Below are 125,120 nucleotides of genomic sequence, written 5' to 3'. Positions count from 1 at the left end.
CAGACTCCGTCTATCATTTTATGATCCTCCATCCGAAGATCCTCCGCAGCTGCTCTTTTAACTGGTCCCAAGGTCACCACAGAAACCTTTGGCGATGCTACTTTTAGCCACTACGCCCCAAAAAATATGGAACAGTCTGCCTTTAAATATTAGACTTGCTGACTCAGTGGACAGTTTTAAATGACAACTCCAAAAGCATCTCGTTTTAATACAGCCTATAACTAGCAGCTGTCTGGCTTTAATCTTTGATGATTTTCTATCATTTTCAGATAATAGAAACACAAATCTTCTCTCTTCATCCTTGTGTATGGTTTATGAACTTGTGTTTTCATTTTTGCTGCTGAACTGTAAAGCACTTTATGCTCTATAAATAAATCATTTATCCATTCTTGAAAATTCATACAGACATTCATGATCCTCAGAGGATGAATCCTACTGACTTTGATAATCCTCTGATTTTACATCCAGCTCCATCATCACGTCAGCATTTTTATTTGTTCAGTACTTTGGTTTATGACTTAATACCTGCAAAACTAATGACGTTCTCATCAGCGTGTGGCTTCTTTAATGGATACTTCCGTTACACTGCACAAGTACACTTCCATGTAGTATACTGTGCACACTACATACTTGTGAAGTGCATACATTTCAACAGGGTAGTGTTGTCTCAAATCGCACATGGCTGCTACGCACTTACCAGAAGCTCGGTAGATCAGCTGGTGATAGTCAGCCACGGACATCACGCCGCATCGGCAGTAATGCAATTCAGACGGATAAATTAACTCACTAATGGCTTCTATCGGACTACAGTATAGTGGTACTTAGTGAAAAAAAACGTGTATAACTTAAATTTGGTGTTCACCGTTTCAATCGCAGCTGCTGCAGCTTCCTCGACCGGCATTTTCACAAGTTTGAAATAGGTTGCTTGCCCCTCCGCTTCCGCGAAGCAAAGATGGCGACCGTTGAGTGTCCAGAGTTCTACACACAACGTTTTGACTGTTTTCATTACAACATCCGGGTACTTATTGTGCACTGTATTTTGCCATACTACTCAGTATGAACACATTTATACACTCAAAATAGCAAAGATAAGTACTGAAGTAAGCAAATTGAGACACAGTTTTAGTCTTGTTTCATATACTATGTAGTTAAGTTTAAATATACTTTATGTTCTCAGGATTACCTTGAGATCTTCAGTGGGATTTACCTGATAAATAAAAGGTTGTCATTACTATTTATTAGAATATTTAAATAATTGTTGTACTGTTTTGTCTCTGGATAAAGAACTTGTTTCATGCCTTTGACACTTTTTTTTACATTACAGCTTCTTCTCCTCTAACCCTATAAAAGCCCTACAGCTATACAACAGGATATTCAGATTTAATGCAATCCTTTAGGTTTGAGTTGGAGAGCACACAATGATCCTATAAGACATCGCTTCCAAAAATATAATAGATCACAATTAAATTTCTCTATATGAATCCTGAAAGTCTTTTTGGCTATAGTTGTCACTCTCATATTCCTCAGTTTGAAATAACATGCATGAGGAAGAGGAAGAGGAAGAGGAGTGCTGAACAGCCATTTTGCTGTTTGATGTGTATCTCGTGCTTTTTTTTTTTTCAGGAACGGAGTTGACGTGGAACCAGGAGACTTGATGAGTCTGTGGACTTGTTCCTGCTGAGAGTGAAAGCTTTTTTTTTCTGCGTGGGAGAGTTGGTCTCTTGTCTCTCAGAGCGCCCCTTCCTTCCTCACCCCACGTCCCTCCTCTCCTTCACTCTCCCTTTTTCTCTCCCGACGCACTGGCTTAGAAATGAGGAGTAAGTCCCTCTGTTTCAAGAGGTTTGGAATTAGTTTGTCTCCTAGCAACAACCCGTACAATACAACATGGTTTTGTGTGAGACAGAGACACAGTGTGAGAGTGATGTGTGTGTAAGGAGTGTGAGAGACTTTGGGAACGGGTTGATCTGCGAGTGTGTGTGTGCGTGTGTGTGTGTTTGTGTGTGTGTGCGTGTGTGCGTGTGTGTGTGTGTGTGTGTGTGTGTGTGTGTGCCCATGCATTAATCAGCTGAGCACACTTTTTCCACTGTCGTACATGTTTGGTGGGTTTACTCTCATGTGGAAACCTGTTCCACTCCACGCGTTGTCTCACTCCTCTCTCTCGTCTTCCTCCGTCCTCCAACACACACTCACACACACCGACACACACATTCTTCATTCACAGCGGACAGCACTTCCTCCCCGGGTTGACGTTACATAAGCGCAAAGAAGCTGAATGGAAACTGGTGATAAGCTGGTGTTTTATCACGAGGACAGAGGCAGTGACCATGAGAGAGTCTGGGTGGGACACACTGTCCGTGGGTGTAGAAATGGGGAGGGAGAACATCCTCTAAACACCCACCACCACCACCCACATGGGCCACCATGATGTCACCAAACCGAGCTAAAATGTAGGTCACAACCTGGAAAACCTCCCCCAATGGAACCAAAATTAAAACTTGATTGGGACAAACGTAGACAGATGTAACAATACAGGCTGGTCTCGTACACCCTTCGTAGCTATATCTACGAAAAGTAATGCATTGTAATCTGTGTATGTCCCACAAATCAATTAGTGTGTAATTCACGTAATCGTGAACCAGGAAGTATAAAGAGCAGCAAACGCCGCATAGGGAGGAGGTCGGGGTGGAGTGGACTTTCGCCCAGCAGACCGGCGTTAGTGTCCCATGTGAAAGCAGAAGTCAACGTTGTCTTATTTGACACGTAAGTTACATTCTTAAGTAACGCCACTTCCTGAGTTATTTTAAGCCAACCCATGATCTTTTCCTAAACCTAACTAAGTAGTTTTGTTGTCTAAACCTAAGTAGTTTTGTTGCCTAATCCCAACCAAGTAAATCTTTTCCTAAACCTAACTAAGTATTTTTTGTTGTCTAAACCTAAGTAGTTTTGTTGCCTAATCCTAATTAAGTAAATCTTTTCCTAAACCTAACTAAGTAGTTTTGTTGTCTAAACCTAAGTAGTTTTGTTGCCTAATCCCAACCAAGTAAATCTTTTCCTAAACCTAACTAAGTATTTTTTGTTGTCTAAACCTAAGTAGTTTTGTTGCGTAATCCTAACCAAGTCGATCTTTTCCTAAACCTAAGTGGTTTTGTTGCCTAAACCTAAGGACGTTGTTTCCTGTGAAGACGGAAGTTTATTTTGAAAAGACAGTATGCACGTAGCGAGCGGAAATTGACACGTGTTGCTGGACATTCGTAGGAAAACGAACAAAAAAGGAGGAATGACTTTTTCGTAAGATATACGAACCGTTGCATGAGAACACGTTGAATAATGACAATATACCGTATAAGCAACTTATTTTCGGTTCAGACCTCTCTGTAATCACTTCCTCCTTCCTTACTGCTCCCAGATGTAGCTGAAGGCTTTTTTTGTACTGGAAAGGAATGGGTTAAGTTGCCATAGCTGGAACTGTGAAATCTGAGAAGTGACGGGAGAGGGAGAAGGAAGGGGAAATTTCTGGGGACCAAAGAAATAGAGGAAGAGCGCTACCAGAGCGCTACCCTTTGCCCTCCTCCTCTCTGACAGCTCTTTGCCTCTCTGCCGGTAGCTTTCTTCTCCTTTCTGTTTTCTCCGTTTTTGAGTGGCAGCCACCTCTTTCTGGGGTCAGCACAGCTCCTCCAAGCTCGTAAGTACCTCTAAGAGTCGACATCGTGCACGAGATTACACCTGTGACAGCGCGTGTTTGCTGTCTCTGCCGGGGGGACTCTTTTCACGGTTACACCGCTCCAGACTAGGTTCTTTCCCTCTCGGTGTTAAAGCTCAGCAGTAAGCGTTTCCCACTTCCTGTGCAGCGCTGAATCAGCCTCCAAGAATGTACGAGCACTGACTCACACTTCCTCCTGGATATGACAGAGCTTCCTCTCCACCGCCAACTGATTTAGCCTCCCTCCCTCCACCCATCTTCCTTTTACTCCCACCTCCACCCCCAACCACCCAACCTCCTTCCTCTGACAGTTTAAGGTTCGAGTGGAATAAGTGACTCCCGGTTCGGCGTGCATGTATGTTTGCTGAAAGGCAGAACATTGACCGACTGCAGCAGGGCACCGAGGAGGGATAAGTCACTCGTCTCAGTCATCAAGCATCTGAGTCATTTGAATTTAATTTGTCCCGTCTATATTTAGATGCTTCAGTCTGGCCTTATGATCATTCATTGGAGCAGAACAGATGGGTCTCTGTTGCACGGCTCGAGCTAACAACAGGTCCACCATTAGCGTCTCCTGGGCAGGTGAACTGCAGTTCAAGTCTTAATAAAACAATTAACTGAAAGCACGGTAAAGTATGGAGGATTATCAGCAACAGATTGATCAAATTATAAAACAATTCAATAATTTATTACATTATATTGCAAATTTAACTTAACCTGTGGTGATGTCAAACCATGCAGATTGGATTATTTGTCCAGGTTTGGAGACATCTGCATGTGAGCTTTCAAGCACTGCAGTGAAGGTGAAAAGAATTATATTTGTGGTCCTCATAGCACTGAAAAAAATAAATGTTTTAGAGAATTCAACAGCTCCTTTACAGAAACCGTGTCCACTTTACTCTGTCATCTATGACCGCGTATTAGGGCCATTGTATGTTAATGAAAATACTCATTACGGAGCTGGAGGAGGGGAGTAATATTGTGAGAAAAACTTGGATATTCTCTGAGATTAAAGTGGCAAATTTACGGGAAAAAACTCACAAATTTGCAGGATTATAAAGTATTAAATTTACGAAAAAAAACATTATTTTCTCTGAGATTTAAGTGGCAAATTTATAAGAAGAAACTCTGATATTCTCTGACATTAAAGTGGCAAATTTATGAGAAAAATGTGGGATTATAAAATCGTAAATTAACGAGAAAAAAAATGATATTCTCTGAGATTAAAGAGGCTGTCTTTTAGCACTATTGGCAAAATTGCATTCACCTCCATTGTGGTGTGGCATCAGCAAAAGTCTCAGAGAGGAATTTCTCAAAACTTACTTGAATAAAACCAAAACTATCTGCAGACTACAGAAATGCGTCATGCCATGGGGTGCAACAGGAGCTCTCATGTGTGGGCCCTTGAAACAGAATTGGTAGATGAAAAAGAAAATTGGCAACCAAAAGATTTGAGAATCGCTACGCTTCCGCAACGATCAGCTGTAACCACTGTAGCGCAGTGCCGAGCGGCGGCCGTGAGCTAGCCGGTGGGTCACGCTCACATGCACTAACATGCACTAAATGCATGCACAGCCGGCTCAGAAAAACTCTGATTACAACACACACAGAGGGAGAGAGACTTCATTCTCTATCTGAGGATAGCCTGTCAGTGTCACGTTTCGCCTCACTGAGGTGCGAATATTACAGACGTGTATGAAGGTGCAGTACCAGCAGGGGGCAACAAAAACACTCACTTAGGTTTAGGAAAAACTTAATTGTGCTTAAAGTATGCAAACCAAGTAAAATAATGTAACATAAGTATGGAAAACACGTCACAAACATGCACAAAACACTAGTCTCGATCACCGGTCTCTGGGTTGAAAGTCCTGTGTTTGTTGGACCCGTCAACTTCCCCACCCACCTGCCATAAGCGGTCTTTCTGAATTTTTATTCTACGTCACTAGCTCTTTTCATGCATCTGGGCTGATCTACCATAGAGACATGAGAGTGGTGTCATCATCTCATCTAACTCTCAACAAAAGAGCAAATTAAGCAAAGTGGCAAACTGTTCCTTTAAAGAAAAATCTATTGAAGTAAAAACAGAATTACAAAAAATAAAAATAAAAATACACGCAGAGGTTTGTCTGCCTTATAATACAAGCTGAAACCCAGCTATTATACTATAAACTACCTGTGAAGAGTCCCTTCAGTGTGTATGCAGACAGCAGATACAATAGGACCGTGACACCTCTCTCTGCTACCTTTTACCTCCCACCTGTAAAAGTAGGCCATTCTCTGACTACTCAAGTGTGAAGCGGAGGTCTTTTTCTCTGAGCACAGTGGAAAGTTTACCTTGTGACCAAGGTGTGCTGCTGTGCTGATTATGCAAACATCCCACAGCCAGCAGAAGCCTGTACACACACCCACACGCATGCATGCATGCATTCACCTGACTCATATATGACGTCACGTGTGACAGGTGCCTCCGTGGATACGGCAGGACCTGAGGCGGCGAAGGTGCGTCTGTGTGTGTGTGTGCATGTCGAGTTGTTTGCGGTGTTTACACATAACAGTGCGATCGTTGGCGTGTGCATCACGCGTCAGGGGAACTGGGAAACAGCGAGCACTAAGAGGAGCCGGTGATGTGACACCGTCATAACCAAGGAAAATGTTGTGCAATACCTGCGTCACTCTGCACCGGGACGACAGCAGGTCGAAGCTGGGAGCCGGCTGGTCAACCTCTAAACAACATCTGTCATATGGAGCCTGCGGTCAGCACAGAGGCAGCGGTGTAGTGTTGCTGGTTAGTCAAGGGCCAGTGACTTATACTGCATTAGTAGGTGGAAAGCACCGTACTGTCCGGCAAAGCCAGATAATCTGATGACTGTAGGAGGCACTTCAGATGACCAAATATTGTGGTATGTTTGTAAAAGGAAGCAACACAACCCCAAATTCAGCTGGCCTTCCTGTATCTGCTCGTTATGCACATGCACGCACATAGAAAGAGACAATGATCGATCCTGTCCAATCTTTGTGTTCATTTTTCCCCTCTTGGAGGATGAGGCCAGGTCAGCCGTGAGTCACCCTCAAACAATGCCCGACAGCATAAGTAGAAAATGGAAGCATGTGTCCCAACCACAGCTAAACTTCTGGACAGGTCTTGGACAGGTGAAATGATGTGATGAGATTATTTTTTATGTCTATAAAAAGAGCTCTTGCATTCACAACCGTTGGAGCAGTGGAGTTTCCCTCGCTGCCCAGGTAAGCAGAGCACCTGTCAGGAAGACGGTTGCTTTATGACTTAAACAAACATCAAATCCACCTGATTTTGCCTGCTGCCAGTAAAAATATATATATTTTGTTTTATTCATTTATTTATTTTTACCACAATTAGGGGTATTTTAACGGGCGGGTCGGAAAAAAATAATGTCTGAACAATGTCTGAAAAATGTCTGCAAAATGTCTGAAAAATGTCTGAAAAATGTCTGAATATTGTCCAAACAATGTCTGAAAAATGTCTGAAAAATGTCTGCAAAATGTCTGAAAAATGTCTGAATATTGTCCAAACAATGTCTGAAAAAATGTCAGAAAAACAAATCTGAAAAATTCCCCAAAAAACAAACAGAAAATGTCTGAAAAAAGTCTGAAAAATGTAAAAAGAATATCTGAACAATTTCCAAAAAAAAGAAAGAAAATGTCTGAAAAATGTCTTAAAAAATGTCGGAACAATGTCGGAAAAAATGTCAGAAAATTTTTCTGACCAACATCTGAAAAATGCCTGTAAAAAATGTCAGAAAAAATTCTGAAAAATGTCCCCCAAAAAGTCTGAAAAAAAAGTCCGGAGATAGTCTAAAAGAGTCTCAAAAATGTAAAAAAAAAATATATATATATATATATCCGAACAATTTCCCCCCAAAAATCTGAAAATATGTCTGAAAAATGGGGGAAAAAAATTCCACGTGACCTGACGTAGGTTTCTGCCTGATTACGCTCTATATACAGTATAAACATATATCCTTATCTGTCATCATTTGTATCATTCATATTCAGAGCGTTGACCTTTCCCCTAGTTTATTTATATGACATAGCATGTAGGCTATTCATGGCACCAAAATGTGACAGAAAATGACTAAACGGCGCCACTGTGGGTTCATTTAACCACTGTTTCAAATTAGCAACGTGAACCATCACACTGCTGTTGGATTGACTGATCTCTGCTGATGGATGATTGTCGTTAGAGTCACGGTGACTCAAACGCAGGAAAGAATTCAAAGACTTTTGGACACTTTCCCAGAGTGCAACTTGGGTTGCCGTTGGGTGCATTTTGCAGAAGCCTCCATTCAAACTCTGCCTATATGATACTAACTTCACAGCTCACAGAGACTTAATAGTTGGAGGACTGTTAGGGTTGTTTTCATGTGGACACCGAAGACGAGCTGACAGTATTTGTGGACACTGCCACCATGTGGCTCCCCTCCCCAACCTGAGAGCTTTATTACAACCTACAGATATTAGAGGAGGAGGAGGAGGTCCCTGCTTCAACATCCCACTATCAACAAAGATCAACAATCAAATATCAGCAGCTGCAGTTTCTATGTCGTTATTATTCATTATTCCATGTCTATAATGCATTATAAACATATTTATAATGCATTATAATCATCTTATAGCACTGTATAATTACAGTTATAAGCATTCATAAATATTTATAATGCTTCATAAAGCATTTTATAATGACTTATAAAGGTCAAGTATTATAATACTGCATAATTGCTGGTCGCTCACTGACTATTTTCTGCAAGGATCATAGTGTATTATAATTCCCATAGATGTAATACATTATGATATGCACTTTTACTACTTTATACTTATATACTTAAGTAACATTTTCAATGTAGTATTTTCACTTGACAGAGTATTTTCGCATTCGAAAACTTCCTCCACCACTGCCGATTAGTTGACTAATCTACTAAGAGGGGGCAGACCTATATGTTAATAATGCATTATAGACATGGGCGTCATAGAAAGTGCTACCGGAAATTCCCTCTGATGCGATACGTGTGATAATAAAACACAAAGACAGTGTTTAAAATAAAAAAAAGTTACAGCAAAGATGTTGTTGTGATCGTGCAAAGAACTCATGTAAAATACTGTCTTTGAGGACGGGCACTGCAGAGCTGCACATATCCTGCTAATCCCTTTTTTTACGTGGTCAGATTGGCTGAGAGACGAATTTATATATTCATAGAAACGAGTGTTCATTTATTTATGGAGAGTGTTTAGGGGGCAGCGAACGACGCCGAGTCAAATTGCTGTGAAAACTAATCAGCTTTTTCATGTCATGCATCAAAATAATCTTGTCAAACATTTAATTGCTAAATTATTATTCGATAGTTCCCGTTTCAATTCTGTGAGAGCGAAATCATCTCATGCTAATTATATTCATATAAAGATAGTATAATTAATATGTGGTGTTAACAGAAGCCGTCTGACTGAGAAAAACCACAAGCGACCACGACCGCAAACAGAATGAGCAGCTAAATAATTTCCCCCTGTATGTTTTTAAAGTATGATTCAGTGGCAACACCCACAACCTCATGTTGTAACATCTATAAACAGCAGCTTATAAAGGGACATAAGGGACATATAAGGGACAATGCTGATGTCATGTCTGACACATGCCAACAGTGACACGTCCTCTTCATTTCCTGTGAAATAAATGAACAGTTTCATGTGGGAGATATATCTTTGTGGTTATTGGTGATGAGCTTGTGGAAGTAAAGAGGACAGGATTGGGTTAAAAGCAAAGATGTCAAAGCCATCACACACTGTCTTTATGCCTGTGGGCTTCAGGCAGTCAGACAATGCTGAAAGTAGAGGAGACGGATTCATGTTTCTACTGGAATCCTTTCATTATCCTTTCAGCATTGCTCTCTCTCTCTCTCTCTCTAAAAGTGATTAGTAGAGCAGTCGTCTTTCACTGTTAATGAGCCGCAGTGTGCTTTCAACTTCTACATTTTTTCTCTCACCACTTTTTAAAGTGCTGTGCAGCTTTAGTTTTTTTTTCCAGGCAGATATTTGTTTCAATTAATCTCTTTACTGTATAAAAATCAATTAGCAGGCTCTTGAAACCTGCTTAAAGAGGCTACGATCAATAAGCTATCTTTATAATAATAACAATGTCAATGTGAAAAAAACATGAAAAGGATCACTCTTATGTGATGAACAAGAATTATCAGCTGAATCTGCAGCTCCGTTCGGCTTTACGGAGCTTTATAGTGAGTTTCAGATCATTGTTTATCTGTTCGGCTCACAGCTTTACTCTTTTGGTTCACTCTCGTCGCTCTCATAGCAACCAGATATCACGCCAAAGCGTGCAATAGACCTGCCTGTCCACCAGAGAATAGCGTGTCAGTGTCACGTTTTGCCTCGCCTAGGCATGAATATTATAACCGTGTATGAAGGTGCAGTACCAGAAGAAGGCAACAATATATATTAATATATATATACCTGTGGGAGAAACAGATAACCTTGCACGGCAGCTGGATTCTTGCGATGTCACAAGATCACGCGAGTAACCAGTAAGTCGGCATCAATGCAGGTTCGCTGTTGGAGGGTTATATAACCCACTTCCACTCCCCGCTAATTGGTTTTTGGATGGCACTTAATATGGCGTACCCAACACGCGAACGTGCAAACGGAGTACAAATATGTAGGGGGCGGTTTGAGAAAGGCCCCCACATGCACTAAAAGCACGCACACATGTAAAAAAAGCATGGAGAAGCTCTGATTACAACACACACACACACAGAGAGAGAGAGACTTCATTCTCTGCTCAGGTAGACATTACTCCTCTATATCTTTACATAGCAAATAGTTGTTTGATGCTATATTAATGCTCTGGATATCTAAAGAGAACATTTAAAACAAAAATCAGGTACCCAAATGAAATGTATTTTCTTGCTGTAATCATACCCCTTTATGATGCCCTTTAAATAGAAGAGACGGGGGACATAAAGTACAGTTCTTTCTGAGGAAAATGTCATATTTCTTCAATAACATTTTATTAATTTGACCTTTGTTCAACCAAAAAACTCTCCTGAGGTGCATCATCCCCTTTATGAGAAATACTGGCAACGTGGAGTAGTTAACACATGACTCATTTACAACATATAGCACAATAAGAACAGACCTTAGAGGCACAAAAGAGAGACGTCCGATAGTTATCTTCAGGGTGCATAAAAACAAACAACTCTGGACACTGGATGTAGATCTAGATTATCCATAGATGGTCCAGTATGATAGCTCTTAGAAACATTCATCTGATGGCTGCAATGACTGGATGAAAACATGCACAACACGGAGTATAAGCCAAAAGAACTGATGCACTGTTGTCAGCGACTACCTCTGTAGATTTCCACCACCTGGACCTACAACCCCGCTCTAAGAAGGAGGTGATTCTTCTTTATAATGAGTACTATAATTTCACACACACACCTCAGTGAGTGTGTGTGAGTGTGTGTGTGTGTGTGAGAAAAATCACAAGACGCTCATGAAGTTAACCCGATGCTTCCTGTGACTCACGGCTCCACAACCCTCGGACTCATCCGAGAGGAATCCAGGGGACTTCTTGCCACATGGAGACCTTGTTCCTGCCTTGGCACAGAGATGCTTTCTCTGAACACACATGATGGTTGATGGAGTTATAGCTGCACGCTGAACGCAGATGAGCTTCCTCCGTCACCTCCTGGGATACAGGTGGAGTTATAGGAGTGCATCCAGTCCACCTGTTTGTTAGGATGGAGGTCACAGAGCCTGCAGACCACATGTGCCTCTTACATCCATTATCTGCCTTTGAGCTGTGACATTGTTTTTAATCAGCAGCAGTGGTGGAAAGTACCCAAGTTAATTTTGAGGTACTTATAATTTGCTGGAGTATTTCCATTTTATACCACATCTCAGAGGGAAATAGTTTACTTTTTACTTACTATAGTTATTACAAATTTTCAAAATAAATGAGCCTATAAAATATGATGTGTTAGATTAAACTACATACTTAGCACCTCCTTAATTACCTACAGCATCAAAATACTGCTTACAGCTTCATGCACAAACCGCAAATAATATGATATACTGTATAATATATATCATTCAGAAGTACGTTTGATACTTCTTTAAGTACATTTTGATGATGTACATTTCTAAATGCAGGACTTTTACTGGCAGAAGAGTATTTGTATGTGTGTTGTGGTATTTGCTCAAGTAAAGAAGCTGAGAGAACAGATGACAAATTGCATCTGGAAATTGAAAGTTGCATTAAAAAACCTGCAAGGGAACATGCAGTGATGTACTGTGTTGAAGTACTAAGGCTATGATTCTTTACTTTAAGGTTTAGGAGGCTGGATTTGGGGAATGTTGTATTTTTTACTCCGTTGCTTGATGTGAAGGTTAAGATTTTGTTGGTTATTCAATATCTGGATAAATATCTCAGTTTTTTTTTTAGATCATAAAGAGTTGTAGAGATGTCTGAACCTGTCTGAACCTTTTCAGCTGATTTCAAAGATTTCCATTTCAGTCTTTGTGTCAGGCTGGAACATCATGTCTCCACCTTTGGGGGATTTTAAGCACTTAAACTGTCTGATGAGTAATTTAATCTTAAAGTACATTTACTGAAAACAATGAGGGTTTATTTGCTTTATGCAGTATTTTTCCATTGTTTCCTTTAATCTAAGGATTTAACTCTTACCACCACCACCACCACCGCTGCATATCACATAAATAACTCATAACTTCCACAGGAAATGAGTCGCTGTTTTTGGTTACTCATGTCGGGACTTTTTCACACTTAATAAATTCATGAATGGACGCCTTGAATGCAAATACCTTCATTCATCTGTTTGTTGGCATTTAACTGGCATTTAACTGTCAACAGTCTGTGTTTACATGAAGAGCACAGTTTCCGTTTCTCCAGAGAGCCTCGTGAGGTCGTCTGGAGTTGAAACGTTTGCGATAGATTATTCATCCCAACAATAAACTCCTGAGTCCTGGCTGAGTCACCGGACGGGAGCGGAGCGGGCCGGGCTGCTCTCCTATTCCTGGGCCGTTTATAAGCAGTTGAACGGGGCTGATGATGCAGCGCAGCGGGCTCATTCAACATCCACCCAGTTATTAATACCTGAACCATACAGGGACGCAGTATAATGTCTGAATCTCTGCATTTATTTAGGTGAAATAAACACCCGCTATTCAAACATAAATCCTGTATTCAAAAGTTTAAGTACATAAAGGAGCAAACTGAAGGTATCAGTACTGAACAAGCTCAATATGAAGATTAGAAAAAGTGAAAAAATGAAATGCAGCTGAGAAGAATTGTTCACAATAGGTTGCATGAGATTATATAATATCATAATTAAATAATAATAATTTCCATAATATTAATGTGAAGTGCAGCACTTAAAAATGTCCTTCACCTCTGCATTTAATAGAACATTTATAGGGATCATTTCCTACTTTATAGAATTAGTTCATATCTTATAAATGCTCCTTTGATATTTATAAGTGTGTTTTTATGATATTTATTTAAGAACTTTCTTTATTCTCACAATGAGTATTTCATTTGAATGGGCTACTTTCATTCTGTGTTTAATTGATGAAAGTTGGGGCATTACCTTGATTGACTTTACCCATAATTAGTAACAAAGCTCATGACAATTTAAATTTATAGGGGCCAATATTTCTGTATTTTTAACCCAAACCACCATCTTTTCCTAAACCTGACAAAAGCAACACTTTAAATCTGGTGTTTACCAGAGATGTGCTCATAAGTTTTGGGAAATAAGTCATTCAGCATGAAAAAAGCATTCAAAAAAACTAACCAACAAAAGAAATCTTAGACCAAAACAACTAAGAGGAGACATTCCTAATTATAAATTGAAGGAAACAGAATGCAATCTCCTCCCGGTTTATTTAAACAACAAATAAAACGATATAGTCTGAGAGTGTTGGTGGCGTTCGCTGTCAGAAACCATCTTAACCAGTCCGTCATTGCCTTGTCAGACTTCACATATTTGGCTTTCTGCATTAACGGCAGTCTGCGCTCCTCTCTCAGACACATTCCTCACAAACCCAGCACTTCCACAAATGACTATGATTTCCTCTTGGCCGCTGAAAGCACTTGATGCGCACAGTCCAAGAAATATAATGTTTGCCCTTCTGTACATCCATTTCCTGTCCTAAAATACTTGCATATGTTTTCTCTGTCAACTAAAGTGTGAGTCACTTGGTTTAAGAGTAAAAACAAATAGGAACGGAACAAATACAAGCTGACTCACATGAGTGACTAAGACATCTGGAATACACCTTCAGGATTTAGGAACAGCTTTGAACCTCTTTATTAGTGTGTGTGTGAGCGTGTGCATGTGTGTGTGTGTGTGTGTGTGTGTGTGTGTGTTACAGACATAAGTTAGCATCCATCTCTTTCATAACTACAGTGACATCTGCTGGCTCCAGATTACACTGGCTCTGTTTCTGTTTCTGTTGTCAGACTCTGTGTGAGGACCAGATGGAGGTCGTATACCTGACATGAAACTGTTGGCCCCAGTGTGAGCAGGTCAATGGGCCAATGGGTTAATTGTTATTTATTAGTAAAATAATAAATCGTACGCCAGCAACTTGGTAAAAAATCTTCAAAATTAACAGGAATTAAAGTTCAGATATAAACCTTTTTAATGCACCAACAAATTGGTCAAAACTTCAACAGGAATTCAAATTCTAGCATATAAAGTATAAAGTATATAAACATAGAATTGAATTTAATAGATCTGCCCCATTGTCACCAATACCCGATCCAGCTATTTGAGTCAGTATCGGCCCGATATCCGATATCAGTATCGGTGCATCCCTAGAAACAACATTGTTTTTCATGCACTGATCAATTTTGAGATTTTGCTTCCATAACATGTCTTCTTTCAGACTAGTGGAAAGAAAACATCCTAAATACACATTTAGGGGGTTTATTTTACTACTTTGTCTATTTGTGTTTGTAAATTTCTTCTAAATTCATCAAAATTTAGCATTAGATGATGCCTCATTTGCATATTTACTGTAAACGTAAAATATCAGAAAACTTGTAATACAGGAACTATGAATTTCAAAAGGCAGTATTTTCAAAATAAAAGCTCTTCAAACATTGTGAACCTGCAAATACGTTCTGATTCAAAAAGCGACGGGCTGCTAGTCACAGGACTACTCAGAGCCCTTTCCCAAATGTTTCCCACAGAAACTGATCACGTCTGTATCTCTCATAATACTTTAACCATTTAGTGCAATAATCACTCTTTTTTTTAGATCTGTTTTAGTCTCCACCAACTCTGAGAAAATAATCTTGTAGATCACCAGCTAGTCACAAACTTTGCCGTTTGGTGCTGTTCAGGTAGAGTTCAGTAGATTTTCCAACATTTTTCCAACAACAACAAAACGGGAACAAAAATGTGAATTCTGCAGATGCTAAGCTGAACCCACAGGACACATCCACACACATCCACAGGAACAGGATAAAAGCCGTCTAACTGCGTCCTTCTTTTAGGAAATGTGAACTGCGTCTCATATAAAACCCAGAAAGGCTTCCTGCTCTGATATTTTCTTAAATGTCAACCTCCTCCCTCTTCTCACTTTTGTAGGCAGGTGGGGGAAAAACACAGCCTGCCAATTTTAATTTTTTTTAAAACCTGAAAATTCAAAAGAAATCATGAATAAATTAAAGGTGTATTGGTTGAAGTGGCTGTCAATCCATCGGACCAACGCAGCCACCTGTGGTTGTGATAATGAAATAACTGTCAAGCACGATGCCGACAGGAACTTGTGAATGATCCCACACTAATTTAGCACAATGGATGTCAGCGAGAACAATGAAATCCTCCATCATATAGGCTATTTTCTAAAGTTCAGAGAAAAGGTTCAGGTGAGGGTTATTATTGTTAGATGACTCTGGCACCATAAGTGACCGAAAAGTCTAATTTTTTTTGTGTTATTATTATTCATGCGTTTCACACCCGGTGACCAAGTGCTCATGTAAAAGGTTTTTCACACCGACTCAATCCACACTTGCATTTGCCAGATTTCTTTGGTACTTCTGCATCTTTTTTCCACCACAAAGGCAGAACAAAATGATTGTTATCAGTGAAATGAAAATTGTCTGACTTAATGTTTTCCTCTGTGTTGGTTTGATTGGTGCATATCTCCAGGACGGGTTGTAATATTGGGTGAAATGTTTTGTGGGGAATCTGACATGTGATTTGTATTGTTCGTGTCCTTCCTCTCTTTGTCCACAGACAGGCGGGATGAAACAATACAGGATGCCAAAGCTTTGTCTCTCTTTTGCTTCCCATACAGGGGCTCTAATGGGCACGACAAAACATATACATACGAAAATGAGAAACACATACGTAAGGGATAATGTACAGGTTTATTTCAAACAGTACAAACATGTACTGTTTGAAATAAACCCCGACAGGGAAATGCGGCACCCTGACGCCCTGAAGGGGGTTATTTCACAACAATGACCCGCTAGCTGTACATTATTACACGGCTACTTAACTTAAGAAATCAATAATTTGACACAAAAATTATTATTATTATTATTATTATTATTATCCACCAGAGTCTGACATCAGAACTACGTCCATAGCAACAGTCTTTTATACGTAGCAACGGTCTGTTATAAAGGAATAACCGACCACAGAACATCGTGATTGACCAATCAGAATTGTGTATTCAACACAGCTGTGTAATAACTCTATAAAATGTATAGTCTCTCAGTGACTTGGCGGTCTTTGGACTTTGAGAGAAAAACCCTAACACATGAGAACTCAGACAGAACCGCGATCTGAAGGTTTAAGATCAACACAAAAGGATAAGACCGGCAATGTTCTATATTCTTATTATTGTCTTCCTTATACAGCGGTTCATGTGATATCTTAAGAAAAGTTATTCCTCATTTTTCGTGCGTTTTCCTACGGATTATCCAGCAATTTCCACTCGTAACATGCATACAGTCTTTTCAAAATAAACTTATGTCTTTACAGGAAACAACTTCGTTAGGTTTAGGCAAGAAAAATACTTAGTTAGGTTTAGGAAAAGATCCTGGTTTGGGTCAAAATAACTACGAAAGTGGCGTTACTTAAGTACGGAAGTTACATGACAAATAAATCAACGTTGACTTCTGTTTTCACACGGGAAACGAACACCGGTCTCCTGGGTGATAGTTCAGTGTTTTTTGACCCACCTATCCACCTCGATCTCCTCCCAACACAGTGTTAGTTTGTTGGTATATATATATGAATTACAGTGCATTACTTTTTGTAAGCATAGCTACGAACAGTGTATGAGAACAGCCTGATGAATATCATGAAGCATTATTCCATCTCTCAATACTTTACTTCCTGTCTGTGGCTCTCAGCCCGAAGCCCCTTCGTTTGTACTGAAGATGTTAATCTTTAAAGCATCATTAAAACAGGATACATAGTGTATGTGTTGGGGACTATTTTCATCAGCAAATTAATAAACATTTGGTGTTTTACTGAGTATTAATACTTCAAATTAACAAACAAGCCAAAATAAGTTTGTGGAGTTTTCTGCTTCATCTGAATACATAGAAACATTGACAGTGACAACCTGACTGAACTAAAAAAACTAAAATCTAAATCCTGCCATCAGGTGTTCTGATGTGAGCCAGCAATTTGGGACTGAACACTTTCCCCCTGCTGTGTTGAGTGATGGGCGAGATGCATTAATAGCTTTAATGGAAAGCACTCTTCACACATGTAGAGATAAATAATAATCATTTAAATACATTTCTCTGAGCAGCAGTTTTTTATAGCACTTTTTAAAACAAAGTCACAAAGAGTTTTACAAGTATCAAAGTAAAACGAAGTAGCAGAGGGCTAAAAGAAAATAAATGAAATAGTTAGTGATTAGGGTGAGGGCTTTAGATGTAACAGAGGAAATAGATATTCTGTGCCTGTTGTACAGTTGAAAAGCCTAGAGAGCGATGTACTGATCACCTTAGAGACAACGTGAGACTGAGAGCAGCCAGAGGGACCGTGTCTGAGGGTGTCATGCAGCGATCAGGCTTTTTTTCTCAACATTAGCTGGAGAGGATTGGGGTTCAATATCATTTTGTTTGTTTGCAATAAATCCTCTAATAACTAGAATGTCAATCGGAGCGTGCAAACCTTCGCCAAGGCCAATCCACTCCAAAATGTAATGGGTTCTACCTTGGCCCATACTTCACCCTTTCATGAAAATCGGGCCAGTAGTTTTTCCATAATCCTGCTAACAAACGGAACTGAAAACGTGAATCCTTTTAAATCACTTATTTAGCTTTGGCTTCCAACAATTTCAAGAAACTAAATGTTTCAAAAATGTTTGAATAGTTGGATAGTTTGACTTGTCATAGTAGTAAAAGCACGGGTGTTACTAATGACATTAACAATGGCTGAAACAGCTAAATGGAAATCAAAATCAACAAGATTCAAGACTTGAAACTCAACTCCTTTAAATCTCACTGGTCAGTCATTTCATAATCCAACCAGATATCATGTCAAAGCGTGCAATAGACCCGCCTGTCTACCAGAGGATAGCGTGTCAGTGTCACGTTTTGCCTCGCCGAGGTGTGAATATTACATGCGTGTATAAAAGTGCAGTACCAGCAGGAGACAACAAAACCACTCACTTAGGTTTAGGCACCAAAACCACTTAACATAAGTACACAAAACACATCACCAAAAAACAAGTTACAAATGTCACCATTTGTAACGAAAACAAAACAAAACACCGGTCTCCTGGTTGAAAGTCCTGTGTTTGTTGTTTTTGGACGTGAGGGATCGCCTCGCCCCTGATTTACATAAAGTAACCTAGACCTCAGCTTTATGCAAATGAGGAGCGGCCAACGTGACGGTCCGTCTCTCGAAACGCAACACTGCTCTACCAGAATGCATTGCACAGCTGCTTACATAGACACTGAATGGGAAGCGTGGAAAGGATGGATCCTGTGGACTCGTACCATAAGTGTACTACTGAATACTTATGTTACAGACACGGAGGAATTAAGAGGATTTTTCAAACTTTAAAGTTAAAAACGACAAAAGCGCAAGGTGTTAAATATATATTTTTCAAACAGCTAAATGACATCCACTCCCAAACTTCAACTTAACTAAGACAACATGGTTGCATCACCGTGGTACTCGATCATGCAGCAAAGTAAAGATTTGAATCAAGCATCACACCAAGATTACAAGCTTCTGAATCACAGGCAAGGATGCATTCATCATTGAATACTCTATCCTTCCATACAGTAACACCATGTAAGCATCATATACAACTGAGCTGGCTGAATGAGGGTTCAATACAGTATGTGTGCAGCTGATAGATCCAGCAGCGTGTTAAAGTCATCGTACTACAGCCTGCTGTGCAGCAGTGAAGAGAAAATACTGTGGAATCAATAAAATGAAAGTTGTGAAACGATTGGAGTGGTTGTTGTTAGAAGGTGAGAGAAACGTTCATGGCAAAGAGATAAAAAACATCAGCTTACTGAGTGGATACTTGTAGGCTCCGTTTAAAGGTTGAGCGCTCTCTAAAACATGCAGCATGTGACAGTTAGTTGGTCAAAACAAGACAAGCTGTTTTTCCACACATAATGTGTTGTTGTTCTTAGTTGTTTAAATGTCTTACTTTGACATGTTAAGAGAAGATAGACCTGTATTCATCCCAAAGGGAAACAGCAGTTGCTGTACAAAGTAGGAAGCTAAATAAAATTAATTATAAACAATAAAGATGGACCAGTAACTCCCGTGTTCTGAGAGGTCAAATTACATTTTTTTTTTCCCAATGGAATCTGGCAAAAATGTCATAAATATAAACATGTTAACGGTAAGCTGTGGATTCTTATCATTGACCATTTAAAACCTTATACGTTATTCTCTTTGATCTCTTTTTGCTTGGAAAACCACTGGTTTAAATGGTATCTTATTGTATTATTTGCAAAATAAAGTATAAAAAATACATTATACAGTATGCATTAACAAAATGAATGAGCTGTTTATCGATAACAGAAGATTAAGTGTGTCCATTTTTTTTTATAGAAGCAAGATGAGATCATCATTTTGTACCCATCATAATCAGCGTGTTATTGTTGCCTTTAACATGACTGAACTCTCTTTAAACTCTTAGTTTTTACAACATAATAACATTTAAAATAACAGTAAATTGTCTGCATTAGGTAAGAGAGGAAATTAAGAAATAAAAAAATCACACAGGTGCAATGCTTAGCAATACTTTAAGATATATGTATAAACAGTAGACCTAGATTTATTTGCAGATACTACTTACACACCTATTCTCAGGTAAACTCGTGAATGCAGGACAAAGGCTCTATATAAGTATAGAGAAATAATTATTCTTTAGCCTAAACATTTAAGAATAAAACCTTAATATTGGATTGTTTTTCCAAAGAGGGTTTTTTTCCTTTTTAGCTGCTTGATGCCGTCAGAGTTAAAGAGTACTAGAAAACTTTACAGTACAAGTAAATTACTTGTGTTAAAATGTACACAGATAAAAGCAAAAAGTAGGTCAGTAAAAATATGCTCTGAGTAAACAGCGTTACATTTTTAAAAGGGGAAGAATAAATGTAATAAATTATATAACTTATTAAATTATTGAAGACATTAAGCTACAAAACATACTGTATAAACATGTCAAGGTAGGATACACATCACACCTCAGAGCCCTGAGGGTCCAAACCAACAATAAATCCCATTTAAGCAGCATGTGCATACAGCTGATTATCAACAGCCTTCCTCAGTGCAGCCTCACAACAATCAACCAGAAAAGAGACACAAAAATGACAATAAATAAAATAAAAAGTAGGCTTCACCGCAGCGGGTGTAACAAACATTATAAAGCCACATAGCAATAAATCAAATGACCTGAAACTTCTTATAGAATAAAACAACAGAATAAAACATCACCATGGCAACAACACACAGCAGAAAGAGAGCTGTTCTATTAAGTTTCACTTCATCATCAATTAACCTTCTTAGCCATCACAGTGAGTGTGTTGTTGAACTCACCTGTCTGAACACCTGTCTGTGAGTCTCAGGTGAAGTCCTCCTCAGTCAGGAACAGCAGAGCATCCTCACAGAAGGTAAAAGATCCACCATGATGGGCATGTTAGCCACACCCAGCATGCACCTGTTCATAGGTGTGTTTCATTTGGGTCACTTAGCCCATGGCTAAACCAGAGGATGACCTGGACCGGACCGACTGCGACACTCATTTCCGGTGTGTCTAGGTGAGTGGGCGGGGCTAAGACGCGAGGAAAGGAGGCGAGGAAAGGAATCGAGGAGACATAAAGCAGCCAGTTGTCTCCTCTCTGATGCTCAGTCCTCCTGCAGCTTCAGCTGCAGACAGGTGTTTTTATTTTCATATGACTTTTGTTTTTATTCTAGCTATTCTGTAACAGATGTGACTTGAAATGTAGTGAATAGGCTACAATAGAAAATATGTGACTTAGGTGAAATTTAAAATACTAATATTTAAATACTCAAAACAATAGAAAATAGGCTACTTAGGTAAAAGTAAAATTACTAATATTTTAATACTCAATAAAGTAGGCTACTAGTAAACAAAAAACTAGTTTGTTACAGTACCAAGAGAAAATGTAATTAGTTACTAAGAACTGCATCAATTATGTGTTCCATACATTTTTTATGGGCTGATGATATATTAGTTTATATATATTTATATATATACTGTGAAGTGAATATCATGCCTCATTTCAGATATGTAACAATATAAGACAAACAATACCAGGAACTAAAGGCAAAACAAGGCAACAAAAGACACAAGCAAACACATGTAAGTATAAATAATAGAAATAAAAAATAAACCCACATACAACGCCCTAAGGCACACAAATCAGGAAAACATTATATATAGAAGAGATCCTCGGCCTCCAAATCCTTTCAAATAACTCCAGTCTGTCATTACGGATATGTCGAGTTCGTATATATGCTATTTTCATTATTATTATTAAAATTTGTATATGTATCCCTGGTATGAGCAGTTTTGTATGTAGGCTTCATACTATTATTGTACTTGTGTATTCTTAAATAAAAAATAAATAAATAGATTAATAAGAAACGAAAACAAACAACTGCATATTTTTCTAACCATGCATTGAGGTTTTTAGATATTCATGTGAGATTTCTGCCTTTCTATGGTATAATTTAGTTCAAAAAGATGTCTGTGGTTAAATCAGATTAAGGGGCACAGTTACAGGAATGTTGCTGAATTTCTTGAATCTCGAAGTACTTGCATAATTTGCTGTGTAACTTTTAGAGTAGCCTATGGCACGACTAGGTGTTTTAAAAACAAGAAGGCTTATCTTAACCATAATTAGTTAACTGTAATTTTATTTTATTCATTGTTTTTTTTCTGTCCATTTATTGTAATAATTCTTTCTGGTTATTATATCTCTGAATTGAGTTTTACTGTTCCATAGCGTGGGTTACATCAGGACAGCATCTAGCAGTATATTAGCAGTAATTAGAGACCAATCAGCCCAGTTAGTCATCATCATTACAGCGGTGCATTAGGAGCGTAAAGAGATGTGGAATGAAAGGAACTGCAGGGTAGAGATGGATCTGATTAAATAAACACTTTTCTCTGTGCAATAAAAGACATAAATAGCTGGTAATACTGAGCAAAGATGTGAAGATGTGATGACTAAACTCAAAGTACAGCCGAGGCTGATGGAGAAGTCATAAAAAAGGTCTAAATTCTCTGTTTCCAGCTTCTTAAATGTGAATATTTTCTGGTTTCTCTATGACAGTAAACTGAATATCCTTGAGTTGTGGACAAAACAAGACATTTGGGACGTCATCTTGGGCTTTAGGAAACACTGATCCATATTTTTCACTATTTTCTGACATTTTATAGACCAAACAACTGATCGATTAATTGAGAAAATATTCCATAGTCGCAGCCCTAATTAGCTTTACAAGCATTTTCATCAATCACATTATCAGACAAATTTTAGCCAAAGTTATTAAAATTCATCCCGAGGCAACATGAATGTCTGAACCACATTTTATAACAAATCTTCCAATTGTTGTTGAGACATTTCACATTTATCAACCTCTTGGTGGCGCTAGAGGAAAAGTCAGGGGGTCACCAAGGTCATTAGGATTCATGGTGACATGAGACTGTTATACAATGACCATGATGAAATCAGTAAAATCCCTTATGTTATTATTTATTCCTCTGGTTACCAACCTGGAGATCCCAACCCCCACTAGGGGTCGCCAAAGCTTCATGGGGGGGGTCACGATGCCTTCCTGATTCTTGATTTTCTTTGAATGAAACTGTTATTTTTTTTTAAAGTTTGGATTGTTTAAAGGTCCCATATTGTAAAAAGTGAGATTTTCATGTCTTTTATATTATAAAGCAGGTTTAAGTGATATATAAATACTGTGAAAGTATCAAAACACTCAATCTATGGAGAAATACACACAGCTCGTATTCAGAAACTGTGCGTTTGAAACAAGCCGTGCGTTTGTGATGTCACAAATCTACAATATTTAGACCATTTCACAGTTTTAAATGTAAAAATACCAAATGTGTCCCAGTCTATTTCCTGTTTTAGTGTATGTGAATGACATCAGCTGACAGGATGTAAACATGGACCCAAGCTGTTTCCTAGCAACGCAATTCCGCTAAAATGCTCTAAAACGGAGCGTTTCAGACAGAGCATGAATACAGGTATATTCAGACAGACAGTATGAGAAAAATAATGTGTTTTTTGAACATTAAAGCATGTAAACATGTTCTAGTAGAAACCCAAAATACAAGCATGAACCTGAAAATGAGCACGATATATCCCCTTATAAGGAAAAGGCGGGGAACCACTGCTTTATTCATCCGGTTTGTTGGATTATTTTTATCCACTCATCCTCGGAGGAAGAACACGCTTTCTGTTCCTCTTTTACAAACCGACGACTGTTAAAGTTCCTCTTTTCGTCTCCCGTAAATCATGGTGGCATCATCAGGTCTTTTTTTAGGAGGCTGTAAGTAAACCTAAAACTGAGCTGCACACTGTTAATAATAAAACCTACTGAGAGAGGGGAAAAAAGATTGTAGGCTACACAGATTACAGTCCGAAACATCAGAAAAAGCTTTTGATTTCTCACAGCGACTTTGTTCTGATTCATTATTTTCTCCCAGAGATTTGTTTTCCCTTCCATCGTCGCAGACTTCATTCAGATAAAAATAGTTCCCAGCCGGAGAGACGGTCAACTGGATGCACCATGTGGGCATTTAATGAGGCTTTATGTCTTTGTTACGGTGCAGGGATCTGATTGTGGCATGTTTGCATGGTGCAAATCCAGGGCACATTTTTGCAGGGATAACAGGCTCCCCAGAAGGCTCCGAGTGCACAAAACCAGCAAAAGACAAGAAATCAGATTGTTGCTCTTTGAATGTGTGAAACCATCTTCTTCATATTTCTGACATTCATGGACGTCCAATTCAACGCTGCATCACAGCTATTATTAACTCCTTAATACACTAACAGCGTGCACAATCTCTTTTTTAAATCTGAAGTGGCTTCAACATGTTAAAACTGCTTGGATAACGAATCTTTCATCTGCGATCTGCCATCTGTATTGTTCTCACTTGCTCAGCAGCTCAGAGCTGTTCTTCCATTTGCTTTTGGTTCACATCCAACTATCATTTTTTTGGGCCACATTCAATACAAACTTGTGTATAATTCATTGTGTTCCTGGTTACTAATTAGTACCTTTAAAGCTATACTCTAACCCATGCAGTGCCAAGATCTTTCCATAACCATGTGTACAATACTTTATTAAGAAAGACTGTAGTACTCTATGTGAGGAACCGTGTTAATGGTCCTCCTGGTGATCCATTTGGCAACATTTATCCTGGCAGCCTGCTGAGGACGAGAAGACCAACTGAGACGCACAAATGGCAGCCGTGAACATGCCAGCGCCTCTCGTGTTCTTCACACAAGACAGTTATACATGTAATAATGATACTCATTGTGAAAAGATCCCAATACTACTGTAAGATGGCTACACATTAAAGGTCCCACATCGTGCTCATTTTCAGGTTCATACTTGTATTTTGTGTTTCTACTAGAACATGTTTACATGCTGTAATGTTAAAAAAAAACTTTATTTTCCTCATACTGTCAGCCTGAATATACCTGTATTTATCCTCTGTCTGAAACACTCCGTTTTAGTGCATTTCAAAAGAATTGCGTTGCTAGGCAACAGCTTGGGTCCATGTTTACTTCCTGTCAGCTGATGTTATTTACATACACTGCAACGGGAACTAAACTGTGACACATTTAGAATGTTGAACTGTGAAATCGTCTAAATATTGTATATTTGTGACATCACAAATGGACAGAAATCATAACGGTTTGTTTCAAATGCACAATTTCTGAATACGGGCTGTGTATTTCTCCGTATATTGAGTATTTTGATAGTTTAACAGTATTTATATAGCACTTAAACCTGCTTTATAATATAACAGACATGACAATCTCACTTTTTACAATATGGGACCTTTAAAGTCAGAAGTTTGTTTTTGATCCAGTCGTGTGAAATTAATATCCAGTCCATCCTCTGAGAAACACGAATGTCTGTAGAAAGTGAGTACTTTCTTTTCATGGCACTTTCTACTTCTACTCCACTACATCTCAGAGGGAAATATTGTACTTTTTACTCCATTTCAATTATTTGACAGTTTTAGTTACTAGTTACTATCTATCTGGTTGGCGTGGAGAGGTGGTCGTGTCGCTCTGACTATCTGTTTGGTGATGCCGGGAAGCTGCTTGACATCCTCCTGGATCCACCTTCTCACATATGTTCACATTACATGTATTATTTTTTTGTCATATGCATTGTCTATGTTGTATTTTCATTATGTTGTTGCTCTGTACACACAACATCTATTGCACGTCTGTCCATCCTGGGAGGTGGATCCCTCCTCTGTTGCTCTTCCTGAGGTTTCTAACATTTTTTTCCATGTTTAAAGTTTTTTTGGTTAAGTTTTTCCTTATCCTATGAGAGGGTCGCACTGTAAAGGACAGAGGGTGTCGTATCCTTTACAGATTGTAAAGCACCCCTGAGGAAAACTTGTGATTTGGGGCTGTACAAATAAAATTGACTTGATGAGGAACTCCAGGTTTTAATTAGTAGTGATCCAGCTGGATCCAGCTGGGTAACTGCACCTATCAACAATGACCTCCTGACTTTAGTAATAAATAAGTGCAACAGAGCTTCAGATGTAAATAAAGACAGTTCTTGTTTATTGACTCATAAAACATCCTTCAAACAATAACCCCATTTCAAGGTAAGGTCTCTGTACAACGCTTACTAAGCAGTTTTATTTATATAGAAAACGTACGAGGGGCCGAGCTTAAAATCACACGGCTCCTTCAAATTTAATGGCAGGTACTCTGGAAAAAAATTACAGCATTCCATCAACAAATATTTTCAAGCAATAAATATGCATTTATAAATAGTGTAAATTTACATCAAAATAAAAAAGAAAACACAAATTAAAGTTCACTCTTTCTGTCTATGTGCAACCCTTTCTCTCTGTGACTTGGCTGTTTGTCTACACATGATTTCCTCTCCCCCGCCACCCCGACGTAATCGTAGCTCCAGCGAAATAAAATCAATTAACTGATTCAAGAAAAAAACGGGGGAAATGTTGCAAATAATGTGTCACTCAACTTTTCACATTACAAAAACAGTATTTTAATGTGGTTTTCCTGACCGAGGAGGTGTCTATCTAACATACAAAAAGACGGGCTAATGCTAATGACTCATCTCGTGGAGGGGGAGGGAACAAAGCTCTCCTGTCAAAAACTCACAAACAGAATACAAAAATGGAAAACTATCAAGTCAGTAGTCTTTGTGTGACGATGCCAGTTAAAACATATTATGTACAAAACTTAAATTCATCATTTTTATGTGGGATTTTTGTGTGTTTTTTCTGGTGGGAGTCCAGCTGGGCCAGCAGTAGAACAGTCTGGTCGTGACGACGGGAGGCGCTGCCGACCCCCCTCCAGTCCACCGGGGGGCAGGCACGCCACTCTGGGGCAGGTTGCATAGACACACAGCTTTCACGCAGCTGCCTTTATGGGAGAGCTACAGAGCGCCGTTTGAGGACTGCCGGCTTACTTCCTGAATATCAGAAAACAAAAAAAAGGTTTCCGGAGAGTTTTAAGTCCATTGTGGTTCTAACTGTCCTCAGAACAACAGTGTTACCATCAAGAGGGGGAAGGCAGGGGACTCGCCTGCAGACACATACAGGAAGAACACACTGAGCCCTGCAGACATTAAAGGTCCCCTTTGTGTTTAATCTGATCCGCTCTGGTCTGACTGAGACCCGAACTGATGGCGGATTTGTGCCCGATACTTACTAGGGTGAACTGGTCATAAACCTGCATGAGGTCCTCTATCTTGTACTGCTCTAGCACCACAAAGTTGTCCAGGTTAGCGCTCCCCCTACGGGCACAGTCCTGGCAGTGCACCACATACGTTTTCCTGCTGTTGCTCTCGGTGGTGACAAACAGCAGGTCGAACACCTCCACCTGGACGAGAGAGGGAGACAGAAAGGATCAATGACACGATGCAAATGCAGCAGAAAGGATGGAGGAGTGCAGGGTTTCCCTGCATTGAGACATTTGGGGGTTTGTCAGTACAGTCATGCAGACTGCACGCAGACAAGGGGAATAAACGCTCCGCTACACGTCATTCAAAAACTGCTACCTGAGTTTGGGACGAGTCTTGCTGAGGTCAAAGCACGTAAACAAACTATGATGCACGCTCTGACACGAGAAGTCAGGAAAAGGTCGCTCATTTTCTCTTTTTCGTTTCTCTTTCGTTTTTATTTATAGTTACAGTGGAAACCGCTTATAGTGATCACGTCTGTCCAGGTCAAATTGAACACTATAAGTGATTACCATTTTTCGCTCTGCAGCGCGAGCGTGCATGCATGCAGAACAGCGCCCCTTTGCCGGGGCTCCTCTTTCTCTTACTCTGTAGCGGCATATAGAGGGAGACGGGCGCCTGTCTGCATGTGTGACGTAGAGCCGGTTCAGGATTGGCAGAGTTTCACTTTGGGGGCATTATGTGACCAGGCAGTATCAATCCACTTGACGAGGGCGGCTTCAACCACAGGTGCGCATTTGTTTTTTATTCTAAGAAAATTACTCTTTTTTCCCGTCACGATATAAAATGTGCAAGCAGCACCAGCTTCAGGTCTCCAGCCGGAAAGTAGATAGTCTGTGAGGTAAAGTATCACGGGAGTAAAGTAAAAAAACAAAACTAAAATTCAACTAACGTTAGTCTAATGTAGTTTTAAAATGTGTTCCATATTATTTAAACAGTGTTTGTATAGGAATGATTCTGTCCCAAGCTTTTTCATCCATATAAGCGGTTGATCACTGTAACTGTGATCACTATAAGCAGTTTCCACTGTATTTATAATCATTTAATTCCTAGGGAAGTTTACTCTTTAAGTGCACTAGTGTTATTTTGGACAATAAGGTTTATTTTTTAAACTGTATTATATTTTAACTCCGTAATATTGGTATTGGTAGCCCCCAAAAAAATCCAGTATCATCCAGGCTCTATAACACAGTAGACGTCGGTTACAAAACCCCCGGAGTGGTTTAGTATACGCTTGCTCACCTCACAGATGCTGCAATAATGCGCCGGCTCACTCTGGGTCCTCCCGTGCCACACCAGCTCTTTCCCAGCAGCCAACAGCAGTTCCCGCTGCATCTGGCACTGCTTCAGAGTCCGTAACAAACAATACCTGACGTACGGAGACACAACATGGTGGGTGAGTTCAGGGGTAAACGGTCTTTATCAGTTATCAGGTTTTATGATTTAAGAGAGAAGAATCCTCACTTGATCATCTCAAAGAGCCGGTGGTCCGACACTTTGATGTTCCTGGCCATATTCCAGGAGAGGTGGATCATGGGAACGATGGATTTGACGCTCTGCAGTTTATTCCACTCGTAGCGCTCCACTGCCAGCTTGTACTGATGTGCTGAGGACAAAAAAAACGAGAGGTACTCTTCATTTATTCTGTAGGAACGTGTGTTTATCCAGCTGAGATTCACAAAGTCTACAGGCAGCAGCACCCGCCTGCACCTGGAGGCTGTACTGACCGTCTGGAGGGATTATATCTGTCTTTATGAGCATCACCATCCACGAACACATCTATAATTAATTTATTTTTCTCACCTGTGAGGGGTCCGACATTCCACGCAATATTGTTGCACCAGCCGATGGCCTGAACCCAGTGAATGGTGCCTGTGTTGAGCCACACCAGGTCTCCGGGACGCTGGATGAACCGGTAAACAGGCACGTTGGTCTCGTACAGGTCCTCCAGGTTGGGCCACCAGGACCCCATCAGGAAGTTGATGTTGTTCCTGTGACAGGAGGTCAATTTAAATAAAACATGCCATCAGTGTGAACTCTGGAGATCAGCTAAGAAAGTCAACATTGGTTGGTGACGTACTTTTCACAGAAGTCGTTGATGACACCCCAGTACGTTTCAGGCACGGCGAACCACTCACAGTCCCCAGGACCGATGTTGATGTTGACTGAACAGAAATTGTTGTTCTCTTGGTGTCCTATAAAAGAAAAACAAATATGTGATTACTAACAGAGTGAGAAAAATATAGACAACAGAAGTACAGTGTTCATTTCATTAACAAAAACTATGACGAAATATGGTGGTCAACTAGGGCTGCAACTAACGATTATTTTCATCGTTGATTATTTTCTCGATTAATCGACGAGTTATTTGGTCTATAACATGTCAGAAAATGGTGAAAAATGTCGATCAGTGTTTCCCAAAGTCCAAGATGAAGTCCTCAAATGTCTCGTTTTGTCCACAACGCAAAAATATTCAGTTTACTGTCATAGAGGAGTAAAGAAACCAGAAAATATTGAAATGACAGAAATGTTCAATATCATTTGACAACTAAAAAAAGGACAAAGACTAAATAAAAAGTAGCTGACAAAATTAAGAGAAAAGATTAGGACTACAATGTAATGACTTTTTGGCGACTAAAACGTCGAAGGATATAAATGACTAAAATGTGGCATTTGTTTTCCGTGCAATTAATTCACACGTTAATATATCTTTTTGAATTGTTGTTTTTGTCAAGAATACTTTCACACAAAACGTAAATATTACATGGCGAAAAAGTGTTTTCCGGAACAAGGTTGACTTTCTGAGCTTTCACAACGCGAATAGAGGCATCAACCAATCACGTTGTGCGGAACGGACATATTCAATACATACAAACAACACGGGGGCTCCGTAGTCTGAACCAGGACGACAAACTTTATTACTCCTTTCAACCTTGACAAAGGCAGCGCAGACCAGATCCAACCTTTCATAATAAAAGCCCTTGACACATAATATTTGCAGGCGAGTATTTTGCATTTTCGTGTTGTTTATTCGTCACACCCCCCGGTGTGAAATGGCATTAAGACTAAATCTAAAATAGCAAGGTGAACAGTGCAGTGGTATTTATCATCCTGTCCGTGTCTACCTGGCGTCCTGCTCCCTGGCACCTTCATGTAGAGCTGGACGGTGTTCATGCCCAGGATGGTGTGTCCTACGTGGCTCAGCAGGTTACCGGCTGACACCACCCGGGCAAAAGCTGGCAGTTTAGACAACTCCTGAAGCTGCTGCTTCCACCTGTGAGGGCAGAGGTTAGGTCAGCATGTGACAGATGTTCTAGCATAATATGAGGAGGAGACGTGTGGTAATTAATGAAACCAGATGTTGGTCTAATATATTCCACTGTTCACTCACTTCTTTTCATCAGAGAGGTCGATGTTGGTGCCAAACTTGATGTGTTTGAAAGACCCTTTCCTTCGCCGCATCGCACTAATAGAGCACAAGAGTTTAATACGGTTAGTAACAGAAAGCACTCACTCTGAAGATTTAAATCTGAGGAGACAGAAAGGAGAAGAAAACTCACCTGTCTGAGGAACCTGCTTCTGTGTCCATCTCCTTCTTCTTCTCATTCTCCTCCTGTCACAAAGAAAAAGCATTCAAAGTGTTGGAAACTTTTGAGAAAGTCCTCAGAAGCTTGCTAAACATCAATTGTTCATTGAATACAGTTTCATTTTGACTTTTGACAGGAACTTGCACCATATTTCAGACACTATTGTTATTACAACAACAGCGACGGCTGTAACATATTTATCTTCTCACTGAATCTCTGCGGTTTGAGGTTTAGTTTCTCTCCTGCGTCCCAGTTTGTACTTTCAGATACCTGCTTTATTTTACGGTTTCGCTTTCAGCTGTACAGGAGTCGTGTTAAGTTGCCACTGATGAAAACCCAACATTTCCTAATTTTGCTGCTTCATAATAAAAGCTTTTTAAAAAAACAAAATAACGGGACTTTTATTGTGAAGAATTTATAGGAAATTAAATATTAATCTCAGAATTTGCAAAGCTTTGTTATCAGCTATTCTTAATAAAAACACATCTACTTATACTGCAGAGAGGAAGAGTAAAGCTGCAAAAATAACGGGGACTTTTATTGTGAAGAATACAGGACATGAAATGTGTTTATCCACCGTTGTACAGTCGCAAATTTGACCACCACACACATCATCAAGCGGGTAGCCCTGCTGTAATGGAGATGCAAATCCCTGTCATGCTGGGCTGACGCGCCAAAACAAAACGGAGTCAAGCCAAGCCGGCACACGTGTATGAAAGCCCTATTAGTGTGTGTGTGTATGTGTGTGTGTGTGTGTTCCTCTCCCACTGACCCGCAGAGACTCCTGGAAGGAGGAGGCCTGGTACTGGGCGTATTTGATGACGGTGGTGTGGGAGCGGCTGCTCTCGCAGCGCCACATCTTCCTGCTGCCACTGGGGTCCCAGTTCTCGTCGGTGGGCTGAGCCAACTGGGTCCGCACCTCCACCAGATGGTCTGGGTTGGCCTCCACCAACGTCTTAGTGGAGAACAGGCCCAGATCTGAGCGTGGAGGATCGGAGGGAGAAAAGAGAGCAAACAGAGAAGAAGAAGAGGCAAATTAAGTATTATTTTCAGAAAATTATCTAAAAGAGTAAAAGAGATTTCTTCCAATTCAAGCTTTCATAGGATTTAATTTTGTATATCTTCCTTTCATAAATACATTTTTTTTAAACATTTTGTCATCTTCTGACTGAAGGTGAGACTCTAAGATCAGAGGCCAATCTCACAGCAGTGGTGTGGTAGTTTTCGAGGGTTCGTTGTAAGCTGTGTGGTTGTGTGTTTATTTTGTATTAGTGTAACTCTGGCTGCATAACTCCTTCATAAATAAGCAGGGATCAATCTGCCAGATTACAGTATTACATAATAGGGCAGCAAGGCATTGTAACAGAAGAGCAGATGTTTGTAAATTCTTGGCAAAGCCAGCTAGTGTTTTCATGTGCAGTAACATTTTCCACTTGCAGGTGGTGCTGTTGTCATACATGTCAAATTCATCCACACAAACACATACACACACACTCCCTGCAATGATTACAGAGACACACCCACAGAGCCACGTGAGACTGGAGGAGATAGAAACATCCAGTTGCTCACACCATCATTGATCGCCATCAAATAACAGCTAAATCAAACACATTTAGATGCTTAGAAAGACAAAAATATAGCAAAGTGGAGTTCATGTTTTTAGCCTCGTACCTAGTTTGAGAGCTCCAGCCAGTCCTCTGATGACGGTGACCGGGTTGGAAGGGTTGGTGCAGAACTGATGGAGAGGAGGGAAGAAGGCATCCCTCTTGTTTTCTAGCTGTATGTGAGAGAGGAGGAGACACAGCAGCGGTCAGGGAACGTGGACCGACTCCAGACTTATTGGGGGAATCAACACATTAAAGAGTGTTTGTATTTGGTGCTGTAGCCAAGATACTGTTGCTCTAAACGTTGCACACAACAACAGCATGAATACTTCTCCTTCTATGGCGCGGCTGCACTCACATAAATACTGGGTGTCGGCGGATTGAGTTTGTCCTTTGGCAGCGGTGGAGAGGGCGGGCGAGGGGGTCGCGGCGGAGGACACTTGTCCAGGAGGATGCTGCTCGTCGACAGGCCGTTCTTCCCAAGGTTCCTGCAGCCGGGGCGAAGGGGAGAGTCAGTTTATCAGCTCAGGTAAAAGCAAGCCGTCACTGACAAACAAATAGACACGTGCAACACTATGTGGTACACAGGGCAGGCCTCTAAACAAAACACATCATCTGCAAGAGAAAACTACAGTGCACAGTTCGCCCCAGTTAACCTCGCCCCTTCCACACAACACTGAACTCGTTACGTCATTTCACTGAGCTAAAAACACACCTAATAACAAAACACTTGCACAGCTACTTTTGTTGTAGTTCACATTAAAACAGTGTATAGTTCCTTTCAAAATTAGCCAAACTCATTGTATTGGTGTTAATATTGGATTTTATTTGGATGCAGTGACGGAGGCTCTGCAGCCATTTCTCCAGCAGTTTCTTGTAGTTACTTTTTGCCAAGTGGGAGATACTGTAGCCGTCAGAATCTCCTGATATGTTCGACTCTGAATTACAACAACGAGGCTAACGGGAACATTTTTTTCTGGCTTGGCTACTGCTCATAATGATGGTCTGAATATGATGTAAAAGTGGCAGATGCATGAGGACTGGACTACAACTACAGAGGAACAGAGGCTCAGTGACGAGAGCATCATGACAGCTCCCGACTGGACTCAAAATCCAAGCAGCCGCACCCAAAGATGGACTCCAGTCTGTGTGTGACATCAGCTCATGATGGTACATGATGCAATTTTGGCCTCAAAGACCCAAAGTGGCAGTTTTTAATCCAAACAAGATGATGGTGAATACAACCAGCACACAGTGTGGGGTCAAAATGTCGTGACATTTTCCAAAATGCAGCGAAGAATCAACACATTACTCACTTCTTCTACACGTGATTTCACGTGTGAATGCGTCTGCTGCTGCTTAACTGCCACAAACACTCAGTGTCACACGGTGTTGCTTCTTTTTCAATTAACAATGGCCCGGTGTGAGCAGCGTTAGTGCATAGTACACCTCATTCAATAACGCAGCTTCTGATTGGTTACCTAACTCAGTTAAATTATTAGCTGTGATCTCAACCACAGCAGCCAGAGGGTCCCAAACATTCAATGACCAATCATTTTGTTGGTTAACCCTCTGGGGTTTGAGCCATTATTTCCTATTACTGGGGCCTCGACTCTCTTAATATATAAACGTGTATAAATTCAGTACTGTAAGGCAAAGGCAAGTAATTGATAACACTTTTTTCAGCACAACATGGGCTATTTGAATATGTATTCTGCAGTGATATCACATGATATTATAAAAAGTTATGAGACCAAGAAGTCAAAAGAAAAAGTAAAACTGAATTTGAATGTTTCAACAATTCATTCATTTTCTACAACAAACAACTATGTGCAAAAGTTTACCATCTTCACATTTGTAGCCCAAGGCCTCAGGTGAGAAACAAAAAAAAAGACTCTATTAAACAGACAAACGGAACTATTTACATCTTTATCACAATAGAACCGGCATTATTTCACAGCTCTCTGCCCTTTTTGTCACTTCCGCTAACGTCTTTACGTAGCTCAATACACTTCAGATAACTATCGGGATATATCTATTCACTTTCTGAAGGACGCTTCTGTGTTGCAGTATATTTTCTAAATGCTCAGGACACAGCATAGATCCCTCCAAACACGTTTGTAAATCAGTGATGCGCCATTTTGCAACCATCATTGGCTTAGCGCATGCTTCACTAGCTAATAACACAGTTTGTGATTGGAGAGGAGAGAGTCAACATGTCTGCCAGAAATCTCATTCACCAAAACAGTAACGTCAAAGAGCTGTTTGTTTAGTTGGCATTAGATAAATAAGTAAATAAAACATTGAATTATCGCTTTTATTATTGTTCAAAAAGAGTCCAAAAATAACAGTGTCTCCTTGATGGATTACGAAGCCCCTGGATGGATTATAAGAACTAGTGATGGCTCGATGTAACGGCAGAGCAGTGTGCTGCAAGACAGTTTTTAAAGTAAGTCTCTACATATATCCGTTACAGAGATATTATTAAAAGTATGAAGCGAGTGCTTTTGCAATCACGGGCGACTGACGTGACCCCAGAGAGTCAAATAATTGACTTTAAAGAAGCCAAAAATAACCACAAAAGTATCAATGAAGGATTCAGCACATCACTGACTCCCAGTCTCTCAGACTCACACACAAGAGTTATTTAATGCATAGTTTAGACTGGTCTTACCTGCATGCTTTGAGCACCTCACTGGAGCTGGGGTAGATGGAGACCGAGGACCAGGGTGCCAGACCAGTAGGGACAGAGTGTCTCTGAGCTCCTCCTGAAGGCTCCACCTTCTGAGGGCTCTGGGAGTCCTCCGGCCCTTTCCCGTTGACCGTGGGCCCCTGGCTGTTGGTGTTGGACGGGCTGTTAAGGCAGGAGAGGCTGTTGGTGGTGTGAGGGTCTGCTGAGCGCGGAGAGGGCGTGGCGGCGGCGGTTAAAAGTGGCGAGGACGCCATCGACTGCTCCGACGTTGGCTTGGCGGCACCGTGGAGACCCGGATGGACGTTGTTGATTTTCTCTGAGGAAGGCCCTCCGTGGTTACTGTGGTTATTGTTATCGTCGTTACTGGTAGCATTGGCTTTTCCCTTTAGCAAGGCTGAGAGCTGAGGATTGTCTGAACTGAGCACGCTGGGGGCAGGAGAGCCGGGCCGAGACAGGCTAGCAGAGCTGTCCGTCACCCGCGGCTGGACGTGATTAGTCAATCCCTGCGCGGGGGCGGTGCTGGGACTTAGGGGTGTCCCTGCGGAATGCCTGACAGCGGCCTCCGGACCTGATGGCAAAGCGGCGGCGGCACCATTGCTGCCGTTTTTGCCCCCTGAAGGCGTGGTGTCTTTGGTGTGGACCCCTGAGGTAGTAGCGGCGTGGGGGGGCGAGGACAAGTGGTTGGGTGTGGTCTGGGGGGAGGTGGGGGACAGAGAGGAGGCTGAAGAGGAGGCAGTGCAGGGCCCAGAGGAATGTCCGACCTGATTCAGAATGCCAGAGGAAGAGAACGAGGTCTGAGGGGAGGAGGAGGAGGAAGAGAAAGGGGGTTCTCCATTGGGACCTGCCGAATGTGAACCTGGACCTTTTTGAAGCCCCTGGATGGAGAGGAAAAACACAATGAAAAATACTTTCAATAAGAAAAACAGAACTATATCACACTTCAACATTATTATACATACAACTCCACTTCTGAAAATCCGAAGCAACCCTTTCAGTTATTTCCAAGTTTAGCACAGCTAATGATGACTCAGCTATTCTCAGCTTTTTGCTAACAGCGAGTGGTTGTTTCCATTTGAAAATAAACGGAAAAGAACGCAGATGGACCTGCTCTTTAACAAAAAAAAAAAAGAGAATAAAAAGCACAGAGAGGCATATATGAGGCCATTTGAATGAGCCAGTGGGATACCTGAGTGGTAGTGTTGCGTTGTTGGCTCCTCCAAGTCTCGTCTGCGTGACTGGGACTACTGGTAGTGCTGCTGGTGCTGGGGTGACTGGCGGCTGTGCAGTTGTGAGGTAGAGAGTTCTGCTGCGGGTAAGGCACGTTTCCGTTGCTCGCGCCGCCACCTCCCAGTCCCAGGGTGTGATTTTTGTCCAGGTGTCCCAGCGGCCCCGCTGAAGGACTTGAAGAACAGGATCCGTTGGCTGTGGGCTGGGTGACACACGGGGGCCGGATGGCTGTGTGGTTGAGGGGGGAGGTGCGGGAGAGGCCGGTGTGGTGGTGGGAGGACTCAGCCAAAGGACCGTTGGGAAGGGCGGGCCGCGGCTGGCCGCTCGCTGCTGCCTGCTGCCTCATCTGACACAGAGGAGAGGAGATTCAAACAGTGATGGTGGCGCTGTGCAGCCACATTAGACTTAAAAAACATACATTTACATAGCAGATATATTATTGTCAGAAGTTGCAACCTAAACAACTGCAGTTCTGTATAATCAAAGTTGCATGTTTGTACCTGCTGCTGATGTTGCTGCATGAGGGAGAACTGGTTCTCCAGCTGCTCCAGCACCTGCACCTGGGGGGGCTTGAGGTTTGCTCGGTTGGTCCGCAAATGATCCAGGTGCTGCACATTTAACAACGGTGTTATATTGATTCAGCAGCTCACAATCCGTTTTAATTAGAAAAGTTAAATACATGATGCATTTTATTTAGCAAATAAAAAATATTGCTTTGGAAAAAGGTCTTTTCATCTAAAAATGTTGGACGTTAAAACATAAATTTTACCTCATGTGTGGTTTATAATGTATAATAGATAAATAATAGTATAATAAATACACTTCAGTTCAAACATAAATGGTGTCAGGACAATTTTGATTTGTGAAAAATGCTCAAAAAACTCTATTTATGAATGAACTTGGCAGGTAGGGGTTAAGACATCGACCAACGTCTCTGGTTGGAGTCCAGCTAGGGAGCTTTTGTTGCATTTCTCGCTGCCTCATTTCTTGCTTCATCTAATAAAAGCATAAAATGCCCAAAAAAAAGAATTTAAAAAAGATAACATGCCCCTTGACCACTGATTCACCAGGACGTCCTGCTCCAAGTATCTTTACTATCAAACTGGGCTCCTGACATTAGAGAGAGAAGACCTTGAAGTAATCCAACATCTCCAGTTATCAGCTCATGAAAAACTCTCTCTGTTTTCTTTGATCATCAAGGTGGTGGAAATATTAGTTAATATATCATTTTTAGATGCATTTTTTGAGGAGGTTCACATTACCTACAGTATAGCAACGGAGGTCACATGCTATTTTATATCTACACCATATATAGAGTAGAAATCCAGCTTCAGCTGTGACAGACTCAACTGCCTCAGGATTGCATTGAGCACATTTTCAATGAAGCATGAAAAAAAATAGTTTTTCCATATGTCATTTTCCTACCTGTAGCTTCTGTGGCGTTAGGTACCAGCTGGGGATCTGCTGTTGATTGGGGCTGTTTACCCACGAGTCTGCAACCCCCTGTAAAGTGAGACACAACAATGTGGACCACGGCTTCTCTAATTATCCCACAGAACAGTAACGTTAATGTCCGTAGCTGTACCTTAGCTGGGCTGGCAGTGCGTTTCTTCTTGGCAGGACTGGCCTGTGGGTCTGTGTGATTGCTGGACTGGGACTGGCCCCCCTCCCCCTTACAGGCCTGGAAAGCCAGCACAGAAACACAGCTTGTGAGCACACGCTGGACTAGAAATAATAGCAAAGCTTCTCTGTTCTTCTTCAAATATGAGCCCAAATGTCGTACAAACAGCCAGAAATCCAGACTTTTTCTGCACAAATGACACTGGAGGGTAAACTTGATACATGCACAACAGTTTGCGCGTTTAAATATCGCATGTATGACAATACTCCGATTGAAGTTTGTGTTATCACCTTAATCCGATTGGAAGCGGCTGATTAAGGTCATAATCGGAGTATTCATGCTGTGATTAAGATGTGGGATAATGCAACATTAGTTGCATTAGTGGAGGGTTGTTTGGACATGCAGACCACGTGGTGTTCTGCTCTCTCACTGGTTGTTTACACATTCTCAAAACTCTGCTACGGGTCGCAACATTAATTATGTTTACAGGTATCGTTTGGTAACTCAATCACACCTCAAACTTCAATACTGGAGCAATGAAATGAGGTAAAATGTCTTATTAAAAACTACATTTCTGTTACTCTTTGTTTCTCCGTGTTTGGTGATTAAGAAAGTAGTGCTAATGATGGAAATGATGTTATTCATAGCCAAAAGAGGATGATGTCGATGTTAAAGATTATAATACACAAAACTGCATGGAAACAGATTAGACGAGGAAAAGAAGAGGACTAAATAAAACTGATATGTTGATGGTGGGGGTCAGCCTTCACATCTAATGTGCACCACTAAGGCCCTGTCTACACGTATACAGATATTTTTATAAACGGATATTTTTTTCCTCAATGTTTTGGCCTCTCGTCCACACACAAACGGAGGTTTGAAATCCCAAAACGCCTTCTTAGGTGCAGATTTTTAAAAGCTCTGGTCACTTTTTATCTGTGTGGACGTGTAAAACGGATGCCCTCTTCATTTTGCACATGCCCATTGTCGCTTTGTGTAATGAGCATATGCCAGAAACAATGCACGCTGCACATATTGACCGTCATCTTTTCTTGTAAAATGTCCTGTGTAATCGGTAACACCGGTCACACGTTTACAAGTTTATTTACCGGTGGGAAAATTTCCTCACCGTCACATCCCTACTATGGACATAAAACTGAACGACCTCCCTTTTCGCCATTTACGCATGTAAAGAGACAGCTGATGACAGCAGAGTGATGACCAGGAATAACTGTTATCAAACTGACTGTAATGAGGCTGAAGGAAAGGGAGTAAGAAGGGAGGTAACAAAACTCCTTGACCCTTAACTTGTGATCTCACTAGTGGTGACAGCGAGCGTTTGGAATCTTTTTTGCGTTCCAGTGTGGGTGGAGATATTTTGTAAAACGAAGGTCGTGTGGACAGATTTTATTTTTTATAAACAGAGGGGAAAATATCCGTCTTTAAAAATATCTGCACACGTGTAGACAGAGCTTAAGATGTGCCTCAAAGAAGTAAAAACTATTTATGCCAGTTTCAACCATTTTTTTTAAAAGAAAGGAAAATTCATTATCCATTAAGCATGCATTTTTAGCCTTGCAGTTTGCCAAACATAATTTGATGCATCTTGGCATTAAGGATAAGAGCTGTGGGACATAACGAGCTCCTTGTAGCTTTGCTTAATAATTTCAACACTTTGTCATGTGACCCAGAGAGGCACTATGAAGGTCAACTACACTCTGGTAATTAGATTATTATAATACGGGCCTCGTTCCAATCCCTTCAGACTGCATCCCCTTTTATCTTTACATCCATATTGGCCGCGAATGCAAAGCTGCAAACCAGGATTTTAGAAACATCCGCATCGTCTGATGCGTATAAAACATCTGAAAGTATGAGAGCGAGGCCTCAGCTTTAATAGTCCTCATGAATGTGTTGTTAAAGTAAATTTGTAAAGAGGCTGTGGTCTCTTAGTATAAACTGGATCTCACCTGCTGTGCCTGTGCAGTGTTCAAGGCCCCCTGCCTGGACGTGAGCTCAGCAGGAATGGGTAGGCTCCACGCCTCCTCAATACTAGGAAGCATTTTACTCTTATTCTGCAGACTACCTGGCTGTAGGTTACACAACTGAGCCTAGGAGAAATTGTGTAAGACACAAACTTTAGTGCTGAGCTTGGGTTTGACAAGAAAAAGGCACTACAAAAGACTACTGCTGGTGGTGTTTTAGGTAACCGTATATACAGAATATAAACAGAAATGTTCAATGCCATGAAGGTATGCTTTACAATTACAAGTGAGAAAAATGTGTTTAAACACACCAATATGAATTATTATTCATATCTCAGTGGTCGGAAATCAAAATGGAAAAAAAGCACAATCTGCATTTTAAAAAGCCGATTGCTTTGGCAATAAACACAGCACTTCAATACACACACTCACACACACACGCACCAAAAATACTGCACAACATCTAACAAACAGGGTAGGCTGATGGGTGTTACCGCTCTAAATGCCGGGCCTACCTGCAGCAGTTTGATGCGTTGTGTGAGTGCAGCAGTGTTGAGGCAGGCCTTGCTGCGTGTAGCATTGATGTAGCACTTGATAGCGTCGTGTGGCTGGCCGCAGGACTCGTAGAGGGTGCCCAAGTCCATCCAGGCAGCCGCGTGGCTGTGGTCCAGTTGAACAGCACAGATGTAGGCCTGCAGTGCATCCATAGGCTGGTTCTGCTGCTGGTAGAGCACCCTGGAGGTGGAAGCAGAGGGAGGAGGGGGTTTTATTCCTGTGCCATCTTCCAGGATTTAGGTCTTTATCTTTCTGAGCATCCCAACTCTCAGAGGACGTACCCCACCCTCCATATATCTATCTATAGATCCTGTTATCCACCCTCTCCCTATGTCCTCTGTCGCACTGCAGCTGCTGAATCTTCATGAGGCGTTTTGACAGCTACTGACGCCCTGAGCACAAAGTATCCTTGAACTGTTATAAACCAGATATTTCTCTCTCTCTCTCTCTCTAAGAAACTTAAGATGATAAGAAAAGCGTTAGCACCACAATGCATCTCAGTATAATGATATGCTACACGTACCCTATGGAGCACCAGGTGTCAGCACTGGCTTCTGACTTATCAATGGACTGACGGTAAGAGATGAAGGCATCCTGCACCTTCCCAATACTGGAGTAGCACCTGGAGGAGAGAAGGTAAAGAAAGAGAAAAATGCATGAGATATGAGAGACAGAGGCAGAGGAAAACATCTGCTCACATGTATAAAAAAAGAAAGTAGAAAGTAGAGCAAATAAACTTGTTGCAATGAAATTAATTCCTACATTTGCTAACAATTCCAGTCATCTATCCGGCTAAAGTCCTAGCAACTGAGGGTCCGCAGCGTTGAAGGTATGAACTGGCTTTAAAGGCCCCGACACACCAGGCCGACGGTTGGCCGTATGCAAATGTCGCTGAGCGTCTTTTCAGTCTAGTTTTTTGCAGCGTGTCCCACACCTTCAGCTCTAGTCTAGATAAGGAAAGGTGGGGTGTCTATGCAGGTCAAAGGGTAATTCTTATACACCAACATGTTGAGGGTCTTGTGCAGACTGTTTAGTGTAAAAGAGGAATAACAGCTGACAATGCAGACAGCTTTTTTAATAGCTAGCCTTGGCTACATCCTGGCTAACACCTAAAGGGACAGCAGGGGGGGTTTGTACGCTTATCCATTCAAACACCTGTGTGCATTCAGCCTTCAGCTTATTTGCCCCCCAGGAGGAACCCAATTCAACGGCACAGGAACAAGAGAATTTGGAGAGAAGCCTGTGCCTCCATTGGGCCGACGGGGCATTAATTACTGCCGACGGTATCCAACCAACAAGAAAAAGCTCATGTGGCCGAGATGATTATCATAGCACGCTGGCAGATGGCTTCTAGGTAAAACAAACAGTCTAATCTGGACTCACAAAGCGTCCCGGGCTCCTGACAGGTTGGAGGCTAGCCCTGCAAAACACACACACACACACACACACACACACACACTCACACCCTTGTTTGCCTTACCTGCCGAGAAAGTACCAGGACTGGCCCGAGTTTGGGTCTGCTTCTAGAGACTTCTGCAGACACTGGATGGCATAGCTGTCCTTGGTGCCTTTATCCCCCAGCTGCTCCACCGTGTGATGCATCCAGCCTGGAAGAGCAGAGCAACAGATCAGGGGGGGGGAGACTAACACAACAGCTGGCTTTGCTCTTGCTCCTAATGTAACACCGGTATACAGAGAAGAAGCTATTACATGCAACAGCAGAATTAGAGCAGTGTGGAGTTGAATCATATGAAACAGGCCAAAGACACAATGTGTAATCAAAAAGGTAAGACCACCGTCTGATGTGCAAATGGGTTAGACTCCTAAACTAAACAAATGGCTCGTTCTTACACAGCTCGCTAAGCAAAGAGGAAGGAGGCAGACAAAGAGGGGGATGGGGTGCTCTTCACACACACACACTTCAAAAGCTCTCGTATGAACCAGCCTTCACAAACAACCCCTCCCTAAAACGTGCAGACACACACACACTGTGCACTGATGGGCAATTTACAGCAAATAAACAATCTCTCAGGAAGACCGACGCAAGCAATCACAGACCTCCCCGGCTCTTCTCCTAATACACCTGTGGCAAGCTCCACAGGTCACCATGACAACCCCAGCAGGCTAGACTGGGAATGGTTTTTACAACTGGGTGAGTGAGTGCGGGGAGGGGCCGTCTACACACAGCGGAGGGGAAGAAAATGGAAATCTCTCTGTGTTACTTTGCACAGAAAAATGTATCCAACATTCTGGCCACACTTTCACAGCTGTGACCTTGAAGGTGATCTAAGGGGGCCACGTTCACCAGAGCGTTTTTGCCTGAAGCCAGGATATTTCTTTTAATTATTTGCAATGGGAGCGCTGCGTATTTACGTTATGCTAAAAACGGCAGCAGCATGACGAGGCGTTGAGCATCCATTAGGGCTGCACAATTAATCTAAATATCACTGAAATTGCGATATGGCGAAATGTGTGTAAAAATACAGTTTTTAATAAAATATTGTCATGCAACAGAGATGTTCTCCTGTCCTACACGTCATATTCTACAGACTTAAGAAAACATCTTTGTTTGGTACAGATCCCTGCAAACATCACACCATAATCATTTTAATATGTTTTTCAATGAACATGAGAATAATGTAAAATGATCATTCCCTCTAATATCACAAATCATACCACAATTGCAATAACCGCAAGATATATTTTTTTTAATTGTTCAGCCCTAGCGTCTATTCTGCGATGAGTGCTGCACATTTTGTAGTGCACAGTCACTGTCACTTTTTACCCAGCCGTCCAATCACAGTGGAAGAGGGTGGGACATAGCCTACCAAATAGATCAAATGCGTTTTATTATGAGTATGCTGTGGTCTTATTGTGTCTGTTGTGCTTTTTTATTTTTATTTTATTGTTTTTATTGTGGACCAAACAAATTTCCCCGTGTGGGATAATAAATTTGACCTGAATCTGAACCAAACGATCGTACTCGCCGAGATGTTTCCTCGCCCATAAAAGCTCTTGACGCCCTCTCTCCCTCTACGTGTTTCAGTCCTCTCTTGATCCAGAGCACGTATTCTACCTTGTGCCGACATGTTTTCCGTATCATAGCAACCAAAGCATCTCAAGCTGAAAAAAACGCAGCGTCACCAAAGCGCTCTCGAGCGTTCCCAGCTGATCGTTTGCAGAAGAGCGCCTGGCGTTTTCAGCTGGACTACAACTTGGGAACAACCAGAGCAGGATATTACCATCTGATAAACAACTAAATGCAGGTTCATTTTAAACTTGGAGCTTCAAATTATCTGCTTCATTCACCATGTTTGAAAACAGGTATCATAAGGCAAATCACATTTTCCTGGCAATCAATCACCTCTCATGACGACAATAAACACAAAACTGTAGATCTACACCATTCCTTTGTATTTTATATGAATATGGTAAGCTAAACCTTTGTCCAAGCAAAAGCACTGGTCTGTTGGTTTAAATAACAGACTTGTCTGGCACTTCTTCTGCAATATGCATCATATAATCATACTTTCATGTAGGCTGTAGAGGAACATCAAGGCAGTATTTTGCATAGAGGCCGAAGGATACCACAAGAAATATCCCGTCTCTACCGAGACAACAAAGAGAGAGAAAATAAAAGAGCATAAAAACACCAGTTGCACGTCCTCAAACCCAAATTTATATATCCAACTCCACACTGGCAGCTCTAACGTTAGCTTTCAGTGTTAATGTCAGAAAAATCTGTGCCAGTAATATGAATCATGAATGTAACATTTCTACGAACAGAATTTAAAAGGTGCTAAATGCGAGATTGGGAGCATTTCTATTGCCTCCACAAAGCTCTCAACATGGCGACGATTGAGTTGGCGGTTCACAGTTAACGGTGCTAACAGCGAAAACAAAGGCAACAGTGCTGACAGAGCTAACAGTGTCAACCTGAGGGGGGGACCGGAGGGTGGGGGCTACACTTCCAAAACGTGATGGCGTAGTAACCGCCATATGAGAGCAATGCAAAGCGGCGGCCGTGAGCTAGCCTGTGGGGCACGCTCACATGCACTAAAAGCATGCACGGCTGTCCCGGCAATGTCAACAAAGCAAGGAGAAGCTCTGATTACAACACACACAGAGGGAGAGCAACTTCATTCTCTGCTCAGGTAGTCATTACTCTATATCTTCACATAACAAATTGTTGTTTGCTGCTATATTAATGCTCTGGATATATAGATATATAGAGCACCTTTAAAGTCTGGTTAATTTGAACTGTCATAATAAGTCACAGCACATTTACATTAGTTTGAACATTTCTCAGCTTTATGTGGTGTCACCTGTCACTGTGCATCACGGTAATAACTACCTTCTTGTGTTGTAAGCTGGAAAAACCTTTCTAGATGATCTCAAAGCAGATGAGCTAACCTCACTGTTTGCAGTGTTTTTTAGTTGGATCCCACATAAATCAGCACAATCATATTCCTAGTGTACAAGTTACACATTACCACATTTGTCATGCAAAGCTCAACAAATTATTTCACATTTGCAATAGATGTTTTTTCTTAAATTAACATCGCAGTAAAACTTAAATCAACTCTGAAATTATCTCCAATCATTTCAGTGCGACTACAGAGTCAAATGTGTTTCTGTGAGATGATAGTTAGGAGCAAAATAATTCTCTAAATCAACTCTAATCTTTACAAACAATTCATCATTTTGCATTTCAGTGCACGTGTGTGTCTAAACCCGGTGTGGGGGAAGGGGAGAAAACAATGCTCCGCTGCAACACACACGCTCAAACCAGCACTTTGAAATAACAGGTAGAAAGTAGCAGAAAACTGTGACGTGAAACCTAATGTGGCGGCCAAAACGCCAAAGCCCAGAGCACACTCCTTCCTCCGTGATCCTTGGCCATACAAAGTAGTTCATGATACAAGAACACCAAAACGTTTACACAACTTTCAGCCAGTTAGATTGCACATGTGGAGGCGAAGAGTATTAGCCAATACGAGCGAGGGAAACTCACCAAGTTGTTGCAGTGTGGTCGCCTTCACCTGTGCAGGAAGATTTTCAGTCTGCAACAGACTTTCATACGCTTCCTTCGCCGCTCTGTATTTCTTCTGCAGGCAGAATGAGAGAGGGGGAGGAAAACGAGAGGAGAGAGAGAGACGGAGAGGTTGTTTAAGCCAGACAGGAGGGTCAGTGTGTTTTATGGTTCTATCTGGACAGACACAAAGAGTCTTAAGACCTCCTCACACTCGTAATGACCAGCCAGACGCACACACACACGGGGGAGGGTCAGCGTGGAGGAGGACAGGCCAGACTCAACACGTCTGGCAGGTTTAAGTGTGTAGGTGTGTGTCCACTGCAGTACACGCTTTGTATTTTTGGGGGGAAACCTGAGCTGGCTGGTCGGAGGTGAGCCCAATGTTTGTTTTAACTTGCTGACCTTATTGACCTTGAGTCTGAACCCATACGTAGAGGTGTGTGTGTATGTGCATAGTCTTCTCTTATCAGCTCAAACACAGTCTTCTTAAAAGCAACCCGCCCACATCTCTGCAGACCCTGAAGCTCCAAATGTCCCTGTGTGTGTGTGTGAGGGTATAAGCACACACACACTCCCTGTCTGGTCCTGGACTCTTCCTGTCTGCACACAATAAAGACACCTCAGGGTAAACACTGACACTCGGGGCACATAAATGAGAGAGGCTCTTAGTGGTTCCTTCCTGCTTAGAGTAATGATCGCCATCGAGCCAGGCCCGGGCCAGACGACAAACACTGATATGACAGAATATATGAATAGCTGTTTCCCACGATCAATTCAAAGCACTCATTATGAGTAAAGATTCACAGAAATAAAGACATCATGTGTCAAAGTGTTTAGGGTTTTATGTCCAGACTTTAGTTTTGAGTGAAATGCTGTTGTTGCTGCAGACTTAAACCTTCCTGCATGTCACATTTTCCAAAGACCCCAAAACCCAATGTAATAGTAGTAAGCAAAAAAGTTAGCATCAAGTTGTTTTCGATATAAGGAGATAATGGAAGAGGGGGAAAGACTTTTTCATATTGGGACACTCTGGGTGCATTATTCCATTCGAATCATGGGCCCTGTTCAGACCTGGCATTAACATGCGTCCTGAGTGACCATTTGCGATTGGATCTCACTTCCTCGCTCTATATGCAAATAAACATGTGGTAAACACAAAGGCTAATACAGCAGAAGTTGTGACGTACTATGACGGGAATGTCAGTAGTAATATCCTACATATTCGTGAATTTTCATAACATAAAAAAACAAAGTTAGGGAGGCCTCCGTGCTGCCAACATCGCTGCCTTTGCATCACGACAGATGATAATAATGCACTTCCCATTCCTATAGTCTGATAGTCAGTAGAGATGTAGCCTACAGAGAAGATATATTTTAACAGAATACAGTCGTACCAACAGGATATAGCAGTGCGCAGAAGCCATTTACATGCCACGAGGCAGACAAGCGCTCGCTCGTTTCATTGTGTTTGAAGTCGGTATTTCTGCACTGTTGCAGATAAAGATCAGGCCACACTTATATTATTAGTATTATACCATATGTGGAATGGAAGACTCCAGTAGTGGCTGCGTAGGATTGGTTTCTACTTATGTGATCCAAACATTCCCAATAACTCCAGAGCGTTGTGAAGTCCAAAAGTCAAAATGTATTGAAAAAAAGATTCACAACATGTTTACAACATTTATCTAACAAAATAGATTTGCTTCAATCCATATTTGTTGGCGTTTAGCCTTTCAAAAACAACATTTTCACTGCTGTCAAAAAAACTGTTTGCTCTCCCACACGCACCTGTATTGACGGAGCGGTCTAGAAGCAATCTAACAGCACCATAAATTACATTTATATAACCACAATAACACAACATCTATCTATCTTTTTTTTTTATGGTGATGACGACAGACATTCAAAGCTTCATTCGAAAGCCTCAATAGAAGCTTTGAATGTAAAAACACATGGACATTCAGTACAGCTCCATTAAACAGTCATTCATTTTTTTCAAGTTTAAGTTTAACACCTTGTCTACACCAGCTGTGCAGTAAAAACAGCATGTCAGCAGCACGACAGCAGGAGCTGCAGGCCTCCATCAGCGCCTACACTGAATCTGGTCAGCTACAGTACCGCTGCACATTGTGACGACTATCACAATTCAATAAAGAACCATGTACTTATACGTTTAAGTGAAAAAAAAACCCGATATGAAGCCTAAAATGACACCTTGGGTTGCACTTATGTGAACAAAGCACGGGTGACAGGTGGTAATGTAGCATGAACTCTAAGCGTCCAAAGTCCCTCAGACTTAGTGTTACTTAGATTTACACCTGAGCAGAGCGGGACTGCCGTGAGAGAGACGACGCGTTAGGAGTGACCAGTTATCCAAAAAAACAAAAATTACCATTAAAGAAATCAAAGTAGACTGAACTTAGTGTTGAGTTGGTCTAAATTCCAACAGTGGGGAAGTGAGCTGGAATAACTGATGCTATAAGTAGTAAGGTTGGTGGAAATGTGAAAAAAATTGTGAGTGATGGATCCAAAGCTTTGCTATAGTACTGTTGCTATGGTTACCTGTAGTTTCAATAACTGTTCTTAACATGTTTGCCAATACACATTCTTAACGGATCTAATCCTTTCAACCTCGTCGGTGGAGGATTTACAACCTCATATCTTCGAGCTGAATTTCATTCATAGTTCTGTGTGCTTTAAATCAATGAGCTCATGAGCAGCGTGGCTGTTCTCAGGAATGCTGATGTGTCATCCACTCAATAATAACAACAGTCTCAGCAGGCGGGCTTGATGTAGTAACATTACACACACACAAGCACTTTAACATCAGAAGCATGCAGTGCCAACAAGCTAGAGACGTTAGTGTTTAACATGGCCACAGCTGAACATACTGGTCAATACAGTTTGCCGATTGTGAGCAGTATTGCTCTGCTAAACTCCATCTACAGAGAAGCTTTTCATTTCATCAACACCCATTGAAAGGCCGAGAGTAGGACGATTATTCCCTTGTGTGTAATTCAAACTTTACATCAGCTCAAAGAAAGTTAACAGATCAGTGTGCAGCAAACAGCTCCCAGGTTCTCTTACTTAAGCAGAAAGAGACACTGGAGGGTTAAAGTGGGGGACTTGCAGGGCTGCATTACATTAAGCATTATGAATGATGCTAAAATTCATGCTGAAAATGAATGAAATATAATCAAATAGGAAAAAATCTTTTACTATTGTCTGCAGGATTTAAAACCAAAAATTCGATATATACAAAATGGTTTACCGTAAAACTGCAATTAAAGGCCTGGCTTTTATTTACTTCAATCACTGAACTCAACCCGCATATATTTGGGACAGAACTTTAAATCGTTTCGCACAAAACTCTTGCTAATCAGAATTTGCTCAACATGGGAAATACTATCAAATGGTGTATTTAAAACAGCACGAATGTTAGTTGGAATAACATATCAATTGCAAATCATTCATTTGATCTAGCTCCGAGACAGTCAACAACAATTGTTTTTTTACGGCACCTGGAACACCACCTCTCAGTATCCTCTTAAAACTCACCTCATTTGGAATACCAAAAAGAAAAAGAGGTGAAAACTAAACAGGGAAAGGTGGGGATACTTCTATTTTGTAGCCAACAAGGTTTGATCGGTGGACCCTTACGTACTAAAGGAATATAAATAATCAAGTAATTGACACATTCAGACTTTATGACCGCTTCAAAAGGTAGGGAGTCACCACTTTTTTCTTTCGTCTCTCTTGTTTTATAATGCCCGAAAATCTGAATGAATTATACTTTGATGCTCATGATTTCTATAAAATGAACTAAACGATTGAATTGTGGAGAATCTAACCGATCTAACGATGTGTAACGTCCATATTGACAAAAGTTACCCAACTTCTAATTGAGACCTGTGTTTATTTGTCAAAATGTGTAGCCAAAGAAAAAGGGACTCAGCGTCTAATTGAAGTTTTACGGTATCGCTGCAAAAACAGTTGTAACCTAATTCACTGACTTCAGTCAAGAGAGAGACTGACTACTTATTGCTTGGTCAACAACATTGAGGACCGTGTGTGTGTGTGTGTGTCAAGGCAAGATCAATTATTGCTCAATGATTAGTGAATTCTTTTAAATCCACTAACGTTTAACCACAGGACCTTGAGAGTTTTAAAGAGACTATAAGAGCTAACAGCACTAAAAAACATTATTAGTAAAAGAGATTTGAGAAGTTTGGTCAGACTCAGAGAGCAAAAAGGAATCTTGAAGGAAACTGTCAAGAGGAAATGGGAACAATGCTTGTTTTAACCTCCAGAGCTGTCTATACAACAGTTTGTACAACATTAAACTGCACTTAATTTTAGAAATTGTAATTGATTGCTTACCTGGATCTCATACAAGTGAGCAATGTGGAACTGAACTGTGGAGGAGAAAAAGAAGCAGAGAAGAGAAGAGTTAAAAAAAAAAAATCAGGGTTAATATAAAGTCACCCCGGCGGACCTCAGCGGGTACAGATTGCAAACAGTATGGAGCGCAGATGGGAGGGGGAGTAGGACAGTTTCCCCAGAGTGTACATGTAATCTGAAATCACAGTGTGTATGTGCAATGTGCTCGCAAGCACTTCCAGTTCTCTCTCTCTCTCTCCATGTGCTGTCTCCTAGGCAACCCCCGTCTTGGGCAGAGTCAGCAGGGAAACGGCAGCGGAGAGGAAAAACTGCTCTGTAGAAATATTCCTGTGCCCTTTCAATATGTGCCGTCTACCACTGACAAGCTGGTGCATCAAGTCTAATAATTCATTTGCACACACAGCAGCAGCGTGTGGCTGCTTTCCATGTGGCCCTCTGGCAGTCGGAGCGATAGTACTTACTTTCAGCTTTGGACAAAGTGCAGAGATTGGAGTCGATCAAAGCAAGCTGAAAATGCTGCGGAGAAGAAGAAAAAAGAGGTATTTAATTATGTTGCTAATACAAAAAAAGTGATTGCAGGATAAAAATAAACACCTAAATCCTACTAGGATAGATCTCAGAACATAAAGCACTGATGCTTGTAGGGAAACCAGGTTGAAATTCTTAATCTCCTCCATCCGATCTGCTACAGATCCACAACAAACCATGAATGAACCCTGCTGACCGTAACATGAGAGGACACTGATAGCTGGAGGGGCTGAACCTTAGATATTCTTGTCTCTGGATCACTCATCTTCCCTCCTTCCTCGTGTGCAACCAGACGACACAGTCCTCATAATGACACACTGATATATCCTGTAGTTATAGTGTCATCCTACCACATCATGTGTAAGACAGTTGCCGGGTAAGACAGATGTCTGCAGAGGCTTAGCCGGGCTGTCAAGGCGTGGCGCGCTACTAGCCAATATCTCCATCCAGGGTCATTGAACAGATTAGCCCGGGAGTGCATCACACAGCTGCAGGGACAACTCTCTCCCTGGGGGGTTCTCCTCTGGCCGTTCTCCTGACCCCCCTTAGGGCCGCCATACATCTCCATTATTTCCCTCACATGTTGGTAAGCCACCATCATCCTGACCTTATGTTTGCATCAGAAATGTGCACAGCAGATTTAAATACCAGCAGCTGAAAGGTGAAAAATATATAATTCCAAGCGAGGTGTCTGATGCTGTTAATCTGCGAAGGGAAGCACCCATAGGTGGCTTCAAGGTGACAGTTACTAAAAGCTGCACCAATACAGTCACACGCGGCTTCATGCATTTAAAAAGAATAAAAAAGGCACCACCACCACCACCAGCAGCAGTGTCTCTTCTATCTGGGTCAGTAAAAACTCACAGCTCTTGAGCATCCTCAAACTGCACACATGAATCCAGCACACAGTTAGAGAACAGACTGTACTGCCGGTGCTGCCGTTCTCCACCGGTCAACTGTAGTGGATTTCTAAGAAGAAAAAAATGCCGGTACCTTAAAGCCAAATATCAATATCTGCCTCCAAGGCTGCTGGGGCAAAAGAGCTTCACACACACACACACACACACACACACACACACACACACTCTGGAGCTTGCTTCAACAAACTCCTTTTGAGCCACAAAACATCAGACACACTCATCACAGCCAGATTCCTAAATGTCAGAGATTGTACTCAAACACACACACACACGCGTTACCTAGATCGCTGGCACATCACACTCCTCCTGGAAGCCCACTGCATCCTCCTCCTGTAGATCTCTCCCTCCGTCTCTCCTCTCCTTCCCTTCCTTCTCTTTCACACTTGCTCTGCCACCAGGCAGATAATGCAGCAGGATTGTCAGCTTGGCATTCCACCTCCCTCCCCATGTCTCGCCTTCCTCTCTCTCTCTCTCTCTTTCTCTCTCCGTCTCTCTGCTATCTTTCTCTCCCTCTCTCTCTCTCCCTCCTTCCCCCTCTTCTATCCTGGTGTCACTGATTACTATTCAGCAGACGGCTGCAGTGGAGAGTGCAGAGAGATGACACACAATACCTCAAAGCTGGAACAGGCAGCACACACCACCTCTCTCTCCCCGCCTCCCCTCCTTCCTCTAGCTCACCTCTTTTCTCGGCTCAAAGCTCCTCTCTATGGCTACACGGCTCTACAGAGAGCCGACTCATCACCTCACCAACATGCAGCGCACAAACACACTCTTGCAATCTCGTTTCCCCGTCTCTCATTTGCTAAATTAGCAGCCAATGATGCAATTAAGTTAGTGTGGGTGTCTGTGTGTATCGTGGGTAAAGGAGAGAAGTTAGGTGTGATTACATGTATATGTTTGAACTATTCAAATATCCATTTTGGTGCATTATATCCATGACACCGTGTCCTAACTGTTCGCGAGAAGTTGTAGAGTTATCTTTACGACACCGGCTCATATCGCTACAAAAATCCAAATAAGGTGGCAGCTGGCTGTAGGGAGATCATCCGATAGTTTCCTACTTGCTGTCGGCTATATTGTATGCCATTTCCTCAATATTAAACGTGTATGTAGGGCTATCGCGATGAAGGAATTTCCCCTGCGGTGATAACAATTGGCTCAACAGCGCAATATGCGGTATTATAAATAAACGTTATTGTTAGGCTATTATGAGGTATATTGTTGCTTTTTAAATAATCATACTAATTAATACTTGCTTATTGTTAAATGCAGAACACAGAAGGGCAATGAGGCGCTGTGTTTTTTTATTCAGCCGAGACGCTTTGGTTGCATCTGGTTGCTATGATACGGAATATCCGCAGAAGTAAAAATGTCGGCACAAGGTAGAGTACTTGCTCTTTGTCCCACCCCTCCTCCATTGTGATCAGACGGCTGGATAAATAAAGTGACACCGATGAGCGCAGCGTTTTACCCAAAGAACATTTTCAACACTCGGCGACCAGAAAAAAAAAATATCTCGTGAAGCGCCTGCTGTTTGTAAATGTGAAAATGTGGCACTACCATTGCAAAGAATTCAAAAAAGAAAAAACGTGAGCGTAGCGGTTGCTTGCCATCCCCTGCGGTTGATTTGTCAATATCGCGGTTATTGCGACAGCCCTACGTGTGTTTTCTGTTGAAAAAGTACAAACGTTGGAAAGCAGCAGGTACTACTCACTCATCTTAAGTAGTTAAGTCTCCAGTCTGATCTGGAGCTCACAGCTGATAGGTACGTGGTTTGTTTATATGATGTAACGTAACGCTGCTGTTAGGACACACTGTCTCTCTCTCTCTCTGTGGCCGAGTTCTCTGTCTTCATTACGGTTGTCGTTGAATTATCCCTCGTTCAGCTTGACCTAACGTTACATTTCATTTTCAATCAATTAAAGTGACGTTGTGCGATACCTGTTATGTGGTGCATTCAGTGCACGCGAGGAAGACAGACGCGATAGTATTCATTTTCATATTCGAATATCTGTTTTTTTACTATTTAAATATATATTCGAATCTAGAACATTCGTTGACAGTCCGAATGTTAAATTGCAGCTGCTGGCTGGTAATTAGGTTTCAGTATTCTCAGAAGCTGCAGGCGTCTCATCACTCACTCTCTTCCTCTATCCGATGTGCTCCAAAGGAAAAGGGGAACGAATGGAGAGGAAGCACCATGAAACAAGCATCCTTCCTCCCGACACTCATCCTCTGCAGCAAACTGTCTGTTCCAACAATTTCCTGTTTCCCCCCCTTCTATTTCCCTCCTCTCATTTCTCCCTCTCCTACCTTTATTCAATCTCTGCTCCTTTGAACGTGCAAACACCCCTCCCTATCCATAACTGGAGCAAGCATATGTGTGTGTGTGTGTATGTGTGTGTGTGTGTGTGTGTGTGTGTGTGTGTGTGTGTGTTGCTGGCAATAAGCCAGGACTAAGAGGGAGGGGCGCATGCAAGGCAGAGTGAGGACGTGCAGCACGTGCAGCCCACTTAGCTCAATATTGTACCAATACACAGACTCATACACAGTGCATCATCTCCTAGACAATACACACTCTTTTAATTTTAATTGTGCAAGGGTAGACAAACTATCTAGTGCAATCCTCTTGCAATAAATACCTTTGAGAAACTTATAATATTCAGTTTGCTTGTTGAAACTGTGCCAGAGGAAGGAATGTCACGATACCAGAAATTTAGATAGTCAATACCAGTACCAGTGAAATGCCACGATTCTCGAGACCAATTCAATACCGCGGTAAAAAACAAAAGTAAAACAATAAATCCCATGTACTTCAATAAAGGTATACTGTATTCACCGGATGTACAACGTTACAGCTCATAATTTCCTCTCTGTTATCTATTTTATATTGATGTGAAAACATCTCCTTCAAACAAATGGACTTATTCAAGTTTCTTGCCAAAAAACTAAATTTTACAAGAAAACATTTGAACACATCACAATGACGTTAGAATTTACCCTCGCCCAATACTCTTAACTGAATAGAGCCTGAACGCATCATAGTGTAAATCAATGGCACCTCCTGTTAACGTTAGCTGTTAGCTCCGTGAACGACGGTGCAGCTTACCGACTGTGAACAGCAAACATTAACCAAGGCCTATTGAAGGAGGCTGGGTCACGCGTCATCAGCACGTCATGTCTTTGGGGTACAACACATGCGCAGTAAAATCTGGTCTGCACTCGCCGAAATTGAGCCAATCGTAACCCACGACCGCAGCTTCAGTTACACTGCGCATGTGTTATACCCCATACCCCAAGACCCGTGTCCGCACGTGTCTCAGCCTCCTTCAATAGGCCTTGACGTCAACTAGCTGTCGTCCTGCCGATTTCAACACCGATTTGTTGTTCACAATGAAGCATTATCAGCGGAAGAAATAGGACGAGAGCTAGTGAGGTCGATAGTGAGTTCACTGCGACCCAAACACATTTGCAATCATCCCTGGGACAACGGGACACTGTTAATCTCAAACCCTGACAATACCTGCGATACCGTAGAAAAAAAGAGTATTGCCATGTTTTCAGAGTGAAATCATGTTTCAGATGTTATGCATCGACTTGGTACCGAAGTATCGGTTCTTGCGACATCCCTAGTCAGAGGTTCTGATTCAAGCATTAATATTGAATTATATTACAACATAATTCTCTATATCAGCAACAGAATTAGGTAATTAACAGGAATTATTCCATTCACCAAATATCCTCTGAGTTTAACTGTAAAACAATGCTCTGCAAGGCTCAATATTATGCCAATGCATTAAAATGCATAATAAAAACTCCTGTGACAGAATGTCTGGAGGAGGACAAAGGCCCAGGATCAGATAGCAGTCTGTCCCTAAAGGGAACCAGGACTCTCAGACAACAATAGATCCATAGGCTCCATTCAGAAAAGCCCTTCGTTACTGCCTGCACATCTATGGCTCACAGGTGTCAGGAGATAGGCTAGTAGACGGGCTTCATGCTCAGACAGACGGGACAGATGATCCACCAGCCTTTGTTAATCTGAGGACACGGGAGGTCAAGTCTGTTTGGGCAGGAAGGAGGCTTCTATGACTGCACATCAGGTATACAATACAGACTGGCATGAATGGAAAATGATTCCACTGTGTTAATGTCGTTCAATTCAAACACACAGTTTGAAGTATGAGGATGAGAATCCATGAACGTTAAGTGTTGGCAGATCAATTTTAGATTTGGTTCTGCAGTATTCACCAAATAGTAGAAATATTATTTAAATTACACGCACAGATATTTATTAAAAAAATATTTCTTACAACATCTGTTCCCAATTACAGCATTTTCTTCTTAGAGTATATTTATCTTGATCTCGTCCATCATGCCTTTTAACAGATCAGAGCATCATTCATAATCAATGTATCATGACACTTACACCACAAAACCTTGAAAAGAGCACGATGTGGTGTTGAAAGCTGATATCTGGTTCTAAAGCTTACTATCAGGCCCTGCTTGACCCGACCATGACCTGAACCAAAATAAACACCACGACTCCCATTTCATTCTATTACACAATGTGAGAGTTTTTTTTCCAAACCGTTTAGATTTACCTTTAAGCTTGACTCGTAGTCTGTGTTGACTTTAAACATGAGTCCCAGTCTCAGATGAATCTCTTTAGATCGAGAGAAGCCGGGGTCGATGTAAAGCACCTCCTGGAACGCTTTGATTGCCCTGAGAAAAGACACAGAAACAGAGTAGGTTTAATACAACCAGAAACATACAGTATATATATATATATATATATATATATATATATATATATATATATATACACATATTTAGGCCAACACTAATGGCGAATCTTAAAATAATCCATCTGGTTACAGTAATATCCTCCCCTTGCCTCACTCTTCTACCACCTGATAAGCTGACTTTTAATCAGCTGGAAACATTCACCAGAGATGGGCAGTATCGACAAACTCAAACATTACAATATGACTCAATACTTCAACATTGAAAATATGGTGATAATCTAGGTATGACTGTAACTAGCTATCAGAAAAGATCTAAGTGTAAATGGAACCTAAATGCATTGGAGACGGAGTGAAATCTCATTTTTTAAACCATCCCGGGAGGTGGTTTGAGATGCATTTTGTTGACAAGTTGCAAATGCATCCATCTCCCTAAGCTGCAGCTTAAGTGACGCAGAAATTACAGTTAAATAGCCATCTCTAGCCCTGCAATATTACAGCATCAGGAAGCAGTTTCTTCGCCATTTTCTCGCCCGTCGGTGAGAGAAATCACTCCGATTGGCTTAAACGAATCAGTTCACGAGAAGAGAAACAGACGCGAGGAAAGCAAGCAAACGAGTTAAGTCAAGAGGACACACACAGAAGGCTCTTCTCATTTTTCATCTTCATCTCATCTGATCGTTCCCAGAATACACAGATTTTCACAGCAACATGGCCATCTGGGATGAAGCTAAGTCGTGGTCGGCAAACACCACTTTGTTTCATGTACGTATCATAACAACGGCTTGTATATCCGCCGTCCTCGGTCTTCCTGTTTCCCTTTTTGAATTACGAATACAGACTACCACGACCTGCTGGTGTGGAGAGTTATTTTCTCTCACGCAGACGCAGAATGTACGTGCTAACTGGCCGTCGGCTGTAGTCTTTGCGATGTGTTCAAGGGCAACTTGTTGTGTGTGCCTGGGCCTTAAGACACTTGAAATGACAAGTATGAAAGGGGCCTACTGGTGCTTGCATACAGTATTTAATCTTCACTTAGCTAGGACAACGAAATCGGTCCAGAAAAATGTATCACTAAAGTGTAATGCAGCCTTTATGATCGGGCTCCCCGACCGGTCCAGGTGTTTAACCGGCTGGATATCTGGGATGCATCTGTGAGCCTCTCAGCTTGCGTCTTTGAACAGTTCAAACATAGGTGAGCAGAAAAATCAGGGCTAAAGTCGTGTAGTGTGAACTAGGCTCATTTTTTACTGAGTCAACGATCCGCAGTGACGGAATAAACATAATTGGAAATGTAACATGCAACTGGATGACTGTAACTCATAGCAGAAACACTGAATTCTGAGTCCACTGCTCACTTGAAATGTTCCAAGTTGATCCACAGACAAAAAAAAAAAAAGTGTAGACAGATGTCCAAACCTGGATTTGGAGCAAACTTTATTTCAAGTAGATTTCACGATTGACTCAGCACTTTCACTGCTGGAGCTAATGTTAGCTTCCCAGTCTGAATGGACAATTACTGCACAGCCCCAAATCCCTGAGGTCTTGATTCAGGGCTTTTCAGATGATAAGCTTATAATAGTGCTATGAGGTGCTTAAAAGTTTAACTGGAAGATTTGACGTCCTGTTCCCCTTAACGACCAGCTGTCAGTCATTTACACTCCACGACTGAAGAGATAGACGGTAACTACATGATGTGAAACAAGCAGCTAGATTGCGTGGAAATAGATTCACCGCAGTAAAAGGACACAGCCTACTCTTTTCAAACAAAAAGAGAAATAAATAAATAGTACAGTCACCAGCAAACAAAGAGCACATTAACCAGACAAGAGCCATGAAAGTCAACTAATGGAATTAACATTGATTAGCTACAGCTGCTACGGCTGACTATTGGTGCCTTCAAATGAAACTCGTGAGCTCGAGTTTCCGACATGGGAAGTCGTGTACACGATATGTTTGACGTTCAAGTGGTTCATTCGTGAGAACAGCGCTCCTAAAAACGTGGGTAACATAATGTAGGAAATGCAAAGGCGTAATGACAGAGGAAAAGGATGAGGCCGTTGAGAATATCAACATTTTCCTCAGGCGTATTATAAAATTACGAAGAAAACCAATATATTACTAAAATTACAATATATTCACTTATTATTATGTACCGAAAAATTAACTTCCATGCACCTCAGACATTTCTGACAACGTCAAACTCACATCACAACTCGTGAACTCTGAGCTTTCGGAAACTTTCCACGTGAATACCACATGAGGGGGGCGTTCATATGGACTCTTCTCGTGAACGCGGTAAACACGACCCCATTTGAAGGCAACATAAATGGGTGAAAGTTGTTATTACCGTCTGCAAAAATCAAGTCGCCTCAATTCTTTGACATCTTACAGCCTGTTAAGAAATAGTTAATAATGTCTGTGATAGTGACAGTGACACATTTGGAGAAGTAAGGCTTTGCGTTGACATGAAAGCAAAAGACTCAATTTGTCATTCGCTGGTTGAACTGAATGATCCGGTGTCTGCAGACTTTATCTGTAGCACGATGGCAGATAAGAGCTGAAATGCTGAAAAAGGCTGCTGCCGTGTTAGCAGCAAACTTCCTACTCCTCTCCTAACAATATTGAAATAAACAAGTCCACAGAGACAAGAGCACATTAAAACAAACACAAGTTTCCAATTGAACCCACTCACTGTGTAGCTATGACAACAATGGCAATTGCATGTCAGCATGAAGCCTTTTTTTCCTGTATGAAGCACTGAGCTCACTGCTGACTGGGAGCCCCCCTCACACACACACACACACACACACTGAACTCATTGCCCCCATTTCCTCCTCCCCGTCTCCCTGCGCCTCCTCCTCCTCCTCCTCCTCCTCGTTATCTGGTCCCTCCCTCTCTCTGTGCTCCGGTTAACCCTCTTCCTCCCTCGCTGGCTGAATCCTCAGTGAATGCTTCTACAGAATAGGTTGTGACACACAGCGTAAGGCAGACTCCGGCCAAAAGATGAGCAGAGCACTACTCGCTCCTTTAGTGAAAGGGCATCTGACAGCAAAACAACTGCACATGCTTCCAAAGAAGCCAGGCAAATAACACCATTAGGCTCCATTATATGGACGGCATTTGATGTACTGTTTGAGATTTTATGGTGTAAATGTTCCACATTCAAATCTACATGATATTTCTAAGCTAATATTTTCTTGGGGCAAACCTTGTTTTGGATGGATTTTAACCATGGAACAAACAGATATTCATCTTTAATACTATCACAACGAGCCAACATTTAGTCAGTTTCAATCAAACTCTGGTGCAGTTCGTTTGGGCGGTTCTGAGCGCAGTAATCGTACTCTAGTGCGGACCAAAACAACCGGTGCAAGACCGCTTGTGAGAGGTGATCTCAGTTCGTTTTCCAAGCGAACCAAAATGCAGGCTGCCTGTGCTGCCATTTGTTGAGATGGACGCTGGTAAACGACAGGTTAACATGAGTGGGAAAGGACCGACCTGGTCTTCTGCAGAAGTCAGATGTTTGCTTGACATCTGGGCCGAAAAGAACGGACAGAATATGCTAAATAAAATTGAATAGTGAGATACCTTAAGATTCACACCGCTAATCACAAGCTCGTACGGACACGCTGGATAGTTGGGCCAGTGTTTAACTGTTTGCACTGAGCACCACTTCAGCCCTGTGAAGTAACATTCACCATTTGACAGCTCAGCATTCCTTTGGGCCCTGGCCTTGGGGTGACATAATCCTCTTGGCGAAACCCAACATGACACCCTCCCTCCGCCCCATTAACACAGTCCCCAGACCTCAGAGAAGGGGACAGGGGCAGGCCAATACTGGAGGCCTTCAAGGTCATGGATGAGGTAGAGGGGCAGCAGAAGGAAGACAGAGGAGAAAAGCCAGTAGAGGTGAAGGAGGTATCAGAACCTGGAGTTGAAGTGGTTCGATTCAGAACCAGTGCAGTGTGAACCGCTAGCTTGTTATATATAACACTCAAAAACACTAAATGACAGCAGTTAAGTAGTAATTAAAAGCCCCTATCACATAGAGATATCACAATACTGCCGTAAAGAAGATCTGCCGTTACGCTTTTTCACACTGACCCAAACAACGCTGCCGCCCCGGTGTGTGATTTTAGACAGCAGCCGGCATCGCGGGAGCAAAAGGCGGAAGAGGTGGAACAACTCTGTCCCCCCCGTTCCCTCTCCGTACCTTTCATACAGAACAGCGCGGCAGAATAACGGCGCAACATTCCCGCCTTGAACAGGCTGTGTGAAAGGGGCTAAAGACAATTCATTGCCCTGGTGTGACAATTCAACAAAAGTTAAATTTCCACTTATTAAGCAGCTGGATTTCAAGCATGCAATTTGGACTGTGACGAGGTAGAGGACTGAAATGTTGACACCTCACTTTTTTACAAGCGTGATGTACAGTAATTGGAAGACAGATCATCAAGCCCATCGTAGCTATTAGCGGTACAAGCGAAAAGCTGTTAAGTGATTCTGTCAGAGGCAGCGATGCTCTGCTCCCTGTGGGACAGAGAGATGGGGCTCACTGCACACACTGTACTCCCAAAATGGTCTCTAAATCTGTAGGATTAAAAGCACACGTTTGACAGCACAGTCCCCTCGAGATACTGAGCCACAGTGGGTAAAGGGTCCATCTGGGCCTCTTTTGAGGAGGGCCTGGACAAGATCACAGGACACCCAACGATAAAAATACTGGATGTTTTGTTCCTTTTTTGGACTATCACAAACACACAAATATAGCAGAACTCCCACCACTTGTAGGGATCCAGTGATAATGGGCACATCGGGAGGTTTCTTGCAGCTTAAAAGCAGAAATCCAGGACGTTAAAATGAGCAGCATTGTTTTAAAGACTTGGCTTTGACTAGGAAAATAGACCAAAGAAATGTTGTTGTGGTAGCTTACTAAATCAGAAACACCATGCTCAACGGGCACAAAGGTAGCAGAAGACAGATAATGCCGGACCATCTGCTACAGTTTGACATATCGGAGAGACGTTTCTTCTGTCTCTACTACTCTGGCTATAGGGTTCATTTAAGGACACTTCAGTTAGTGCAATGCTGACCACAAAATCTGCCTTTATCAAAACATGATGACTACAGTCACACAACACGTAACGTATCTCCCTGCTGCCGTTTTGCCACCAATTCTCATGCAATGGACTTCAAAGCTTCTCACTTCTTTGCACAGCAACACCCCAAAAGCCCTCCATGGTGGTGGACCATCAGTAATATGTAAATTCTCAGAGCCAGGAAAGCGATGCTCCCAGTCGACTCTTATTCTTGACAGCATTGTAAAAGTTATGTTATCTTAGACTTTTATGTTTGCACTCTTTGTAAGCACAGCAATTTCCCTCGGGATGAATAAAGTTTTATCTTATCTTATAGACAACACATTTATCCTGCACATCAACTCAGTATATGACTGCAGCCTTCTGCCTGGACAGAAATCTCACCTGTAGCTCACCTTACCACAAACTATTTAGCTTGCAGGTTCAAGCTCTCCTTGTGGCTTTCTGTTTTTTTTTTTGTGGTTTTCGGACATACAGGCTCCTAACTAGGGATGTGCGTTGGTGTGAAGGAGTTCAATTCTGCCATTACATGTCACACAAAGTGCACAGAGCTGATGAAATTCAATAACGGAAATGTTCTAAGTGTCTCAGGACTCACGTACCATGAACAGAACTACTGGTTTACTCAGGTCCCACAGGTGACTCTCACACCTGAAGGAACCCATGAAGCCTTAGACAAGAGATTGAGGTTTAACCTAGCAGACTGGAAGCCTCGACCACAACAATAAAAAACAACAGCTCCAAATTTGCTGTGTTTGGATGTTTTATCTTGTTAGCTAGTAGGCTAGTCATCCATACCTCCAAGAATTCGTTGTGTTTTTAAGGGGTTTTTTTAAGTTATGAAACATGCAACGCTGGCATCTTCACCCAACTGCTGATGGCCAGTAAAGAGCTCAAACATGTCAACTAACTACTAGTTAAGACACAATGGTTTCATTGTATATGTGTACTGTGAAATAAACACAAATAAAATGTAACTACAACAGCTTTACAGTTATTACAAGGCATCTTTTAGGAACGAAAAACCACAATGATGGCATGCATGCAATTCATTATTTTTGTTTTAAGCACTTACCACTGAAATGCGTTGTAATGGAAGTAAACCATGCCGAGGCCATATAAAAAGGCAGCATCCTGAAAAGAAAGAGTTAGAAAATTGTTACAACGAGCAGCACATTGTAATGATTACTGTCCACAACCTGGTAAGAAGCTAAAAGCTAGAAGTTATAACCGTGATGTGTCATTGCATTTTCATATGTTCATTACATAAAATTGCATATCTCAGTACCAATTAAAGGCCTTTACACACGAGGGGCATGATGAATTAACGCTTGATAACGCCTACGATACTGCATACCAAGTTGTACAGTCATGCAAGAAACAGTTTTCTAGTAGAAGAAACCATTCAAGTGACACAACCTGCTATGCCCAATGAGAATTTAACTCTTTACATATGCAATACAGGGGCATTTATCTCCCCCCCCGGTGTAAGACACCTCAGCAAATGTTATAACTAATCAAGCAGAAAGGAGTGGGCAGTACAACCAACATATGTCAAGGTATTGATGAACATAATAACATAACAAAAACAGACATATGGGACCGATCAATGGTCATGCGTCATCATGCCCTAATGAGGATCAGCAAGTAGCTGAGACAACATCTCGATCAATACGATTCCTTTTTCTTTCAAATAATTTTTTAAGGTCTCAAAATATCAAGTGATCATCTGCTATTAGCTGGTCTTTCATATCGAGTAATGTGACACACTATAGCGTGTAGCAGACAAGCAGTTCAAACTGATTTTCTTTTTTTTTCAAAGATTCTATAATTACTTTTATAATGAAGTGTACAACCAGTTAAGAGGCATAACACATGATACAAATATTAAAGTCAGTAGAGTTACACAGCTGCAGTGAGTAACACCAACTCACTGAGCATAAATCGATGCATTTCCATCATCAACATAATTATGTTGACACATCTTTCCTGCGTATCCTCTTCCCAGTTAGGAAGCCGCACCAGTCTGGCTTTGGCCAATGAAAGCGTTTGGACTCCATACTCAGGCTATTCTACATCACCACTGCTACCAAGACAAGTCTGCCCTACATCATTATCTAGCAGAGGGTATGACCTAACACCCTCGCTTCACTGTGGAGCTCTGTAATGGCGAGGAGCCCCGAGCTGTCAGGTCTGATCACAGTCCCAACTCTTAGCACCTCTGTTTAATGGCCATTCCAAACAGTGAAACATCAAACCAAACGGGCCCGTTCACCCACGCAGAGAGCACAGGCTGGACGCCATCATATCACAGCTGATTGGACAATTTAACTCCAGGCCATGAGCAGGAACTGTAGGCAATCTAAACTGAGGCCAACATTTCTGCAAATAATACTAAAACATTGTTACATCCACAATATAAGATCACGTCCTCATAAAAGTCCTATGCAGCTAAGCTCGTTGGAAATGACAAATGCTACACTACTGGCTATGGGATCTGAACTACTTTAGCGTTCCCTGGAATTGAGTTTTTGCATTCCCCCTGATCCATAGGCCAGTTTAGGGAAACGCTCTGCAGATACTACAGAACGGAGAGATGACATGACACTTTTCATTATGCATTTATTGCTCATTACTCCTTTCAAAAAGGCTGAGCTCTGACAGTATACAGCCACAGGCTGTGATCAAGCTGCAGCTGCTCTGCCTGGCTGTGCTGGTTGAAGCTGTGACTGTGAATGCGGTTATTGCTGGGACTACGGCTGCAGTTGTGGTTGAATCTATGGCCCTGTCTTGGGTGATGTGATCTCAAGTGGACAGCTCTAAGTACATCTGTTCACCCCTGGCGTTAGAATGCGTCTCCACATGTGTATCCAGTGGCCACTTGTCATTGGATCTCACTTCCCCGCTCTATATGCAAATAAACACGTAGTAAACACACGGCTAATACAGCAGATGTTGTGACGTAATATTACAGGAATGTCAGTAGTGATATCCTACATATTCGTGGATTTGGTTACATTCTTTTAACATGAAAATATAGCCTAAGGTTTTTGTCTACCGGCGGTCCCCAGGGACCTCCGTGCCGCTGCCTTTGCCAGGCAACAGCGGCGTGCAGCTTCAGAGTCGGGGATGAGAGCGAGCGAGCGAGCGAGCTGATGGGCAGGCGGGTATCAGCTCTGTGCAGAGCACCGGAACAAAAACACTGACACATCTCCGACAGGCTGATAATAATGCCCTTTGCGTGCCTACTCTGATAGTATGTAGACTATGTAGCCTATAGATGAGATATATTTTAATACAGTTGCACCGACAGGATACAGTAGAGCACAGAAGCCGTTTCCATGCAACGAGGCAGACAAGCGCTTGCGTCTGCCTGTCTAATCACATGAAGAGCGCCGTGAGACCCCGCGGATCCCAGCGGGACGTCAGTTGAGTGGGCGGTCCTTAATGTGGCCCAGGACACATTCACGTATACACTGCTAAAAGAATGTGGCCATATCGGATCTCAATGTGTCTTGATTGCATTCACACCTGTACTTAGAGCTGTCCACTTGTGATGGGATCACCAAGGACACATCACCCTGGATATGGCTACGGTGGCTGTACTGTGACTACTCTTTACTGCTCCTATTAACATTGGCCAAAAAAGCATCGGACTTGAACATGCAGTGCTTCTATCAGATATGACAAATGTGTTATCAATAAACCACAGGAGTTCAGCAATGCGGTAGCTTCAATACAACGCTCTACCAGCACAACCATGGCAACAACCAAAGCACAGCCATTGGCTACAGCAGCAGTCTGTCTCTATCAGCCTCGGCAGCAGTCAGTGACAGAGCTAGGTTAACTACTAAAGGCACGGTCACACATGCGGAAATGCAGTCGAGTTACCATCGCCTGCTGAGGCGATATTCGTCTGAAAGTTCACCAAAGTTGAACTCCGCACAAATGCAAAGATGCGAATGTGCTTCTTCACCGGAAGCGAACGTTTTTTGTCCCTTCGCTCGTGTAGAACGGAAGTGAAAGGTGCGACCGTGCCTGTACTCTCCTAGTTATACATCTAACTGCAATGATACTTTAATATGAATGATCTTTTGATTCGAATCATTGACTATCAGCCCAAATTAGTAAACATCACTATTTTACTTCATCTGCAACAGTGGGTTACTGTCTAAGGCTCTTGTTTCATAGTAATGGTCAACCTGAAGATTTGCATTATTCTGTTACTAATGTGCCACATGTCAAAGCCCTGACACACTGAGTTGACAGTCAGCCGCTCTTGAGAATCCGTGGACTTCCATCGCCCTCAATTCTTGCATTGTCTCTCAGGCACACCCTCTCCCTGTGGCCTTACATGAACTGAACAGTGTAGTACATCCATGTGTCCTATAGAATATAATCAAATACATACAACAAGCTGACAACCAGCCCAATCTTCTTGTGTGCACAGCACTCAAATTACAGTACATTTGGTCTGCAGATGTCCATGTACAGCGCTCTCCATTTTTCATTGTTTGGCTCTGTAGATCAGCTCATTCAGATATTAATTTAAACAGCTGTGACATTACAGTACAGAGTTGCAGCTTTAAGAGCGTCTGAGGACAGTCACATTCTTATTGGGTGAACATTGCATAAAAAGTGACCCAGTTTGAGGGCACTGCAGCAGAAAGATGATCCTAAACATGTCGTTTTTATGGCCAAACATTGCCGTATTCTTAATTGGCCAATTCAGTCACCTGACCACAATACATTTAAGCATGTGTTTCACTTGCTGATGACCAAACTTAAAGCAGAAAGCAAGAATGGCTGCAGGTCTGACAGAGCAGCTACTTCAACTACCGACTATTATTTGCAATCATTAAATAAAATGAGATTATTTAAGTTTAAGTTTACACCTAAAACTGGGAGACTATGTATAAAGAGACGTGTGTTACTATCTTGGTATGTTCTGACTGCTCTGACTTTTGACTGTAGTTGAGTGAACACTGCAATGAAGACCATGCAGACTACACAAATGACCGTTTAAAAGGCCGAAAAGAATAGTGGCTCCCCAACAAACAGTGCCTGCAATATTGTATGTTTTATTCCAACATGTATTGTTGTGCAAACTCACCTTCCAGTAGTCCGACTGTAAACTGAAGTACCTCTGGTATGCAGATAATGCTGAGAAAATGGTGCGATGAATAAAAGAATGTGATGCAGAAAGAGGGAGAGACACAGAAGGAGATAATGAGCAGTTAGTGACAAAGTTAAACGCTCAAGATATTCAACTCAGCTGCACTTTTAACACTTCTCAGCGGGAAATGTCTAATCAGAATAATCTTTTGTCAGCAGGTTTTAGCAGTGTTATCCAAAATAATGAGGGTAGAAAATCAAAGCAACAGCAGCGCACATTAAATGACTGCTCATGAAAAAAAACTAGCTATCAATTCTTCATTTGGATCCCCATTAACTTCCACAAAGTGGTCCCTAGTCTCCCTGGGGTCCACATAAAAACAAACAATTTAAAACCACACAGTATCAATACAACAAGAGGCAGAACAAGCCAATACAAATATCAGAAATGAATCGATTGATCCTGAGATACAGATTTGAAAAGAAAGAAGGATTTACATATTGAAACTCTCACCTTTTGGATAGTCCTCCAGCAGGAGGTTGAAGTGGCCCAGCTGGCAGAAAATGTCAGGGTCCACTTTCCCCTCTGCTTTCAGGATGAGAGCACCGTAGCAGCTAACAGCCTAAATGAAAGAACAACAGCAGTGTAGAGAGTTAAAGGGCTGCTACACAGCTGCAATGAACAATACAGAGTTAAATGGTTGAATGCATATTACACAAAAACGATCAAGTTATAAAGGGTTGGTATGGCAAGCAAATTTTAATTACAGCTTGACCTTAATGTTGGGTTTATTAGAGCTGAGGATCAGACACAGCTGACTGACATACTACCAAAGGGGTGCGTTTCCAAGCCTTCCAGGCCTGTTTTGCATAGTACCAGCTCAATGCCCAAATACGGACCTTCAAACAACGGCTAAACAAATTACTCTTGCTAGCCCATAATGCAGCCACTGAACAGGAATTACTAGTGAGTGTGACTGTGCGTGTGAGTCCACAAAATAATTATGTTGGATGCAATATGTCATAATAGAATATCTAAATAGAAAATCCGTTAAAAAAAAGGGGTAATTTTGTGTTGAACAGAGCATCTCCTTCAGCGTATGGTAATCTTGTTGAGCTTTGATGTCACAAAAAATAAATAAACTGGACACCAACTACAACTCTCTAAAATGAAATTATTTCACCAATGTATTTGTCATAAATCTGAAAGCCTAAAGCAAAGGACTAGGTGAAATGAAATCATTGATTGTACTGTGACATACTGATTCTAGTACAGTTCTGCATGCTCTTACATTATATTCTTGCAGCCCTCTTTCTGAAGTTTCCCATAACTACTTTGTGTTTGTAACATGGTAAAGTGATGCACTCAGGTATCCAGTATTGCAAAAGAAGATGAAGATCCCTTTGGGCTGCACGATTATGGCCAAAATGATAATCATTTTGAACAATACTAAGATGATTGCTGAAAGAATCAAACTAAAATCACGTTGTGATTAAACCCTACCTCACAGAAGGAATCATTCACCAATATGCCATTTCCTCACACTTCCTTGTCATGCGGCAAATACAAACCATGCATTATTACACACATTTTTGGGAGTGCTGGCATAATGCCATGCTGCTCTTCTGCTTATGAAACAGGGGTTCGCTAGCAGCGGAGCACCCTGCAGAGGCAGAGACAGTATGATTCAGCAAACAAAACAATGCACCTATCCTGCAGTTGTGAAAACTACTATATTGGGATGGTACTAATCTGTATCAATTCAACCTCATGCTCAGCTAATAATCTCCCTTCCCCCCCACATTATAAAATGGTAGAGTCCAGAGAGAGAATGTCAATCTTTATTTGAAATCAATATTTATTTATTCCACAAAATGTGACCCACACATACAGCCTTATGCATGTGATGTTATCACAAAGAAAGATCCCACAATCAGATCTTATAAATGTTATGATGCAGATAGGCCTGTCTGTGCAGATATCCAGCAGAGTATGAAGGACACTGACAGCAACAAAAAATGCCAATAAATGGAGAGCATGGCTCAGCCTAAATCTGAAAGTACACCCCCTAAACAAAAATAATGTTACCAACTTCAACAAGAAAGCCACATGTTGAGGAACACACACACATCAAACACACAGGCGGTGGTTAACATGTTCTGCATGGACTCAACGTGTGTGTGCACCAAACACTCACACACACAGTTAAAGAGGCTGCTTCTGCTTTATAATTGATCAATATCAATCAATCAATATTAATCTGCATCAGTTCAACCTCATGCTCAGCTAATAATCTCCCTTCCCCCACATTATAAAATGGTAGAGTCCAGAGAGAGAATGTAAATATCAATATTGATTTATTCCACACAATGTGAGACACACAGCCTTATACATGTGATGTTATCACAAAGAAAAATCCAACAATCAGATGTTATGATGCAGATAGGCCTGTCTGTGCAGAGTATGAAGGACACGGACAGCAACAAAAATGGCAACAAACGTTGTGCATGGATGAGCCTAAATCTGAAAGTAACAAAAATAATGTTCCCAGCTTCAACAAGAAAGCCACATGTTGATGAGGACACACATCAAACATACAGGCGGTGGTGAACATGTACTGCACGGGTATGATTCAGCAAACAAAACAATGCTCGTATTGCACCTATCCTGCAATTGTGAAAACTACTATAATGGGATGGTACTAATCTGTATCAGTTCAACCACATGCACAGCTAATAATCTCCCTTCCCCCACATTATAAAAGGGTAGAGTCCAGAGAGGGAATGTAAATATCAATATTTATTTATTCCACAACATGTGACACACACACAGCCTTATGCATGTGATGTTATCACAAGAAAGATCCCATCTTATAAATGTAAATGTTATGATGCAGATAGGCCTGTCTGTGCAGAGTATGAAGGACACTGACAGCAACAAAAAATAGCAATAACATGCATGCATGGCTGAGCCTAAATCTGAAAGACAACAATAATGTTACCAGCTTCAACAAGAAAGCCACATGTTGATGAGGACACACATCAAACACACAGGCGGTGGTGAACATGTACTGCATGCACTCGACGTGTGTGTGCACCAAACAGTCACACACACAGTTAAAGAGGCTGCTTCCTCCTTATAATTGATCATCTTTGTTACAAACACTGAACCTGGCAAATGGTGATTAGCTTAGCCACCGCTGCTAGCTTGTTAGCAAACGTTTGCTAGTAGGTATTTTCATCCCACAACACCCCGCCATCTTGAGCCAAGCAGACATTATTTTTTGCACGATTAGTGTTTGTCTCTATCCCCATAATGTCAGCTATAGTGGCTATAAGTGCGAGTAAAGGAGGAGGGAGAAAACCGCTGTTAGCATGTTAGCCGCTACATGCTAACATGCTAACAGAGAGTGAGCAGCTGACGCACAACCCCCAAGCTCTAGCTGCAGGTTACTGAGGTTTAGTGGGGACATTTATGCCAACTTAATGCCTCTAAACTCGTCAAATAAGTGTGCATTTTACCCTCTTTTGTCACACTTTTGCAAGTCACACATAACAGTTAGTTAGCATGGTGTTATAAGCTCATATTAGAAGCCCAAAGTTGTAATATCAAGGTGTTTTCTTGCACACATATCTGCCTCTACCATTGTGTTTATAGAGATATCTGCTATTACAAACGGTGTTTAAAGCATGGTACCTTTATTCTCTACAACACCAGATGACACCACGGATTTAAGCATATAGTGGGCCCTTTTTAATATAGATAAACATTACAGTAAATGCACAGGAGTCGTTTTATTCTGTGCTTAACTGTGCAAAAATGTTGTGTGAACATTTCTGTCAACTTAATGCCTCTAAACTTGTTAAATAAGTGTGCATGTTACCCTCTTTTGATCACACTCTTGCAAGTCACACATAACAGTTACTTAGCATGGTGTTATAAGCTCACCTTAGGAGCCCAAAGTTGTAATATCAAGGTGTTTTCTTGCACACATTGCCTGCCTCTACTATTGTGTTTATAGCAATATCTATATATGTTAATCACATAGCATGGTACCTTATTCTCCTCAACAACCAGATGACACCACGGATTTTAGCATATAGTGGGCCCTTTTTAATATAGATAAACATTACAGTAAATGCACAGGAGTGGTTTTATTCTGTGCCTAAATGTGCAAAAATGTTGTGTGAACATTTCTGTCAACTTAATGCCTCTAAACTCGTTAAATAAGTGTGCATTTTACCTTCTTTTGATTGCTGAATTGTCACACTCTTGCAAGTAACACATAATAGTTGTTTAGCATGGTGTTATAAGCTCACCTTAGGAGCCCAAAGTTGTAATATCAAGGTGTTATCTTCCTAGGAAGCCTGTTTTAATACTGATAAACATTACTGTAAATGCACAGGAGTGGTTTTATTCTGTACTTAGCTGTGCAAATGTTGTGTGCAAAGCTGGAGGGGTAAATATAAAGCTTGTGTATTAGCCACATATAATTGCAGGAGGTCTGTACCACTTATTTCGAGGTGCACTAATAATCAGAGGAGATAACCGTGAGAAGCATATAGTGGGTCCTGTTTAATACTAATAAACATTACAGTAAATGCACAGGAGTGGTTTTATTATGTGCTAAGCGGTGCAGAAATGTGTGCAAATAACCAACATCCAAAAGCTGCAAAGTTAGGGGTTAAATAGGAAGCTTGTATAGCATGATACCTTAATCTCTACAACAACCGATGACACCACGGATTTTAGCAGCAATTGGGCACGTTTAATACTGATAAACATTACAGTAAATGCACAGGAGTGGTTTTATTCTGTGCAAATAACCAACGTCCATAAACTGAAAGCTTCAAAGTTGTGTGTGAAATAGGAAGCTTGTGTGTGTGTGTGTCTCTGTTAGCCACATATATAGCTGGAGCAGCAACGTTGTTCTGGAGGTCTGTACCACCTTATTTCAAGGTGCACTAACAATCAGAGGAGGTGGTCTTGTTCATATTCTGTGTTCATACCTTTAACAGCAAGGCCTTCGTTCTGGCGCCATCTTCTTGAAGCCTGTGAAATCCAAACAGTGAGCTGCAAAGCAAAGTAGAGGACAGACAACACACAGACACAGACACAGTTCCCGGTTATACTTGCAATTTGTTGTTTCAAAAGAAGATTTCAGAGAGAAAAGAAGAAGCTGTTGAGAGTGTGAGTCACAGAGGAGATCATAATAACACTAACCTGTCAGTTCCGAGCAGGCTCTCCTTCTCTTGAGCCGTTAGCTTCGGAAAGTCCTCTTCGATATCAGTTCCCGACGCCATTTTCTCCTCGTCATTACCAGCAGCAGCAGCAGCGCAGAGACTCCTCCGGGCAGATGCAGCGGCAGCAGCGGCGGTGGTGGTGAGCGACACTCCGGTCGATTTCATGGGAAAGAAATGGGCAAAATCCACGCGGGATATGGACCGAGTAACTCCGGGTAAAACCTCCAAGAAGTCCTGCACAGCTATCCTAAAAACAAACGGGGCGTTGCGAGAAAATCTTGTGCAAAAAAATATCCCTCAAGGAAATGCTCCCTTCTTCAATTTACCTTCCTCATTGTACATAAAAAACAACAGCGTGTTATTCCCCAAGTTGTGCATGAAGTTGCTGTAATGTTTGTGGTTTAAAGGGGTGAGTTTTTACTTGGTTAATATCGCATTAACTTCCCCCTTAAACCATCGACTCAAAGTTGTTGTAATTGTGTCACATAGAGAGGCACAAACGCACGCCGTCCACTGTGGCCACGCCCATCTGAACGCCTAGCAGCCAATCAGAGAGCTGTATGGGAGATCACGTGGCTGTCTCCAGTTTGATGTGTCGCGAACACGCGGATGAGTGCGCGCACGCACACACTAAATGGGGGCGCTTCTCAAGTCCCGCCCCTCGAGGCCTGTGATTGGTTCCTCACGCAATATTATTATTACGTAACTGTTTTTTTAAAGCAGCGGATTGGTTCAAATAGATGTCATGTTTTGTCTATGTGGAGGGAGGGGCTGCTGTCAAGGATGTTTGTTGCAACGTTGCACATATACAGATAGATAGATAGATAGATAGATAGATAGATATTACTTTATCAAAGCAATGGGAAAAAACATTTAAACAACATACATAAATAAAATCATTAGGTAAGATAAGATAAGATAAGATATTACTTTATTATTAGTCCTGCAGTGGGGAAATTTGCAGTGTACAGCAGCAAAGGGGATAGTGCAAAAAACAAGATGCATCAGCTAACAGTAAAAAAAAAGAGCTAAACAGAGTAACAAAATATGAACAATTTAAATAGAAGGAAGTATACAAATAGGAGCAGTATATACAGTGTTGACAACAAAACAGACTATTAACAAAATTGCACAAGTGGAAAGGTAAGGGCACTCAATGAGGCAAAAAAGAAACAAAATAATCTACAAATAATAAACGCTAAACTAAAATGACAAAGCAATCAACTACCATTATCTTAACATTTATTGAATGTATCATCAACATGATATATAATTTAATTTACTGTTTTGTTTAGCTCACCCTCCCACTGTACACACAACTGTTAATCTATGAAACTACATTATTATATTATCATTATGCACACCATCTGTTACATATCAATATATATGGGAGGCAGTGCAATTATTTAATCATTTATCTGTTGTAACTTGGCATTGTGTTCAACAAGCAGAATTGGCTTAGAATAACTGCATATTTGACAGTATCACTGACAGAGCTATACCTACCTGACTTCAGGCATATATAAAAGTCAGTTTTGATAAACATTTCCCACCTGAGTAGTAATTCCTGCTACTATTTTAATGTTATCTTTTGTTTTGTTGATTGTAATCCATGCATTTCTACTGCAAATGATCTTTGGTTATGAATATCTAAACCCATACTAATTCTGTTTTAACCACCTTCAATGCTTTTTTGCACCACATGAGTCTACTGCAGATCCTCAAAAATCATAAATTGGCAAAAACTATTAGACATTTCAAATTTACTCTCGCTTGATTGTTTATTATTATTATTATTTTTTTATAATATTATTTTCCTTTTCCTACATGCTGTTATTTTTTGTATAATTTATTTAATTTTTCTATTTTATACTGTGAAACAATTTTTATAATGAAAAAATGCAACATGTATATATACTCTATGTAATTGGAGATTACATAGAGTATATATCAGTATATACTGTATCAGTGCATTTTTACACCACATGAGTCTACTGCAGATCCTCAAAAATTATAAACTGGCAAAAACTATGAGATAATTAAAATTTATTCCAATCGTTTCGCAGACCCCAATTGATTTAAAAAAAAAAAAGATTTTCTAAAATTATTTTTCGTTTTCTTTCCCAAAATGTTGTTATTTACTGTATAATCAATTTTTTTTTTTTTTTTTATACTGTGAAATATATTTACTAAAATGTTTACAATGAAAATATGGAACATGTATACTCTGTGTAACAACTGTATTGAACTTTCTTAATAAACTTTTATCTTTATATATCAGACTCTGCCTACTCTATGGTCATCTTTATTATTATTATTATTATTATTATTATTGCTATTATTATTATATTTTATTAAACCCATACTTATTGAGTTTTAACCACATTCAGTGCATCTTTGCACCATATGAGTCTAATGCAGATCCTCAAAAATTATAAACTGGCAAAAACTATGAGATATTTAAAATTTACTCCAACTGTTTAGCAAAAAAATATATTTTCTAAAATTATTATTCGTTTTCTTTCCCTACATGTTGTTTTTTGTTGTATAATTATTATTTATTTTTATATTTTTAAACTGTGAAATATATTTATTAAAGTTTTTATAATGAAAATATGGAACATGTATACTCTGTGTAACAACTGTATTGAACTTTCTTAATAAACTTTTAGCTTTAGTTAAAAAAAAAAGGAAAGTCTACTGCAAATCACCCAACACAACCAGGATGGCATATTCTGCCTACTCTTTGGTCATCTTTTTATTATTATTATTATTATTATTATTATTATTATTATTATTATTATTTTATTAAATAACACTTATTTATAAGTAGTATTAGTAGATGTACAGTTTTGCTTGTTCTTATTTTTTATAATAAATAGTTATAACTATGCTTTCACTTTGTTGTTAAACTGGCAAAAACTATTAGACATTTCAAATATACTCTCGCTTGATTGTTTATTATTATTATTTTTTAAATAAATCTTATTTTCCTTTCCCTACATGCTGTTATTTTTTGTATAATTTATTTCATTTTTCTATTTTCTATTGTGAAATATATTTACAACATTTTTTATAATGAAAAAATGTAACATGCATATATAAGATAAGATAGAACTTTATTAATTTTAAAGGAAATTCTTGTGCCAGAGATTGCTTTAAAATACAACAAAATTACAACAAGTTCAAGTGTATAAAATATAAGTGTATAAAATAAAAAAGTACTATTTCTAGTACCAGTGCCTAATAGAATAACAATTAAGTAAGATACAGTTAGTCAAATTAGTAAATAAGATAAGTAAAATAAAAAAGGTAAATTAAGCTAAACAACAGAAAACTTTCTTAATAAACTTTTATCTTTAGATTTTTTTTTTTTAGTATTATTTTTAAACTGTGAAATATATTTACTTAAATTTTTATAAAAAAAAAAAAAGGAATATTTATACTCTATGTAACAACTGTATTGAACTTTCTTAATAAACTTTTAGCTTTAGTTAAAAAAAGAAAAGGAAGAAAGTCTAATGCAGATCACGACTAGGATGGCAAACTCTGCCTACTCTTTGGTCATCTTTATTATTATGTTTTATTATTTTATTAAATAACATTTGTTTGTAAGTAGTTTTTTTTACATAAATAGTGATAACAATGCTTATGTTTGCACTCAAACAAAATGTGCAGTATTATTATGATAATATTAAATAACAATGTTCCTCTTTTACTTGGAGCGTCTGAAGTTATGTAAATGAGTCCGGACGTGGAGGAGGTTCATCCTGCAGCCTGCAGCCTTCATCCTGCAGCCTGCAGCCTGCAGCCTTCAGCAGGCATCTGAGGACACAGTACACTCCAAAATGGCGAACCGCGACAAGGGTAAGCAGCAGCTGCAGCAGGCCTAGACACTAACTACATCTCTGTCTTAACCTGATCATTCTGATGCATTATATTAACACTATGCATCTTTTTAAACTGTAATATTGTATTGAAGTATCTTTAAAACCCTCCGGTGTCTTCAGACGGAGCGTTTATAGCTCACTTTGCATCGCTTAGCTTCACTTGTGTGATGCTAACTTTACTGTCAGGCCTGAGAACTTTACTAAGTTAGTATTGTTGCTTTCACTGTCATGTTGAAACCCCTGCAACATAAACACGAACTGTAAAGGTTTATTACTGAAATATGAGTTTAAAACGTGTTAACTTTGTAACAGCTGCAGACAGAACCTCATATGACAGTGCTGCTGTTTTAGCCAGTCACTCACTACTGCATGTGTTGCTAATGTCTGCTACTTCTTATGTTTCCATGTGCATAAAGAGCTGGAAGAGGAGATTTACGACAAGGTCGTGGATCTGACAGAATATGCCAAACGACAGAGATGGTGGAACCGGATGTTCGGGAAGAACTCCGGCCCTTTAGCAGAGAAATACTCTGTGGCCACTCAGTTAGCCATAGGGGGAGTCAGTGGATGGTAAATATACTCTCATTGGAAATGCATTGTGCTGCCTTCATGTGCATTGTGCTGCCTTCAGGTGCTCCTCGGTAATATAAGTTCCATAACACAAAAACATGTTAAATGGCTCAGAAATAGCCTAATGCCAAATTAGATCTATCACACATGGTCCCTGGAGCCTTGAGTTATGAAGAAGAAGAAAAAGAAGAAAGGCACTTTATTAATCCCCGAGGGGAATTTTTTTTTTTTTTACACTGTTATATTTTACATAGTAGATAGATAGATAGATAGATAGTTAGTAACTTAATTGTGAGGGAAATTCAAGTTTCCAGCATCACAGTTCCATAGTGCAAAACATGTTAATAAAAAGGCAGTAAAAAAGTTACTAGTGCAAAGTACAAAACAATATACCAGATATAAAAATACAAGGAGATGAAGAAAACTGTTAAAACTGAATATAGTGCAGGGTAACAGCTGTGATACAGGACTTAAAATAGTACACACAGGCCAGAATACACACACATTCACAAACAGGACCTATATACATGCATTAATGGAGAGATGTCAGAGCGAGGGGGCTTAAGCTTTAAAGCTTTATTGTCATCGTATTAAATACGAGATTCACAGTTGCCACTTCTGGTCAGTGCTTTAAAACAAATACTTGACAAGACTAAACAAGGCAGGTAAAACATATAACAGGTAAAACACGCAGTTATAAAGCAAATAAAACAGGTAAAGTAGATGTAATAAATAAATATATATATTGTTTGTTCAGTGTCCGTATGGCCCAGGGAAAGAAACTGTTTGCAAGTCTCGAGGTGCAGGCTTTCATTGACCTGAAGCGCCTGCCAGAGGGCAGCAGGTCAAACAGGTGATGAGCTGGGTGGGAAGAGTCCCTGAGAATAGTTCTGGACCTACTGACTAAACAATGTCTTAGGGTGTTCGGCCTTGTACTGTCATGCAAACCTTGCAGTGGTCATTTTAGAGAAAACTTAATTTATCCCAAGGGAAATTGCTGTGCAGCAGTTGCAATACAAAGTGGGAAAAGTGCAAATATAAAAGACTTCAATTTATAGTACATGTCTTTTCACTCTTGACCTTGGATGCCTTGAGGACCATTTTGTGTTATGTGTTTATTATATGAGCTTAGTTTTACTTTCACTTACAGTGTACCACAGATGTCTGTGCCCATAATTAAAGAATAGATAAAAGTATACGTGCTTCTTCAGTTTACAGCAGTGGTGGAAGTATTATGATCTTATTTTCCTGGTATAATAATATATAATGTATTCATTGGTTTATATGTTATATTAATCATTTGAATCTGCTAAGCAACTAGTAACTAATGTTGTCAACTAAATGTAGTGGAGTAAAAAGTACAGTAGTTGCCTCCATAATGTAGCTTAAAATGGAAATACTCAAATATATGCAATGCCAAAATCAGGTTAACAGTATGGATCATAAAGATATAAACAGGTTAATGGTAGGGATCACTCTTCATTTAAAGGCTGTTAAAGTCATAATTAATGTTAGATTAACCATCAGGCTCTGTCTCGATTTAATTTTAGGTGTGCAGGGTATCTCTTCCAGAAGGTCGGAAAAGTTGCTGCTACATCTGTAGGAGGAGGTCTTCTGCTTTTACAGGTATTATTGCATCACCAGGCATAATTCAACAGAATAAAACAAATATTACTGTGAATGTGCCTCTCATCCATGTTTCATTTGCCTGACTCCTTCTCCAGATAGCCAACAATAGTGGCTATATCCAAGTGGACTGGAAGAGAGTAGAGAAGGATGTCAACAAAGCTAAGAAGCAAATAAAGAAGGGCACCAACCAAGCAGGTCCAGAGTTAAACACATTTGTTGAGAAGGTAAGATTTTTGTGTGTTTGTTTTGATCATCACACAAAGGGCGATCATAATATAGAATACATTTGGGACGTCCTGGTGGCCTTGAGGTCAAAACGCTTGCCATATAACTGCAACGTCCCTGGTTTGATTTTGAGCAACCACACCGCTAGATGCCACCAAATCCTACATACTGTACCTTTAATCATTTAATTCAGCTGTATTGCATTTAAATGTGAATTAATGTCAGTCTGGAATGGATTGTAACATGACTTTATATACTGAAACATATTTTCTGTCTCCTTCAGTCCCAAGTGTTTGTGAAGAAAAACATTGTCGTCACAAGCGGTTTCATTGGAGGATTCCTGCTTGGCCTGGCATCTTAGGGTCCGCCAAACAATAACAGTCTGTATTTCTCTGATGTTGTGATAGGGAAACATTATAAATCATTGCTGGAGGGTTTTAAAAGTATTTTGACAGCCTATTTCAGATTAGCCTGTAGCTATGTGTTTCTGCACAAGCTGCACATCCTTTTGTCTACTTTAATACTGTACATGTGATGAGCACTGTCGATATAATGTGGTGGGACTTCTTGGATAGAGTACTAGAAAAGTAACGCACACCAAGGGTTGTAATGAGGTGCTGATCACTGGAAGTAGACGTGAAAGTAGTAAAAACAAAAGTGTTGCACATTCTGGCTCCATATGCATTTCTCTTTTATTCAGATGACGTTTTGGCCCTCAGGCCTTCCTCAAGATCAACAATTGATCCAAGTCTCTGATAGATCAGAATGACCCTCTTAAAATATGCCACTTTCCAGGCCAAATAATGATACATATCATGCAAGCGTAAAGGCCATCAGAATGTTTTTATCTATTTATTTTTGCTAAACTGTTACCACAATGAAAGATGCATTATTGCTGCCTTGTTGCACACAATCAAGCAAACATAATGCAGCTAAGTATAAGTAGAGTTAAATTCACCTTCACATGGCAGGTGGTGCCAGTGTTATATTTTTCAATTCCAGACATGGTAATGAATCATCTTGCTGATGAATATGAGAATGTTATGCCTTTTTAGAGTTGCCACATGTTTGATGGGTTATGTCAGCCTCCCCTGCATCTCTTTTTTTAATGTATTTTGTGTAGCAATAAATGATGCATCAAGTACTGGAAGCTATGGTTTGTCCACAATGTAAGTTTGATGAAGAAATAAAAATAACAAAATCAGTTGAATTGTTTCTCATTTATTTTCTGACAATTTATGTACAATGATACAAGTGGCTTTTCGCTCTTGGACGTCTTGAGAGTCATTACATGTTATACTTTTTTATTTGAGCTTGGTTTTACTCTCACTTACAGTGTACCACAGATATCTTTGCCCATATTTAAAGAGTAAATAAAAGTATACGTGTTTGGTTTACAACAGTAGTGGAAGTTGTATTATGATCTTTTACTTGAGTAAAAGCAATGCTACAGTAAAAATACTCTATAAAAGCCTGCTTTCAAAATTTTACTCAAAAGTGCAAAAGTAAAAATACTCATAATACAGTGGCCCATTTTCAGAATCATATATACATCATAAGACTGAGATTATAATTAGCGATGCATTAATTAAAGCTGGTAAAGATGGGGGTAAGTTTAACTATAATTAATTAATTCATAATTTATAATATATGTTGCATTAATAATCTGAATCTGCAAAAGAAACTAGTAACTAATGTCAAATAAATGAGTAAAAAGTACAATATTTGATCCATAATGTAGCATACGGTGGAAATACTCCAGTAAAGTACAAGCACTCCAGTAAAAGTACTTAGTTACAGTCCATCACTGGTCTACAGATATGGTAAAATATAAAAAAATATATATATTTTTTTCTGTGCACCACAAATTCATGTGCCCATAATTAAAGAGTAAATAAAAGTATATATGCTTTAGTTTACAGCAGTGATGGAAGAAGTATTCCGATGTTTTACTAAATAAAAGCCCTGCATTCAAAATATAATATATTACTAGTGCTTAATTAGTGATGCATTGTGAACATTAATGTTACAGCTGGTAAAGGTGGGGTAATTTAAATTATTTCATATACTCCTGGGTAATAATGGCAATAATAGATCATAAATTATAATATATATAATCTGAATCTGCAAGGGAACTATTAACTTATGTTGTCAAATAAATGTAGTGGAGTAAACAGTACAATATTTGTCTCCATAATGTAGTAGAAGTAGCATCAAATATAAATACTCAAGTAAAGTACAAGTACTTGAGTAAATGAACTTGGTTATATTTCCATCAATGGTTTTTGTGTTAAAACTAATATTTTGTGCACATGCTAATATTTTACAAGTTCTATGGTTGTCAAGGTTACGCTATGAACGTTGCTAAGAAACGCACCAAAACAAGACGCTGCCATGGTAACCAATAACAAGTCGTAGAGAAGCTGCAGCAGCTGAGTTGCATAAAGAAGATAATCAACCTGCGTTAAATATTACAGCCATGCCGTTACCATTTCTACCTGGTAACTCTCTCAGTAAACAAGTAAGTTTACTACATTTGGTTTATTTCATTTGGGTAGCTTTACTGCAGAGTGAATAGAAGGTAACTGTAGCTGGACCTGATGATGCTAGATAGCCAAAGGTACAGGTAGCTAGCACGCTAATGTTAGCTCCTGAGCTAACTAACTACATTTCTTTTATTTTTTTAATTTTTTTATTTTTTATTATTATTTTAAAATGACTGTATACATAGTAACAGCAGAAAACATTAAAATTTACATACAAAAGAAGCATAGCGAAAACATAAACAAAGAGCTGTGACAAACATAAAAGTACAAAAGAAATGAAACAAAACCAACATAAAATAAAATTAAAAAAAACACTAAATAAAATTAAATAAATAAATAAATAAATAATAAAAAAGACCACGCGAGAGTATGACAATAATTTCTCTTAAAAACTTTAAAGATATTCATTGTTTTCATTGCTTTTTTGTTATGTGAGGAAGAAATTGTTGACATAAATACATAAATACAAAGAAATTAGGCTTTTTTAAAAAGTAAATTTACACTTGTGAATGTGGAACTTCGCAAGAATTAAAAATAAATTAATAAGAAAAAATGCATTACTGTCTTTGTCACTGTAATCATACCAACCAAATATAATATTTCTATAGTACAGTGCAAAATCTGAGAAAATGTTAACAAGTATAAAATTATTGACATCTTTCCACAATTCACATATATATTTACAGGACCAGCTAACTAGCTAAATGTACTGTATGTGTATTTAGCCATTTAACAAGCTGCCTTAATCTATCTATACTACTAATCTACCAAGTAGTATACAGAGTATCTAAACGTGGCTCCACATTGACATTGGTTGATTAACATCTTCTATTTTAGGGAAAACAATTGAATTGTGCTGAATTTAGCAATCTAGTATTGTGTGCATAGTTACATGTGTATACAATGGAGAAAAACAGCGTTTTTTTTTCCAGGAATGTCAACGCAGACACCCGGTTTGTAATACTGCAAATATATAAATATTGCAATACTTTCATCAGTGGGCCATAGGCTCAATCACCATTGTGTTACCTCATTCAGCTATAGTGACTTAACAGACATGTATTTAAATGAAAATCTTCAAGATTGCCACTTTAATAATAATGTAATGTACTGAATGTAAAAGCAGAAGTGCAATTTATGGGTAAATATGTCTTTCTAGGCTGGTATTATGCAAATACACTTTATTGTCAGCAGCATGACTGCTTGCTTTGTGTGCACTTTGACATGTTCATAGACCATTAGTTCATTATCATAATTAGTTGATGTAATGATTGTATACCATAGTAAGCCCATAGTGCAGTATGTTTTTCATAGAAAGTGATAAATCAAGGTTGGCGGTTGAGTAGAGACACTCTTTCCTTTCTGTGCTACAGCTGGGGAAGGAGAGATTCCACAAATCCCAGCATTTTGACTATTCCAATGGAGTCCCAATGATTGGATCTGAGAAGCCAGGCATCGGAGGAGAGCTGCTAGCTGGCCAGAAGATGAAACCAAAGTATTCCGTCTACCCTATAGGACAGGGCAGGGATTTACCATCATGGGTAGCCTTTGACAAAAAGGTGAGTTGATCAGTTTTACCTCCCCGGATACACACAGACACGTATTTTTGTCCATCAGTTGTGTGGTGTACCAGTTTTATGGTTGTCTAATTTAAACACATTCCAACTAATATTTAACAGTGGCTTTAAAAGTTAATGTGTTGCATACAGCACAGCTTATTTTCTGCTCAAAATGTACCTTAAAGGGAGATTTGTCAAGTATTTAATACTCTTCTCAACATGGGAGTGGGAAAATATGCTGCTTTATGCAAATGTATGTATATATTTATTATTGGAAATCAATTATCAACACAAAACAATGACAAATATTGTCCAGAAACCCTCACAGGTACCGGGGGCATGTCTGTAAAGGGGAGACTCGTGGGTACCCATACGACCCATTTTCATTCACATATCTGGAGGTCAGAGGTCAAGGGACCCCTTTGAAAGTGGCCATGCCAGTTTTTCCTCGCCAAAATATAGCTCAAGTTTTGAGCGTTATTTATCCATTCACCGTGACAAGCTAGTATGACATGGTTGTTCTTTACCAATGGATTCCTTAGGTTTTTCTAGTTTCATATGATACCAGTATCACTCTAGTTTTAGAACGGAACCTGCTACAACCTAAAAATCACAAGTTGCTTTAATGTGTTAAATATATTAGTGGCGTTAAAACAAATTTGCATTAATGTGTTATTATTGTGTTAACTTTGACAGCCCTAGTTTAAAGCATTTTTACCAACGCTGCACTAGCATTTGTATTGTCATAAGAAATCTTGAAAACCCAACGATCAGTTATGTAGCTAAGAAAGCCACAATTTGATAAATCTCATTCACAAAATGATCCTTTGCTCCTCCAGGTTCTCTGTTTTAAAGCATTCTTTCAGGAAGCTGTGCCTCAGGCGCGAGATGAGACGTACAGAATCAGGAAGTGTAAGATCTTCTTCTACCTGGAAGATGACACCATACAGGTGGAGGAGCCAGAGTACAAGAACAGTGGCATCCCTCAAGGTGTCTGTCACATCACAGGAAATGTCTTGTGAATGTAGCTCAAATTAAAGTGTTTTCATTTTCATGTACTTTTTATGTTTTCAAGATTCCAACTGGCCAAATGATGCTAAATAATTTAATACTTACTTTTTTTAATACTACTAAATTGTTGTCGTTGCTCCTTGTGGTAGGAACATTTATTCATCGCCAGCGTATCCCAATGCCTCCCCCAAATGATGACCAGTTCTACAACATTTACCATTTCAACATCAACCAACAGATGGTGCTGCTCTCACGCACATTCACTGTGACCAACTGTGACTCTTTCACAAGGAACTTTCTCACAAAACTTGGGGTGCGCCTGAATAACCCTGCCGCTGTACCCGATGACCCCTACAGCAACCTCCGTGAACAGGTAGGCGTCAGACTCAGAAATTGTTTTTTTTTGTAATTCAATGTTTTCCATTTTCATAATTTGCATTCTCATAAAAATATTATCATCTTTTTAAATAATTGATTAATTATTTAGTCTATAAAATATCAATGATTACTACATAATCCCTTCACTGTAACTGAAATATTGTTTTTAAATAGTTGATTAATAATTTTGTCTATAAAATAACAATGATGACGAAATAATCCATTTGCTGAAACTGAAATATTGTTTTTTAAATAATTGTTTAATAGTTAATTCATATACAATATCAATTATAATTACATATTCCCTTTACTGTAAATCACATATTTTTTTCTTTTTATAATTACTAATAATTTCATTTATAAAACATCCAAAATACTGACATATATAATTCAAACTCATGCTTTAAAGCTGCATATTTTGTCTGAAGAACCTGTACAAAAACCCAAGAATATTTATTTTATTTTAGTTAACAATATAAAACGGAATTGTGGATCCTCAAATTGGAGGAAGCAAATATTTCTGTTTTTTTTGTTTGTTTTTTGAGGGGGAGATTTATTTGTCTGCTGTTGGTTTTGTTTTTGTATTTTTTGTACTGTAAAATCATTTAATCAACTTATTGTTTCACCACTGCTGCTCTGTTGATGGTACTGATGCCCAACTAAAGAACACTGATACATATCCTTGAAGAATTTAATTGCCAACACAAAAATCTCTCTTATGCATGTGTAATAATATGTATTGATTCTTCTTATTTCACATGGTCCCTCGTCCAGCTTGAGAAAAGTATGAAGCCACTTCGGCCGTACGAGAGGCGTGACACACTGAAGCAGTTCCTGGACCACGACCGCGAAGTCCTGCGCTTCAACTGCTTCTGGGACGACACAGATACCGCGTTCGGGGACCCCCGAGAGCTCATACTGCACTACTTCCTGGCTGACGACACCGTAGAGATCGTGGAGTTCATCCCCCCAAACTCTGGGAGGGACCACGTGGCCAAATTCCTATGCCGCAGCAAACTACCTAAGGTGAGGTACCACGATAGGATCTGTTCAACAAGTGGGTCAGAGTCTCTGAGAGGGGGACTACATGTTGTCAAGGAAACACACAGATCCTACAGGTTATGGGAATTATTGAATTTTCAAGAATACACAGGGGAACATGCAAGACAGGAAATGTCAGAAAATGTGCTAAATTCTCAAGGGTGGTAACAGGAACATTTAGAGAGTTCATGAATGTAGCAGAACGTGTTTCACAGCTTGTCTCATGCATTTGGTGCATTAAATTCCCATGTCCATTTGCACGTTTTACATATATAGATAGTTATTCCAAAACTAAAGGCTTACAGTGACTCTCTTTCTGGTTGGGTGGCTTCTTTGCATCGTTCTCCCACCATCCCTCCCTTCACCCAGACCTCATTCAGTCTGACAGGACTGCTGTAGCATCCAGTCTCCCTCAAGCATTTTGGCTTTCTCCTCCAGTTACTGACTGAACCCTAATTCATCTTGAAAGACAGCCAGGCCTCAATCATGTGTGTATCTGCGTGTGTGTCTGTGAGTGTGTTTTCAGTCCAGTAATTTTGTTTGTTCCAATGCCTTTTATTAAATGTCAGCCCTAAAGGTTGACTAGAATCCAACGTCCAATGGGATTTCACCAGATCACTTCTTTACTCTGTCTGCTTTATTCTATTAGTCTGCCTCTCTCTCTCTATCTGTCTATCTTTGTGGTCTCTCTATCTCTCCCTCCAGATGTGTGCATCCATATTTGCATGCAGAATGTTGCTCAGTCCTGTAAAGATCTTGTATAATGTTGTGTTTTGTGTAACAACAGTTTTCTGTTTGTTATTTCTCTGTAGAATTCAGCCCAACTGAGGCAGCCTGGACAGATCACGGACCGCACTGTCCTCAATGTGTTCTCCTCCACGAGTGAGGGAAAACGCTACATACTGGACAGCCTCAAAGTATGTCCTGTCTCTGCCACGTTCACGTTACAACCATACTGATATGACAACAAGAAATATTAAATGCTATTTGAGGGGTAACAAAGTGACTTGGCAGTGAGGGAGACTGCCATGTAACCCAAAGGTTGCAGTACTGACAGTAGGCCTAAAACAAGGTAATCTATATGGCTAAAAGTACGGGGACACTTTGTCCAAAAAAGTTCCAATTTTGATTCAGTTCCAATTTAGTTAATGTCAATCTTAATGCTACAGCATGCAATGATATTTTAGACAATAGTGTGCTCCCAAGTGAATGACAGTTTCAGCAAATTGCTGGTGCTCAGATGTGGTCTGTCACTCATCTCATTCTCTCTCTTCTCTCTCTCTCTTGCAGACAGGAGCTGTCCACCATGACTTCTATAAGGACTGTGATCTGATTGTGGGCGGGGAGCTGAATGTGTGGGGCAGGAGAGTGATCATCACCGACTGTGACGACTTCACCAAAGACTACTACCGCTCCAAATACGGCATAGGTAACCAATACTATTGTGTTTTTGATTTTTCTTATTTCACTATTGCCTCAAATGTTTCTTCAGACGAAATAGGCAACTTTAAGGGAGCTTTCAAAAGCCAACATTTAGTCCGTTTTAATCGAAATCTGGTTCGTTTCCAAACGAATCAAAACGCAGGCTGCCTGTGTGGGCATTTGTTGAGATGAACACAGGAAATCACAGTTTCACATGGTTGGGAGAGGACTGACCTGGACATCTGCAGAAGTCCAATGTTTGCTTGACATCTGAGCTGAAGAGAACATATAGAATATGCTAAATAAAGTCCACAAAAATAGTGATGTTTATAAAGTCATAAACTGGAGGAGAAGGGATTGGTGTGCACAGCAGATCAATGCCGAGTCAAAGTGAAAAACACTTATAGCAATATATCAAAGTCTACGACTCCCTGCACAGAAGTGGCACCTCTTTAGACGAACAAGATAAATTCGCTCCTTCGTACATGATTCACAGTTTTATCTGTGCAATAAAAGCCTGATCTTCTGTAACAAAGTAAGTTAAATAATATGTACATTCAAACCAGTTTTTCCTTTTTTAATGACAGTGTGACCTTTTAGCTAGTCTTACATTTGAATGGATGTAATCTTCAATTATTGGCTCATTCCTGCAATACATAAATCTGAACACTTAGGGGCAGTAAGAGCAAGCATCAGCAGCTAGCGCTATTACCTTCCTACAATACTGATCCCTGAGACTAATGTTGTTCAGAGGATGAAGTATTTTTTTATGTGTGTAATTAGTACAACTGTAATGTTCTGATTTGAGCTTGCGTAGTAGCCTATATAATGTTCTGTTTCTCTGGTTCACTCCTTGGTCGAAGGATGTACACGTAAGAACCAATTACAGAGTTCAGCACCACTGTCCGCCTGATATCAGATACTGTGGCCCTCCAGCACCGGTATTCCTCCACTGGGGACAACAGGAGGCACACCGTTCCCCAGCAGGAGAAACCCAAGCTGGTCCTGGATGTCTGCCACCCTGGGCAGGTTTTAGGGGGTTGCTGCGTTAGTCACGGTAGTAAACCAGGCGGAGCCCCCGGTGACAGGCCACTGTGATGGAGGGTCCTGTCTGACTCAGAGCAGTCAGAGGTCAGCTCAGGGTCACCGTCAGACCCAGGCTGCTGTGCTCCGGCATGGATGGATTACCTGCTGCCCTCTGATCATTTCAGCTCTCCTCCTGGGTTTCTTTCTTCTTTTTAAGTGTTTTGTCTTTTCCTTCTCCTTCTTCCTCTCAGAGGACTTCACCCCAGTGCAGTACAAAGCTCCCGAAGCCCCGAAGCCCCCGAGGCTTGTGCCCCCCTACAACGGCTTTGGCTCAGAGGAGGACTCGCTAAGCTCCTGCCAGGGCCTGCTGCCCAAGCCCCCACAGAAAGACTTCCAAAAGTTTATGGAGAAAGACAGGTTGGATGAGATGTGGTCACAGTCACAATCAAATTACACACTGAAATGTTTGTGTCCATGTGTGTTAGTGGCAGCCCCCGACTCTCCTGTCTATATGTTCCCCTGGACAGAAATGTGCTGATTTTCCATGCCAAGATGGTGACCACCGATCCAGTTAACAGAGACAGGGTGTTCATCATCTCCTTCTACCTCTCCGACGACTCCATCGGCGTGTTTGAACGTCCAGAGAGGAACTCAGGTAAAAACGTTTGGACCATAGCTGCACCACAACTGCTCCTAGGACTTGAGAATCTATGACTCTCATGGTAAACATTTGGTTTGTCAGACCCAGTTTCCATTTCCAGAACCTTTTAGAAAACAGATGAAACAGATGACGTTTAGTTCACAGACCTACTTTTTCAGAGATGGAGATATTCCCATCAGTGTAAATCAGTATTTGACAGTATTTTTTAAGATGAATAGTATGTCATGGGTTCAAGGACTGCTCCGCATGGCTCCAAAATGAGATATCCAGCCATTGAAATGATGTAAAACAAAACAATACGAGTAGTGATTTAAATTCAATTTAGATTTGAATTCAATGTGAAAGTTTAAAGCCAACATGATATAAAAATAATGGCGAGCGCTTTCAAACTGTGGACCACGGACCAAGTCACTTGTCAAGTTGATTTTCAGTGAAATTGATAATATGGGTTTCAACATCCTCCTTCCCTCTTTCACATCATGCACTAGGTCTGCTTGGTGGCATGTTTCTGGAGCGTGGTCGTGTGAAGAAGCCAGGCCAGGAGCTGTTTAAGAGCAAGCCGTCAAAGTACTTTAAACCTCAGGATTTGTACGTCGGAGCGCCCCTCTGCCTCAACAATATCCACTTCCAACTTCTGGATGCCGATGAATACACCTTAAACTACATGGAGCATCATGCTGAGGAGGTAGGGAGGGAACTGATGGAGGGATATCTGTTTCCTGTGTTTTTTTAAGATTTATTTGGGGTTTTGTATTGAAGGTTTTAGCGGTGGTCTTTGGAGCAGGTTGTTAGATCTATTCATTGCACAGCCTTCGCTCTTTGGTGTTACTTAATGCTATACTGTTTTGCATGTTTGTGTGTAATTGCCTACAGTTCCCCAAAGCCAACGTGGGACACATCCTCAGTAAACTACGGTCCATTCGGGAGGAGAAACGGAGTGAGATCAGGAAGTTTCTGGCGCTCAGTGACCCCAGCAACACTGGCTTCATCCCCTATGAGTCGTTCAGGTACAGGAATACAGCCAATATGTCCAGTACACCGCCCGCTGCTATAATATGTACGGAAGTGGAGGATCAGAGTCTACTCAGTTGGAGCAATAACTCAAACTTAAGTCCACCTGATACATATGTAAGATCTGGGGCCAGTTGCATAAAAATAGACCTAGTCTTTGTCTTAAATATAACTTTAAGTCAGACTTACTATAGACGCTTAAATATACATGTTGCATAAAGCTTCCCTATGAGTGACTAATGTAAGACTGACTTAGATAGCCTGTCGTGCAATGCATTATGGGTGAAATAAGACACTTCACAGAAGGGAAAAAATGTGGGATGCAACACCACCCCACACCAAGCATGGGAGAAAATAACAGAAACAGGTAAACAGCATGAATCCAACAGTTGTTAGAACTGTTAAAGATGTGAAAGAATATGGTACAAGAATCCAAAAAGGTTATGGATAAACAGTTGACATAGTTAACTAAAAGTAATGAATAAACAGTTGAAATAGTTAACTAAAAGTAATGAATAAACAGTTGAAATAGTTAACTACAAGTAATGAACAAACAGTTGAAATAGTTAACTAAAAGTAATGTATAAACAGTTGAAATAGTTAGCTAAAAGTAATGGATAAACAGTTGAAATAGTTAACTGAAATTTAGTTAAAAGTAATGGACCAGTCCAGCTCATGTCAATATTATGAGAGGAAGTGAAGGGAAGCAAAGAGAATTTCTATTCATACTTGGTTTGAAGTTAGGACTGTGAGATGTGGTTAACTTATGTCCTGTCACTTTTTTTGTGTTATTTTATTCACGTGTATATGTGTGCCTGTATGCACCACCACAGGGGCCTGCTGACAGGCCTGGACTGCGATCTGTCGGAGCACGAGGTGCTGGTGCTGGGCCGGTGTTTCTCAGAGCGCGAGCAGCCTGAGGCGGACCTGGGCCTGATGCTGGCTGTGGCCCAGGACTTCCTCAAGAAGAAGCGCTTTGACGAGCTCCCTGACATGGCCAGAGTCTTCGCATACCGCGACCGACAAAAGTAGGTGGCTGCACACACACAAACCACACACACACTCACACAGATGTTAACTTAAGACTAAAAAACTTTTGCAACAGAAACGCACACAAACACACACAGGCAGCGTCACAACAAGACATCAATCGTGCAGCCAGTGGCCCCATATCTCAGAGCAGCGATTAGTTCCAGCAGTGTGAGAGTGGAGCATTGGAACCAGATGGACCCTGAAGCATGTAGCATGTAGATCTGCAGGCCAGAGGACACACGCATAGTTGGTCTGTTTCTGTCTTTGCGTCTTTCTCCCTGCCTGTCGCCTTCTTTCTATTTTATGTTTAATGCATGCACACTACATAGACCCACATATCTGTATGTTGTAGACCTTAAACACAGGTTGGATTAGCTGAAGTGGATGGTCAGCATGGTGCCACAAAGTTAAGCTGGCTTGTCTGTTTATATGGCTGTGTTGACACTCTCAGTTAGTGCCAGATTGTTCATCAACATCCCTGTAATGAAGATGGCATGACAAGAATGGACCTCTGGACCGCCTGGCATCACTGTGAAAAACAGCTGTGGTCTTAGAGGACAAGTATCCTCTGTTTCACATATTGTCTTCATACAAGACATTTTTCTATAAATAGTATATTGATATGAGTGGTAGCTTTTTAAAAAATCAACAAAGACCAACTGATGTACTGCTGATGGCATATTTGCTTTGATCTTATGTGTTCAACTTGTCAGCACTGACTAATGCTGAGATCCTGCTCAGTGGTTATAAAAATATCCTAAAGTGTGGATTGTTGGAGTAGATTCAAGCCTCTAAGGAGCATTTTCTTTGAGCTTTATTTAAATAACCCACTACAAATAGGCAAGTGGCCAGATGTGGGTCCAAACTGTTGACTGTATATATAGAAGGACAACACAGCATAGAGCATCAAATAACTCATTAAAACCAAACGTTTTGTCATGTCGTCCATCTTTATATACAAACTATGGTCCAAACCCCTAGTTTCACAAAACGTTGCATACCCAAATCCCTGTTTTTCTTTGTGTCTCCAGGACCGGCCGTCTCTCCACCAAAGAGACAAGGACCATCTGTAAGGCCTTCCAGATTCCACTTCCTGAGAACCTGCTCGGAAGTCTGCTCAGCAAGTAAGAGCCCACTAATCACCGCACAGTTCAGGGTGGAACGGTTCAAGGTCCCGCTGCTTTTTCAGAATGAGTTTTGAATGATGAATGATTCATTCATTGTAAAGTAGAGCCCAGTTCTTTGCCCAGAAATCTTTCTTGGCATGGTTGAAAGATCTCTGAATCAGCATTTTGACTGATACTACTAAAAAATGATGTATTGGAAGTAGAGCAAAATCATTTAAATCAAGTGGGAGCTCTTAATAATATGCACCTGTTTCTAATCTGGATGTGTGTCTGCTGTAGGTTTGCAGATGGAGACGAGATTGACTACCATGCCTTCCTGGCTGGCATTAACTGCCTAGAGCACCTTACTCCCCCAGTAATGACTGAAGACGCCTTAAAGGTAAGAGAGGGGAATGACGGTAAAACAAAAAAGTGGGGAGAGAAAAACTTTTTAGATGAGAGTGAGTCAGAAAAGCAGAGTTAGTGATTTCACAGTATGTGCACAGATTTTTAAATAGTCGTAGCTGAAAATCAATCTACATTTTACCCCTACCTGTGATGACTCAGTGGATGAGTGAGCCAAAAGCAGAATCAAGTGAGTGGGAAGGAGTGGTCAAATGGACAGGAGGACAATTTATTGTGCACAGAAATTGACTTGAGAGAGAGAGAGAGAGAGAGAGAGAGACAGAGAGAGAGAGACACACACACGCACACACAGAGGTGGTCAAAAAGGAAGGAAGTAGCGCCTTTGTTCTTCTCTCTTGCATTTGTATCTTTTAATGCTGATTTAGCATGCTTTGCCACAGCCAAATCTAAGCAGAAACAGGTGAGCAGAGATATACGCCATGGCACGACAACAAAGGGAGGCTTACATGAACAGAATGAGAGTGGACTGAATGTCTGTCTGTGTGAGTGTGTGTGTGTATGCCGACATAGTGCTTACTTAATTCTCTGTTTTCCTCTGTCACGGATTCCAGCTGCTCTGTGCCCCGCCGGGTTCTCAGTCCAAGCTAGTCGTTCAGTCTCTGCTCAATAACTACGTTTACATGCACAAAATATTAATTTTTTTTGCCCTTATTCCGAAAAAGATGATGGGCCTCATGCAAGAACCCCTCGTACAAACAGATTAGTTCCTAAGTGGCTTGTACGAGTGATTTAAAACTTGTCGCATTCACCAATTTCCTCGTATTTTGAATTTTCTCTTAGGTACGAACACAATTTACGAGGGGTAAGAGTCATGTGCAGTTAGTCTGCTGTTATACAAACCTACGTTTTTCACTATTGGATTGTATGTTTCATTACTTTGAAGCAATTTTGAGTTTGAAAATCCTACATAATTGCACTTAATAATTATGTTCACATTATCCTGTTTTACTGCAATTTGAATTATGATATAATTCTAAATGTATTCATATAGCCTAACGATCTCATCATTCATTTAAATTGGCCATTGATGCTATTGTATAACACAACAATGTCAATATGGACATCTCAAACTGCAGAACGACTTACTGTAAATTATGTACTTACTGAAGGTTAATTTGTCTCTGTATATAATAAAGTCAACGGGAAGTATAACCTGGCGGTTCCTCAATTAAAGCGCCTTTTTTGGTCTTTGCTGCATTCCATATGCTGTTTAGTATTGCCAGTCTTCTTATTACCTCTATTATTTTATTTCTTTCTATTCATTATATTTAACAATCTTGGGACTGATTCAAAAAAAGCCTGCTCTAAAGCAATGGGTAAATTGCAGTTGTCGTCTAATGTTAAAAAATAAGTTATTTTATTTCCTGCATATGTGGTTTAATCAGTCTAATGGAGGCTAAGAACAACCCTACATTTTAAAACTTCAAGCAAGGCGGTGTTATTTACACAGCACATTTGTTACACACTGGCAACTTAAGCTGCTTTTCGAGCTGTATAAAGGACATAAAACAGAGTAAGACAAATAAAAGACTAATGCAGGAGATATTTATCACAGAGAAACAATAACAAAGGAGGGCAACAAACAGTAAAACCAAAGTGGAGACTGAAATAATTATTGGCAACACTGTAGAAGAAAGTATTTTAATGTAGTCAGAGTTGTGCAGTGACTTGTGTATTCCTGTCGTCTCCAGTTCGAGTTCAATGTGAGGTTTGACGCCAGTGAGGCTGCAGTGAAAAATGTCAACTATTCTTCCCTTCTGATGGACGTATTCAGCGCTCCCTCCAGCAGCGACCCAACAACCACCACCTCAACATAGACACAAGGTGGGAGGTGGAGCGATTTTGCTTCACGAACACACACACTACTTGTTCCTCAATTAAAGAGCGAGGTCTATCAGCTAACCAGCGCCTCTGTTTTCATTGTGTGTCATGATGGAGATGTGTTTTCTTGTATATGAATAATTTGACAGTAGAGGTCTGCTCAAGCGTAAGCTAACACAAAACTGTAAAATGTATGCTTTACGGGGGAAAAGCTCTGAGAACACAGATGCTTTTTGATGTGCTTGTGTGTTTACATGAGCTGTTGTGAATCCCTCTGAGACATGTTGAAAGACACAAGGCGTTCAATCAGAACCATATTTCAGCTCTGGGCAGCGTGCGCTCACACACACTATGGCTACAGGGTAATCCACTGTATCCTCCAACACTGTGCTAAGTTGATAAGGGGAGGGGGATTGTGCTGGGAATGAATGATTTGTGCTATATGTTGACTGTACGTTGGCCACATCTACCAACAAGACAGAAGCCAATACATAGGTGTGGAAACCACAGACATAGATAGGCTGTATTGAGTCCAAAAGCCAGGAAGTCTATCCAGACTAGCTATAGACACTATGGCTTTATCCAAAATAGCATACTATGCAATACATACTCAATAGGTGTGCTAATGTTCAACATACTTTTGTGTGAATAAACCGTAGTGTGCATCTTTTCGGACGCACTGAGCAGTAATTTACGCCGGTTGGAGACATGTAACCACGGTAACCTGCACCTTGTGTGACCAAAACAACGGTTTGCGAAAATCAAATTCTGAATGAACAAATCAGGAGAAAATTAACTTTGTTTTAGACCTTTCTCTGTCTCAGCATCACTTTCTTGTGAGATCTGATGTTCGCTAACGCCCTAGCTAACTAATTTTCGTAATGCTTAATATGGCTGTTAGCTGTGTAAATATCTAATGTTAGTAAAAGAAAAAATATAAATACATTCTACAAATATAATCCAATCTGCTTTCATCCATCCACTAAGCATTCACAACACTTCCAAATGAGGAGGGGTTAGGTGGGGAGGCGAACACGCCATGACCACACCCACTTAGGAGACAGGAAGTGTATACCATTTCAAACCATGCGTCATCTTTGCCCCATCCACATAAGTACATTGCTTTGCTTCCATGCGGTAACTCCTGTCTGCTTCTCCAAACTGGGGGCGTTCCGACCGTCATCTACTGTAGGTAATACACTGATTATGGATCAGCACCTCATACAACTCCACTTGAAAACACCCAAACTATCCCTTTAAGGTAGGAGAATAAAAAGGAAAGTGGACAAAATAGAAATGAGTTATTTGATGTCCTTTTTGTTTCCTATTATCACTCTTTGGCACCTGTTTTAGATTCCTTGAGGCTCATTCCAGTATCAGTGGTTTATTGTTGATGACAGTTATGGGATTTATTCTCTCATATTAATTGGATGAAACATACAGAGGGGTTAGGAGGAGTGAGCTCTTCGGAGGTCTAATTTACAAGGACCTACAGCCTCATTATGTGTTTGACTGTCTGTGTGAAGCCGTGTTAAGACTATAAAAAGGCACAGGTTGTTCAGGTTGAGGCGCCACTGTAATCAGAGCCTGCGTTGCAAATTCTAGTAAAGGGATGAGTCAAACATTAGGTAATCAACCACCCAATCCCCTCTATGTAACCAGGACACACATCACCCCTGCAGAAACAGTGCATGACATCACCGCAGGCATTATCAGGTCTGCTTTCACACATACTAAAATATTAGCTTCCCCTGTCACCCTCCGCCAAAACACAAAGGGTGACGTTGATGCGGTCGGTGGTGGCGGGGAACTTCTGGAGTGTGTACGTGGCCTTTTTGTTGCCTTGTGAAGAACGCTGTGAGAGAGGGAGGACAGTGAGGGAGGCACTTTGGCACTCCCTCCCTCCTCGTCCACTGCTCCCTCCATCCTGTCAGTCTCCGTCTCTTTGCGCCCACACATCCCATTTTCTGCCCTGTCATGCTCTGTGGCACAGCAACAGCACACTGAATGAGTTGCATCCTCATATTAGTCTTTGAATATCATGGTTGCAACATATCATGTGCAGAGCATCCTTTAGGATAAGACGAATAGTTTGTTGATTTTCAAAGTGTTAATTAAAGGAAGTCTGGTCACAAAATCCCATAAAAAGACCAACACCAACCTGTGGTTTTCAGCACCAAGCCCAGACAGTGCAACAGTGTGACTCACTGATGTGTTTTTAAGTTTTTGGACAACAATGGAGCTCCATGGCACAGAGGAATAATACTGTGTTCACACTTACAAGCGACACAGCAACAGGCTGCAAGCCATTTTCAATGGATGCCGGTGACATGGATCTACAAACTGACGCCAGACACTGCATGACTGCACATTTCCACCAGATCCGGTGACGGAGGGCATCTCAACGTTTCCATTCATGTCCTATGAAAAGCAAGAGAAGCAGTCGCCTAGTGCATGGTGGTAGTGTTGAGGCGAGTTGGAGAGGGCCTGTATTTGCATAAGGTTGAAAAATACTGTTAGCCAGTTTCCAGTGCTATTTAATGACAAAACTACATCAACGAGCGCTTAAGCAATACTCAAACGGCAACTCAGCGTCATTGTAGCTGGCCACGCTTTGCCGTTTTGTTGTTTTGTCGCTTGTAGTATGAACATACCTGAAGATATAACAGGCTTTGATACACAGGCAATATACGGTTCTTGGTCTTTTGATGGGATTTGTTGACAAGAAGAATATCCCCAGTGTCATCCTTTAAGAAATGTTTGACTTATACGATGTAATTGTGATGTTCCAGTGAATATTTTTTAAGGCAAAAACAACGTTAAGAATGTTCTAAAGAAAGAGACACAGGCAGAGGAAGACCTTTAACGATTGTAATGCAACATCTTGATGTGGTTTCAAACATTTACATGATAGTTTCATTGCTTTTATTTGATTTAATATGTATTATACTACATGCTGTATGAGAGGCCACTGGCATCTATCAGCGTTCAAGAAACCATTTGTCGAAACTCAAGCACCACGTTGACGAACACGTGAATCGAACTTTGCAGGGATAAAACCACCATGAATCACCGTCCCTGACGATGTCTCCTCTCAGCACGCGATGTTTAGCTGATGTGGTTTGAGTGATTTGTTTCTGCTGTCTCCACTCAGCAGAAGCAGAACATGGAGTCTTGTTGTGAAGAATCCGGTTCTATTGTTTTGTTCTCGCTCCACTTTACTGCTGTTCTGCGCGAGACCGCTGCACTGTAAAAACTGATATACAGGAAGGTCATAAATGTCTCTGGGGTTGAGAGGATCTGAGTGTGTTTGTGCACATGCAAGACCGTATGTGTCTCTGTGCGTTTGCGTGCACGCATTTGAGGGCTTAATTCAAGTCTGATGGAGTCACGGCTAATCTATGAAGTCTAAACAGATATCTGAGAACAAGAGGGGAAACGTCTCTGTTTACTGGCTGCATGCCTTTCCTTTCTCATGACAACAAATCCTAAACCTGGAAGCACAGAGACACACACACAGCAGAGCACCTGTGTTCAGATGTTTTTCTCAGAACTGTTCCCCCAGAGCAGCGATTTTTGGCCCTACAGTTCACTCTGAATAAGCTTCTGTCAGTTGATATCACGGTGTAGCTACGTCTCATGTTTTAATCTGGCTGCTTCACTTGATTTTTACACAATTTAAGACCCTCATTTTGGGATTGGTTTTGAGTCTGTACACTCTAAGAAATAAAGGTGCTAACTAGAACCACATAGGGTTCTAGGATCCCTTTTTGATTCCTGGTAAAACCTTTTATAAATGTTCCATCTGGAACCCTTTCAGAGGGTATCTAGAACCCCAACATAAAAGCTGTGTCTGAAATCTTATACTATGCTCTACATACTCAATATGTGTGCTATTGTTCAACATACTTTTGTGTGAATAAACACTAGTATGTATCTTTTTAGATGCACTGAAACTGTAATTTACGTCATCACTTCCCGAGTCTCCGATATTCTAAATTTTGACCATGCTGCTGGATGAAACGTCAGTGGGATTCATCCTCTGGGAACCACGAACATCTCTACAAGATTTCATTGCAATCCATCCGATATTTGTTGAGATATTTCAGTCTGGACCGAAGTGGTGGACCAACCGAACCCTCCGCCATTGATAGTGCTAGAGCCATGCTGCTCACATGGCTAAAAATCTTATGTGTCTTAACCAACCTAAATAAGAATATAGTCCCGGTTTATAGACATTTCTGATGTTGACAAACTAACAGCATCGATGTTACTTAGATGTAGTTGTTGTCGAGTGTTTGCCGATGTGATGAAAACCTGTCAATCAATTTGCTGGTTCCAACTGGTGACTCGATTTTTGCTGACACAAATTCTTGAAAACTACCTTGGCAAATATTGGTGTCTACCTACCTGTTTGCTTCTTCTCTGAAAGAAGTCATTCAGTCAGTCAGTCAGAGCCCGCCAGTGTCCCAGGAGGGCTGTAGAAAAGACGGAGCAGCCTGCTAAGTGTTCTCCGTCTGCAACTGGAGGCCCTCTGTAACGGCACCTCTATGGACATGAAGAGAGTTTAGCAGACTGTTTTTGGCCGCTCTCCCTCATTCCAGTGATTCCTCAGAGCCTATGGGCATTGGCACAGAGCGAGGGGTGGAGGGAGCGAGGGCTGAGGCTTAGACCCCGCTTTACAGGGTCAGCCACTGCCCCAGGTGCACATGGGGAAACACTTAGCTACTCTCTCATTATTCCATATCTCCCTCTATCTCTGTCTCACAATTTTTCTCTCTTTTATCCCTTTTTTTCTCCACGAACCCCCCCACCCCACCTTCGGCTGCTGTTCTCATTCCACATGCAATATCATGCACATACGTGTATTTGTGTGTAAATGAGTGTTAAGATCATTAGCTATCCCTGTGGTCTGCACTCACTGCATCCTCAGCGCCGCCGTCTGAGTAGCGCACTTTCTCTTTGATGCCGGTGTTTTATTCCTGTACTAGACATTATCCCTTGATTCTGAGCGCTTGTACTGGCTAACTGTGTTTCCCCCTGAACTCCAGAACCAGGCCCGGTACACTCATCAAACATCAGTTGTCTTTGGCAGCCGCTGTGACATTACTTTACCTGGTCAAGAAAAGAGAAAGTTATTCTACACCGGCTGTAAATTACAACTATGGGACTTTTTTTGGCTCCCAGCGGAGACCATTTTTTCAGGCATACACGGCTGTTTTTCTGTTGCACACCGGTCCACATAAATCTCCCAAAATTATAGCCCTTTTTTCATGTAGCTTAAAATAAGGCTGGAAATCAGTCATCCAAATGAAGACTGAATGTGTCTGTTCACCATCAGTCAGCTTTGTACCTCTCACAGATAATACGAACCGGCTTTAAATAGGCTTTCATGCACTGAAGGAAAGAACAGAGAGCTTCAGTTAAAAACTGACAGAGAGAGATATTTAACTCTTTGAGAAGGGGATCAGAGTTTATATCAGCCCAAATTCTTGTACAAAACAAACTGGCTGGTGTCAGGACACCGTGCCCATAGGCCAGCAAATGTGTGACTCAGGTGTGACTGAGCCGTGATGTGACCCTGCCCTGCTAATCCCCTCATGATGAGATGATGACTTGTGTCCCGTCAGGTCCAGTCACATCTCAGTTGCCGGTGCTCATGGGGACGGCATGTCGGACTGCCTACAGCCAAGGTGGGACTCGATCAAGTCAGGGACAACTGCAAAAACATACCGGCGATATCTGCTCGGGTTAAAGGGGTGGGAGTGAATCATGAATATAGAATATAATAGAATTGCTTTATTGTCATTGCACAGAGTACAACGAAATGAAATAGCAATCCTGACAGTGCATACAATAAACAGTAATACAAATAAATAAGAGTTAAAAAATATATATATATTATAAATAGAAAATATGTATGCTTGACCTATAAAAACAGTAAGATATTGCACTTCAGATATTGCACATTGCTTGTATTAGCATTATATACAAGTAGTAAATATATACAAAGGATATATTGTCTCCTGAATAATTTTGTTTTCATATTTTATTTAATTATACTCATATTACTTATTTATTTTAATATTATTATTATATTTTTATAGTCTGTTTTATTTACTCTTTTGTGCCTTAAACATGTCTTAAACATATAGTATGTACTCTATCTATCCTGTGCAGGTGAATTTATAAGTAGGTGTTGGGAATCTGGTGTGTGAATTTATTTTATTCACTTATTTATTTTATTATTATTATTATTATTATTATTATTATTATTATTATTATTATTAATAATAATAATAATAATAATAATGATAACAATTTAAAATTTTATTTAATTTATTTAATTTTAATTTTTTATATTTTAATTTTAATTTACATTTTTTATTATTATATCATTAATACCATTTCTCTCCTCCCTTCTTTTTGAATACTTTGTTTTTCAATTTACAGTTACTCTCTGTTATTATAGTCATTTTTTATAAGGAAACAATGAAAAGCATGTTTCAAAAAAAAAAAAAAAAAAAGACAGGAACAACTGCCACGTCACAGACTTTATAGTCTTTTATACGCTGATGAAACAAGGGCCTAATCACTATAGTGTCAGCAGCCACAGTTTATGGTCCAAAATGCTAACCAGGCAGTGACATATCACAAAGATGGACTTGTATCCAGGTTGTAATTTGGATAAACAGTTGAGGAAGTAAAAGGTTTATCATAATTTTAAAAACCTTTCAGCAGCAGTCACATAGGGACAACATTACTTTGCTATTTATTATCCTCCATTTACCCACTATCGCTACAGAAAGTGAAAGCGCTTTTACAAGTTGTCAGAAAGCTGCTTTTGCGGTGGTATGTCATCCCAGTGAATCCCCTCCTTTTGCTCAATATATCGTCCGTCTCCTGGCTTTTTCTCCCCCGCGCCCACCCGCCCGCCCGCCCTTCCCCCTCCGCATATGGGATTCACATTTGGCTTCGCCGACCATTTTTCTTAATGTGATATTATGATACATTATCTGAAGCCATTTACTCCCTGTCACCACCCCTCATGTGGACACAAGCTGAGTAAGCCAAGGAGAGGCGGTCAGATTCTGTCAAGGTGAGTTATGGCCGTTTAATTTGACACTGTTCGCAGTGGTGATCATTTACAGTGCCTGAAAGTGTAATCAAAATACAAAGTGTGCTTGCGTGGGTTTCTCGCTCTCTTTCTCTCCAGGAGCCTGTTGGTGGTGGATAAGTTTTCACCCTCTCCTGCTGCCGGCTGTAAATCGCCGCTGTCAAAGGTGTGTGTGTGTGTGCATGTGTGAGGGAACAGAAGGTGAGAAATTTGGGGGTCAGCCGAGGTCTTTCAGGTAATTGTGCTTCTTAAACTTTTGACCCACTAAGCCCTACTTAGTGTGCTGCTTGCTCCCCTTATTTCCCCCGAGAGTTTTCACTCTGCATACCACGACGTACGTGTGTGTGTGTGTGTGTTTGTGTTCTTGTACAGCTATCTTTGTGAGGACCAATTTGAGTTTTAGACCTTCAGAGTGAGGACATTTTTTAAATGTGAGGACATTTTTGCCGGTCCTCTCTCTGGGACGGACCTTCAAAGGCCTTTTTGAGGGTTCAAACTTGGTTTTAAGGTCCAGGCATTTAGTTGTGATGGTTAGGGTTAGAGTAAGGGGCTAGGGAATGCATTATGTCAATGAGTGTCCTCACAAAGATAGAAGTACACGGATGTGTGTGTGTGTGTGTGTGTGTGTGTGTGTGTGTGTTTGATACAAAGAGTGTCTGAACATATGCTCACACAGCTCATGTTATTCTTTTTCACCTATTTTGGCATTGCACTCATTGTTATTCCCACACCAGTTTGACCGCCCCTTCTCTTACTTAATCATTCTATAAAAAGTATTAGTTTGTCATGTTGTGCTCTCCCCAACCTGCTCCCCCTCATCTGTCTGTGTGAGGCATGTTGAAAGAATGCATCCTCACTACTTAGACACTAGATGATGTGACTTATTCATCTGGCTGTCTTCTTTCTTTGCCAATTGCCGTCCGTGTCAGTTTTTGATATCACGCTGCTCATTTTGGTAACTCAAACTGTTTTAAAACAACCCCCACCAAAACATTCCAGAAATGCTGAGAGAGAGAAGCAAAGTAGCTGACGTAATGCATCGCAATAATTTGGCAGCAGTTGTGTGCAAAGCGTATGATCACTTGTTGTCTCAGGGCAGCAGCGATGCTTCCCTCGTTGTTAGCTTCCCATTCATCACAGTTTGTCCCCTTTTTTTATCTTCAGGGTCTCCACGTTGAGCCATGCGAGGATGATGGATGAGGCCGTTACAGTTTGGATCCACTCCGTCCGTGCTGCTGTTGTTTCCCAAACATTCAGGCACGTCACCGTCTCGTAATTGTTTACAGATGAAGACAAATATGAAAAATGAAATATCCAACAAGTGACTCGTACTAACAATTGACCCACTGGGTCCTGTATATTTTTAAAAAGTGAGTGATGAATGCTTTTTTTTCTCCCCCTCACATTCATACGTAGTGTTTGAGAAATGACCTGTTCATTTGGGTATACTTTTGAAACATTTGTAAAACTTTCATGATGAGTGAGGTTTTGTTTTTCTTGTGATTCAACATGTATATATCTGTATCTTGCAGGTGGAGGATATCCCAGCATCACAATCTCAACTTTAACTACTCACAGCACAGATGCTACGACCGAGGGAGAAGACTGCTGAGGTGAGTTATTTAACTCCTCTTCTTTTCCTCCCCCTCACACACACACACCCCCACCTGCACACACACCCCTACCCCCTCATGTCATGGTAGGAGAAGCGCGTGAAGAGGAAGGCCACGGGGGCCAGTTGTTTTTAAATAAACTAAATCTGCTAACAGTTTTATAACCCTGACCTCGTAAAACTGGCTGCAGCTTTTGGTCAGCTCTCTCCTGATGGGGCGAGCAGAGCCGTCCAGGGCTGGAATTCCCATTTGCCGCTGTGGAGCGTGTCGGTACGTCAGCTGGTGTGTGTGTGTGTGAGAGAAAGAGAGAGAGAGAAAGGGCGTATGATATACGATTGCTGTGTCACGATCCACATGTGACGACCGTCCTCACAGGCAGAGCATCCAAGCTGCTCCCTCTTTCTGGTGATTTCCCTGTGAGAGAAAAAGTGAGAGAGTGTGACGACTGTGGGACAGAAAAAAGAGAGAGAGCGAGAGGAGGTGAGAGAGACAGAGGGAGGAGAGAATAGCGCTCAGACAATCTGTGTGTGTGAGAGAGAGGTAGACACAGGAGGAGAGAGGAGCTGGCTGGGAAACAATAGTTGAACAACAAATCCAGTGTTGCGTGCAGGATCTCTCTGGATACCGCTGCTGTCTTTCTGCTGCCGGGCGCTGAAGGTAAGACCACCAACCTGGGCGTCACAAATCCGGATCAGCACAGCTGCACATCCTGTCTTCATTTTTATAGATATATTCTGTTTTCTAGCTTTTTGACATGCCATAGGAGAATTCAGTATAAACTACTCCAGCCTGGATGTGAAATAATGTGTGTTCATCTTCCATTTATGCATTTTTACGTACATGATACACGGCCACGCTCGCACAGAGTTTGAGTTTAACTTCTGCTCACTTTTTCTCATCCCTAAGCTCAGGTGCACATTCCTCTTTTATTGCCGGTTTCTGCACCGCGTGTGTCCAGAAAACTGCAAGTGGTTGTGATTAGGAAACAGTGTGACATGATGTGTAATAGGAGGAAACATGTTTGTGTTGGCGCTGGCGGATTCACTAATCAGGCACTGACAGCGATGCTGGAAGGATAGCGGGAGCTCGCTGAGTGTGTGTGTGTGTGCCGGAGCGTGAGGTTAATAGCGGTGTGAATAGCTATGGATATGCGTTTTACAGGTGCGTGCGTTTATGTCCACGAGTGTGTGATTGACTTGGCCTGCTCCGTTGGACCCTGAGGCTGCTGGCTTGTGCTGGAAGGAGATGATGACAGATATAATAGACTCTGTGGTAGGCAGGAGGAGGAGGAGACGAGCTACCACTTCCATAATAACTGAGAAGGAGAGGCGTGTGCGTGTGAGAGGGAGAAGGTGTTTAAATGAAAAATGAAGTGAGTACAAAAGATAATGAGAGGGAAGTCCAAGTGGGAGGAAAAACATCTGAGAAAGAGACAGGAACGGCGAAACCCTTCGGAGGACAGGCAGCGCCAGAGAAGGACACAATAAATAGGAGAAACAGAATGAAACTGAGATGTGTGAGAGGAGGAAGAGGGCTGGAGGAGGTGAGAGTGACAGAGAGTCTGACACAAGAGGAAAAAAAACAGAGGTCGAGACTGTGTGATGCAAACATCCCTCCAGACATCCCTCTCCGCTTCCAGTGACACCAGATGAGAAACAGTTTGTACGGTGAGAAAAACGTCTGCGTTTTTTTTTCACCGATTGAGTCTGCATCCTCGCCTCAAACTAAAAGTCACCTTTGAACCGCGTGGAGACTGAGAGAGAGGAAGAGGAGTAGGAGGTGTGTTTGAAACATCGCACATTCAGCCAGGTGCAGATAGACAGCAATGCTCTGGCAGAGCAGTGCGTGGTTGGTTTTTGTGTCTCATGTTTCATATTCTCACACATGCAAACACACACACACACAGACAGGGGCCCATTGTTGAGTGTGTTTATTTGGACAGTGTTGAAGCTTCGATAGGCAGTTCACAATGTCTCACCGCCGCAGGAATGTGCTTCTGACAAATGGATGCACTGCACGAACCGCAGGCCATCGAGAAGATCCTTAACGCCGCCCTGCCAGACAAGCATGTGACAGATCTCTGCTGCCCAGAGAAACCTGGTCCAACGCGATAAAACAAACACGCCTACGACTCCTTCGCTCGCTCTCTTTTTTTTTTTAGAGGGCGCCTTAAGGCTCGGAGCTGAATGGAGGATTGATTTAGTTTCATGCACTGGTTTTAGCCCGCAGCACGCTGCGTTCCCACCGTGTTCGTTCTGTCTGATGAGGATGGAGGAAGCAGATTTAGGATTTCAGGTGCATGTGCGTGTTGACCCTGCAAGATTATGTTTCTATCAAAGCACATTTAAAGCTGCAGTGGGAAGAAATGGAGCAAATATGATTTCAAAAAGTAATAAAATGGTCACTATATCCTGACAGTAGTACATGAGACATGTCCTCCGGTGCTCCTAACAGCATCTGCAAGATTTCACAGACCGGAATAAAACAACCAATCAGAGCCGAGCTGGAGCCTGCCGTCTCTGAGCAGCTGTCAATCACTCACAAACTCTAATCAAATGGTCAAACTAGGCAGCACTGATCAAATATGAATCAATATTATGTTACTGTAATGCCTATTTCTCTCCTCAAATGTTGTCAGAAACATCTTGTAGTGCACTGTTTTGCTGTAAAATGAGAAAGTTTGCAACCATGTTGAGATCTGCTGAGGAAATACCAAGCACCGCCCACAAGCCGGAGCACAGCCAATAGGAGCGCTCTCTCTAAAATGACCTGTGATTGGTCAAAGTCTCCCATCACGGGTTAGATTTTCTAAAGCCTGAAAACAGAGCCATGAAGAGGTGCAGAAGTCTAGCTTTCTCTCAGAACACTTGAATTACAATATACTGGATTTTTTGCACAATGATGCTTAAAAACGTGTTGCCTACTGAAGCTTTAACACCACACTCGGAGGTAAAATGTCAGAAAGAAATAGGAGAATATTCATGCATATATGTCCTATGTGTCTTCCCTCTGTGTCGCTCCAGAGTTTCTGAGAAGCCGAAATTGTAAAGCTAACACGAGCTTAGCTCCGGCTCACATGGCTGCCTGTCATTGGCTGCACGCTGCGCTCAAATCCACACTGTTTGTCTTATCTTTACTGGGGGGGATATATTTAGTGAGGAGCTTAGCTTTTAGGAGGTTGGCGCGTGGGGAGGGTAAAGAGAGGGTGAGTGTGTGTGTAAAGAGAGAAAGAGAGAGAGAGGAGAGAGTAAGTTTGTGTGTTGCGTTTCAGGAGCTGGCGTCAGTAGACAGTGGAAGAGCTTGGCACTCTGCATGCCAAACTGTGTGTGTGTGTGTGTGTGTGTGTGTGTGTGTGTGTGTGTGTGTGGCTGGAGGACAGGTCTGTGGGTCTGTCCCCCCGCCCTCACTCCAGTCAGGAATCTGCCCTTTAGTTTATTAAAAGCTGGTGAAACAATGGAGGGAGGTGAGGTTGAGGAGGAGGGGGGGTGAAGCACTAAAGCAAATCAGAAAGGAGTGTGATGATGTAGTCAGAAAGAAGAAGAGATGGAGGGGTTGCGATATAGGGAGAGCTATTCATGACGGCTCAAAAAATTACCCCACTCTACCTGTCATTTCTCCCTAATCCCCCCCCTCCTCTGGTGTCCTTTGATGCACCTGTTTTCTGTGCGTGGCAGCGGGGGGGCTCTGTTATAACTGCCCCACTGCCACCGTAGACAGACCCGTCTCTGGACAACAACTGTGTACTCAGCTGCCGGCTGGCCCGGGTGATAAAGCGGAGGATCCCTCTGAAGATCTGGCTCCTCAGCCTCGGGCCCATGCATGTGCCATCACACACCAGCATCCCAGCAATGTTTAGAGCCCCCCAGAGCAGCAGCAGCACGACGACAAGCCCCGGTGTTCTGTATCTGCATACGTGTGAGAACAAAAACCCATAAGTGAGGTGGGCAGGGGATATTTATACATGCACCCCACTGCTAAGAACAAAACCTGGTGACGTGGACTAAGAAATTCTGTTCTACACGACATATGGCTGGAACAGTTGGGAGGCTTCACGGCGTCACTTCTCATAACAGATTTAGAGATAATGTCAGTGTTTCACTTTTACCTCTTGAACAAAAGTCTTCATTATGACTTTCTTCTCCACCTCAGTTCTTTTTGGAATTGCTTCAGTGTGTCAGTGCATTTTCATTATTAAGGAGAGAAACCATTTGGGCTACTAATATTAAATTATTAAAAAAGCTAACTGTCTAGTCCGAGGGGAAATCTCCAAATCACTTGTTCTGTTCTGCACCAACAGTCCAAAAATCCAAAGATATTAAATTCACCAGAAAAAGTATTATTATTAAAATTATTATTTGCATTTTAAGAAATGATATAGGTACAGAACATACAACAAAATAGAATGAAATAAAAATTAAATACAATTAAATAATAATCAACGAAACAGACATGAGAGAAAAAAAATAAAATAACTGATTACATAAATATCAATTCATAGGATATAGTTGACAGATAGCTGATAAATTCATGTAGGAGGATACATTATACCAATAAAAAAAGAAACAATAACCGGTTGTAATATCTAACCGATCATCATTAGAAATGTGTGTTGTATATCTCACCCATTTTTTAAAAATTTATGTTTGAGGATAAATTACTTAAACATTACATTTTTTTATTACAATATTTGTTAATTAATTTCATGTTGATGGACATACATATTGATGAATCAACTAACTATTTCAGCACTACGAGCCACAATTATTTATTTCACTTTTACTGTTTTGTAAATCTGAGATTCCACTTTCCCAGTGGTGGAAGAAGTATTCAGATCCTTTCCTTAAATAAAAGTAGTAATAAAATGCTTTAAAAAATATTTCATAAAATAAGTCCTGCATTCAAAATTTTACTTGACCGAAAGTACAAAGTATTATCTGCAAAATATACGTAAGGCGAGACACCCCAGGCAAAAACATTGTTTTTCATGGACTGGTCAATTTTGGGTTATTTATATATTCTATATACAGTATATTCTATATCATATATATATATATAATTGTTTATTTGCGTCTGTAGATTTCACCTAAAATCACCAAAAGTTAGCATTAGATAATCGTTTGCCTCGTTTGCAAATTCAAACATTCAATTTTAGATAACTTGTAATAATTAAAAATAATTGTCTTAATGTACTTTCGAGTTTCATTCCTGTCTATATTCTGAAGGTTTGTTCATATATCATTCATAACCTGATTTATACAACATTTTATTCCTAAAAACGTGGGTAAAATGTTTTTTGTTTTTTTATGGTTGTTGACAATATTTTATGATTTATGGAGGGATAGAAAGATGTTCATATTTATGTGCTGGATATGCATTTTTTTTATTAATTATTAATTAATTATTATTTTTAAATTTATTTTTTGAATAATATAATGTATCATTTGCATATTAAAACAAACATTTTCAGAAAACTTGTAATACAAACAATAATTGCCTTAATGTAAGTAATCAGCTAAGTTTCATAGCGATATATATTAGTTTGTTTTTTACCCTATTCACCTGGTGTTGTCTCACCTTAAAGTATAAAAATTAAAAGTAGATATTATTCGCTAGAATGGCCCTTGTCAGTGTTATATGATTATTTATCATATTATATTTATATTATAGGTTATTGTGTTAAATCTTAATGTGCAAAGTAACTAATAAATGTCCAATAATTGTAGTGTAGTAAAAATACATTATTTACCTCTGAACAGTTGTTTAACAGAATTATAAAGTAGCATAAAGTGGAAATACTCAAAGTACAAATACCTCAAATGTGTATTTAACTACAGTACTACTGTTACGTTCCACCGCTGTACCTCAGTGGAGGGTCTGTCCGTGTGCGTGTCTGCGTGCGGGAGGCATCTTCTTTCCCACCGTCGCCTCTAAGAGAGACATCAATATCTGCTCTCCTTAAGCTCGGAATCACCATCTCATAACTCCCAAAGTCCTAAAGCTCCAAACCAGAGGGATTGTGGGCTGTAAGGAGGGATTGTATTGAGGCTGTGCGGTTTGGCTCCCCACATATTCTTAACCCAGACTGGATCTTTTTGCAGATACCGGGCCCTTCTTAAACGATCTGCCCCGTGGCGCTGCTGCTAAAGCTGAATCTACAAAAATCAAGCGGAATATACCACATTTGATTTACCCTATGACATGTGATATGTCTTTTAATAAGCAGTACATGCAGATCTAGAGATAGGTCTCCACACTTAATACGTGTGTAGTTACATATAATGTTTAATAATTTCATCTGCCTGTGGGCCTGCGGCTTTGGCTCTCTAATGAGTTTTTGAGTACCAGGAATTCCACATTGGTCCGTAAAAAAGAAAATAATTTAGATTTTTGGGCTCTTGTGCCAAATTATTAAAGTTATGTGCTGTCAAGCTCTGGTTTTCTCTACATGCTGAAGTAGTGTGCATGGGGCTGTAGCAAGTAGTAGTGCAAAGGTTCAACATGCCGGTTCGGTTTGTATTGGGTCATGGTTTCGATTTGGTTTGTTTTGCATATTAGGGAGAAGAAAAACAACCAATGTGTTTGAACTCCAAAATATATAGAGATTGATAGTAATGAATGAAATTTCTACATTATATGAATACATAACACTGATTTTATACATGAAATAAGGAAGGCTACTTAATGGTCAAGTAGGCCCATGTTCAGATAATTACCTCTTCTGTGTCTCTGGCACCTCATCAAATGATTAGCAGGCCTGTATTTAATAGCGGTGCAACGGTTCAACGAGCCCACGGTTTGTACATCATTGAACGGTTCACTTTTTTATGGTTTGGTTTTGCATCCCTAGTAGTAAGAGCGATACTTTGCAATTAGAGTTTGAAGGGTCTTTTTGTTTTTAGCCTTTCCAAAATGTAAAATACAAGAGCAGATGTGTAACACTGTGTTTATTGTCAGATGGAATAGGATAGGACTAACTACCTCTTCGCTACAGAGAAAGAACAATGCTGTTTATTTATTTAGTTGTCTTCCACATGGTCCTCAGCTGGTGAGCATGACTCTTTTGGGCTGCTTTAGCTTCAGTCTTTTAGCATGTTATCACCTTCATGTAGCCATTAAGTGCATATAAAAGTCAGCAGGAAACAGTTTTTTCAACCAACTTGGTTGCTTAGCTTTTCAGTTGCAGCCCTTGTTGAATCTCTTGACCTCTGTTGATCCGAGGTCTTGGTCTTTTATGGTGTTTCTGCACAAATATCACAGCAGCAAGTCCTCTACTGCCTCCATACCCTCTGATAATAAAGGCACCACTTCGGTTGGATGCACTACAAACATGGGAAGGTTGTGATTGCTAATTTCTGGATAGCTCCTGTCTCGCTGTACCAGCATATCTCTTTTCCCACTTAAAGCAGCAGCACTGTTTTCTAGTGATTCACCACATGCACAGTATCCCCACTCCACGGAGGTCTGATCATGGACTGGTGTCACTGATGTCAGGGTAGCGGCTTTAGGATGCTAGAACTGAGAAACTGGACCACTTGATGTACCTAAGGTGTTAACCATGACCTCACTCAGTTTCTTCTCCCAGCCCACATGCTATTTCTGAATGTCTTTTAACAAAGATAAGGTGGCTTTGCTCTCCAACAAAATTCCTCACCTTGTCCGAATGGAAAACTTGACTTTCTCTGTGGACTTTTACTGGACGGAGCCTGCTGGCCTCGCACCAGTTTCTCCACAATAGTCCTCAAGAGAAGTTGTTTACTTTCACGGGTAATTCAGAATGAATTAACTTGTTGTGTTTTATTGAGCTCTGCTGCCAACGGAGCTGCTGTTTGTAATGAAAACAGTAAGGACCCAAGGTGACATGGTGATCCAACACTCCTCCCAAACATAGATCAGACCTCAGGGTGTTGGGGATAAAGGAGGAAGTGATGGAAGCAGAAACATGGAGTAAGAAGGCTGCACTTTTAAGTGGAACACAATGGGGGATTTGTTTTTGTATTTATATCAGAAACACCAGCTCGATTTGAGTCAGTGGGCTACCTCCGGGTCTGAGAGGTGAAGCTAGCAGGGGGCGACTCCTCTGGTTGCAAAAACAATTCAGATTGTAACAAAATTTATGAGAAAATGAGCCACTCACTTGATTTATTACCTCAGTAAACATTGTAAACTAGAGCTGTCAAAGTTAACGTGATAATTACGTGATAATAACACATTAACGCAAATTTGTTTTAACGCCATTAATTTCTTTAACGCATTAACACAACTTGCGATTTTTAGAGTGAAGAGACTGACATCATATGAAACTAGAAAACCTAAAGAATCCATTGGTACCAACCATGTCATGCTAGCTTTTTCGCGAAGGAGGTTGAATAACGCTCCAAACTTGCACTAACTTTTGGCGAGGAAAAACTGTCATGACCATTTTCAAAGGTTGACCTCTGACCTCCAGATGTGTGAATGAGAATGGGTTCTATGGGTAACGACGAGTCTCCCCTTTACAGACATGCCCACTTTATGATAATCACATACAGTTTTGGGGCAAGTCATAGTCAAGTCAGAACACTGACACACTGACAGCTGTTGTTGCCTGTTGGGCTGCAGTTTGCCATGTTGTGATTTATGCATTTTTTTTTATTCTAAATGCAGTACCTGTGAGGGTTTCTGGACAATATTTGTCATTGTTTTGTGTTGTTAATTGATTTCCAATAATAAATATATACATACATTTGCATAAAGCAGCATATTTGTCCACTCTCATGTTGATAAGAGTATTAATTACTTGATCAATCTCCCTTTAAGGTACATTTTGAACGGATAAAAAAAATTGCGATTAATTTGCGATTAACATGGACAATCATGCGATTAGTTGCAATTAAATGTTATCGGTTGACAGCCCTAGTTATAAGCTTTATGGTTGCATAAAAACGTCTTATTCCGCATTCAGTTGTACTTAGCTCCACCGTCTTGTGTCACTTCTTGTTGCAAAAGAACCAAAAATGCCGAACTCAAGGCTTCAAAACCACACTCCTCAAACCAGTGGCTGATGTCATGGTGACTCCGACCACTTCTTATATACACTCTATAGTTTGAGAGGACGATGTGGTTGATTCCAAACAAAAGATCTAGTAAAGACACAGACCATAACAGTTTGGGGTTTGCGGGTCATTATAATTGGGATGAGATGGGGGAAGGAAGGAGTGGACGTGAGGATCCAGCTGCTGTTTGTGAACACCGAGGGCTCTATAAATCTGAGTCCAGGGCAGGTGTGGGTGAGCTGGGGGAGAGGAGGCCACGCTGGCCGTCACCCTGCCTCAAAGCTCCTGACCTTCTGCTTCAACCAACAGTACAGACAAGCATCACGGATCAGCGCTCACAGTGCAGTAATGAACTCACTCGCACAGATCCTATCTCCATAAAAGCCCCCATTATCTGAGCCAGCTGCCATTCATAGCTATGTATTGATATCACCAGCTTTCAAAGCTCAGTAATTATGATGTGTAGTCACCTTGTAGTGAGGGATGTCCCTGTTTGCATAGCAATGCAGTGAGAGCAGAGCTGGCTGCATAACAGACAGATGACAATCAATAGAACATCATCTCTTTGTTGCACATAAAAAGATGATATGAATGTCTGGCTGGCTCCACTAATTGTTAATCAGAGAGGACAGGACTGGCTGCAGACCAGAATGACAACATTTACGGTAAAAGACAGTTTATTTGGCTTGTCCTGGTATTTACTAGGCGGATCACTCCTGTCATTATCTTTGTTTGCTTGACTTCACAGAAGGGCCAGGAGCTGTTGTCTGTTTAACAAAAACACATGTTGGAGTGGGGGATTTGTGATTTACGAGGAAATGCTGAGGATGTTTTCTCTCGTTTGGCCATAAATACAGTTACATTCTCATGTTTGATCTGAATTGATTTAACATGTTTTCACTTTATAAAATCCTTTTTAGAGTTTAGAGGATGCTACAATCACATATATTGTCTGTTAATAGTACGATATCGGTTAAACTTGCAATAATTGTGTTTTTTTGGCAACCAGAAACCAGCACTGACATATTATCACCTTTTCAAGTTGGCAAATTAGTTGGCAAACATGTGTATTTCCACATCCAACAGACATGCAGCAACATTGGCATTCATTTGTAGTCTTGTCTCTGTCCAGTTGGCGAATCTAAGTTCAATATTCTCTCTCTTTTAGCTCTGTTTTTGGTCTCTACCAACTCCTGAGGGAAATATTTGGCTCTTTAGCTGCTAAATGTTCCGCCATGCTCGCCAGCTAGACGCCAACTTTGTCTGCCGTTTAGTGCTGGACAAGAGATGTACAGTGGGTTTGCAGAGCGTTTTTCTAAAAGTAGTTGTCTGCTGCGACTGAAAGCGACGCTCTGAGAGCGGTGAGAGTGAACCGAAGCTGTGAAGTTGTGGGCCGTGAAACCAAAACCATAAACTGAAAGAAGCTGCGGTAAAGCTGAGGGGAACCAGAGTCCAGAAATGATCAGGGTTCATCCTCACTATGAGCGACCCCCTTTCACATTACATATCCTCATTGTTATTATTAGAACATTGATCATATTTCTGGCAGTAATAGCTCATCTTGTGGCCGTGTTTTGTTGACAGGCTCTGTACAAAAATCTTCTTTTAATTACTTTGTTTTGCAATGTGCTGACGTAGTGCATATTCACATTGTGTACCAGACTAAACTTGGCATATAATGAAGCTGCCATGTGTTGTCTGCTGTATGAACAGTACTTAACAGGAGCTTGGAGGCCAGGTGGTAGGTAGGAGGGTGGTAGGTGGGGGTTCCAGGAGGTCGATAGGGGCCAAACAACAGATTTTTTCCCCCGGTGTTCCTTTATTTGTTCCTATCTGTATGGTTTAAAAACATAACTGCAAATACTCATAATGATTCCTTTTCTGGGCATCAAATACAGAGGCTTTGTCATGGCTGTCGGGGTGTGATACCGCTGCACAGGGCACCCTTTAGTGTCTGAGACGCACAGGGCTTTCCATTAACTACAATGTAAACCCATCCACAGCAACAGTAAACGCTCAGAGCCGGGAGTGATGTAGCTTAAAGAGGGAAAAGACACACACAGGGTGAGTGGGAGGTTGGATCCAGTCGCTTGCTCGCTCAATCCAGTCGCTTGCTTGCTCGGTGCAGTCGTTCGGTCCAGTCGTTCGGTCCAGTCGCTGGGTCCAGTCGGTCGTTGCTCGATCCAGTCAGTGGCTCGCTCTGTCCAGTCGGTCACTCGCACTTTCCAGTCGGTCGCTCTCTCGATCCAGTTGATCAATCTCCCGATCCAATCACTCGCTCGATCCAGTCAGTCGTTCGCTCAGTGAGTGATGAACGGAAACGCTTAAAAGTTATTAATTTGGTCTTTTAAGAATTTAAAACCATTTAAATCTTGGAATGAGCTACTCCGGTCATGTCTCCATGTGCTTGGCTTCAACAAGGTGGAGGTGAACATGTAGATATCTTGTAAAAACTAATACTATTAGTCCTTGTGACTCCTTCATTCTCACCCTCATAATGATTAAATCCATTAAATGATCCTATAGCCTACACTCAGGCACCATCCTTGAGTGTGTAATGTCCAAGACAAGCGCACTAATGCAGCAGGTAGTTACACCACCGGCAGCAGAGATGAAGATAACAGTCACCGCTGTAACGCTCGGCCAGGTACGGCTGGCAGGGCCGGAGGTGCTGATGGGTGCTGGCTGTATAAAGCAGCCTGCTGCTCCGAGAAGACCGGCCCGACTGTTATGTAAACCCTGCAGCACATGTTCGACGGGCCAACAAAACATCTCGGGGAGTATTTATTTTAACAGGCCAAATGATACTTCTATTTCTCTCAGGAGGAATGTTAAGGTTAAATGATTCCCCTTAGAAAGAAAAACATCGGGGCTGGAATGGGGGGGAGGGAACAGCGGGGAGGAGGCAGGCCTATAAAGGTTTCGAGTGATTTCAGTTTAAATGAGGAAATCAGTGGAGTCGTGCAGCGATGAAGATGGATGCTAAAGACGGAGCTTTGATAGAATGCAGTATTGTGTTCATTTCCTCTGCTTTAACTGAGCCAAACAATCCTGCTCAAGAGGGAAGTTACTGCCACAGAAACTAGACCACTAACGTCACATGCACCACTCTTATGATCCATGCACAGGTACATACAAGACACTTAGACACATCTTCCTGCCTAGTTATAACGTAAATGGAGATTATTAAAACTATTGCTTACATAAGGATTAGTCGTCACCAAATATTTACATCCAGTAACTACCAGACTGTTACATTATCTGAACCAACTGACACAGCTAACGTTATCTTGCTGATATATGATCCATTTAGAGTGAATAATGTGGAATATGGTCGACACATCTGGCCCAACACTTTATTGAACGCTGTTTAATCTGGAAAGATTTTAAATTGCATTTCAGAGAAATAATTGCCTCATATCGGACACAATTGTGCCAACTCGTTACACTCCTTTTCCACATTCGGTCAACCAGGTGGAGTGGATTTAAAGATCTGGACGCAGGAAAGAGAAATAACACAAATATCTCAAGTTTATGTCTAACATCGGACTAAATGACTAAAAAAATGTCATATAGGTTTGCAGAATCTGATATTCCCTGCTCATTCTAAACTGCACGAACACATATTTCTCTTCGTTGAGAGCTTCTTAAGAAAACAGAGTAATACCTACGTTAGGGTTTGCAGATAAATTACAGTATTTTTCCCCCTTAAAATTGTAATTTTTGGAAGTTATGCTAAAGTGACATCCTGTTTAAAGGAACAGTGTGTAACGTTTTGGGGGATTTATTAGCAGAAGTGGAATATAATATTCATAACTATGTTTTTATAAGTGTATAATCACCTGAAACTAGGAATTGTTGTGTTTTCGTTATTTTAGAATGAGCCATTTTTTTATCTACGTAGGGAGCAGGCATGGATTTATAAAGAGAACTGGATACAGCGTTGTAGACGGGCTGCAGTTCATTCCTATGAGAATTGCTCAGTTGCGCATGAAGCCAAAATGGCTCGACTGCCGAGTGCTAAAGTACCCGTATCATCCAGAGATCTTCCACATCCATTGGGCCCGTAGAGCAGGCGCAGTAGCGTCTCCTTTAACCCAGCCGTCGCTCCAGCCTCGGTCTGGGTCTCATTCACATGAACGGGGGAGGGAAAATAACTCTGGATTCGGCTATTAGTGCACTTTACAACTTTCAGAACTTTAAAGATTACTATGCCAGTATGCCACTATGAAAATGTGCTTCAAAGCCCGGCGCTCTTCCTGGGGGGTTGGGAGCGGGTCCTCTTCATGGAGTCTGCCATGTTTCTACAGTAGCCCAGAACGGACACTAGAGAGAGCCTATTGTGTTTTTACGTTACCAGAAGACCATCGTAGTTCTCAGATACGCTTGTGAAACTGCGGCAACGTGAGCCGCAGAGTGTAAAACTGTGGTACCGCCAGCCACCGTCTGACTTCCGTTGCTCCTAAAGTAGTGTTATTATAATAAGGATGGCCTCTGAGGGAGGCGAACAGCGTTACCACTGTTTACCTCAGTCTTGGAAAGGGAGGAGTGAGCGGAGGGATACCCAATTGGTTACAATCTGCAACCACACCACTAGATGCCGCCAAATCCTTCACACTGTATCTTTAAATGTACATTTATTTTGATTGGACATCAATACAGATGTTTATACATCATTAAAGTCCCTTTCTTAAGTTTTATTGGTGCAACATAGTTAATAAATCATTAGTTTGGTGTGTAGCCACTTAATGCCCAAATATAAATCAAGCTTAAGAACTTTGTGCACAGACTAATTAATGAATTTACGATCAACTAGTGCAAACAGTCAAGCTACCCAAGACAAACTCATGAAAGTACATTTACAGACATCTCCAAGCCTTGAACACATATTTCTATGAAGACCAGGTTAACAGTAATAAGAATATTAAATAAATCTTGAACCTCAAACCTCGATCATTACACTCCTTTCTCACTCCTTGACCCCACGTGTACACACACACACACACACACACCTCTCCCTAATTCACAACACATTGCCTGTTAGCAAACCTGCCGCGGCCAGCCCCAAGCTCCCTCTTAACACGAACCCTATTGTCAGGAGGACAATAAAACTATGAAGTTTGAAGAAAAAACCCCGACATAAATACATGTGAAAATATGCTGCGGGACTGGCAGAGGGTTTGCAGTCATGAGAGGGCTTGTTGGGAGAGCGATTTGTTTTAATGAAAAAGTCATTCCTGGGGAGAGGAAAGGGCCTGGCTGCAGGCTGTTTGTGCATGGCTTAAGTTTCTCCTCTGTAATAAAAGCAGCAGGACTTATGTGTCTACATGTGTGTGCAGTGTGTGGGTGTACAGGGGGGGGGACCGTGGAATAAAGGAGACAAAGTAGGCAGCCAGGTTTAGAGACCCACTCACACACTCATCAAACAGTCAATCACCAAAAACTGGCCAAAAGACCTATGAGAATCTGTCTGGAGGCAGCTCCATCTACTAAACACACAGTGTGTGATCTTTTCTACAGCACTTAAAGTAATTCCCCTGGATGTACAAATGACTAATAGACAAAACATACTGCCTACTCACACAGTTTTGTTTCTTTATCAGCTCATGTTTGTCTCTTTTTTTGCAGACTGTGGTGGATCCAGACGGTGGGGGATGGAGCGGCCCGACGAAGCAACCCTCCTACTACCTTTCTCCCTACAGCTCGCCGACCTTGAACCTCTGCTGTACTAGCAGGAACAAGAGACAAAGACCCTGAGATACAACTTGGATGAAAGAACTGTGAGACCGTAATAAAGAAATAAATAAAGAGAGACGTGTTGGACGTCCCGTGAGGATCAAAAGCCCCGGGGTGGTCCGATCATGAAACCTTTAATCTCCGTGGGCCCCCCTCCCGGCCTGCTGCTGGTCCTGATGTGCTGCCCCCTGCTGGGCTTCGTCCAGTCTGCCGGAGGCAACAAGGCCAGCGATAACGGACACCCACACCTGGGAGACTCGGACCCAGAGCGCTGCATGAGGCACCACTTTGTGGAGACCATCACACACCCGATTTATAAGTGCAACTCCAAGGTAAGACAGAAACACACTTACATACACAAACACACACACCAGTGGGCAACATCATCACACTTCTCTCTTGATTTATTACCTCAGTTAACATTGTAAACATGAGTTTATGGTCTCAATCGCTAGTTTCAAGTCTTCTTCAATACAGCATGATGTTCATTTAGTAAATTATGGTCCCATTTAGAGTCAAATAGACCATAAAGCAGGGGATGCTTTAGGGCGGGGCTACTTTGTGATTGACGGTTCGCTACCACGGCATTGCAACCCGGTCTAATAGCTGGTTCCCTCCAAAGTTTCCCTCAGGATAGCTGGCACTCAGAGTCACAGTTTTATATGGTAAAGCAAATGATTAGAGGTCTTGGGCCGAAATGATCCCAACCTATTCTCAAACTTTAAATGGGTAAAAAGGCCGGCTCGCCGGCGTTGATTGCGAACCGCCTAGACGGCGACTTTTGATAAGCAGAACTTGCGCTGCGGGATGAACCAAACGCCGGGATAAGGCGCCCGATGCCGACGTTCATCAGGCCCCAGAAAAGGTGTTGGTCGATATGGACAGCAGGTCGATGGCTGTGAAAGTGCTGAATCAACTAGCCCTGAAAATGGACGGCGCCGGCGGTGAGCGCGGAACCCTAGGGTGTGGGCCCGGTGGAGCCGCTGCGGGTGCAGATCTTGGCGGTAGTAGCAGATATTCAAATGAGAACTTTGAATGCCGAGGTGGAGAAGGGTTAGATGTGAACAGCAATTGAACATGGGTCAGTTGGTCCTAAGAGATTGGCGAACGGCGTTCGGAAGGGTGGGGCGATGGCGGCCCAGACCGATTGATGTTTTCTACTTACAGCTTTAACTCTTTCACAGTGTGTTTTAAGTTCATGAAAGTTAATTATAACATTTTTGGTCGCCTAAAAAAGTCTTATTCAGCGTTTGGTTGTACTTAGCTCCACCCTCTTGTGTCACTTCTGGTTGCAAAAAACAAAGAGGGCGACAGCCAAACACCAAGATGGTCGAACTTGAGGCTTCAAAACGGCAGTCCACAAACCAACGGGTGACGTCGCAGTGGTGGTCTCCTGCTTATTTTTGGGTAACGAGTTGTTTAAGGTAACTGGGCCGGTCATCACCTGACAAATGAACTCATTTGTTACAAATATCAGGGAAACAATTTGTTCCAAAGCGAGCCTCGGAGACACAAAGAAAACCCCAGAGCACCAGCCAAAAAAAACCCTCCAACACTAACTTCATTTATCTCAGAGACATTTTTCTCTTTCTACCAGTTTTACTCTCGTTTGCCCCTCGAAAGCCTCCTCCATTTGGCCATTGCAGTGTCTCGTTCTCTGTCTGTTCTCCATCTCTCCGTCGTTTAGAAGAGCCTCGCTTCGTTTCTCGGGGAGTGACTGAGTGTGAATGTGTGTGTGTGTGTGTGTGTGTGTGTGTGTGTGTGTGGTGCTGGACATGGGCCATGCTGCAGACATATTCTGCACCTCAGCTGGGACGCAGATTTGGCCGAAGTGGACGTCTCCCTGTCTGTCAGCCGGCTCTCTCCTGCCTCTGCCAGGGTCTGAAGGTGAGAGAGAGACGGGCCGGAGACAGACAAAGAAAAGTGGACAGCTACCAAATGACATGACGGCGCTGTGTGTGTCGGACAACTTAGAGACACTTAAAGAGACTGATGATCCATTGAATCAATTTTCCCTCTGTTCTTTTGTTGTGCAGTTGTCGAGCTGTAGCGCGAGTGATCAGTTCTTTGGTCTTTTTTTAATATTCTGACTCTGAGTGCATCGAGCAGGTGGCCAAACCACAGCTCGGCTCAGGGAAGTCAGGGCTGAACACACTCACAGCGTGAGTCAGGGCTTTCTATTACAGTACACAGAAAGAACTGACGGGACGCCCGGCTGAGCGATCGTTTTACACCTCGGTGCGTTCAGTTCACACAGAATCCACCTGCACCAGGACTTAACTCAGTGTCTCTATGTACAGTATGTGTGTAGTAACGGGGTGTTTATAGGGGTATCTGTCTGTGGTAGAGCAGGAGGGATGAACATATCTCTGTGTGCTTTCATCTGCTGCCCAGGTGTCTTACATTTGAACATTTTCTATAGGTTTAATTAGTTTCATGCCGCAGCCAGCGGTTATAAATATTTTAAAGGGGACCTTTTATCCTTTTCCTGTGAGGCTTCAGACTGTCTGAACTTTCACACTCAACAAATTCAGATTTAGGACTGCATCTAACAATTAGTTTCACTATTGATTAATCAATAATTTTTTTTGTGTTGAAAACATGTCTGTTATAATTTCTCAGAGCTCAAGTCGACATCCTCAGAGGTGTGTTCAACCAACTGTCCAAGAACCCAAAGATGTTAAATTAAATGAACTAATTCATTAATAAACAACATAAAACATAGAAAAAATTCCACACTACATCAGTGGCAAGACAGTCTAATGAAAGTGTACACAATGGGGAAAAAAATTACAGCAAAACTCCTCGTAAAGACGGACATGTTTTTAAACAGATGTGCTCCTGTAATTACTTATTTTAGATTACCAAAGTAATAAGGTGCTGCACCGATTTATTTGTGAATTTTCCAAAATGAATATCTGTCTCTTTCAAGGTATTTTTGTTTACTTACTGATTTATTTATTTATTTATTATTATTATTATTATTATTATTATTATTATTATTAATATTTAGAGACTCCTCTCTATGTAATTGTAATGTTTGTTTGTCGTACTGTGAATAGCTCCTTTTATTTCCTGATTTTCCTGATAAAGCAGCTACGTATATTCTGAGAGGCTGGAAACAGAGAATGTTTGAGAATTGACTCAAACGATTAAACGATTAATGAAATAATTTCCAATTAATTTTCTGTCTAATTGATGAATTGATGAATTATTTCAGTTCTTGTCAGGAGTAGGGTTTTCAAGTGATTAAAATATTTAAATGCACATTTTTTTATCAGTTAAAAATGTACCTTAAAGAGAGATTTGTTAAGTATTTAATACTCTTATCAACATGGGAGTGGGCAAATATGCTGCTTTATGCAAATGTATGTATATATTTATTATTGGAAGTCAATTTACAACACAAACCAATGACAAATATTGTCCTGAAACCCTCACAGGTACTGCATTTAGCATTACAAATATGCTCAAATCATAACATGACAAACTCAATGGGCATGTCTGTCAAGGGGAGACTCGTGGGTACCCATAGAACCAATTTTAATTCACATATCTTGCGGTCAGAGGTCAAGGGACCCCTTTGAAAATGGCCTTGTTGTTTTTATCCTCGCCAAAATTAAGCGCAAGTTTGGAGCGTTATTTAGCCTCCTTTGGGACGAGCTAGTATGACACCGTTGATACCGATGGATTCCTTAGATTTTCACATTTTTCTCTAACCTCCGAAAGATTGATTGCTTTAATGTGTTAAAGAAATTAGTGGTGTTAAAACAAATTTGCGTTAACGCCTTATTAGTCAGGATACTAACCACAGCCGGTGAATTCATCCAAAGTTGACCCACAATCTGAAAGGGAACTGGTTTAACTTGCTGCGTGTATTAACAGGTTTCTACAAAGCAAAACTTCAACCTGCCATTAGTTGTAGGAGAAACAGTTTTAATTTCAGTGACTGGTCATTACTTAACGTTGCGTAACCTCTGTATCAGCTCTTTTTTCCTCCAGCTGGTCATGAATGAAAGCAGTAGAGGGGCGTCACAGGAGAGGATTTGTCGCTGTTTGACAGGCTGATCCTCAGCTGGGACAAAGACAAATGGTCTTAAAGTGGCGACAACACTCCTGATGTGTGTGTGTGTGTGTGTATATGTGAGTCTGTGTGTCACCCTGCCATGGCCCCAGACAGGCTTTTGTCAAAGTGGGTACACGGGTGGCGACACACAGCAGCTGACAGAAGGACATGACACAGGAGTCTGTTTAGGGAGGCGACGGGAATGTGGTGACCCACAGAGGAATGCCAGTCGGACGGTCACAATACTAATCAGACCTGTGTGTGTGCGTGCATGCATGTGAGTGTGTGTGTGTGTGAGCTGTCTGGTCAGACTTGGGGAAAGCTTGATACAGTGGTTTTGTCCTCTCAGCACAGGATGGTATACCACATATCTCCCTCTGGATGGGAAGATGTAAACCTCGTGTGAATGTTTGTGAGTGACCCTGAGCTCTGAGCGGCAGCAGGTGTAGGAGTGAGACTCGCCGCTATCTCTCAGTTTGCAGGTGCAAGGCCGAGGCTCTAGGAGACAAACAGACGGCTCACTTTTAGAGGCTTTTTTATCATCCCTGACAGCGCCACGAAAAAAAAACCCTGTGTGAATGACTTATCTGTGCTGTCTTAACGTTTTCTGCACGCTGTGTTCCAGATGGTGTTGCTGGCGCGCTGCGAGGGCCACTGCAGCCACACGACCCGCTCCGACCCCCTCATCTCCTTCAGCTCGGTGCTCAAGCAGCCCTTCAAGAGCACCTGCTCCTGCTGCCGGCCGCACACCTCCAAGCTGAAGGCGGTGAGGCTGCGCTGCGCCGGCGGGACGCGCATCACGGCCACTTACAGATACATCCTAGCCTGCAACTGCGAGGAGTGCAGCTGAGCGAGGAGCAGCATCCTCCCACACCCTTCAAGACTCCCCAGACCCAGGATCCTCTTGGCCTCGGGCCGGACTCTTAAAGCTATCCAGAGGTTGATTATTGGATCAGGAAATTTTCCCGGAGGACGACGGCTCAAGATGTTGTTATCTTGGGAGTGATAGTTTGGAGCAATCGTACCACCCTCACACAGACCTTAAAAATTGACCTGCAGCCTTTGGGACTCCCACAGAACACACTATACCCTCTCCATTATGTGCATTCAATCAGTGCAAACCATGCGAATCATACTTCTCCGAGCGCACAAGGCCAGACACCACAAACTGCTGCTCCCATGGGCCACTTGGAGACCCTCCTCGCTGCGGAGACGCACTGCACTCATTACAGGCCTCCGTAATTCATAACACACATGCTCACGAAAAAACCACAGCATGAAGAGCTCATTACGAATATCTGTAACAGCTCTCCGCCAGCTCCATAAAAACCCCACCACGCATTTGACAACAAAACAACACGCCTCGTTAAAAAGCAGCATGGGAAAGGACGAGGCTCGGCGAGCGGGGATCCACGTGAGCCCCAGACATGTGGTGGACCTATAGAGAGGCACCTGCGCCGCGCTCATTTCACCCAATAACATTTTACACACTCCCTGCGGACCTTCATCCTCGCTGTGTAAAACATGAGCGATGCTGACAGGAGAGCTCATCAGGTGAACAATAAACGAGAGGAGGCAGACGGTGTAAGAGGAGCTCCGAGGATGAAAAGATAAAAGGTTAAGCCGGCGCCTGGGTGGTCGTGAGGACTGTCAATAGACCATCAAGGCTCTCCGTGTTTCATTTTAAATGTAATCTATTCTATTTGAGTCTTTGTGATGTTCCTGTCAACATTATTGAAACCGTAGCTGCCGGATTTGATGAAACTGACGCTTTTTGCCTGTCGTGTATCGTTACTAATGTTTTGACAACTCCTGTCAAAACAGATCTACGGTTGCTCCGCGTACGTCTGTACAGCCTGCATACGTTTCCCCATCGTAGTCCACCAGGATGAATTACTTTTCATTTCGGTGTGTGTGTGTGTGTGTGTTTGTCAGGCTTTAATACGTCTAAAACTCCATTCAGTGCTTGTGGTCAGTTTATCTGAATTAAAAAAATGAACTCAGTCACGTTGCACCAATTGTGGTTTCTTCTGTCATAAAAACTCCTATTTTTCTAACACCACATAAATTTCAGTGCGTATATTTTGAATTTGAACAAACTAATGGGGGTTTTATGGAAGCAAAAAAAGGGGCTATAATACCTTTTTTTTATCCAGCCTCTTGTGAATATTTAATGTTGAAATTTAAACACCACTGAGCACTAAAATGTATTGCCTAGAAATCCATCTGTCTGGTTTTACGGGGTTTGATCGGCAATTTGAAATTTCCAGAAGGTCATTAAAATTTGTGCACAACTTCAAATACATTGTTCATGAATCCAATATAGAAAACACTCTTTTCAAATTGCTCAAGATGAAAAACTCAAACCAAGGATGATGAATTAGACCTTAGTCCCAGTGTATCAGTCTGCGTCTTCTCGGCCACATGATCCAGGAAAGAAAAGTTCAGACGAACGATTGGAAACTTTTTTGAATGTGTGAAAAAATTTCAAATAAGGGAATTCAAACCAGAAAAAGATATCTCACTGGATCACATACATGTGTTACAATATCAGCCTGATTCTTGCCTTCTTTTAGCGATTATTTTTATCGCCGATAATAGACAATATAATTTTCCAAATGTTTTCTTTTCTCAAAGAAATGTGTGAGGCAGAAGCAGAGTTTTGGGAAAAATGCTCTCCTTGTATTTAACATTGTATTGTGACTTTCACATTTGGGTTGGGCTCTTAAAAAAACATCATAAATTGTTTGCAGACACCTGTATCTGTTCAGGGATCAAATTATCTTCATTACTGCTCAAGTAGTCCGTGAGTAATGGAAGGTTATCTCAGTCCAGTCGCACAGCAGTTCACAGCAGTGAAATAGTCTTTCAACAACATATTTTTTGTGCGTTTTCTAACAAATGTCCAGAAACACGTGACGCACGTGTCAATTTTTCATTCCAGTCTTTTCAAATAAAAATAATTAGTTAGGTTTAGGAAAAGATTGACTTGGTTAGGCAACAAAACTACTTAGTTAGGTTTAGAAAAACATGGCAGTTTGGCTTACAATAACACCAGAAGTGGCGTAACTTAAGTTACGTGACAAATAAATCAACGTTGACTTCTGGTTTCACACGGGACATGAACAGCGGTCTCCTGGGTAAAAGTCCTATGTTTCTTGACTCTACCATCCACCCTGACTTCCTCCTTGCATGGCGTTCGCCGTTCTCTCCCAGTTCACAATTACATGGGTTACTTACGAATTTATTTCGTGCCGGCCATCACAAAAAAAAGTGAAATTCGTGTCATTAAATTTTGCGACTGGGCTGGATATACTGAATGCTGGATTATACTGAATGGGCAAGCATAAATAGCTTCAAAAATGGGGTTCATGAAAATCTTTAGGGTTATAAATAGTGGTTAAAACTCAGTAAATGCAGTTACATATTAGAATAAATTAGAATTATAATGGCATTTCTTTGCTTCCATAGCCAAAAATGAAAATATGGAGCTATAACGTCTCTTTGATTATTTAAAAAAAGTGGATCAGCAGGAGACTGATGGATGGGGCACATGCAAAATCATGTAACCACCTCTCCTTATTCAAAACCAGTGTGTTACTCCCCAGCCTGTGGTACAATAAAGCTGAAGGTCAAATGTAAAAGAAATATAAAATAAAATTGGAGAAGGACCTCATGTCAGTGATGAATCCAAGACACTGAATCCCAGCAGCTCCAGGGATGCTGCTGAAAAACATCCGTTTCACAACGTCTGTGAGAGAGCGTGACAGTCCAGAGCTCTTTATGGTTTTCACACACACATACACATACAGTACACACACACCCTGCACAGATGTTGTGCTCAGAGCTGAAACGTTAGCCTCCCCATGTGAAACAGCACAACATGCTGCTCTGCGGACGTTTCAATCCCGACTACAACTGACAGCACGGCCGGCTGCTTCACACGTGAACCCAATAAAAATCATTTTCCCTTCAGACTCTGGAGATTAATCTGACTTTTCTGTGCTGTCTCCTCTCACTGAGGCTCTCCTTCATCAACACACACACACATGAGTGGAGAGGAGGCATTTTGTGACATGAGGGATAATTACTTGGGGAACCGGTGTGACAGAATGACAGAAGGGGGCAGGATAATGGCTGTCAGAAACATGGCTGCAAGTTTCTAATTAAAGAAAGCAAAATCATCAAATACAGTTTTTCCATTTCGTCTACTTTCCAGGTGCAAGGCAGACACATGTGGTCTTTTTTATACCCCCCCTTCACATCAGACTTCACACACTTTTATTCACCCTAATCAGAACCATCCGAGCGTTTAATAAAAATCATTTTATTGGACCGCGCTATAGGTGCCTCCTTGTTAAGGAGAAAATCCACATCTGTGTGTTTTAGCATTCCACTAAAGAGCCAGACGTGAAACATGGACAACAGCCATGTGGCTGGAGGGTCGACAATATGACTATTATTCACTGGTTTTGTGTAGCGATGAGGGTTGTGATGGAGCTGTCAGCACATACTTTACTGAGAAAATATGAATGCAATAATGTCAATTGGTGCTGGAGCTCTTAAACTGTTTAACAATCACGGATATGATGAAGGTCTTCAACGTGAGAGCTCAA

The 125,120-nt window shown here is 41.1% G+C and overlaps 4 protein-coding genes and 1 long non-coding RNA gene across 11 annotated transcripts; 4 read left to right on the top strand and 1 right to left on the bottom strand.

The window, feature by feature from the left end:
• Positions 1 to 26,051: 26,051 nt before the first annotated feature.
• kdm6a (lysine (K)-specific demethylase 6A) lies at positions 26,052 to 72,264 on the bottom strand. Of its 5 annotated transcripts, none has more exons than XM_037789469.1 (30): positions 71,567 to 72,262; positions 71,353 to 71,416; positions 66,857 to 66,965; positions 66,341 to 66,390; positions 62,303 to 62,361; positions 55,985 to 56,105; positions 50,394 to 50,448; positions 49,912 to 49,946; positions 45,511 to 45,604; positions 41,977 to 42,103; positions 41,020 to 41,118; positions 40,457 to 40,676; positions 39,927 to 40,067; positions 37,921 to 38,016; positions 37,761 to 37,838; positions 36,836 to 36,943; positions 36,295 to 36,681; positions 35,091 to 35,983; positions 32,775 to 32,904; positions 32,484 to 32,589; positions 31,585 to 31,790; positions 30,786 to 30,838; positions 30,617 to 30,691; positions 30,351 to 30,499; positions 29,306 to 29,420; positions 29,029 to 29,216; positions 28,690 to 28,831; positions 28,468 to 28,594; positions 27,195 to 27,365; positions 26,052 to 27,068 (listed from the first exon to the last, which is right to left on the bottom strand). In XM_037789469.1, exons 1-30 carry the CDS (start codon positions 71,749 to 71,751, stop codon positions 27,042 to 27,044), a joined length of 4,410 nt encoding a protein of 1,469 aa, XP_037645397.1. In that variant the 5' UTR covers positions 71,752 to 72,262; the 3' UTR covers positions 26,052 to 27,041. The 5 variants fall into 5 exon arrangements, with proteins under 5 accessions (XP_037645397.1, XP_037645396.1, XP_037645395.1 ...); XM_037789468.1 differs by having other exon boundaries at positions 26,052 to 26,955; XM_037789467.1 differs by having other exon boundaries at positions 26,052 to 27,365.
• LOC119500052 lies at positions 58,327 to 69,130 on the top strand. Its single transcript, XR_005209515.1, has 3 exons — positions 58,327 to 58,467; positions 62,380 to 62,385; positions 69,120 to 69,130. It is a non-coding gene; the product is annotated as an uncharacterized LOC119500052 (long non-coding RNA).
• Positions 72,265 to 75,310: 3,046 nt separating the features above from the next.
• Positions 75,311 to 79,104, top strand: fundc1 (FUN14 domain containing 1). Of its 2 annotated transcripts, none has more exons than XM_037790534.1 (5): positions 75,311 to 75,453; positions 75,893 to 76,046; positions 77,597 to 77,672; positions 77,771 to 77,899; positions 78,184 to 79,104. In XM_037790534.1, the coding sequence occupies exons 1-5, from the start codon at positions 75,435 to 75,437 to the stop codon at positions 78,259 to 78,261; spliced, it is 456 nt and encodes a 151-aa protein (XP_037646462.1). In that variant the 5' UTR covers positions 75,311 to 75,434; the 3' UTR covers positions 78,262 to 79,104. The 2 variants fall into 2 exon arrangements, with proteins under 2 accessions (XP_037646462.1, XP_037646461.1); XM_037790533.1 differs by lacking the exon at positions 75,311 to 75,453 and adding an exon at positions 75,526 to 75,680.
• Positions 79,105 to 80,273: 1,169 nt separating this feature from the next.
• On the top strand, positions 80,274 to 93,021 carry efhc2 (EF-hand domain (C-terminal) containing 2). Its single transcript, XM_037788806.1, has 15 exons — positions 80,274 to 80,421; positions 81,820 to 82,005; positions 82,845 to 82,995; positions 83,166 to 83,389; positions 84,169 to 84,420; positions 85,248 to 85,352; positions 85,726 to 85,864; positions 87,135 to 87,300; positions 87,411 to 87,538; positions 88,033 to 88,229; positions 88,418 to 88,551; positions 89,389 to 89,583; positions 90,619 to 90,711; positions 90,994 to 91,093; positions 92,811 to 93,021. The coding sequence occupies exons 1-15, from the start codon at positions 80,380 to 80,382 to the stop codon at positions 92,934 to 92,936; spliced, it is 2,238 nt and encodes a 745-aa protein (XP_037644734.1). The 5' UTR covers positions 80,274 to 80,379; the 3' UTR covers positions 92,937 to 93,021.
• Positions 93,022 to 101,589: 8,568 nt separating this feature from the next.
• LOC119500936 (norrin cystine knot growth factor NDP) lies at positions 101,590 to 122,499 on the top strand. 2 transcript variants are annotated; one of them, XM_037790991.1, is made up of 3 exons: positions 101,590 to 101,670; positions 116,331 to 116,770; positions 121,130 to 122,499. In XM_037790991.1, exons 2-3 carry the CDS (start codon positions 116,564 to 116,566, stop codon positions 121,352 to 121,354), a joined length of 432 nt encoding a protein of 143 aa, XP_037646919.1. In that variant the 5' UTR covers positions 101,590 to 101,670; positions 116,331 to 116,563; the 3' UTR covers positions 121,355 to 122,499. The 2 variants fall into 2 exon arrangements, with proteins under 2 accessions (XP_037646919.1, XP_037646918.1); XM_037790990.1 differs by lacking the exon at positions 101,590 to 101,670 and adding an exon at positions 102,011 to 102,327.
• The last annotated feature ends 2,621 nt before the right edge of the window (positions 122,500 to 125,120 follow it).

Source organism: Sebastes umbrosus, chromosome 13 (genome assembly GCF_015220745.1).
Source record: "Sebastes umbrosus isolate fSebUmb1 chromosome 13, fSebUmb1.pri, whole genome shotgun sequence".
Classification (NCBI taxonomy): Eukaryota; Metazoa; Chordata; class Actinopteri; order Perciformes; family Sebastidae; genus Sebastes; species Sebastes umbrosus.
The sequence above is the reverse complement of the archived record's forward strand: the minus strand, read 5'-3'. Positions and strand labels throughout refer to the sequence as shown.

Excerpts from the sequence above, each read along its gene's own strand:
- kdm6a (XM_037789467.1), bottom strand. The coding sequence starts at position 71,751 with ATGAAATCGACCGGAGTGTCGCTCACCACCACCGCCGCTGCTGCCGCT. Across the intron at positions 62,362-66,340 it reads TACAGTCGGACTACTGGAAG|GATGCTGCCTTTTTATATGG; the intron begins GTGAGTTTGCAC and ends CTTTCTTTTCAG. Across the intron at positions 28,595-28,689 it reads CGGCTCTTTGAGATGATCAA|GTATTGTTTGTTACGGACTC; the intron begins GTGAGGATTCTT and ends TCCGTACGTCAG.
- fundc1 (XM_037790533.1), top strand. The coding sequence starts at position 75,644 with ATGCTAACTTTACTGTCAGGCCTGAGAACTTTACTAA. Across the intron at positions 76,047-77,596 it reads ATAGGGGGAGTCAGTGGATG|GTGTGCAGGGTATCTCTTCC; the intron begins GTAAATATACTC and ends ATTTAATTTTAG. Across the intron at positions 77,900-78,183 it reads TAAACACATTTGTTGAGAAG|TCCCAAGTGTTTGTGAAGAA; the intron begins GTAAGATTTTTG and ends TGTCTCCTTCAG.
- efhc2 (XM_037788806.1), top strand. The coding sequence starts at position 80,380 with ATGCCGTTACCATTTCTACCTGGTAACTCTCTCAGTAAACAA. Across the intron at positions 83,390-84,168 it reads ACAGCAACCTCCGTGAACAG|CTTGAGAAAAGTATGAAGCC; the intron begins GTAGGCGTCAGA and ends TCCCTCGTCCAG. Across the intron at positions 85,865-87,134 it reads CCGCTCCAAATACGGCATAG|AGGACTTCACCCCAGTGCAG; the intron begins GTAACCAATACT and ends TCTTCCTCTCAG.
- LOC119500936 (XM_037790991.1), top strand. The coding sequence starts at position 116,564 with ATGAAACCTTTAATCTCCGTGGGCCCCCCTCCCGGCCTGCTGCTGGTC. Across the intron at positions 116,771-121,129 it reads TTTATAAGTGCAACTCCAAG|ATGGTGTTGCTGGCGCGCTG; the intron begins GTAAGACAGAAA and ends GCTGTGTTCCAG.